Source organism: Equus caballus, chromosome 21, assembly GCF_041296265.1.
Source record: "Equus caballus isolate H_3958 breed thoroughbred chromosome 21, TB-T2T, whole genome shotgun sequence".
NCBI lineage: Eukaryota > Metazoa > Chordata > Mammalia > Perissodactyla > Equidae > Equus > Equus caballus.
The window spans coordinates 30,696,013-30,840,191 of record NC_091704.1 but is presented as its reverse complement, the minus strand read 5'-3'; the positions used below and the strand labels follow the sequence as shown (position 1 = coordinate 30,840,191).

Genomic DNA, 144,179 nt, shown 5'->3' with positions numbered 1-144,179 from the left:
CCTTATTTATTCTCCAAATCCCAGCCTGCGGCAGATCACGTTTGACAAATTTTAAACCTCTTAAAATGAAGTCTAAAGCAGAAATTCAATAGGCCTTCAATTACATTTGCCCCAGAGGTAGCCAATAACATTGCTCTGTTCCTCACACGGCTCCAGTTAAAGCTGGATTCTTACTACACTCAGTCATTCAGGCCTCTGGGCAGAGGCTGGCCTGTATGTCAGGTCTCCTCCTTCACCTCCACTCAGAGGCTCTGAAGGTGGGCTTAGGGCAGAAGGAAAAGGACCCTGAGTTCTAGAGTAGCCATTCCAGTCAGGGAACAGGGTCCTTTTGTTCTTCTGGGCGGTCAAGGTGGGTGATGGGAGTGGGGAGAGGGAAGCTGGGTTAGGTAGAGACAAGGAAGTTGGGAGGATTGGATGGAGATAGTACAGGGCAACTAAATGTTTCCTCTGCTCCTGAGAAGAAAACGCTGAATAGGAAGCAATGGACGTTGGTCCTTGAGGGCAGACAGGCACTGAGTATCCATGCTTGGGGAGTGACATTGCCACTGAGAAGAGAAGCCAGGTTAGATGCAGAGTTTGACCGATGACTCCAAATATGAGGCCAAGTATAGACATCTTAGTGAAAGACTGGAGAGCATATCATTCCTCTTGCTGATGACAAAAGTAGATTTTAAATTTTTGATGAAACTTCTTTTTGAATTCCCTAAAATTATCGGGCAGTTTTGGCACCAAAAATTTGAGAAACATAGCTTTAGTTTTCTCCTACCAATATTTGGGAAAGCACTCACGCAGCTCGAGGGCACCCGGTATGTGTGAAGCGGCTTGAACCCCAGACTGGTTGCCTTATTGATACTACATGCTCACCACCTTGGATGAACTGACTTAATAAGGAATAAGGATTCAGACAGAGCTGGCTCCCCAGGTGGCTGGGAGCAGGATTGGTTTCAGCCGGTAAGAACTTTCGTGGCTTTAGCAATTGTTCACGGCTGGCATCTTTTTTCCTTGGTTAGGGTCATAGCAGCACTTGTGGCTAAATATTTTGAAGATCATCCCTCATGGAGATTCTGTTATAAAAATCAGGATATGTTGTTTTGGCCATTCCATGTATAAGTGGTCGTAGTCACATATTCGAGAGTTAATGTTTAGATACCGTAGGAAAGGCTTTTTACAGAAATACCAAAACAAATTACTGAGTTCCACTGAACTACAGTTACGTGTGTAGGAGAAATTAAATAATATGTACTCACTTCTCCCTTTTTGGAACTGTAATGGATACTCTGATGGCCTGATGGTCTTGTGATGTGTCAACTTGACTAGCCTGTTGTCCCCAGTTATTTAATCAAACACTAATATGGTATCACTGTGAAGGTATTTTGTAGATGTGATTAAGTCTAGAATTAGCTGACTTTAAATAAAGGAGATTATTCTAAATAATCTGGGTGGTCTTGATCCAATCAATTGAAAGGCCTTAAGAGCAGAACTGAAGGTTACCTGAAGAAGAAATGCGGCCTGGCCTGTGGACAGCAGCTTCAGCCCATGCCTAAGAGTTCTAGACTGTCTTTCCTGATGGCCTGTTCTACAGATTTTAGACTTGCTTAGCCAGCCCCCATAATCATGTAGGTCAATTCCTTGCAATAAGTCTCTTAATATATATCTCCTACTGGTTCTGCTTCTCTGGCTGAACCCTGACTGATCCAGACACGTAGCCTGGATTTCCCTTCACAAGTGAAGGATCTGTTGCTTCAGCTACTGGGAGTGCTGCTGGCAGATGTCCTCAACTATCAGCCATCTTCAGGGATTGCTTTGACTGAAGAGTCACCCTGCCCTAGGTCACATTACCTTCCAGAGAATCTTGCATCAAATAATAGCTTGTCGTGGGGGTATAAAGGCCTAGCCCCCTTGCTCCAACTCTGGATAACTCTGAAAAGCTGCCCTAGCTTCAGAACTCCCCATGAGCTTGGCTGAGGCCTTCACTGCAGCTGCATCGCAGCCCAATTTCTCCCTCCACCCTAGCCTCCTTCTCTCCCTTTCTTACAAAGGCATTGATTCCAAGAGCATTGCCTAATCAGCCTCCTGCCTGTGAATTCCCATCTGGTTCCCGGGGACCCTCATCTGCACCAGGGACCCTGCTCCGCTGAGTTCCCGTCTATTTCCTACATCTTTGACCTTCTCTTATTCTTCTCCTTCCCCTCAGCACATATAAATGCTCTAGGCTCACCCATGTTTTAAAGAAACACAACCAAAAACATAATAACTGTTCCTAATCCTGTGTTATCCTCAAATTATGGCTATTTTTTCACACATTCAAACTTCCTGAAGAACTAAGTTGACATTGTCTCCACTTTGCCTTCTAAATACAACACAGTGTACCTTTCAGTCACTGCCCCTCTTCCGAAATTGCTTTCACTAAGGTCACCAGTGACCTCTTATTTATTTAAATCCCATGGGTACTCTTCAGCCTTCCCATACTTGACTTGGCAGTCGGCAGTGTGACCTTCTCCATCCTTTTTGAAACTGTTGCCCAGCTCCAATAGCCTCCATGACACCCTCTGCCCTGGATTTCCATGTATCTCTCTAGCCATTCCTTTTCAATTTTCTTCCTGGACTCCCTTTGTCAGCTGTTGAAGCCTCTTCTCAGTCTACACTCTCTCCTTGCGCAATTTGGCCAGACCCATAGTTACAACTACCACCTATGTGCTGATGACCCCCAAATCCATATTTCCAAACTCCACCTCTGTCTTGGGTTCGAAACTCCGTATTTCCAACTATTGAACATTTCTCCCCGAATTTCCTGCCTTATCTGACACTGACCTCACTCATTTTGTATAAAAACAAAATACACACAGTCCTCCTTTCTGAGCTAATAGCACAATATCATTTTCCCACCAGCAGAGCCTGTGATGCTCCTCCACTCATCTTTCTCTCCACATACAGCTGACTGGACATCAGGGCTTGTGTTTTCTTTCTCTTAAATAGTGGATTGTCAAAGGTAGCCATGCTTCTCCCATGTTACTTTTTTATTTAGATCTTTATTATCTCGCTTATTTCATAGAATGATGAACAGTACCTCCCTAGAAGCTGAACAACTTGGGCTCCACACTTTAAAGGACTCTGCTCTGTCCTTTCTCTGGTCACACCCCTAAACACATTTTAAGGAGTCCATAGGGCCAAAAAGATGTTGCCACCATGGGCCCACAGACCCTAAATCTAGGCCATATTTCTGCACCAAGGACTGCAGACTTCCTGTCCAAATGGCCCAACCTGCCCATGACAGACTCTTCCCAGATCCATCCTCCCAAGAGTATACTGCATCACCAGAGTGAACATCTGCAGGCTTGAAGCTGACCAAGAGGTGACTGTTTACGGTGGGGGAGGGACACAGGTAGGGATAGGACAAAGGGGCAGGATTGTCCATATATACACGTGTGCAAAATTCCTTGTGGTTCTAGACAGAGCTGGGGTGTCAGGCTGAAGGAGAACAGAGGTGAGCTATGCACCTGAACCCTCTAACTGTACTCCTTCCCTCAGCCCCGCAAATGTTTGGAGGAGGGTGCTGATTATATGCCAAGTACCACGCTAAATGATGGGAATCTAAGATGAACCAGACATAATCACTTTCCTCAGCAAGCTCAAAAACAGACAAGAAGGGGAATGTTATAAAACAAGATAAAGGCCATTTTAATAAAGACATGTTTAAAAAGTTGTGTGAGGAGGGAGAGTCAAAGCCTGCCAGGTAATATGGGAGGTTTTCCCCTATGCGATAACATGTGAACTGGAATTTGAAGCTTGAGAATAAGTTTGCCAAGCTGGAGGAGGCCACCGTTCGCAAAGAAAACAGCAAGTATTCAGGAATCATGGATACTGAGTGAGCTGGGAGTATGGGGGGAGGTGGCTGGAAAGGTATCAAGAATTGTCATGAAAGGCCTTGTGGGACTTTCCAAGGAGCTTCTACTTTATCTAGAAGGCAGTGGGGAATCTAAGGATTTGAGTCAGGGGATCAATGTGATCTTATTCACATGTTTGAAGGATGTCTTCACCAGACCGGCCTCTGAAAGGATCTCCTGTTCTCTTCCACTCCCAAACCTCCTTGAGAATCCAGCCACCACCCTGCTGCCAAAACAGTCCTTCTAAAATTCAAATTGGACGCTGTCACTCTTCTGCTTCTTCCCATTGCCTACAGGTTCAAGTCCAAACCCCTTAGCACAGTTCCTAAGGCCCTTTAGGTCCTGCCCCAGCCTGCCTTCCCAGTCTAATGGCACCACTCTCCCACATGCTTCTTCTATCACAGACATACCCGATTACTTGCCCTGTCCAGAAGGCATCATGCTCTCTGATTACCCTGTATCTATGCCCTTCCCTGACTGGTTGGCCTAAACAACTGCTTATCTTTCAAGCAGCATGGTGTTGAAGGAAGAGCACAGACTTTACATCTAGATTGATCAAGGTTATACTCCTGGCTCTGTCACTTCCTGGCTCTATAATCTTGGGCAGATCACTTAAACTCTCTGAGCCTTGGCTGCCTCACCTCTTTCGAAGACATAACACACAGGACATTTCCTAGACTATTGTGAATGTTAAATGCAGTAACATAGGTAAGTGCCTAGCATGAACGCAGCAGGCTCCTCTTGAAGTGAGCCCTCTGGACCCACATGCCCACTGAACCGCAGCCTTTCCCCATAGCTAACCTTAGCTGTGCTCGCCCATTTTGTATACCTGGAGTCTGCCTTAGTTCTTTGCTCTGACCCCAGCCAGTTTCCTGTCAATATCCTTCACTCCAAGGGGGATCCTACTCCCTAAATCTCCAGCCATTGGCTTAAGTCCTGCTCTAAACCTTTGAAATCACAATGCTGCCAATTTGCCCACCGACCAGCCAGACCCTGCTACTGCCCCTCTCTTCCATCATACCAGTCCATGCTTGGAGGCTGATGTTAACACCAATGAAAAAGCCTATTGCATCCTTCGAATATAACTTGGGTTTGGTTGCTATTCACCGAAGCAGCTGTCTTAGCACCTACTCCCAAATTCTGCCTATTTCCACCTTATTTTCATCTCTCCACCAACCAGCAAAGGCATATAAACTCCACACTTTATGACCCACAGATAAGGTATAATTTATCATCCAAGTCACTGTGTTTTTGAGACTGAAAGGGCACAATAAGAGTTAACTGGATGTGTGGTCACCAATGCATAACCCAAATAGCATTGGTCATTTCTTTGGGAGATGCAATAGTGAGACCAAGAAAGAAATTTCCTTCTTCATCCCTCTATCCTCCATGGGCTGTGGCTATGTTGCCTCTAGCAGTAGAGATGTCTATCCTAATTTAGTTTGTTCTAGTAAGCTCAGTCTGTTTCTGTGGTTCACCCAGAGAAGCATCTAGTCACTAAAAGAGGGAAAGAAGAATGTTCTACTATCTGGAATGCCCAAGGCAAAGAGCGGTTCCTGGCTGCTCTGCCAAGGAGCTCTGCTGTGACACGGTATCAAGGCTAGATGTGGGTGGGAGGTGAGGCAGCTGCATTTTGTGGTGCTTGTCATTCTTATTTGACAACTGTTTGGGTTTTAGACACTCTTGGCATTGGCTTATAACACTCCACCCACTCCGTCTTGGTAACCACCACTTGCCCTCCCTATAAGAGGTCATGCCAACTCTGAGATGAAGCAAGGCCACGCTCAGCAGCCCTGGCTGGCTCCTGCTCTGCCACTTGAAGGGCTTTCTCTTCCATCTGGTTAGACCCACAGCTTCCTGTGGCCCTCAGAATCAAGCATTTATGGGGAGGTTCAGGTGTCAGAATGCTGATTCTTCCGATACTGGCAGTAGGGATTAAAAACTTCCTTCTGCTTCTAATAAGCATATTGAATGCTAAAATGATCCTACTCACATGCACTGCTGTGAGAGTCTGTGGGTGTGCACTAGAGAGTGTGAACACATTTCTTCTGGCATTTGATAGTGCATCACCATTTAAAGGAAATTCCCTTCAGCCCTTTTATTTCACCATCATGTATGGCCTCTAGCTGGCCTACCACATGAATCTCCCATGAGTAGAGTGAAAGAGAAAAAAGGAAGCAGGTCTGCCTTGCCTTATACACATGACAAAGATCAGAAAGGAGGGGGGCAAAAGTGCACTGAGGGACTTGAACCTACCCCTTAACGAGTCTCCCTATATTTTGCCTCCACTTCCACTTTGAGAATTATCCATATTATTTAACTTCTCCGAAGAAACAGTAATTACCAAGCAAGTTCTGTGTGCCAACGGTTTCTAAAGCACACAGTCACCCTATGAGTGGGCACTCCTGTCATGCACCACAGAACGATGTTTTAATCAACAACGAACCGCATATATAATGGTGGTCCCGTAAGAGGAGTACCATGTAGCCTAGGTGTGTAGTAGGCTATACCATCTAGGTTTGTGTAAGTACACTCTATGATGTTCACACAACAATGAAATCACCTAACAACGCATTTCTCAGAACATACCCCATCATTAAGCAACACACGACTGTACTGCCCTAACTTCACAGATGTGGACATAAAGGCCCAGAGACAAACAAGAGGTGAGAGACAGTCAGGACGCAGAGCCAGGTCTCTCAGCTTTGAAACCTATGCCTCGTACACTGAACAATATTCCTCTCAGCTTTATGCTGCAGACCTCTCGCACTACAGAGAGATTCAGCCCTCCGTTACAATGACTGTCATTCCAGGCAGAACAGGTAAGGACAAAAGCTCTATCATCCACCTTAAAAAACAAAAATGTACACTTGTTTGTCCTGGGAAGAGGATTGGGGGAGAGAGTGGAAGTGTTCAAATGGAATTATAGGGATGTGACAGACTAAGTAAAAGACACCCAAAATCTTTGGAGGTTTATTATTTAGATTATTATTAATTTGCTGGGACCCCAAAACATGCTTAGAGTGAATTCCAAAAGACTTGCATTCAGGAAAATGGCCTCAGAATGCAATTAAAGGAATGAAAAATTCTAACTCATCATTAAAAATTCCCCATTTGCTTCACAGCCTAAGTGCCCATCAACAGACGAATGGATAAAGAAGATGTGGTACATATATACAATGGAATACTACTCAGCTGCAAAACAGAACAAAATCATTCCATTTGCAATCACATGGATGGACCTTGAGAGAATTATGTTAAGTGAAATAAGCCAGCAAGAGAAAGATAATCTGTGTATGACTCCACTCATATTAGGAATTTAAAACTATGGACCAAGAACAGTTTAGTGGATACCAGGGGAAAGGTGGGGTGGGGGGTGGTCACAAAGGGTGAAGTGGTGCACCTACAACATGACTGACAAACATTAATGTACAATTGAAATTTCACAAGATTGTAACCCATCAATAACTCAATAAAAACAAAACTGAAAAAAAAAATTTCCCCATTTGCTTCAAAGACATATCTTATTTTAGGCCTATCTGATATACCGGTGTTTGAAATTACAGAATTTATAAAACAAGGCATTAGGTCTGGAATGTGGAATTTTCCCGATAGAACACACCACACCTGTGTTGGAGGATTATGCCCACATTAGAGCATGACAGTGCAGCTCTGCTCTGGGAGTCCACTTTGTGAACAGTCGGAGTAGATGGAATCACAGGGAGCAATGCTAAGAGCTGCTATGGTCCAAGAACCTTCCAAGTCTGATGAAAGTCAAGGGAAAGGGGAAGAGAGGGAAGGGGGCTCGCCTTGGAATGGAGACTCCAGGGTCAAGAGAGGACTGTGTACTTTCCGAGCTATGCCCTCCCTGGGCCCCGCCAGGTCAGTTCTTGCCAAATGTTTTCAACCCAGTGAATCGAGGACTGGCCTTTTCTGTTCCAGCCTGTGGGAATGTGCTTCTGATTTTATAACTGGAGTCAAAAGAACAATGGGATTTGCTTCTGGAAATTTGCTTTTCAGACACTAGTGCTGAAAATCACCTATTTCTACTGGCTCACCAATTGGAGCTCCTAAAACTTTTTTTTAAACACTGGGTTCTTGGTAAATAACACACCAAACCTCTCCCCTAGGACCAGAACCAAGGTTGGTACCCTTCATATTTGGAGCTCAAAGCCCTGGCCGGAGATTCCTGTGCTGATTCATCCATGGATAAGGGCCACATTGATGGGAAGCATAGAGGCAAGCAAGCAAACAAAGACCATGGGAGTCAAGTTTGCCTTTGGGCCTTGGCCCAGTGTAGGAGGTATAGTGCCTAAAAGCCTGGGCTCTGGAGGGAGACAGGTCTGCATTTGAATCCCAAATCAACTGCATTAGCAAATTACTTACACTCTCTAACTTGAGTTTCCTCATCTGTAAAATGGGGATGTCAATTGTACTAATATTTGATTTATTGTGAAGGTTAAATGAAAAAAGGTGTGGAAAGTACCTGGCACAAGGAAAGTAATAAAACCACGTTGGATACACACAGAACAATGCTAAACAGAGAACTCTTGTGTCCACCGAATGAATGTGGTGCTGTGTGAGGATGACGTGAAAGGGCTCTGATTGACTTTGTTGCCTGCCTCTTTCTCTACCTTCTACAGAGAATAGCTGCTAATGACTGGTCTGTCTTAAAGAAAGCTGGCAGAGGAGGGCCTCCAGACATCACTGACCAGGAAGTTAGAAACAGCAATCCCTGTGTATTCTGCTAAACTCGAGTTTGAGGAAAGCCCAGTGGTGCACTCTGGCTCTGTCTAGGGCAGAGGAAGCCAACCAAGGTAATGGCTCCAACCACTAATCGTCACCTCCTCAGAAGAACATGCAATCTTTTTCTAAGTAATTAACCAATTACATTTTAAACCCACGAGTCTTTTTCTTAAAACATACAGATTTTTATTACTGTTTCAAAAACATCCAAGATGTGTAAATACAATTAATTACAGCCCTGTAAAAATGTGTGCCAGATGAATGGAAATGACTGCTGGTTTTGTTGGTTTTACTCTCTCCTGGCAGTACCTTGTGTGGTTTAGAGTAGTTGTTTTCTTTCTGCTGTTAGCAACTAGATATTTTCCAAATAACCAGTTCTTAGAATTGAACCTGTTTGGTTTAATACACACACACACAGTTGTGTATACAAACACAATCTGAATATCCCCTCTATGTGGGTAAACATGAGGCACTGTCACAGATGGAGTAGTTGTTTCAATGCTTAAGTTATAGTTATGTGATCTTAGGCAAAAAATTTAGCTTTTCTGGATCTCAGCTTTCTGAAATATAAATAAGTAGACCAACTTAGGCCCATAGATGTGTTTTATTTGGCCAACGCTGTTTTAAAAATGTGAATGATTTTTCTAAGCATTCACTTCCCAGTTCCCACAGTCTTAACCACCCCTAATACAGTCCAGCTAACTGCCTTCTCACATTTGCTTCACTTGTACAGCTCCTAAAAGCATTTGGGTTTGCAAATCCTGGGCGAGATGATTCAGAGGGCTTCCTCCAGCTATGAGACTCTGCTCTGCTGATTCTATCGAGCGGCTGAATTGTTAATCTCTTTGTTGTGAGAGTAAATAAAATCCTCATTCTTTTACAGTTGGGCTTGTGGATTTATCAGGAACAACTGAAGCATGCCTCAGACAGAAAGAAAAATCATTACTTTCCGATAGGAAATTGAAGTTAAATCTTTTTTGCAAGTATTTTTGAAGATGCCTGTTCTGTAACTCGCGATTCTTAGCTGAAGGCATCACATATTTCAGCCAGGTAACAACTACCTCGCCTTTTAAAGATTTTGTATCCAAGATTCTCCCAAAAGTTTCTGTTTGTCTTTCTTCCTTTGTCTTTGGCTCTTTCATGAAAGATATTGGGCAAATACCCCTGACAATTAAAGCTCTGGATGTGACAAATAGAGATTTAAATTGTATGATTAATGATCAGGATTCCATGAAGGGATAACCTGAGCTTCCAATTGCTTTGGGCTTGGAGCCAACAGAAATGGAGTCAGCTTCTCCTCTTGAATAAACACTTTAGGGCCCAGGCTAGAACTGAGAAGGGCAGAGAGGTCTTTGCTTATAGAGTTTTTCTCAAAGAATGCAACACCCCTCCTGCCAAATCAAGCTTAATGGCTCTGCCACCCACAAGTCATAGATTTTATTGACCTAACTGGAATTCTGCCCTGACAGCACAATCTGTCCCGCTTTGATCCCAGAAACAATACTCTTGTGGTAATGATTTCAATTTTACATTCATCGCTGAACTCCTATAAATTGGGGACAATTACTTCAACTTTCTTTGCCTGAATCTCATTCATCATTAAAAGCTGAGCCACCACTCCAAAATGACAATGGCCTGGAACAGTGCACAGGATCATCTGGGGATCATATTGAAATGACTATTCAGTGGGTCTGGAGGCGGGCCTGAGATTCTGAATTCTGACAGCTCTCAGCTGATGCCCAGCCTCCTGGTCTATGACCATATTTGGAGTAGCAAGGACCTAGAGAGCTTTGTTCATTTCAGTTAGATATTTATTTGCTTCTAAGTGCCAAATTCTGTGCTAGGCTCTGGGAATCAAAGACACATGGGACACAATCACTTTCCTCAAAGAACTCACCATTTACTGGAAGAGGCAGACACATAAATATCTAGCTATAATATACACACTATCGTTACGTTATGAATAAAGTCCTCCAGAAGTCAAAGAAGAGAGTGACAAATAAAATTATAACTTAATAATCGATGTACAAATACTTTATTTGTATGGATCGTCCTTTCTTTTTTCCCTTGTGCATGGTCCAACAGGAAAAATAGACCTATAGCATGGAACCCAGATCAAATGCCCCCTTAAACTGATATTTCCAAGGGGTCAAGCTTTGGACAAACAGCATAGAAGCAGACACTTTCAAAACAACTTTCAAAAAGGTAAAATCATGATTCTCATGCAAATACAAGATTAATGCAAATATTTTAGCCAACTAACACTGTTCAAAGAATATTTGAGAAGCTACGAATTTACAGGCAATGTTAGGATAAGATTGCTGGGTCAGATACAAAACTAGTTAATGCCAACAGCACCCTAAACTGTAAGCTTTTAGGTAATTTTTTTCTATTGGACAGAAATTATTTTCATCCCTAGCAGATCAAAATCTACAAGTAAGCATCTGCTTCTCCAGAGTTGTAAAATAGCCAGATGATAGAAAGCCAACTCCAGCTCTGAAAGAATCCCTGGTATTCTGTTTTGCTTATTTTCAAATTTCAGATAAATTTTCTGATTGTACACTCAGTCTCTTGAAAATTATCATGAGGAGAGCAGGTGAAGACCCTCCTTCACCTCCACTGCCTCTAAAGATGCTCCAGGATCAGAACCTTCCTCTACTTTATCTGATTGGATTACATTCCCAGATAAAAGGATCTACATTAATAACAATATCTGTCATTTAGTGAGGTACTAGACCACGTGTTTTAGGTACATCATCTCTCCCAATTTTCACACTAGCCCTTGAAGTAAGTTGAACTATCCCTGCTTGACAGTTGAAGAAATAGTCACAGAGAGGTCAGATGATTTGCCCAAAAACACTAAAGTGGTGGCAGAGCCAGGGTTCAAACACATAAGAATATTACAAAAACAATAAATATTTTGGAAACAAACGTGAGGCTATAATGCTCGACAAGAATAGATTAGCTTTGGAACCAATGTGATGTGAAAGATTTTTTTTCACAATGCTTAAAATTTCTAGCATTAAAGTCGATCCTTTGGGTAAAGGCATTGTCTTCAGAACTCATGTCAAAAATAAATACTTGATAGAAAATGAGTGGGAAGCATGTTGAGAGCAATGCCCTAGGGGACAGATATTCTGGCATTCTGCCACAAAGGGAACTGGCATATCAGACCCTAGGGCTGGAGCAGCAGGAGCCTTAACAAGGCTGGGTAAGGCAGGGTCTGCTCACACAAATCTCCACCTCCAGTTGTCCCCTGGATGCTGGCTGTGTCACTGGTTCAGTTCCTCTCCTACCACCGCACCTATTTCTCAGGACCTAAAATGAATAATCTAATCAAGAATGATGCTAGTAGGAGGAGCACTTCCTGCCTACTACCCAGCCGCCTCCTCAGGATGAGGTCCCCAAGGGCCTATCATATAGCTTTTCTGCTTAGAGTGGGTAAAGGAAGGCCTAAACAATGAGCAAATGCTGGATGGGGCAGATTGAAGAGGGGAAAGCAGACTATCATAGCAGAACGATGTGGTCCAGGCAGACAGGGGGCCGCCATGTTCACCTGAATGGTCACTTGTGTTATGGGGGTTCCCTTAGACATTTGTTAAAAAGGCATCCTCCCAGGCCCCACCCAGATTTACCGAAACAGAAACTCTGAGTTGGAGCCCAGGAATCCTCAATTTTTAACAATCTCTCTTGGCTATTCAGTCTGAAAACATTTTGTCCCAGATCGCTAGTTCTTACCCTGGCTTCACATTAAAAGCACCCTGGGACACTTCTAAAAACAGCATGCCCTGGTCTGGGATCTGTATTTTTTAAGTTGTCCAGGATATTCTATAGTAAAGCTAGGATGGAAAATCATTGGTGTAGAATTTAGCACTTCCCAAACTTAGGTGTGCATTCAAATCACCTAGGAATCTTGTTAAAATGCAGATTTTGCTACAGCAGCTCTAGGGTGGGGCCTGAGACTCTGCATTTATAAGTCCCTGGTGATGCAGATTCCACTGGTCCTTGGCCACACTTTGAGTGGCAAGGTTCTCCATCATTGATTCTTCACTTTGGCTGTTCATTAGAATCATCTATGGAGATTTTGAATTAGTTTCCTAGAGAAACTAGCAATATGCTGTAACAAATTACCACAAACTTGTTGGCTTAAAACAACACAAATTTATTCTCTCATGGTTCTGGAGGTCAGAGTCCAAAGTCAGTTCACTGAGTCAAAATCAAAGTGTCTGCAGGGCTGTGTTCCTCCTGGAGGCTATAGGGGAAAATCTGTTCACTTGCCTTTTCCACTTCTAGAGGCTGCCTGTGTTCCTTGGCTTGTGGCCCCTTCCTCCATCTTCAAAGTGCTTCACTCCAATCTCTGTTTTCATTGTCACCTGGCCCACTCTCTGCCTCTGACACTTCCTCTTATAAAGAACTTTGTGATTAAGTCAGATAATCCAGGATAATTTGCCCATCTCCAGATCCTTAATTTAATCACACCTGCAGAGTTCTTTTCGCCATAAAAAATAACATTCACAGGTTCCAGGCGTTAGTACACGGACATCTTTTGGAGGCAGGAAGCATTCTTCAGCCTACCACAGAGAATTCTTTTTTTTTAATTCTAAAGCCTGGGCAGTGAAGGTTCTGATGTTTGGTCTAGGGACAAGGCCAGTGCATAGGTGTTATTAAAAGCTCCCTGGTAATGACAGTGACATGCGGGAGGCTTGAGAAACGTTACTCCAGACGGACCAGGGCACACTGGTGCTGGACCTCCCACCTCCCTTTTCCACTGATTTCTCCCTGCATTTCCAATCAAAGACCCTGGCACACAAACCTGGGCCTTGCAAGAGATGCAAGGAAGGGAAATTTTGGTCATTCCTCTTTCTCGGGAGGCCTTCACAGCTAGAGACCTGGTTCCTGCCCTTTGTCCTAGGAAGTTCAAAGACCCAGGGCAGCAGGCATAGGGTTGACTCAGCACTTCTCCCCAAGCAGGCCTTGGATGTTGGTGAATTTCTTTTTAATTTGGCATTTGTAGTATTCCCAGCCACTTCTCAACCCTTATAATTATAACCCAGATCTCACTCAGCCTCCTTCAGCTAAAGTTTAAAAGCTAAGAGCTCTGTTGAAGAAGCCAACTATTAAAACTTCATGGCCTTTTACAAAATATTGGTTGACAGAGGTATTATGCAACATCGCCCAGTATAATTAAAACCAGACTGCAATTGTCAACACCCATGAGTCAAGCACTTTGTGTGAAGTGATAGTCAGGATGGCACAGTCTGTTCCCTAGCTGGCTAACCAGGCCTGGGGCTTTCCTAATCCATCTCAAAGCCTGAGGGCCTTGACATCAGCTATGAGCTGCAAAGGCCAGACACTCAACCAGCAACTGGGCGGTCCTGCTAGTGACCTCTGCTCTAGTCTTCACATTTGACAGGAATGCTGGCTTTCTACTACACCTTCCTGGGGGACTTTAGGAACAGCTTTGAACAGAGGCCAGGTGTTCCATTCTTCCTTTATGACTTCAGTTCCAGTGATACAAACAAGCCTTGGTTTGCGATTCTCAACAAGACTAAGTATCTAAGATAAGTATGGTCTTGGCTGGTGTCTTTGAGAATATCCTATCTCCTTGCCCCTCTTTACCACCTAACTTCTCTGAGAAAGGCTCTCTAGATGCTTCAAACCCCCCAACATTGCAAACTAACTTCAGCCACCATCTCTCTCCTCTGCTCCCTTAAAGATCACCAATCCCATCCTTGTGGCTGAATCTGATGATCTTCTCTCAATCCTCACTCTCTTTAAGTTTTGTTTTCAGTTTCATGCTATTGACCTTTGCTTTTACCATAAAGTCCAAATTTCATTCCCAGAGCCTACATCACATGGCCCCTGCCTACCCTTCTGGGTTTTTTTTGTTTTTTGTTTTTTTTTTAAAGATTTTATTTTTTTCCTTTTTCTCCCCAAAGCCCCCCAGTACATAGCTGTGTATTCTTCGTTGTGGGTCCTTCTAGTTGTGGCATGTGGGACGCTGCCTCAGTGTGGTCTGATGAGCAGTGCCATGTCCGCGCCCAGGATTCGAACTAACGAAACACTGGGCCGCCTGCAGCGGAGCGCGCAAACTTAACCACTCGGCCACGGGGCCAGCCCCCCTACCCTTCTGGTTTTATCTCATGTCCCCTTCCTCCTCAGTCTCCAGGCTCCAGTCATCTCAGCTACCTGCCAGCACCTCCGCCCTGCCAAGCTCTTTCCTGTCTCAGCATCTTTGCCATGCTCTTCCCTCTGCTAGGAAGCTTGCCCTTCTCTGACATGGCCAAGTTCTTCTCACCCGCTCATCTCAGCTGAAAGGACACTTGCTGAAAGAGATCTTCCCTAACCACCCCTCTAAAAGGATGCATCATCCACTCAACATCCTCTGTCACAGCATCTAGCTTATCCTTCATCACTTGTATTATTTGTAATTATTGACTAGTTTCTTTGCTTACTTGCTTCATCTCTCTTTTCCTTTGGTTGGTGAGCTCCATGAGCGTAAGGACCACGTCTGTCTTGTTCATCAATGAATCTCCAGCAACAGGAGCTGAATACATAGACTTCTTGACTAACTCACCCTGTATTACTTCTCCTCCCTTGGCTCTGAGGTGTTTTGTTCTGTCTCTTGTGCAATTTCTTAAGAGTTATCTTTGGCCCCATCTCTTCTCAGGTTAGGTCATGAACAACCTCCTCTTCAGTTCTGAGAGCTACATCTCCATCCCACTATTTCCTAGCACCTGACATCAATGCCTCCATTGCCCTCAATGCCTCCCTTTTGTTGTGCTGAACATTTCCATCAGAATGGTTACCTTTTTCCTGCCTTTTCTCCTGCCTTCTCAATTTTTCTTGAAGCTGTCTCCATCTCTTTGGTCATTTAGGCTTGGAATCTCAGCATCATTTTCCACTCTGATCTTCTCCCTTCATTCAATCAGATAAAGAGCTACACAGTAGCTACCCACTCCCCTCTGCCACTGCTCTCGTTCAAACCCCCATAACCTTTTCCCTGGACTGCAGAAATCCCCACTAACTGATTCCCAGTGTCAGCTTCTCCCCACCATGACTCATCCTTTTGTCACTGAACTAACAGACATCAACTTAGCTTCATCATATTACTTTAGGGCTCTAGCACCTTCAAAGGCTCCCTACTGACCACAGGGTAAAGTCCAAATTCCTTAGCCTGACAATCAGGCCCCAGGTTATCACCTTTCTCCTTAGCTTTCTATATTGGCCCATCTGCAGTTTTCATGTTTTAATCAGATAGTATAGCTTCTTAGTCCTCGTTCCCTCTCTGAGCTCTCCCACCTCTGATTCTTCGCTTCTGCTGTCATCTTCACCTGAAATGCTCTCCTCCATCTTCATCTGACAGACTAATCAAGGGTCACCTCCAAAGCTACCTTGCCAATTATTGTTTTTTCCTGATTCTGTTCAGCAAGAGTGACTGCTTCCTCATCCTGAATGGTATGCCTACCTTTTATACCACTTTTCTTTCTTTTTTTTTTTTTGAGGAAGATTGGCCCTGAGGTAACATCCGTGCCCACCTTCCTCTATTCTATATGTGGGACACCTGTCACAGCATGGTTTGATAAGCAGTGCATAGGTCCATGCCTAGGATCTGAACCCGCAAACCTGGGGCCGCTGAAGCAGAGTGCGTGAACTTAATCACTCACCACCGGGCCGGCCCCCTATTTTTCTTTTAATTTTAGTTATTTGTATACCTGTGTCTCTTTCAGACTATATTTAAGTTCTATAAGGATAAAAAAAAAATCTATGTCTTAACCATCATTACTCCCCTAATGCATATGTACACGTGAGCGTGCATGAACACACTCTCCCCCCCACACACACAGAGGCATGTTAAGAGCCCTTAATAAGGACCATAAACAATAACTGTTCTCAAGATAGTCTATGGAGCATTCATTGTCACCCATGAAAGGATGGAGCAAGTTTACATTATGCAAATGCCACAGTAATGAATGGGGAAGCCCATATATTCTAATACTAGTAAGACATCTTCTTCCCCACTAGTGACATCTCACAGGACACCTCCAACCACTATTGCTCACCTGGAAGCTTTGTCCAGGGATCTGGAATCATAAGTCTCCTGCTCCACAGAAAAAGTCCAGCTTGATCTAGAGTTCTGTGGTGGGGTAGTAAAGAAAGAAAAGGATTTAAAACCAAAGAAACCTAGTGTTGCATCTTAGTTCTGTCACCTTAGACCTATGTTTTCCAATATGGCAGCCACCAGTCACATGTGGCTACTTAAGAATTAAAATTAGATAAAATTAAAAATTTAGTTCCTTATTAGCACTAGCCACATTGTAGGTGGTAATAGCCACATGAGGCTAGTGATTTCTATATTGGACAGCACATAGATAGAATGTTCCTGACACTGCTAAAAGCTCTATTGAACAGCACTGCCACAGACAAATCACTTAACCTCTCTGGAGCCTCAACTTGCTCCTTTGTGGACAGCAAGTCAGTTAGGTGGATGTACCTAACGTGCTTTCCTCTTATAAAAATTTTGGAAAGTCTAGAATCTATGCCTGTTCCTTTGAAGCTCTAGAATTTGACTTGTTTACTACTGATTAGAACAGAAAATTGTTTGAGAATAAGGACAACAGAAGTTTAACCACCCAACAAGCTCAGGGCAAGACTTGGGGAAGGGGAGAAGTTGGCCTTGGTACAGTGCCTCGCAGGTTCTGCTTGTGCTAAATCCATGTCTGCCCCTCACCCCGTAGCTACACTCCCCGCTCAAACCCTTCTCCAGCCTCAAAAACATATTCAGCTCTTTGGACCTGCTTTCTGCTAGGGAACAGTTGGTCAATCTGGTCAACTAAATACCACTGCATTTTAGCATCGATGCCTGAAGGGTCCAAAGTCATGGCTCAGCGTGCTGCAGGGCAAGAGCACAATGCAGGATTGAGCAGAACTCACAGCTAGCCTTTGATCTGTCACTGCTGGGCTGTGTAACCTTGGGCAAGTCACCTGATGGGGCACAATTCCCTCATGTGTAACACTACGTAAGTCTAGGGACTCCAAGGACATTCCCAATTCCAAGATTCTAGATTATAGCATTAGGCTTCCAAACCAACAACAGGCCTGTGAGAAAGTTGTATTTTGAAGGTAGAAGAAGGAGAAGTTTGCATTGACCTTTGAAAGGATTAGCTAGATTGTCCCTGGAGAGATGGGGAGTGTCTTACCTAAGAGGGGCATTCCCCTCCCTTCGAGAAGCCTCAGCCTAGGTAGAACAGAACAGTCTGCCCTTGTTTATGATTGAGCTCCCGCCTAGTGATGAGTCACACAGCGGAAAAGGTGTGTCGGCTGCCTGCCTGCCATGTCTGGCTAGAGGAATTCCTTATATGGCACTTGTTTTTCTGACAGGTGATATGTTTCCGGACATGAAACTTATTTTAAGGGAGTTCTTCAGGTAACATTCAGAGAATTTTTGTTTTGTTTTGTTTCACTAAATATTGTCTCAAGGGTAACAGCCTTTTCACCGGGAAGTTTCTTTCTGGACACGTCCACTTGCCACAGCTGCCAGTACTGCAGAAGTCACTCAGATTCAGGGTCCAAAATTAGGGTTGTAGGGTTCCCTTTCCCCTCCCACAAACAGTCCCATGTTCTCTGTGAAAATGGCATCATGAGGGTGGAAATGTAGACAACTAAGGCCCTACTGCAGCCAGTGGCTTTGCATTCCACTCATACTAGGGCTGTGTGGGTACAGAGACTCCACGTGGCCTTCCCACACTCACTTCTCTCTTCTCATGGCACGTGGACTGCTGCCTCGCAGAAAGACTTGGCAGGTCCACGCTGGCTGAGCAAGGACAATGATGGGACTGTCACATCCTGGTAGGGAAACTGGGGTGAGCACCTGTATTGTGAGGGTAGTTCATTCTGCTCCCAAATCACAGACGGGGCCTTCTCCCTGCATGCCCTCCACCAGAGGATACCAACGTATCTCAACTGAAGCCAGACACTCCAGGCCCTGGCAATAAAGACTGTTAACCCTGCCTGCCTGATCCTGGAGTTTCCTACTACCATGTGTGAGGGCCAGTTACGTGTCAGGGCCATTATGAGCCTTACCACATCATCTCCAAGCCTTACAACTGCCCTGCAAGGTAGGTATTACAGTAGTCCCCCTCATCTGCGGTTTCGCTTTTCATGGTTTCAGTTACTGCTGGTCAACCATAGTCCAAAAATATTAAATGGAAAATTCCAGAAATAAACAGTTCATAATTTTTATTTATTTTTTATGTGTTTTAAATTGCACTTTGTTCTGAGTAGCGTGATGAGATCTCAAGCCATCCTGCTCCATCCTATTTGGGACGTGAATCATCCCTTTGTCCAGCGTGTCCACACTGTACACGCTACCTGCTCGTTAGTCATTTACGAGCCGTCTCGGTTATCAGATAGACTGCCACAGCATCACAGTGCTTGTGTTCAAGTAACCCTTATTTTACTTAACAATGGACCCAAAGCATAAGAGTAGTGATGCTGGCAATTCAGATATGCCAAAGAGAAGCCATAAAGTGCTTCCTTAAGCGAAAAGGTGAAAGTTCTTCACTCAATAACGAAAAGGAAAAAATCATACATTAGGGTTGCTAAGCTCTTACATTAAGAATGAATCTTCTATGCATGAAATTGTGAAGAAGGAAAAAGAAATTCATGCTAGTTTTGATGTCACATCTCAAATATGTATATATAGGAAAAAACATAATATAAATAGGGTTCAGTACTATCCATGGTTTCAGGCATCCACTGGGGGTCTTGGAACATAGCTCCCAAGGATAAGGGAGACTACTGAATTATCTTCCCTATTTTATAGATGAAGAGAGTGAGGGTTGGGGCCAGCCTGTGGCCTAGTGGTCAAGTTCAGCATGCTCCACTTTGGTGGCCCTGGTTCATTTCTGAAGCGTGGACCTACACCACTCGTTGACAGCCATGCTGTGGCAGTGACCCACATGCAAAATAGAGGAAGATTGGCACAGATAGCAGCTCAGGGAAATTTTCCTCAAGGAAAAAGAGGAAGATTGGCAACAGGTATTAGATCAGGACAAATCTTCCTCAGGGGGAAAAAAAAAAGTGAGGGTCAATGACTGACCCAAGGCTACCCAAGCAAACAAGTGACTGAGCTAGGACTAAAACCAATTCTGGGAGGCTTCAATACTCATGCTCTGGTTCCCAAAAGACCAGAGTCCTCCTAAGAATGAATGAGTTTAAGGTCCATCCATTGGCAAGTTTGAGGATAACCACAGGAAATGGAACGTATTAGTTTCCTATTGCTGCTCTTAGAAATTACATAAACTTAGTGGCTTAAAACAACACAAATTTATTCCCTTAGAGTTTTGGAAGCCAGAGGTCTGAAGTCAATTTCACTGGGTTAAAGTCAAGGTGTCGACAGCTGGTTCCTTCTGGAGGTTCTAGGGGAGAATCCATTTCTTTGCCTTTTCTAGCTCCTAAAGACCACTTGCATTCCTTCCTCACGTCACTCCAACCTCTTGCTTCAGTCCTCAACATCTCCTACTTCCTCCTTTGACCTTTTTACAAGGACCCTTGTGATTACATTTAAGTGTCCCTCAGATAACCCAAGATAATCTCCCCCTCTCAAGGTCCTTAACTTAATCACATCTCCAAAGTCTCTTTTGCCAGAAAAGGGAACATATTCACAGGTTCCAAGGATCAGGAGGTAGATATCTTTGGGGGGCATTTATTCACTACTACAGAGGATTTTTTATTTACTTTAAGAACTAGGAATAGTTGTAGCAAGTACTTTGGGGTCCCCTCCTTCACCTCTGCTCAGCCCTTTTTTCCTCCCCTTGGGTGGGAAGCAGGTCTGCAGAGATCCCAGGGGTGATGAGGGAGTAAGAGAGGACCCTGGCATAGAGGCTCTGGGCTCATTCCTTGTGGTCTCTCCTTGTCCCTGTGCACCGCACTCCCCCTGTAGGGATGGTGGCAGGAGAGTGAGAGGTCAGTGTCATCAAGAAGCTGAGGGTTGATATATTAGCTTTGTCAACCTGGCAAAATTTCTCACATGGAAGAGACCCTTACTCCCTCCAAACTTCCCCCACCCTCACACTCTTGCCAGGAAAAACAGCACCTACTTGCTTTAACTACTTAGTGTCCCATTGCAGTTGGACAGTATCCAGTTTTCTCCCATGATCTACACAAAGTCCTGCAAGATGAAACTCCTGCCCACATTTCCCGCCTCAATTCATGTCACACCCTTCCTCATTAACTGTGTTCCAGCCACAGTGGCATGGTTGACAAAAGGGAAGGCTCATGATTTTTGCAAAACCAGCCACTGCCCTTTTTTCTGGTACTGCTTGATGATAAGACATGTCTGCAGTGGCTCAATTAGTCAACTTATGTTTGAGTTGTGGTTTCTACAATGTATAGGCTTTCTCTGAAAACGGAAAGCTTATCTTAGCAACCAGGACCCTAACAGAATTAAAAATAAGGATATGAAACTAAACTAATACCTTTAGGTCACTCAAGTTGCAGTTGGAGACTATTAGAATGGCTTCTTCCTTCAAAGACTAATATATATTTTGCAAAATTTGCTTTTGCACCATTATCCAAAAAACTATGTGGTCAGAGGATGGTTAATACAATCTTCACCTTATAGATGGAGACACAATCTCAAAAAAGAAAGTCAAACGCCTTTTAAATGACAGTCCCAAGACAGAACCCAGTCTTTCTGACTCAGAGTAGATGACTCCTCCCTCTATGAGCTGAGTCTTAGGGGTTTGGAGATAAATTGATAAGGTACCTTGTAAAGGAAGAAAGCAAACACAGAGATTTGTTAAATGACAAGCAGCATAAATTGGCTACTTGATACAATAATTGCTAACTTGATACAATAAAAAAAAAAAGATCTCTGTGAGGTTTGGTTTGGCTGAGGGAGGTAAAAATCAGAGGGTAAGAACTTTCAAGGGGACCCCAGCCTACTTGACTACAACCCCAAACTACATATGTGCCCTGCACCCTTCATCCTTTTCCTGGCAATTTACCTGTTTCCCCCTCCAACTCCACTCTCTGGCCCAAGGGTCAGGAGGCAGCAGCTGAGGCCACTGGGAGATGGGAAGAGCAGAAGGGTTCAAGAAACCACCTCCTCTTCATGCCCCACCCAGTCCTCACAGCCCTTCTGCAGGTAATTGATTGACCTTGCCCGGGGAGTCTCTGGAATGCCAGAAGCTGGAGGGCAGGAACAAAGATTCTTCTTTCAGGGTTTTCAATGGGATGAGCCTTCCTAAAACATTTGAGGGGTGCCAGAATGTAAACTTTTAAATTCGGTCCAGTAGCCAAATGCTGTTTTCTGTTTCTGTTTCTGTTGTTTGCTTGTTTCCAATGACCAGATTGTAGAGGGGAGCATGGACTCTGCTCTCTGACCCCCACACCATCTTGGACAGGTCAAAAACTTTCTGAGCCTTAGTTTTCTCATCCGTACAATTGGAATAATAATAATACCCATGTTTCAGGGATCATAAAGAAGATTAAGATAATGTGTAATTCAGAGTAGTTTCTCAATACAAGAGTTATCACTGAGTTCACCATGCCCACCATCTTGAATATAGTAATGCTCACTAGGTATTTGTTCAATAATTGAATGAATGATACATAAAGTCAGGATATATCATTGCATCCACATTGCACACATGAATCAGAGCTCTAGAATGCAAAGACTGGCATTCCACTCTCCCTTCTCAGAGAGAACTTCAATATTCAGGACCTGTGTATAATGCTGCTCCGTAGCGGGACATGGATTATCAGGAACAACTCACTAAGCTTTTCCTAACCAGGTTACAGCCAGCAACTAGGTCTCAGCCATTTAAAAAAATAATTTTGAATAGAAAATACTAGTACTAAGGGCATTATTTCACTACACTTTCGTTTCCTTTTATTTATACATATTCATTTACGTGTTTTTATATATACGCATGAGTATAGCATACTGAATCTAATGCCATATAGTTGCTACTGTGTGTTGCAATCCTAAAACTTTGAGAGACATTGTTTTTGGTATGGGCATTTGCCCAATTTACATACAGCAATAGTTACTGTTGATTGTTTATTTTCATGACTTTTTCAGGTTGTGTATTTTGACAGAAGGAAACAGCTGAGAGTGAATGTGAAAACCCAGACTTTGGGGAAGACTTGCGTTCTTAAGCTACATGCTAGATCTCCCCATCTCCTGTCCAGGGAGCAGAGCTAATGGTACACTTTAACCAGTGGATCCAATGAGTGATTGATGCCTGGGGAGTTCCGATCAGTGGGGGTATGTCAATGGCTGCTTGCTGGCACTGCCTCTGCCCGTGTATGGCACAGGTTGGACTTCAGAGAAAGATCACAGAACACAATGTTCTCTTTTATTTCTTGCCCAGCAAACCACATCTTCAACTCAGCTCCTGACATTTCCTGAGCTGTGTGGGAGTGCTTACTTGGCACAAGGAAAGACTCAGAGCAAGAAAAGAAACCCCGTGGGAGAGCAAAGAAGTATGCAAGCATCCTGCGATTACCCATCCCTTTGCAGGAAATTAATGCATGCTCCTAGTAACATCAATAGTTATTCTGCACAGTACTCCAAGTCAGAGACAAGTACTAATACTGGTTTGCATTAGATACAACCTGAGGGAATAATAGTAATACCCACCTTTCAGAGATTGTAAAGAGGACTAATTAAATCAGTGTGAATTTCAGAGTATTCTGATCATGAAAAATGAAGGCAGTCTTCTCAGGGTAAGGCGGTGTCGCACTGTGGAAAGATCAATGGCCCAGGAGTCAGAAGGCCTGGTGTACAGTCCTAACTCTACCACTAACCAACTGGGCCTCCTTGACATGCCATAGCCTCTCTGGATTTCAGCTTCCTCCTCTGAAATGAAGGAGTCAGTGTAGATCATGGGGCAGACGGGGAAGAAGGTATGGCCAAATCATTATTTAAACCAAATAACTGTTTATTCATTGAAAAAGTTACAAGAAGGCACAAAATAGAAAACCCATCAAATGAGGCAATTCTGACAGGGCAAAATGGGGGAGTCTAGTCCCACCCAGATTCCTCTTATGGTAGGCAGAATTCTAAGACAGCCTCCAAGATTCCCAGCCCCAGTGTAGACACACTTTCTCCTAGTTATTCAATCAAACACTAATCTGAGAACTGTTGTTAAGGAATTTTGGAGACGTATTTAAGATTCCAAGTCCAGTAAATTTAGGATAGGAAGATTATCTGCGTAGGCCTGACCTAACCACATGAGCCCTTTAAGAGTGAGTTTGTTCTGGCTGATGGCCAAAGAGGAAGACAGAGATTTGAATCACGAGAAGGATTCACACATACTTGAAGATGGAGGGGACCAGGAGGCAAGGACTGTGGGTGGTCTCTAGGAGCTGGGAGCAGCCCCTCTGACAGCCAGCAAGGAAAGAGGGACCTCAGGCCTATGACTGCAACAAGAATGAGCTTGGAAGTGGACTTTTCCCAAAGGCTCTAGATGAGAACTCAGCGCAGTCAACACCCTGATTTCATCCTTGAGACACCCTGAGCAGAGAACTCAGCCACGCCGTGCCATGCCAGGCTTCTGACCTACGGAAATGTGAGCTACTAAATGGATATTGTTTTAAGCTGCTAAGTCTATGGTGATTTGTTGCACAGCAATACTATTACTCTCCCCTCATCCTGTGGTAGCTGGCAAAAACCTCCACAGAGCACCACCCTCTGAGGACCCGTTTGGAGACCTCTAAGCTGGATTGTGCCTGCCATCTTTCCTGGTTCCAAGTTTCTACATTCCCGCATTCTACTTCATTCTGAAGGTAGCGCTATGGAAATCATATTTGAAGCTGTGAGCTATAGGATGTCTTCATGTTTTTTGGGCTAGTGACCTGGGAACCATCAGAAAGAAGAGGGAATTGCTAAGCAATAAGTGTATAAACATGGAGCAGGGAAATAAATGTTTTTCAAGATTGGGCCATCTGACAATATTAAAAACTTACTGGTACTGAGCAGAACAAATTACATATGACCCCTGGGCAGGCAGCTGACCAGATGAGGTAGTTTACCTTTTAACTAAAGCTCTAATCTGAGAATGTCTCCTTTGTTCTCCTGGTCACCCCGTGATGAAATTACAGTGAAGGTGTTACATTAAGAAAGAGCATTCAGCCCACCTAGGCCTCTCACAACACATAAAGAATGAGAAGAACTTGGCCTAGGAAGCTGGTGGAGTCCATCTGTATCCGTTGGGTTGTTCCTTTTGAATGTTCTCTGACGCAAAGGAGGAAATTCATGAAGGACTTTAAATCTCACCAGTGTTCCAATGAAAACAGGAATATTGCCTGTGGAAACACTTCCTGAGTTGGAAAAATAGTTATAACCTCTAAGACCCTAGTTATCCCCATCATGTCCCAATACTCCCTTGGTGTAATTCCTTTTTCAGGATGGAGAGACGGCATAAAAATTAGAGGCAGAAACTTCGGTTTTGGTCTTAGCTCTGCTCTTACCAGCTGTGTCTTGGATAAATTGCACAACTTCTTTGAGCCTCAGTTTCTTCATCCACAGGGATGAATAAGAATGCCTCCCTAATATAGAACTTCATAGAGTTCTATTGGAAAATAGCACAACATACATAAAGATCTCATACCGTATTCAATAAATGTCAACTGATAGTGGTAGTTATACTCTTACTATCTTTTGTTCTTTAACAGTTTCCATATGTAAGCTCTACTGGAATCACTTCTTCCCTTCTGGGGAAACTTTGTCATCCTGCCTTCTGGCCTGGTACTCAGTCCTCCAGAATTTATGGACTGCCTACAATATGGCCAGGGATCTCCTAGTAACCAATGTCAATGACCTACAAGAAATAACCCCTACTCTCTAGGAGCTTATATTTTTATATTAAAAGATATACAAATTACATAAGCAAAACAGGATAAGTTAAAGTCCCTAATAAACCATAAACTGCTGTGGGAATCTTTGCCATTATCATCATTACTGCTATTATCATTGTTAATACCATGAGCGGCTGCACAGTAACCATAGGATTTGATGTTTAATAAGTATTCTTAGAGCTTAGAACAGGTAAAGTTTGATGTTTACCTACAGGTTGGGAAAGATCCTGTGTAGGGTGGGCAGGCAGGGATGGTGCCTAAATCACTCCTTGGAGGGTGAGTAGAATTGGATAGATGGAGGGAAGAACATGTTAATAAGACACTTGAAGTTGAGGCTGATCGTAGTGTGATCAAGGTGAGTGAGGTCTGGCATGTCAGGAACTGAAAGTTTGTGGTGGAGCATTGAAGGTGAGAAGCTTCTGCAGGTAGAAGAGAGGCTGTTTTGGGAAACTTTGAGTATCACAGTCAAGAGATGGGGCCTTAGCACTCAAACAGTTAATAGGAAGCCGTTTATTTATGTTGCATACGAAATGGACGTGGCAGGCAGGGATTGGCATTTGATGACTAATCTCAGGACTCATCAGCAGTGTGCAGGCTCTGGCGGGAAGACTGGAGGCAAGGAGGTAGCAGGAGGCTGCTCTCACACCTGAGAGAGGTGAAGAACTTCTCTAGGGCAGCAATTCTCAAACTGCAACGTGTACTGGAACCCCCTGGGATCTTGTTAAAATGCAGATCCTGATTGTCTCATGCAGTATCTCCCAGGTGACGCTGATGCAAGTGGCCCAGGGACTACACTTTGAGTAACCAGGACCTAGACTAAAAGGGTCAGAGAAGAAACAGAAAGAAGCATACGCATTAAAAGAAGATCCGATAGAAGTTAGCGTTTGATGAAGTCCTGATACACGCTACAACATGGATGAATCTCCAAACCATTGTGCTCAGTGAAAGAAGCCAGACACGAAAGAACACATATTGCATGATTGTACGTGAAATGTCCAGTAAAGGCAAAGGTATAGATAGAGACAGAGACTAGATTAGAGGTTACCTAGAACAGTGAGTGGAAGAGAAGTGGCTGTACATGGGCACGAGGTTTTTTAGGGAGTGATAAAAATGTTCTAAAATTAGATAGTAGTGATGGCTGCACAACTTTGTAAATATACTAAAAAGAATTGAATTATGACTTAAAGTAGGTGAATTTTATGGTATGTAAATAAGGCTATTAATTAAAAAAAAAAACAAGCTTGTATTTGAAACATAGGAGATAACAGACAGGAAACAACATGAGAAAAAACTAATATGTTAAGCCTGTGCCACAGATAGGCTGGTCCTTGCTCTCCCCTGCTGCTTCCTCCTCAAAGCAGCAAGCCTGGAGGAGCTTGGATCTGAGCTCAGAGCTAACCTAGGTATTTTAGATACATACCTAGCTAGAGAAAGCCATTTTAGTGACCCCACATCACACCTTGGTTATAATGACCTTCACTGCAGGGTTGGCCAGGTTAGCAATCTGGAAATGCATCAAGGGAAAGACAGAAATCATTGAAAAATATATGATGTAATAATATAACTAGACGGCTCATCTACTAATTTTTTAATGTTCTCTATTCAGACCCCAGTAACATCTCTCAGATTGAAAAACTGTATATCTTCATGTTTCCAAGCACAAAATTACACACAGAAATTGCATTGCTTTTACCACCATCTGTACATAGCACCAAAACCTGAAGATTATAGGTACATGTGGTCCTAGGACCAGCGGCATTGGTATCACCTGACAACTTGTTAGTAATACAAATCCTCAGGCTCCAGCCTAGATTTACAGAATCAGAATCCAAGGGTTGACCCAGCAATCTGTTTTAATAAGCACTCTAGGTGATTATTTGCATGCTTATGTTTGAAAACCACTGCTCTAGGTCATGTCCTTTATAGTCTTACCAGCCTCACTGGGAAAATGATGTCAATTCAAAGACAAGAGCTACTTTATTGTGAAGGCAGAAGTTACAATGGTAAATACGGAGCAGAAGTGCAACCATTCCCATCTTCCCCATCCATGCTAGGCACCACCAATCAATCACTGCATCCTTTCACTATGAGCCAGGGTGGCAGGGGTCGTGGGTCAGTCTTCCTATTTAGAAGTCTGAGAGGAGACACCTTCACTGGGTGCTCTGCATGAATGTGGGATTGAGTGAGGGAGGATGAAGTAGACTAGAAATTGTAACATGGAAGAATTTGGCAGAAAGCAACAACCCAATATAGTGTCAGTGATTTTCCCAAGGTCTTGGGTTGCAGGTAGGAGATTCAGAATTTCCTATTTCCCAAGCTGGGGAACACGTACTGAAAGACTGGTGGGTCAAACAAGGCCTGGTGTTCGAATAAACAAATTCACAAAGTGCCAGGATCTCAACTTCAGAATTAATGGCAAAGTGCCAGACATTAACATGAGATCTCAAAAGTCCAGGTGGGATCAACCAGATCTGGTAGAAACCAACACTGGTCACCCATTGGCCAGGTAAAACAAAGTAAATCTCACTAGAGGTCAGAGAGGACCTAGAGGACTGCTCAGACCAAGGACTCCTCTCCCAACTGCCACCTTCAAGGAAAGTAAGCTTCTCCCTAAAGAAACCATTTTGGGGAATGAAAATCAGAAAGGGGTTTCCTTGAGATGTCAGATATGGTCCTGAAAGAGGGTTTTGAACTCTGATATGACCCAATATTTGCCCAAAGGAGACAGCTGTAAACTGGAAGAGATTGGGTTATCTGTGAGACCGTGAGCCAGACAGCAATTTTAGATTAGTTACAAGAAATAAAGTTAACATTTTTTTGGCAGGGATCTGATTTATAGTTGTTCATAAAGCAACCCATTGAAACTTATTGATTCAGATTTTTTTTTTTATCCTTAGGTGAGTCCTTCCCAGTCCAGCTAAAACCAGTGGGAGTAGAAGGCAGAAGCAACAGTTGGCCCAGGCCTTAGAGAGTTGACCGGCTCCAGGTTTCAACACGAGGTGCCCTTGTCCCATTTCAGAATGCTTCCCCTTCAGCCTAAAACATTTCGACAGTTAGTGCCATTTGGTCCAGTCACATATTCACAGCTGGTAACTGGAGATGGTGAACATGTGCTTCCAACATTCACTTTTCATAGAATCATTAGGTCAAAGATCATCTGGCCAAACCTTCTCGTTTTACAGATGAGGAAACCAAGGTCAAAGAAGCTAACTAAGTGACGCATGAGCTGTAGACAAGCCTGGACCGAGAATCCAAACTGTTCGGACTCCAAATCCACTGCTCCTTCTATTGAACTGTTCATAAACCAGAAATGCTTGATTCCACAGACTGTAGCCACATATCAAAACCCAAAGATCCAAAATATCTTTCTTTAAAGCATCCATTTATGTTTGCCCCCTTTCTTCCTGCATTTGTTTGGAGCGATGTGAAGAGTCTCCTGATGCAAAGCTATTCTGAGAGAAGCCAAGACAAAGCCTCCATGATCTATGGCTGCCAAAGTTAGCTCCTTCACAGCTGTACCAGCACATCCAGCAGCCAAGCTGTCTTTGGTGCTGTATTAAGAGGTGTGAGCGCATGGAATTCTGCAATTCATAAGGGCCTTCTGGGTGGCAGCTGCCTTCTGAGAGTCTTTGAAGGAGCACCCTGGTTTGAGTGAAGGAGGACTTTGCATGTGTCATGGGGCATGACTTTCAAAGAAGGCCAGAAGCCAAAGTCTTGACTGGTCCATGAGAATGTGGCCAAATCTTAGACAGGATTTGGTGACAATGTGGTATGTATCTTATTTCTTCCATCACCTAAAGAATTTTGTCTTTAATTCATATGGGGAAGAAAAATGAAAATCAAAGCAACTACCTGGATAATTTAATCCAAATGCTTGCTTTAGTCTCCTGAAATGACACTCATGAATCAATTCAGGTGCAAATGTTATCTGTTGATTTGAAATAAATCTCTTGGGAGCTGTGCCTGAATGGGGTACCAGTTTGGACACCTACCTGCATCTCTCATCCAAAGTGACCAGAACCTTCCCAGTCGCCCCGAGCAAAGGGCCGCCAAACCCCCTCTTTGTCAGAGACAGAAAGAGAAAGAACTATCTCTCTAAATTGCATTTGGAATATTGATTTTATTATGGGCTGCTGTTGTTTATATGTTTTTTTAAATTTTTCTTCCCATGCACAGGGTCTCCTCCTCCACAATAACAGCTGGCAGAATGAACAAACATGGATAATTTTCTCCTTTAATTCTTGGTATATGTGCCTGACTCCTATTGGCTCTAATATGAGGGAGGCAAATAAATTCAATAAAGTTTACAACAAGTCTTGCTTGTTATCTGCTATCAACTATTGAATTTTATGACTATTTTTGGTATAGAAGCAACGTGTATCTAGCTCTTGGATAAATGGCAATTCTGAAGACATCTTTGCTATCAATTAACATGCTTCAGCTTTTCCAGGACTTGAGGAGAGACGTTGGACAATATTATATTTGTCTAAGGGTAAAGTTTGTACACGTTTCAACATCAAAAGTTCCTCAGTAAATGTGAATATTTCCTAGCATTTCAACTTCAATTCCTCATAATGAGCTGAATAACGCTGTGGAAACTTTCTCTCTTCTTTCCTAAATATTCCTCCTTGTTTCTTAGAAATGAGAAAAAAATAAAACACGCAAACACACACACACCTCTTGCGCCTCTTCCCTTTGTCTCTCCTACTGCCTAGGCCCTTACATCACCCATTAACACTGGGTGGGCAAGTTGTCTTTATTCTCACCTTACTCCAAGTCTTGGAAGGTGGTTTGAGAAGGTTGATCTCAGCTGGAGGTCTCAAGAGGTGAGCAGCGTACGTTTGCTCCAGAGGGCAGATTTCCTAGATACAAGGACCCTCATCTGCTCACTTAGATTGGCTTCCTTACACAGCATGGAAACCAAGGGTTCTGGTGGGGATTGTGGAGCAGCTGTCAGCTCACAGCCACTAGCAGATGGGCTTCCTGGCATGCTCATCTGTGGGGAGCTTAGTCTTTGGAAGAGACAGTACCGAGAGAGAGAAGAAAACCCAGCCTAGGACATCCGGGCCAAACCCCCAGTGATGAAGGGTTACATACCACCATCTGCACTGGTGGCAAAATAAGCAGGTGCATTTTATAGAAAGAGTAACATTTGTTTTTAAAAATTCTACCCGATTTTTCATAGACGACGTTATTTGTATGACTGAAGCTTTTTTTCAAACAAAATCTCTACTCTAAATGATTTTTCACATGAGAACCATACACTTATGGAATTTAGGGCTAGAAAAGATCTTAGCTCTCATCTAGCTGAGCCCTCTCATTTTGATGATAAGGAAAACTAAGTCCAAAAAGGTTAAGTGGTTTTTCCAAGTTCCCAGACTAGAGGAGCAGTGATTAGAATTAACTGAACCCTGAAAGCACAATCCTTTAAAAAAACAGAAACACTTTTTAAATTACTGGTAAAGCAATACACGTTGCGAGAGAGGCAGTATACGATAGCATACAATAGAGGCAGTCTATCATAGTGGTGTTAAAAACAAGACAAGAGCCCCCAAAAGGAGTCACTTATGCTAAGTCACTTACCCTTATGCTTATGCTAAATCACCAAACCAACACTTAATTAAGGTTTCCACTCTCCCAGAAATGGAATCTTAAACCAGTCAATCAGGAATCTCCTGATCAGCACTAGTTAGGTAAGCTGCCTGATAGACTGCTGCCATCATCTAAAGGAAGGTAACCTTGCAATAACCAACAGGCTTTTTTGCCTACTATAACTTCCTTGTTCCTGCTCCTTTCTACCGATAAAAGTCTTTCATTTTGTACAGTTCCTCAGAGCTCCTTTCTATCTGTTAGACTCGATGCTGCCCAATTTATGAATCAAGCAAGAAAGCCAATAAGATCTTTAAAATTTACTCAGTTGAATTTTGTTTTTTAACAGTGGTTGAAGCACAGATAGGCTCTGGGGTAAGCAGACCTAATTTCAGGGCTCAGTTCTACTATGCATTAACCATGCATCCTTGGGGAATTTGTCAAACCTACCACAGCCTCACTTTTCTCGTCTGTAAACATTTGGATAACAATAGTGTAGCCGACAGTAATCTAATCCACCCCTTCCTTATCTGTAATAGAACTCTGATCCTGGTGGCATGGGTGAGGGGACAGTTTCCCACCTATGGCCCTTAAGGGAGCCTGGGGCAATTTTGATGTTTATCAATGTAACTTCCTTATAAACACTTTTAGTTGATAGACCTGTCTAGATGGGGACTTGAACACGTTCTTCCTCTGGTTCAAACCTGCTGTCACGGCTCTAACTGATTTTTTTTCAGTTCTCTACCTTCTTTCTCCATATGCCTCAGGAAGGTAATGAAGCTTGAATAGCCTGGAAGCCAATTGTGGTGCTCCCTTTCTCCTTGCAATGGACGGTTAGTTTACACATGGGCATGTGAAGCAAATGTGTGCGCTATCTTGGGGAGCAGGAGCTTCTGGGAAAGGTTTACAGCAAGATATGCATTGGGGAAGACAGTGGATGTTGCTAGGTATGGATGTGATGCAGCAGCCATCTCGGGTCCACAAGGTGAGCTTGCTTAAGGACCACCTGCCATGTTGACAATGGCAGAGCAAAAAGAGACAAATATCAGATCCTGATGAGTCCGAATTTACCACCCCTGGAGCCACTCTACCATGGAATTTCTTATAACATAAGGTAATAAACTTCTTTGTTGTTTAAGCCAGTCAAGTTACTTATAGCTGAATGCATTCAAACAGAACAGCAGTACTTATCATATAAGGTTATTGTAAATATTAAATGATAAATGCAGTAAGGGAAATTGTATATGATCAAGCACAAAGTAGAAAGTAATAAATATCAGCTGTCAATATGGTTGCAGTTATTATTATTATAGGAGAATATAAAGTGAAAATAAAGGTCTCCCATACTTCCTCATCCCATTCTCTAGTGAAAAAAAATTTGTTAATAATTTCTTGTGCATCCTTATATCAATTTTTAAAAAACAAAAATAAAATACTGTACATATTGTTTTTCAATTCCAAGAGATTTCCTAATAGATATGTTGATGCCCACGGTAACTTGCCAACACAGTTGGAAATTACCTCTAATTCCCAAGAGTGTGTTTCGCTTAATAATCTTCCAAAGATTTGGAAATATTGCCTTCTAGCTGAAAATATTTGGTTTTCAAAATCCTCCTTTTAAATGCAGGAAATGTCAAAGGACATAAATAACCGGCATGGACAGCATAACCTGCACAGTAAGGGCCAGTTGCTAAGAGAGCCAGGGCCTGACTACCTTAATGGGGGATTTTTGTTGGACATAAATTTTACAGTATCTGTGGAACCAGAGTGGCAGTTACTATATGGGACTATGGCAATGACTTGATCTGTTTCCAAGGGCATGTCACCCTAAGTCAAATGACCATTAGGACACAGGCTACAGCTCTTGCCCTCTAAGGGCCATGAACTGTTCCCTGTGGTAACCAAGTGGGCCACAGAAATTCAACCAAAGTTCAGGTGATCCAAGAGGAAATCACCAAGCAAGGAGGGAAGGAGAGGAAGCTGATCATCAGCCAAAATTTCCTCCAGAAATGATGGGCAGTCAGGGAGCATGTCTGACTGATGAATGAGATTCAAAAAGTGAGGATCAGGGAAGATCTTTACAGATCTCTTTCTTCCCTTGAAATTTCTAATAACAACCATTCTGTTCGACTCTTCTGGGCCACAGAAGCATAGACATGCTTGTCTACTGACAGGAGTAAGGGAAGTGATTAAAAATTTCCCAAAAGTTCAAATCTGTCCAGAAACTTCCTGCTTCTAACATGTGGTTTGGGAAGCACTTCCTGGTACTTTAATGGAGGAAACATGTTATTTGGGTGGAAACGTATAGTGTGACTTTGGAGTTACGCCAAAGGTTCTCACCACAGCTGTACTTTAGAATCACAGAAGAAGCTTTGTTTAAAATGCCGACACTAGGACCCTATCCCAGGCTACCAGTTAACCCCGAATCTCTGGAACTGGGATCTAGGCCTACATGAGTAGGTAGGTATTTATGCAAGTGTCTATGAGTTTTCTAAGCTTCCCAACTGAGCCCAGGGGTGAGAATTTACTGAGTTCGACCCAGAGTTAAATTCTGGCTCCCCAGATTCTAAACTGGGTGACCATGGACACATGGTCCTCATTTATCTGAGGTCTATGCTTCAGTTTCCTTGCCTGTAAAGTGGGGATTACAAGAGTGTAACAGATTAAATAATGCATGTAAAGTACTTAGCATAAAACTTCATAGGTCTTGTCAGGTCCCTCCTCTCTCTACGGGACTGTCACTGCATTCCCCTACAGAGTGAGGTTTGTACTGGCAGAAAGAAACAGCAAAGAGCTGGGGAAGTTCCTTGGGAAAAGAAAGTGTCGCTTTCTCTTATCTTGCCCATCAACTGAACTTTGAGAATTCCTAGAAGAAAGCAAGTGTCCTGAAATAGCCACTTAAAATGAGTGGAAAGGATTCCACATTGAGGCAAAAAATCCATCTCCATCCCTTCTCCCTACTGGCAGTCATACAGGAAGATGAATGGGCTTCCATGCCCTGCTGTGGACATTGGCCAATCTGTCACAAACGTCCACAGGCAGTAAAAACCATAGTGTTGACCCCTGACATGAAACACACAGAAAAGCAAGAAAGACCAATGCTCACGTGGCATCAAGCACTGCCAATGAGGCGCCATTGCCAACAAGCCAGGATTTCCATGAGATTATAACTTTGGATGTCTGTCTCCACCACTATACTTAGGGTCCCTGGGAGCTGAGGACTGTATCTTCTTAATAATAGCTACCATTTATTGAATGCTTTCCAAGTACTAGGCATATATATAATTTATCTCCTTTGATATTCATAACATTAGAGGGAGGCACTGCTATCCCCCAATGTAAAGAGGAGAAACCAAAGGCTTAGGAAGATGAATAATTTGCCCGAGTTCACATAAATCATGAGAACGGCCAGATTTGAACCCAGGTCTATGTCTGGCTCTAAAGATCTTATATCTCAGGACTAAAAATGCCTGGTATATAATACGTCCTAATATTTGATGAATGAAGGAAGTTGTTTTTTCCAGAAAAAAAGCAAAAGAACTGAAAGACAGCATCTCTATCATTCTTAACATCTCGACCAGCCCTTACCAATTTCATCTGAACCACAGTCAGGAATCCACCTAAGGAGCAGCAGGGGACTCCCCAAGGTTGCCACGGATTTTTCTTTCATCAACCTGAAAAAAATATTCTTAGTGATGCATAATTTTATTTGAAACATAAAGGTAAAACTAACACAGATGCATCTGTCTTATCTTCCCAACTTGATTGTAAGCCCCTGAAAATAGAATTATGCATAACACATCTTGCATTATCCCACAAACGTAAATAGAAATATGTGTCATCCTTGGGAAAGGTACAAGGACTGGCTAAAATCCTGTCATGAACGTGGCCTTCTCTCAATTTTTATCCAGGTGGAGTCAAATTAGAATGAGCATTCAGGGCAGACTAGAAGGGGAGAAGAAGTCATAAATGGCAGCATGAGGAATGGATATAAAAGGACAGAGTAGCCCTCTCAGCCTCTGAGCTGCGCTGATGGTAGAAATTTTAATCAATTCCATGTCCAAATGTCCAGTCATCTCTAGCACATCCCGTAGGCCCCCTGCCTTCTCTTTTAGTGCCTCCAAAATTTCATCTTTGAGGTTAAGCCAGTTCTACAATAGTGAGAGGGGCAGAAAGAGGAAATACGCTATAGTTCATGAACACAGGCAAACAAGGAAGTATTGGATCAGAGGAAATTTATACTTGAAGCTCCTTAGAAAGTACATAGCCAAGCCGCCCAATTTCACAGACAAGTGAACTAAGACTCCAAGTCAAGAATTGATGGTCACATGACCAACTAGTGAGGAGGCTAGAACTTGAGCCCTGGCTCCTGGCTCACAATCTTCTGCTCTTTTGACTTCCCTAGGCTGCCTCTTTTCAAAGTGAGTAAGGGAAGAGCCTATAGACTGCCTGGGAAAAGTCAAGAGGCTGCCCAGGAGTAGGGTGGTGAGAGCAGAGAAGACAAGGAAGCCAAGCGCAGGCTTGCCTAAGATGCTCCATAAGTTGGTCCAGTCTGGCCCACCTGGGGCCATGATATCCCCTCCACACACAAAGTCAGATCAAAGGCTATTCAGCTGGCCACTGGGATTTCAGGAAGAGGTGGTTCTGACCACGTGACATTGGCTTTATCAGCTACTGCAAAGATGCGGTAAACTGACCAACCATGGTCAAGAAAACCTAAGAATCCAAGTTTTCAGAAATTGGAGCTCTATTTCCATATAATCAAATCTAGATAGAAAATAATGGTTTTCAAATTCTAGCCTTCTCAAATTAATCAGAAAAAGACATTTACAATGCCAACACACAGATATAATTAGTCTTCTTTACAGCCTAACAAGAAAAAAAAAAGGACCAAATAACTCATGTGTAAATGTGAAATTAATAGCTTCATCAACTTGAAAAAGTAATAGCTGCAGAGATTATCCATAAGAAAGAAAGGTTTCTTTCCTTAAGCTTAAAATACTTAAATCTTTCCCATATGAAATTCTGTCCAGTTTAAATCTTTCTCAGGTTGTCCCAGAATAGCATTCCTTAGTAACCCATGCCAATCTTGGATGAGTCTTACTCTAACAAATTTCCTCCGATTAGCTAACATATTTCTGAAGCTAGTTCATTGCCAACACTCCCCTCTCTCACAGAGTGGATAGTAGGTCCTTACCCTCCTCATGGTGTCTGTTTATCATGGGTGTGCTACCGTGCTGATGAGCCATCAGACTTCCCATGAGTTAAGCACCTGAAAACCAAGCCTTCAGCCAGAGCTGGTTGGCCCGATCTGCTGCTATGATTGCGCCTGACTGCTGCTGTTTTGGAGGGCCATGAACATCCAAGATAGATGAAGCCATGGTCAGTACCTGCCCAATCTTGAAAGATCTTGTTCTCCTGTTTTTCCAGCATGACCAGGTTTCATAAATGATTTTATAATTTTGTTTATCTTCTTGTGCCACAGCTGTCAAACTTCGCAGCATGAATCCATTCATGTTTCAAAATCCACAACACACCCAATGAAGTTGCCATTGACCCCTGAACCAATCCATCACATGTGAACTTTATGCCTTAGCATCCACTTACAGCACACTCACTCAAATCATATCCTTTTGGGGTCTATCCAGAGTCACTCAGTGAAAAGTCAACTTGTGCAGTGGTCACAAGACCCTAAAGTGGGCCTTTACCTAGCCCACTCAGACCATTTCTACCAGAATGGGAAGGTGAGATTCTCTCTCAAATCATGTTCACATTGGTGTTCTTTGGTAGATAAGAAAGCCACATCTTGGGGCCAGCCTGGTGGCATAGCAGTTAAGTGCGCACGTTCCGCTTCTCGGAGGCCCAGGTTTGCTGGTTCGGATCCTGGGTGCTGACATGGCATCACTTGGCAAGCCACGCCATGGCAGGCATCCCACATATAAAGTAGACGAAGATGGGCATGGATGTTAGCTCAGGGCCAGTCTTCCTCAGCAAAAAGAGGAGGATTGGCAGTAGTTAGCTCAGGGCTAATCTTCCTCAAAATAAAAAGCCACATCTGGAATGAAAGGAGCTAGCTCTTTTAGCCAATGGAATTTTCATAACCTCAAGAGAAGGCAGATTGCTTTGGATCTGAGACAAAACTCTTTAAAGTTTCTAATAGCATACTTTAAGTTCTAATACTTTTACTTATGTTCATTTTTGACAGGCAGTTTTGTTGTGTTTTGAATTTAAGCCATGATAAATGACTCTCTTTATGTTTTCTTTTCCCAGATTACATCAATATTAGGCACTTACTATGTGTGAGGCCTTTTGCTTAGAGTTTTAAAAGCAAAAGTTTATCTTTTGGGATCAGACTCTTGGTCTTTCTAAGCAAGTGCTCAGTCTCCAGTGGTACCACCAAAGGGACAAAGAGCCTAAGTGGGGAAGAGCAGAGCTGAGGGAAGGGAGGTAGCACAGGGATGACCTTAGAGATATTGTTCTCAGAAAAAGACCTGTAAACTCAGTGTCTTTATTTCCCTTTAGAGTACCCTCTGCTTCTATTGTCCTATTTTGAATCTAGTAATTTTACGCTGTTGCACCTCAGCAATTGGGGGGTTTCACAGATAAAGCATCACTTTCTTTAATTGTCCAAAGCCTATCCCCTTTCAAGCTTCAAAAGAGTGCTTTGGTGAAGTTGTCTGTGTACAAACTATTCAATCCCATTTGATGTTACAGACGGTTCTTTCACCAGATATCCCAGAGTATGCTCTTCTCTCCAAATGACATCTGGGGATTAAAGTCTGAGTTTTATTCAATAACCTTGGTGATGCCATTGACACTGAGCTCCTCCATGGGACCTTACCTGCCTCCTTACTGTGCAAAGAAACACAGATTTTGCAGTCCTATCCGAACCACTATTGATCACGTGACGCCTTGTACTGTCATTGATTTTTTGCGTGGATGTTCTCCATCCAACTAGATCGGGGAGATAAACCAATCTCCCCAACTTCAGAGAAGACAGTCCAGTTCTTCTACCTCTTTGTATGCTTGGTCCCTCACTCAGAGCCCAGATGTCACTGTGCTTCATGGTCAAGACGCTAGTTAAAGCAAGTGTTTTCCAGACTTGGATTGCATTGTCCTCTCTCAAACATCATGTCTAAATCTCAAATCTGAAACTTCCTGAAACATCCCTTTCAGAAAACTGATCAAAGACTTAGAATATTATTACAGTTGGGAGGAACTTAAATATTCATCTGGTCCATCAACCTCATCTTATAGCTGAAGACACTGAAGTCTTCCTGAAAGGAACTTAAATAAAATCTCCAGTGAGAGTGCTTGGAAATGGCTATTCATCTTTGGTTGACTTAACTACCTTGGCAAAAATGTGGGGATGAAAATAATTCGCAGCCTTTTTCCATGCCCTGAGGGATAGTTTCAAGACTTCATTGGATCATAACAACAATAAGTAACAAACATTATTTGTATGGATGGATTGTTCTTCCACGGATCTCAAAATGGTATGTTATTATGGGAGAATTCTTTTTCTAGACTTTTAATTTGGGAGCTAACAGCATCTCTACAATAATCAGAGGGGAAGAAACAAATATGCCTGCAATGTGCCTAGGATCTACAGTAGACCAAATAGCTTCACTAAAAAGTCCTTTTTCTTATAAACTCTAATATTTGATAAACCTATTAACCAACATAGAAATTGCTCCCTCCCTTTTTTATTCAATGCAATAGATGAAAAAAGTAGATGGATTAATTAACTAAATAGCTAACTAATGGGCTCCAGGACCAGACCCTTACTGGAAGGGTGTTTTTTAAACCTCTAACTATAATGGTAGTTTTAGAATACATTCTGGTTAGCAGCAGTATAAACTGGCACAAACATTTCGGACAGCAATTTGGAAATACATATCAAGAACCTAAAAATATTCATGTAACCTGACTCAGCAATTCTACTTCCGGGAATCCATCCTTAGGAAATTAAGTAAAATATAAACAAAATTTTAAGCACAAAGTTTTTCATGACAGCATTATTTATAAGAGCCAAAAATCCAAAACAATCTAAATGTCCACTAGTAGAGGAATAGCAGTAAATTATGTACAAGCACTCAATGGTCCTCATTACAGGTGATGTTTATAAGATTTTGAATGACGTGTTAAAATGTTTATGATGAAAAGTTAAGTAAGAAGAGCATCAAGCAAAAAATATATATGTATACATACCTGTGTTTGTGTGTGTGTGTATTGTCCAAGCATATAAAGAGACTTGAAGAAAATACAACAAAGTATACACAATATTTATCTTTGGTGAGATTCCTTTCATCTTTATTTTCTTCATCCATGTCTATGTTTGCTAAATATTCTACCATCAGAATATGACATTCTTATAAGTAAAAAATAATCTTAATTTTCAAAATTAAAGAGTAAACAAATGATAAAACTATGCCAAGGTGAGTCACAGCTATTGCTTCTTCTTGAATCTGTACTTATTTTATTGAACGGATAAATAAAAATATGAATATCTGTACTTGATTTTCAGAGTCCACTTGAAACTATCCCCAGGGGATTACAGAAGATGTTAATGAATGTGGTATCTTTCATATACAGTGATCACAATTACCAACATGCTTAGAAAAACTAATCTGATTGTCTGGCATTGGAAGCAGACCATGCTGTCCACCTGAGCTAACGAGCCACAGTATCAACAGAGAAGCTATTGCTTCAGTTCAGTAAACTTTGATGAGCATCTACTATGCATAAGTTAGACTAGACTAGCTGCTACTGAGACTGTAGGAGTGAGTAGACATGGTTCTAGCCCTCAATATTACGTAGGTGTGACAGACCTACATGGGTAACTGTAACTCAACACAGGTATGCTAAGTTACTCTGGAGGTAATAACTGGGAAAATGATATGGGAATGCAGAGAAGAAAGAAATGAATTCAGACACTCAGATAGAAGTGCTTCTTGTTCATGCCTAAATACCTAGATCAAAACCAGTCCAATCTATGGAAACTGTAATATTCTGCAGCCATGAGAATATTTTGCTTCTACAGTGTTCTGTGATATTTTTATAACATCTTTCTAGGTTCTAAAAGGACTTACTTTACCTAAATATTCACAAATATCCTCAACAGATCCCTTTTAATAAGAGTGGAAACCTGTCCTATCATTACCAGTTGAGAACAAGAACAAGAAGACTAAGATCAAGGCTTCTATTGAGTCATTTTCCTTCTCATTGCTGTGTGACTGTCTGGAGAGTGGAGACAGCAACAGTCTCTGAGGCAGGATGGGAGCCCAAGTTTATCTGAACACTTTTTATTCAATGAAATTTTCTACTGGGGCAATTAGTCTACAAAATCTATAAAGCAACTTTTGACTTTTGATTAAAAAAAAGAAAGCGGGGGTTGGGGTCAGTGGGGAGGAACCAGAAGGCTATTCTAACCAACTCACATCCCCCATCTCGACACTCCAACTCCGTCTGTTCCCTGACAGGCTCCAGCCTTGGAGAGCAAGTAAGAGAGGGATCTTGGGAAAGGTGATCTTTATCTGTCTGGGGAGCAGAAAAGCAACAAAAGCTGTCAAAGACCGGGAGCATCACACTGAGTTGCCTTCTTCTTTTCCCACTTTCCCCTCCTTCCTCCTTAAGATAACTTTTGGTGTAGACACAAACGAAAGGAAAGACTCCAGTCCCATAAGGAGCTGACATTCTAATAAGATAAATCTCAGTTTGTGTAATGAGGCCTCATAAATCTGCATCCACAAGTACAACAGGACACAGCGTCCTGAGACACCCATGTATTCACTATTTATGGACAGGGCTGGTGAGAGTTAGTCCATAAAGGCTTTTGAAAGGGAGGAAAGATCTGGGTTTGAGCAGAGGCAAAACATCATGTTTATATTAAGTGGAAGTTAAAAATGCTGTATTGAACTTTGATTCAAAATCAAAGATTCTAAAGGTCTAGCCTTGGTTTCAAGCTAAGCCAAGTTCTGTCATTTTAATGATGCATTTTAGGAAACAGGGGAAAAATAGAGTAAAAAGGAGGTCTTTGGTCAGTATAAACACAAATAAGATTGTGATGCTTGAACATGGTTCACTATGTCAAAATCTGCCCTAAATATTTTAATTCTCTGTGTACTTGAGCGTCTGGGTGGTCTGAGCTAGTAAAGTGGCCACAGTGAAGACGCAGTGCCTCTTCCGTTTCTCAGGGCTCTGAGCAGTTGTTCATCAGCCATGTTGTATGAATGACATAATGGCCAGATAAACCTTAGTGATACTGCAGAGTAATTACTTTAAAACAGTCCAATTAGCTTTAGTCTCATGTTTGGTTAAAATCATGCCCTTGGAAAGGTCATGTGAAAGACTCAGAAGAAACCAGTGGAGTGTTTGATGAAGCCCCAGTTCTCAGAAAGCCATTAAGCCAAGGAACTGAAACCCACTCCCTCCTCCCTCAAAACCATGAGTGGAGCTTCACCCACCTAGGCTACCTGGTCAGCCCAGGAGCCCACAGAGCATCGTGGAAGGAGGTTTAATGAACACAAAACCCAGTGAGCAAGCAATAACCATGTACTGTGCATAAAAAAACAGTCACCCTTGCCTTGAGCATCACTCCAGACCAGAGAGGGCCAAGGATTTTCCCATCCTGCCAAGGCAACAGCATCAGCATCAGTCTCTGCAACTGCTTTATTTCTGAAAGTCATTTTCAGCCCAGAATCCCATTTCAGTATCTTCTTTCTTCACTTACATCTCCACAATTCTTCCTCATCGCACCCTCCAGCTGGGCAAGGAAACCATGTCCATTTCTCCTCCAGGCCTTTCCTTCCAGTTTCCCATTCTCATTCCAGTTAAGACTGCTCTTTTCTATAATGAGTAACCCTTGCAGACCCGAAGCCTTTCCATTCTCTTGAGAAAGATAGGTGCTTTCCTTTGTGGTTCCCTCCCCTAGAAGAATCCAAGGACTGGAAGGTAAAACATGAATCCCTAACAGCCCCACGGGTTACCCTTTGGTAGGATATGAGATAAGGTGATCTGCAAGTAGAAGCACACAGATTGCAAAACCATCTGCTGCTAACAGACTAAGAGCAGAGAGCCAGAGTCACCTGTAGACATGGGTCTTCAAAAATTTTTAACTATGTTTTTAACAGATAAGTCTAAAGTGAGTTTTTCAGATTTTCTATGCCCCCAGTAAAACCATTAGAACTCATTAACACCCAAAGGAAAGAACAGTTAATAAAAGAGAAAATAAGTAACTTTGTTCCTACTTCTATTGAAAAAGCTAATATGACTTAAATTATACTGTATTATAGGTGTCAATAGGGAAAAAGCATTGTTTGAGCCTGGGAAATTATCTAGTGTGAAATTATCATCAGTAAAATTTCACCCAACTTTTCTCATATTCAAGGAGCTGTGTTAAAAGCTAAAAGGTACAATTCAGATGTAGGTAGAAATTTACACCCTACCATTTATTTGAGAAACTAGTGATTTTGATAAAACTTGTTTATGTAATGCTTCACTTCAGCTAGAGAAATACAAACGAGACTGATTTGTTGGTTTCCTAGTGGCTAGTGCAGAATTTGATCAGACGTATATTGGTGCCTCTTCTTTCTTCTATATATTCCCTTAATATTTAGTTCTAAGGAACAGTGATTTTTCTAGCATAGTCCCCTACTTCAGAACTATGAGGAACCACAATAGTGTGGAACTGATATGGCCATCCCGACTTTTAGTTAGTACTCCTACCTAAGGATTTTGATTATAAGGAAGCCTTAATTACCTCGCAGTTCCAATCTTTTAATTGCCCTTTACCTCACATGGGGAGAGGAAGGAAATATTCTTGGGCTGGGTTCCTCCTGGCCGCTGCTTGATGCTCTCTCTAAGACACTCCTGGCTCTTTTGTCTCTCTGGAGACTCATCTGTGGGACTTTTAACTCAAGTCTTTTCAAGACCCTTGGGCAGATTTTCTTTCTGAGACAATTTCTCAGTTATGTGTTTGGCTTCCTGATTTATTATAAACTCTAAACCTTAACAAAGATGAAGGACCAAACTCTGCTTCCTTTATCTCTGCCTCATCATTTTCCCTGCCCTCTATTTCCTTCCCTGGAAACAATGACTCCTGTTCTCCAAGTTCTTGAAGATTCTCTCTCCTCTGAACATGTGTAGGACTGAACACCGTACCCCACCACGGTATTCTGGCCTAAATCCAAAAACAGTGAACACAACCCCAAACCTTCAGCCTGCTACCTCAGGCCAACTTACATGCATAATGGAGAATCCTGACTGGCACACCCTAAACGGCAGCCTAACTTGGGTCCTTCAGGCAATGTGCTAGCTCACACTGCTCAGCCTTTCCCATGCGAAGCATTCCCTACAAAGGGCATTCCAACCTAGACACTCTAGTTACAAGCTTAGTTCCAGATCAGTTGCCCTGACTCAATTTGGGCACTCCATTCTGTCTCTGGATTCTTACAACCTCCATCCTTTCTACCCAGGCTTTCATTCCCATCTCTGTCTATCCTTTAGAATTGATGCATAGTACCATCTTCCTGGCTACAACATTGGCTGGTTCTTCCTCAGCCACACTATTTGAATAATACCAAGCTTCTCCTGATAGCTTGGGACCTCCTGAGGTCAGTATCACCTTCTAGGCCCAACAGATTTCTCCCTGACCTAGTAAATGAAACTTGGAATACGAAAGAAAAAGATTATGAATTTATGAAAAAAATAGCTGGGGCTCTCTTATTTAGCAGAATTAGGATCAGGCAATTGGTCAGTTAGTTAAATCTCAGTGAGAGAAGAAGTAATGAGCACACCACAGAGTGGCCTTCTAGGTACTAAAAAGTAGGAAATAGTATCCTATACAGAGGGAGTGGCGAATGTCAGTTAAGCTGGCGAGTTGGTTAAGCGGAGGTCAGTTAATAAAGCCTTCACTCTAATCCTCAGTTTTTAAAATAACACTCATCAAGATTTACCTTCTAGCCTAAAAATAGAAAAGAAAAAAAAAGCATAATTCATGTTAAACAATGAAGTTATTCTTATGACACTCCATGGAGCACAGGTCCAGGGAAACGGCTTATTTAAAAGCTCAGTTCCACTTACCCATTACCCAGAACATCTTATAAAAATGATCAGTAGACTTGGCTGGGGCTTTTTGCCAAATGCAGAAGATGCTGAGCACAAACAATTCAAATTCAAATCTCAAACCAGATGGAAGATGAATAATAAAAATCATACTCTACTAGTAACTCAATAATAGCATCATGTGATTGGACCAATTCACAGTGCTAATTGCAACTTGGTACGTTATTCGTTCATCTACTTGAAATCTTGGAAGAAACCCTGTACAGCACAGTCAGCAGGCTTTGAGAGTCTAAACCCCTTTCTGTTGTTGTTTCAATGATGCCAGCCACAGCATGTTTAAACACCACCATTGCTCTCTGGGCACCAATGTGATTTCACTAGAAAGTGTGGGCAGGGATATTTTTTGGAAATTAAAAATGATTGCTGCCAAACCCTAAAATCAACTGCTAACTCTATCTACTCGTAAAAAAAATTGTCTATTCATACCTAGTGAATCTGTACAAAAATCCTGCTTGTCACAAACATACTTAACTCAAGGGTCTTACTGAGAAACCCCTGGTGGGAGCTTAGAACTATAGTCAAAGCATTAAGTGATCTCTTCGCTCACCTTCCTTCATTCACCTACAGCCCTGGTAAGTCAACAAGATGGATTCTCAGGAGCACATCAGACAAATCCAAGGCTCTGAGAGGTGACCTAAGTACAGGTGAACTGCCTGGGAACAATTGTCAACTGTTTGATGGGCATTTATCATGGAAGAGATTTGCTTTGGGAATTTTGGTTTTTCCACAAAAAGGAAGGAAGAGAAGAAAGGAAGTAGATTTAGAGGTGCAGAAAGCCAAATCCATAAGTATTCTTGTGATCATAATTACTAAAAAGTATATATAAGTCATGGGCGTAGTTACGCTATTCTCTTCCTCTACTCCCACCCCATAACTGGATTATTGATTTCTTGAGAGCTCGGACATTGCTTTCTCATTCTTTGCCATCACACTCAGCTCTCAACTAGACTTTACATAATGCTCTACACAGGGCTGCTGTTCAGCAAGTGCAGTATAGTGTAGTGGGTAAGAACAGGGGCCAGGCTGCCCGGGGTTCAAATCCCAGGCCCACCACTTGCTAGCTGTGACCTTGGGCATACCACATAACCTTTCCGTATCTTACATTCTTCAGCTAAATGTAAAGTACTTAGAGGAAATGACTGGTCCATGATAAATGCTCAAGAAATGTTGGCAATAATCATTAACTAACCACAACTTGTTACCCTTTGTGTCTGAGTGACCCCATGACCCACTGATTTCTAGAAGAAAAGACTCTAGAATGGAAATGCAGTTCCCAATTAGTAAAATGGAGACATAGTCTCCCTTCAAACTCAGGGACATGGATAGTATGAGAGCATGGATAATGTGAAGCCATCAACATTATGTCCCTGGAAATAAGAGAGGGGAAGCCCTATGGATCTGCAGGTGTCTTTGTGGACAAATGGAAAATACCTTGGCATAGAAATCAAGAAATATGAATTGTAGTAAAGTTCTGTCCTTAACTAGCTTTGTGACTTTGGTATGATCATGTTACCTCTCAACTTCAGTGTTTCCATACATATAATGAGAAGATTGATCTAGCAGTGTTATCCAACAGATCTTTCTGCTCTGATGGAAATGTTCTATATCTGCACTGTCAGTTATGGTAGCCACTAGCCACATGTGGCTACCGGGCACTTAAAGTGTAGCGAGCACAACTGAGGAGCTACATTTTTCATTTTCATTTTATTTATTTCAAATCAATTTAGATTTAATTTTACAGAACCACACATGGCTTGTGGCTACCATACTGACCACCACAGAGAGAGCATTTTCTAACAGCTTTTCTGGTTCTAGCATTCTGTGATTCATAGAGCTTCTCTAGGTAAAAATGTGGAAAACAAGTATTATAGTGGATCTTAAAGCTTATTCAGTCTCCAGGGTCTGTTTATTTTGGAAAATGACTAAAACAGCACATAAAAAGAGACCTTTAAGACGAAGAGAGAACTTGAGGAATTAAGAGTGGCCCTGACTAGAGCGAGGGGAATACTCTAATGACCCCCAACAATATTTTCCAAGTGTTTGATTGTACCAGGTTTGAAACTCTCACCTTCTGAAAAACAACAGCCAATAATAATTGACATTTATTGAGTACTTACTATGGATTAAGTCATTTAATTCACAACCCTGTGAGACAGATATATCATCCTTCCTGATTTATAGATGAAGAAAGTGAGGCACAGAAATGTTAAGAAACTTGTCCTCAGATCATCCAGCCAGAAAATGAATAAATGAGCCAGAATATGAATCTAGACAATTAGCTCCAGAATCTGTCTTTGTGAAAAAACAAACAAACTTCTTAATGAAGAATAACACATACAGAATAGTGCTCGAGTCAAAAGTGTACGCTGGATGAATTTTCACAAGGTGAACACACCCAGAACATTTCCAGAACATTATCAGCATCACGGCCCCATTCAGACACTGCTCACCCCATCCTGACTAAGGATATGTACTATGCTGATTTCTAACACCATAGATTAGCAGAGGTTGTACTTCAACCACTGTGTTGTTTATCCTTCAAGACAGTATTAGAAGATCACATCCCTGAAACCAAGAGAAAAAAACAAATACACACACACAGCAAGAGCAACAGATTTTTGGTGATTTAAATCCATCAGTAGTAAAACCAGGCAATCCATGGGTAGGAGAGCTACTCATTCACTCAGCATGTATTTATTGAGCACCGACTACACAGCAAGCACTGTGCTAAGCACTGGGTATTCAACATCGATCAAAACAGACAGGGCTCCTGCCTCATAGAGCATTTAGTCCTTGGTCCAGCTCATCAACCAAGAGTTGGCCTAGAGCGGAGAGGCTCACTCAGTTGCCTTGGTGGTGGCTGACAGGCTCAGTGGCAGTACTGAGGGTGGTCTAGCACCCCAGAGAAGAGTTGCCCTGGCTTTGGTCCCTAGAATTTTTGCACAATGCCCTTCGAGCCTCCTGGAATTTTGGAAAGGTGACAATCAGAGCTCATTGCATGGCTTCTGACTAAAAATAACTTTATAAACAATTTCTAAATAATGCCTTAATAAGCAACAACTTAAGAAAAGTCTGAAGACTTAACGTAACCAGAGAGATTACAACATGAGATGGGAGATGTGGGAATATTGTGTGGACAGGAAAAAAGAAGGCCATCAGGGAACTCCACACAGCTGATGAGGAAGGATTAATCACTACCAACAAGCAACTGAGCAACTCTCACTGATATTTTCCAGAGCAAGAAAGAGGCTGCTGCAAGACAGTGAAGAGTCCAGGGGTATTTCCAACAAACATTCAGGGATATCCACAAGCAAAGGGACAAATTATAGTAAAAAAAAAAAAAAAAAAGCAGCTTCCATGTGCAACTGAGAGTTGAGCTGCTTCTATCACTGTGACCCAGGCATGTCTGTGTGCCTGGGGAGACTTCGGCAACTGTTTTCCTCTGGCTCAGGGAGAATGTAGATGAAAGTCGAGTCTCAATTGCACCTAAATCTTGCTTTTTCCAAAGTCAGCTTGATCTCCCCCTTGAAATGCATATGCTAACATGACCCTCGGGAATTGTGCAAACCTACCAACACACCACAAGGTCAGCTGTTCAGACATTGCTGGGTTTTCTTAATGCTGAGAAAAGAGCATGGGAGCCCTGCAGGAACTGTGCCATCACTGTGTTTTTCTTATCCGGGCTCGGTTCTCACACTAGCTGGAGCTCTTGCATCTACTGTACAATGAAAACATACTGTGGGAACAACTGAAATTGCATCTCAGGGGAGGAGAAGGGATGCATTATCTCCTGTTACCCAACTCCGTGCTATTCAGCCAGTCTCACCCATCCTTGCGTCAAATTGAGCATGACTGGCCCTGAGGGCCCCAGTCTATTTATTGTAAACAGCGAATGGAAGGAAGCAGTAAACAGGACTTCCAACCACAGAAAGCTGATTGGGGCTGTACAGAGGGCTTGTAGGGAAACCCAAGTCCAGAGAGGGCAGCTCGTGTGCAGTGAACTGAAAGAGTGGCCCCAGGTTCTTTCCTGTAAATGAGCCATAGGCAGACTCCCGGGAGCTTTGCAGAGCTAGTGAGGAGCAGCCAGGCTTAAGCAAGGAATTCTACACAGCTCAGGAAGTTCTGACTCAATGACAAGTCAGAGCAAGAGAAAAACTATACTTCCAAACCGAAAAGGTTTGGACATCTATATCCATCGCTTCCAACCTTTCCTTGCATTGATCTCGTCTTCAATACAGTGGGACCTGGTAATCTTCCCACTCGGGTCAAAAACTGACCCTTCATCTTTAGATTATGTGGAGCACACCAAGGCTACTTTCCAGAAAGCACAGGTCTATGCAATGATCTGCTCCCTGGAGCCCTTACAGTATTAGTCAGCAAGTTCCCAGAGCCAGCAAATGATCATTTCTGCCTCTGTAGCTGAGAGATGGTGCTGTAAAGGAGTGTCCTCTTGGTTTTCTCCTCCTATGGCCAAGATCTCTCTGCCCTGTACCATGCTCTTTTCTTCAAGGGGTTGGAGGCTAGACTCTTCCATTCACTCATTCATTCATTCATCTACTTAGCAAATATTTATCGAGCACCTACTATGTCTCGGGCACTGTTCTAGGTGCTGAGGATCTGGCAAAGCACAAGATAGACAAAGTCGCTCCCTTCATGGAGCTTATATTCTAATGAAGGAGAAAGACAAAAGACAAGTAAGTAAATGCATCATTTAGGATCAGGCAGTGGTAAGCGGCAGGCAGTAGAATAAAGCAAGCTAAAGGGACAGAGAGATATTGTAGTTAGCGTGATCAGAAAAAGTCCCTCTCAGGAGACAGCATTTGAGCTGAGACTTAATGACATTAGCAAGCCATGTGGACACCTAAGAGAAAAATGGCCCAGGAATAGAACGGCAGTAGGAATAGAAAGTGCAAAAGCAAGAAGGTTAGAACCTGCTTAGGGTGCAGGAGGAACAGCAAGGAGACCAGTGTGGCTAGAATACAAGCAGCAAGAGAGAAAATTAATAAACGATGATATCAGAGAGAAAGGTAAGTGCCTAATCACGCAAGACTCTGATAAAGACTTTACATTTTATTCTAGGGAGATGGGAAGCCACTTGAGCATGGCTGAGATACAATCTGTATTGCTAAAAACTCTGTGACTCTCAGTGGCCCCACTCAATCACAGAGTAAGACTGAGAGTTCTAGCTGGAGAATATCCAGCCAACAAGGAGTAGGACAAGATAATGGCCACAGCAGCTCCAACGGATCAAAGTTCAGCTGCCACAGCAAGACCAGGAGGATTCTTTGATACAATTTCCTGTCCTCTGCCCCCTCTGTTTAGAAGGGCCCAGCTACTACTGCTGGGCTATGGAAAGATGCTGGGTCCACTATATCTGTACCCTGAGTGGCTACAGGTCCCTCCGTGGCATGCACATGTGGCCTATGCCTATCTCTCCTCTTCCATAGCCTGCTATTCCTACATGCACCCAAGGCTCCTATCACAGTGAATTATGTGTCCTCCTCCACTGTGTTCTTCCTCTATGCCTGGAATGTCCTTATAATTCTGCCACAAGTGACATTCTCTGCCTGTATGCCTGAGGAAACACCCACTCATCCTTTATGAGCCAGCCTAAGTACTATCTCCTCTGTGAAGGAAATACCATGTTCCTGTTAACATGGATCACACTGTATTGGAGTATAAACAGGTGACCATGGATAAGAATAAATAATCCAGACTTGGGGGGGAAATGTATCAATTTCAAAAGATGCTGTTCTTGTTTGTTGGGGTGGGGGAGATACCACACCCCTGTGCTGGAAGAGGTAGGTGACTCTGAAAGGGATATATGCTCCTAGCGCCTTTCATCAGGCAATAGGTAACTTCTGGGGTAGGAAGAGGCAAAGCAGAGGGGGAAAGGACTGGAGAAATTAGGTTAGACACGCCGGCATGGAGAGGTCTGAACTGGTTCCAGTAGATGGGCGTGAGCTGACCACGGCCATTGGGGTTGGGCAGGGAGCTGAGCTGGGAAGCAAATGTGCATCTAGGTTTGTGTGTCAGTTCTGTCCCTGCTAGCGTGACCTGGTGAAAGGAATGAAGTTTCTGCTCCCCTGAAGCGTTGATCGTGAGGAGGGCTGCTCTATCAAAGAGAAGACACAGGGAAAGCAGAAGTAGACGGCTGTCTGTTCCAGCTTTGTGTTTTGTTTTGTTGGGCAACAGCAACAACAATGCACAGAAAGTGGCCTATTTCTTGGTATGTAGCTTCCAATCCAACACCTACAGATTTCTTGTGTGTAGGAAAACTAAGTTCTAGATTTATTATAGAGGCATGAGAACTTTCAGTACTATCTAATCCTTTTGATACAAATAAATACCCTGGAGATTCTTGGGCATTTCAGGGGAAGGAAACCCTGGGGAAAGCTGGACTTCCCACTCTGAAGGACAAATGGAGGTTTAGGGTTGTCCAAGTTTAGGCCATTGATGTGGGTAACATCAACAGCACCCAACACCTGCAAGGCTGGACTCACAGCTTATGTAAGTTATGGTTTCTCTGCCTCATTCTTCAAAAACAGGGGAAGCATGTTATCTATCCCTTTTCTCCTGCAACAGTCAACGTGCCTGGCACATAGCAGATGCTCAATAGATGTGCACTGAACAAATAGATGAGTGAATGAATGAGGAAGAGAAAGGGAGATGAAGGAGGGGAGGGGAAGAGGGAGAAAGCCAGGCAGAATCAGTCATGTGAGAAGGCATGTGTTCAGACCAGAGCCATGTGCTTTCCAACACTTTCTTGAGTCTCCAAAGGCAGGTGTTTCATCTATAAAACCACATACCAACTTTGATCTTTCCAGGGTAGGTCTTTCTACATCATTAATAGAGGAAATCCTTGCCAATCTGTTCTACCAGAGTAGCAACAGCTCCACAGTTTACCAGTGGATAGTCATCCACTAAAGAATGTGTGCTTCCATTGAATGAGATATGTTAAATAAAGGAGCTGCCCTGAGTTGTGGACAGTGTTAGGAAGGAGACAGCAATCATAGCTTAACAAGTGGCAATCCACTGCTTCTCACGACCAAATTGAGGGGAAAACCCAAGAAGCTCCTTGTGTAAGATCAAAGTTGCTAAAAGCAACGAAAATTCTGAACTTCCCATTGGCTACATTCAGCAGCTGAAAAAATCATAATTACTATTTTGATAACTGGGAGGAACACTGGATTTTTATTTAAAAGACATGAGTTTGAGTCCTGACTCTGCCAGCATTTGATCATGTGACAGTGGCCAAGTCATTTAACCACTGGCAAATTCAATATCCTCATCTGTAAAAGGAAAATAATAACAGTTAACTTGCAGTGTTGTCATAAGATTAAATGAATCATGTATGTGAAATAACTTTGTGGAAGTATAGAACATGCTATGAGTGTTAGTCATTTTATAATATAGTTCTGTTGTTAGAATTATAATGGGATAAACCAATATATTTACAACTTTTTCTTTGTTATTACCGAAGAATGTAGCCCAAGGAGAAACACTGAACTTTATGCAGGTATGTGTATTCAAATCAACATATATGAAAATTCCTGAGGTGTTTTCTTTACTGTCATTAATCAGAGTAATGGCAAATGCAGAAGTCCCAGGGGAAACATGAAGCCTATAAGGGTGAAGAGTGCTTTTGTAATTTATTGTCTTCCACATTTTGCTTTCCAAATCTGCCTCAAAATGTTGGTTCCTTATAGCCATCCAGACCAAAAAATTATCTGGCCAGAAAAAAAGGCTTTTCTAGGCATAACAAAGTCAGAAACTATAAATATAAAGATGGATAGAACTGATGACATAAAAATTCTAAATGTCAACAGAGCAAGAAACTAAACAAATAAATTAAAGTACAGTTGAAAGATTACAAACCGGGGTAAAATGTAGCATACGGAAAAGAAAAAGTGTTAAATTCCTGCATTTATAAACTTTTTAATAAAAAGTTTATAAACAATGCAATGGAAAAATGGTAAAATGGCATATAAAGATAATTCATATGAGAAGAAACACAAATGACCAATAAGAAAGAATTCCTAATCTTTCTGGTAATTAAAGGAATACAAACTAAAGCAACAAGATGCTACTTTTCACTTATCAGATGGGCAAAGGTTTAAAAGATGCTAATACCCATTGTTGGTGAGGGTATAGGAAGTCGGCACTCTCATTAACTGCTGGTGGGAATTTAATTTTGGTACAACCTTTCTGGAGGGCAATTTGGCAAGACCTACAAAAATCTAAAATATGCAAACCCTTTGACCTAACTCTTCCACATCTAGAAATTTATTCTAAAGAAATCATGAGACAAACGCACAAAATGTCTGTACAAAGTGACCTTTCATGGAGTTGTTTATTACAGAAAACTGGAAGCAACTTAAATATCCAGGAAATTATTTTGGATAAATGATTTAACATACTTAACAGCAGAACACTGCAAACAATGATGTCGACCTAGTTATTGACATGAAAAGATAGCCGTAATAAGAGGCAAACATATTATGAAACAGTAAAAACTATCCATCTGTTTAATGCTATTGGGTGGGACTGGGGGTGATATCCACTCTCTATAATTTTCTCAGTTGTTCTATTCATGTTTTTATTATATCAAGCATGTAATAATAACTACTGTTACATTAAAAGAGATAAAAGCTATTTCCAAAATAGTTTTTTTTTAAAAGCAATATAACTATTCTCACAATAATTGTTTTACATCACAACACTTTACGTATTATTTCCTTTTTTCTTGGTAGGTCCCAACTGAAACATATCCGAACCATCCCAACAACATTCTCTCTTGATTTGTTTTCATCCTCACAGTCTGATATGCTGACACAAGAGCTGAAATAATGAATCACCCTTCCCCACTCTCATCCTTCCCTCTCCTCCGTTACTACGGCTAGGACAAATGTCAGCTCCAAATCAAAGAACACAAGTGCTCGGAATATGTTTTTCACACAAGGCTGCTGGTCCCGTCTCTGGCTTTTGCCTGCCCATCTCTGAGGTGACCAAGGGCCCAGGCCTGGGATTACTTTATTCAAAAACAGCAATGTAGTTCCATTTAAAAAACCAGCCAGTTCAGCAAAAAGTGTATTCAGGATGAGAGGGATTAGTTGATGTAGCAGAGCAAACAGAACACCCTGTTTAAGCACCCAGGCTCTAGAGCAAGACTACACAGGTTTACACTCTGAGTTTACTCACTAGCTCTGTAACTTTGGCGAATTCCTCTAAGCCTCAGTTTCCCCATCTATAAAATGAGCTTACTACTATCTTCTTCATGGGACTGCTGTGAAGATGAAAAGAGAAATCACACGTAAATCACTTAGCACAGTGCCTGACATACAGCTAACACTCAAGAATGCTAGTTATGAACATTATCATTTGTCTTAATTATCTGTTGTTGTGTAATTATTCCAGTTCCGGTAGGTCAGGAATCTGGCGGTGGCTTAGCTGGGTCCTCCAGCTTTGGGTCTCTCACAAGGCTGCAATCAAGGTGTCAGCGGAGACTGCAGCCATCTCTTGGATAAACGGGGGAAGGATCCACTTCCAAACTCAGTCAAGTTACCGAATTGGCAAGATTCAGTTCCTCAAGGGCTGTTGGACTGAGGGCTTTGGTCTCTCAGTGAGGTGGCCCTCAGTCCTTTGCCACATGGGCCTCTTAGAAGGGCAGCTCAGAAGAGGGCAGCTCAGCTCGCTTCATCAGAGTGAGCAAGTGAGAGGGCGAGAGGGAGTGCCTGCACGAGGGAGAGAGCAAACAAGGCAGAAATCAGTCTTTGATAACCCAGTCTTAGATGTTCAGCCCTTCTCTTTTGCTGTATTCGACTCCTTAGAAATAAGTCTCCAGGCCCAGCCTACACGCAAACAAAGTGGTTACACAAGGGAGCACATACAAGGAGGTAGGACCATTGGGGCCATTTTAGAAACAGCATCCCCATCATGACGCAAGCTTTTCCAAGACAATACTAACCTTTGAGAACTATATCGCATGGGTTTTGTACACTTCTGTAAACTCAGACAAATTGCAAAGTGTCCAATTGAAGTTAATAGGTCATTCTGTCTGAATTACTATCTATGTTCATATGGTGATGGGGTAGTTCACAGAGAGCTCCCACCTAAGGGAAAAAGTGGGTGCTACAGAGGTCCTCTCTGGTATTTATGTTTCAAAAACAATAACATTTGTTTCTGTTTGTTTTCCAAATATAACCCAACTCTCTGCTCTCTAAGATATTCCTTAACTTATAAAACTTTTAAAAGAATTAGACACCATCTCAGCTCTTAGGGTCACCTTCTATTTAGAGTAAAGAAAGGTGGCCCCACATTCAGAGTCCATCTAAGTTATAGTTTACCTCTTACTGTCTTCTGGTTTCTAACGGTTCGAGGGCTATTGTTTTATCTTCACAATTCACCCCAGGTTGTGAGTACCCCCATTTTTCTTCACTCCTCAAAGCACCACAGAGACTTTCTGTCACTTGATTTCAGAGAGCAATTCAGTTCTTCCTGGGTCTTCCAATTCTCTTTCCAGATCATGCCTTATGTTACAAAAAAAAAAAAGCAATCCACTCCTTGAAAGGAACTCCATCCTCACAAATTATCTTTTAACATTAAATATTATTCTTCCTTTTACAATGACCTAAATAAACAGAAATCTCTCGGGAAAAGTTAATTTCTCCCTCCATTGATTTCTTAGAGTCAATGCAATGCCAACAAAAAATTCCAACATGCTCTTTTAAAGGAGAAATTGAAGAGATGATTCTAAATAAAAATAAGAAAATACAAAAACTAGAATAGCCAAGATAATAGTTAAAGAAGAAACAAAAATTTGGAGAACTTAGACCACCGGATTTCAGGACTTACTGTAGGCTAATCCACAGTACGTAAAATGGTGTGGTGGTGTCACTAAGAGATATTAAGAGAGCTGTGGAAGAGAAGAGAGAGATCAGAAATAGAAACACATATATACAGATGCTTGATTTTCAACAAAGGCACCAATGAAGATCAATGTGGAAAGAAGGTTCTTATAAATGGTTGTGGGAACAATTGGATATCAAATGAAAAACTATCAACTTTGACCTCTACTTCACACCATACCAAAAAGTAATTTGAGATGGACCTTAAAACGAAAGCTAAAAATGCTAAATGATAAAGCTTCTAAAAGAAAACATGAGAATATCTTCAGTAACTTGGAATGGGCAGAAAGTTCTTAGACACTAAAAGCATTAATTATAAAAGAAAAAGTAATAAATAGTATTTCATCCAAATTAACAACTTCTACTTATCAAAAGACACCGTTAAGTGAAAAGATAAGCCATACTCTAAGAAAATATGTACAATATGATACCTATCAAAGGACTCATATCTAGAATATATAAAAAAAATCAATAATAAAAAGACAATCCAACTTAAAAATAGGCAACATATCTGAATAAGTGCTTCACAAAAAGTAGCATCTATATGGCCAATAAGAGAGTGAAAACATTCTAAAAATCCTTAGTCATCAGTGAAATACAAATTAAAATCACAATGATATACTACAATATACCCATCAGAATGGTAGGGGGAAAACAGACTGGCAATACTAGGCGTTGTCAAAGATGTAAAGTAACTGGAAATGTCATACATTGCTGATGGGAATGAAATGTTATAAGTGTCTTAGAAAAATGTTTGGTGATTTCTAATCAAGATAAACATCATCTACCCTGCGACTTAGCAATTCGACTGTTAGGTTTATACCAATGAGAAATGAGTGTATATGCACACAAAAGACTTGTATAAGAATGCTCATGGACGTTTTATTCATAATAGTAGAAAACTAGAAATAATACAAACGTCTATCAAGAGAAGAATGGATAAAGAAATTGTTATAAATATACAAGGCGACTACCTTCCATGTGTGGAACACTATATGGCAATAAAAAGAAATGAACTTGGTGGCCTGCAACAACATAGAAAATTTTCCAAAAAACTATGTTGACTCAAAGAAGTCAGCCACTAAAGAGTACAACTTCAGAATTCTATATGACTTTCAAGAATAGGCAAAATCGGTCCATGAAGCTAGAAATAAGAATAAGCGTTACCCTGAGCTGAGGCGGTTGAGTGCTATTGAGTGGAGGGGGCATGAGGTACCTTTCTGGAGTGATGGAAATGTTTTAGATCTTGATCTAGGTGACGGCCACATGGGTATATAAATAGGTAAAAAGTCTTTGAGGTACACACTTAAGATGCCTGCATTTTATAATATGGAAATTACATCTCAATAAACACTGAAAAAATTAAAATAATATTGAAAATGCTTTTTCTAAGTTAGAATCTCCCACTCCACTTCCATGGAACCCCCAGAAAAACTTCAACATTCTACCATGTCCTGTTTGGAGAAGTATATCCTCCCATCTCTCCCTGTAGAGAATTACTGAGTAATTCACTTATTCAACTGCTATTTATGGAGCATTCACTATATCCTCCAAAGAGCAGAGATGGGGGAAGCACCACTTAATCCTAGAGTACACTGGCCCCGTGATTGGCTCAGGGCTGGCAGCCTAGGCTCCTGAGTAGAACCCAGGAAGAGAGCCAACTCTCAGTTATGAATGCAAACTTCTGGTTTAACTAGAAATCCAGGGGCAGGTGCCTCACAAACAGACAGCAGAATGAGTAGGTAGATGGGAGCTCCTTGCCTCCATTTAATCCCTTGTCCTTTCTCTCATGGGCTTGCTTGACAGAACGTGTGGTGGGGGAGTGAAGAAGGGGGCTCATCTTGACAAACAAAAGGTTGCCAAACCACCTTCAAAGGAGTTGAGATAATTCAATAGGAATCATTTCTTCCCTGTGGAGTGCCAAGGAACTGATGGCATCTAGGGTGGTTTTCTAGTTGAGGGCGAGGTCAGAGCCAGCCTTGTAGATAAAGGGAAGGAGGTTAGTAAAACATGTTTTCCAAGCACAGGGTTACATGGGGTGGGGAGGGGACCTAGTGTGTTCCCAGGGTATGTGCTGGCTGAGGGTATCTGGTACCATAGTCTCCAGGGAAATCCTCCTAAATATTTTCCAACTTTCCTATTCTGTGAACCAGAATTAGATCCAGGCTCTGTTGCTAAAGGCATAATCAGCATATCATTGGTGTTCATCAAGGATTGTACTCACTGTCTCTGAATAAGCCAGCAACCAAGGTTCTTTTTTCAAGAATCCTAGGCTTCAATGTAGAGAAGCAATGTTATGTATAAAACTTCGGTAAATCCCATTCTATCCTTCTTTGTTCAGTCTCTATCCTTAACTCCTAAGAATGCTGGTACCTTCTCTTACCTTAAATATTTATAACCTTATACCAAGAAGTATCAACAACATTAAAATATTATGTATTTGTGGCATTTTTATAATTACACACTTTGCTATTTAAGACTTTTAGGAGCAAACCACACACAAATAATTGTTTTAATCAGCTTATAGTACAATCCCTTAAAAGAATGTACATAGAATACTCTAGAATTTAAAAAAAAAAAAAAACCAAGTGAGATTAAATTAAACATACCCATTATAAATATTGATTCCTTTGGAATAATACCTAGGGAGGGCCAGCCTGGTGGCATAGTGGTTGAGTTCACATGCTCCACTTTGGCAGCCAGAGGTCTGTGGGTTTGGATCCTGGGTGCGGACCTACATACCACTCATCAAGCCATGCTGTGGCAGTGTCCCACATACAAAATAGAGGAAGACTGGCATAGATGTTAGCTCAGCAACAATCTTCCTCACCAAAAAATATAATAATAATAATAATACCTAGGAAGATACTTATTCCAACAAAAACCTCCTCTTTGAAATTGTCCCTAGAGCTAGTTCATGAGCAGCAAATAACAGAATGACAGATAAAATGAAACTCATTATTTTATAATTACAGCTTTCTTTAATTAAGACAGATGTTGGTCCAGCTTACAATCATAATCAAAATCATTCTTAAAAAGGATGATATGGGGCCAGCCCCAATGGCCCAGTGGTTAAAGTTCAATGTGCTCCACTTCAGCAGCCCAGTGTTTGGTTCCCAGGTGCAGAAGCACACCACTTGTCTGTCAGTGGCCATGCTGTGACGGCAGCTCACACTAAAAGAAAAAAAAAAGGGGGGGGGGGAAGATTGGAAACAGATGTTAGCCCAGGGCAAATCTTCAACAAAAAAATAAATAAATAAGGGATGATAAGCTATAAATGAGACAATTAAAAAATATCCACAATTCAAAAGTGTGATTTAAAAAAAAGTACAGTAAGCAGTAGCAGTATTACAAAAATAGGTGACAAGCCTCCCAAGCAATGCTTTAAAGGAAACAGTAGTCATTTTTTGTAAGACCTTTCTGTGAAATTGTAAAAAAACGGAAACCCACCTAATTTCATTATATTGTTAACATTCCTCTTTCAGTTGAGTACATGCGCACATCTATACCGTGTATCATGTCACCACCCTTTGAATGATCTCTTTTTATTTTTTAAAAGGTAATTTGTAGGGGCCGCCCCGGTGGTGCAGTGGTTAAGTTCTCACGTTCCGCTTCTCGGCGGCCCAGGGTTCGCCGGTTCGGATCCCGGGTGCGGACATGGCACTGCTTGGCAGCCATGCTGTGGTAGGCGTACCACCTATAAAGTAGAGGAAGATGGGCATGGATATTAGCTCAGAGCCAGGCTTCCTCAGCAAAAAGAGGAGGACTGGCAGTAGTGAGCTGAGGGCTAATCTTCCTCAAAAACAAAAAAATAAAAGGTAATTTGTAAATTTTCCTGTTAATAAATTAATATAAATTAACTGGAGTTCAGAAAACACAGAAGAGTATAAAGAAAGTATAATCACCTATTATCCCACCTCAAGAGATTAATCGTTTTAAAGGTGAGTTTTGTATATGACCTTAAAAAGGATTAGGATGAAGCTGAGATGGCCCAGCCGGTTGAGAACTAACATTCAGAAAACTAGTATTTATCCTGTAGAAACTGACTACTGTGGGGAGGATCAAGTCACAGCATTCCGTCTACAGGTCAGACCTCAAGTAATCAACGCCAAACATATGAGTGCCTTTGGCACTAGGGATTCTTCAATCTGAAAAGCAGTGCCTTTCCCAGCTCAGAAAGCTAAGTCCCACAGATCGGAGCAAGCCAAGCATTGTCTGTCTTTCCAGGCAAGTTGGCCTGAGTAAAACAAAACAGGAGGTGCTATTAACTTCCCCCTCTGGACTACAGAATGGGAGCCACTGCAACCTTTCATCCACTTGCCACTGTCCAATCCAATCAATCCTGCCAGCACCTATGTCCAGAAAAAGAAAGGCTCCACTCTTCCCAAGGGCCCTGAAGTCTACCTCTGAGGGCTGAGGTAAGGAAGAAAGCATTCTTGACAAATACCTTCCAGAGTCCTGAAGTCTAAATCTAAGTTTACTCATTAATCACTGTACTTGTGCGCCAACAAAGGTACACGGCATCTGAATTCCGCCAGCTATGTTAGCAGAAATCCATATAAAACCAGCTGAAAGGGTACTTCCTCTTTACCATCTTCCTGTATTCCTTTGGCCATGCTAATGCCCCTCCCTTCTGTCTCAGTCACTGAGCTGGATGCTGACTCTATGGACCTGGAACCGAGTAGGAACCACTCTGGGTTGGACAGGTAGACTTAGAAGATACTAGCATATAGTGAAGGCTGAAGTAATAGGACTGGGTCGTGTCTCCAAGGAAGAGCAGGTAGAGAATGAAGAGGAAAGGATCAAATTGGAGATCTGAGGAAGCTTCAAGTCTGGTAGGACCCAGTGACCGACAGAATGTAGGGGACAAGGAACAGGGGCATGCACAATGAAACCCATTTTTGAATGCATACTATCTTATCATTATTTGCTATAAAGCTCTCCTTATAATGAGCATCTCAATGGCAGGAACTTAGTCTTATTTATCTTTAGGTCTTCCTTAGCATCCAGCAGGTGCTTAATTGATATCTATAGGAGAGAGAGGAGAAGAGGAAAGACGAGAGGGTAGAAGTAGAGAAGAAGGAAAAATTGGAAAAGATGGAGTGGGAACTAGGAAAACAGGAAGGAAGTAACCAGCCAAAGAGATAATATTTCCACAAGTATTCCTTGTCCAGCCTACTTGTTATTAACTTAGAATTTGGTGACCAAGTCAAGCTCTGAACCAGAAGAGACATGGCCAGAAGGCTGGATATAGAGTGTTTGAATGCACGTGCAGCAGAATCTACTGCTGGGGGAACTCAGGGTCAGCTCCTGGGAACCAGCCTCCAGAGCAGAGATGAGGAGCCCTGCTCCCACTCAGAGAGTACCCAGCGTTTCTAGATCTAAAAGAGAAAACAATGGAAACGTCAGTAAAGTCAAGGCTTCTGAAGTGAGGATATCTTCACTGGTTTTTTGGGCTGCTTTAAGAGAAAGCAGTAAAACGGATCCTGGAAACTCAGTTGGCCAAATACTGAAAGGAAGGCACAAAAGACTTGGTAGCAGCTAAATAAATGTCTATGATTATCAGTTCACACTGGTGCACTGGCTTGTAGGAGATAAGACTGTCAGGTGGCAAAAAGAGGGCAGAATGGCGCTGGTTCACAGGGCATTCATATCACACTGATGGTGGGTTCCCCACAATGACAGCAAATGATAGGTCTCCAAAGGGCTGTGGTCTGCATCTTCTAAAAACTCCTATTCATTTTCTCCCAAAGTTTATCTCCATTTGACTTTGTCAGTCCTTGAAGCTAATAAATTATGGAACTACTTGCCTAGAAAAATATTTTTTATGGAAAGAATCAATTGTAATCTAGAGGAAACACTCACTGTCTGAATTCCAACAAACCTGTTCCCTGATATGGCTGAGTTCTCACACTCTGCCCAAAGGCAAGAGACGTACCATGAATAGAAACAGGGCAAGGCCCTTTATCCAACACTCTTGCACTGTATGCAAGTTCAGTTCCCTAATGGGAGGTTCAGAAACATCTTTTTATCTGGCCCTACTTGGAAATTTTTGTTTAGTCTGGAGAAACCCAAACGATACAGTTCTTAAGATTCTGTACTTTTTCACTTTGGCTTTGTGTATGCTATGTGCACCAAAAAACTGTCAAAGCACAAACTCATTTCTAGAGCAATTTAAAGTCGGCGCATGCTAAACAATGAATTTAAATACTGTGTTGCTTTTCCGTAGTTCCTTTCAAGCACAGCATTAAGTCTCTGGGTTTTTATAGGAATTTCCTTAACAATTCGGTCAGATAATACTTCCTCCATTTTCCAAATGAAAAAATATTTTGATAAACGGTAGAGCATAGCCTATTTCTTTTGATGGAGTCCTCATTACCTGCTCAATTTTCCCCTCAACTTCCCCTCCTGTCCCCTCCCAAGAAGGGCATTAAACACCAATCATTTCTTTACAGCATTCATATACACACACACAATCATGGATACTGTCTTGACTACATTTTCTTATTTCCTATATTCTTGATGCTCTGGCATTTGAGGCGTTGATCCTAGAGAGATTGCCCCTTTCAGAGCTAGCTAATTCCTAGATAGCAAATGAGTCCCCTGGGAGGGAGCCTTTAATAAACAAACCAACCAATGCAGGGTCCACACTCCCAACTCCATCTCCTTTATCAAATTCTCACACACCACACCAATATCCCCACTACCCTAAATCACCCCAGGGCCAGGAACCAGACAACTAGGGACCACCCCTATAGCTCAGAGCCTGCCAAAATTATTCAATTCTAAACTTACTCAGTGTACCTTCCCTGCCCCACCCACTCCTTCCCAGGAAAACCCTAGTAAAGGCTCTGGGCCATCCTCTGCTCGCTCTCTCTCTGACCCCTGATCAATTCTGTTGCTTCCCTATATTGCCTGCATGGCCTGGTGTGTTGTGCCTCATGTTTCTAGGGATCTGTGAGCACAAAATTCTTCCTTCATGACAATCATTTCTGTGTCTGTTTGTCTTACCACACCTGATTAGAACAAATCCTGGGTACATTTTTAAGACATCCACATGCTGAGAAAACCCAATAATCTAAATGATTTGGAAGTCACTCACTTTTAGTAGGCCACCTAAAAATAGAGGGACAAGGATGAGAAATTGTAGTTCAAGGCTCTCATCCCCAGGGAAGAAAGCATCGTCTAAGTACTATCTCAAAGCTCATTCTATCTAATTGGGAATGAGAGTCCTTACTTCAAGTACTAGGCATGTGAACCAACTGTGTTTTTATAAAACTGTTTATGCAATGTGTATATACATGTGTGCTGTGAGTTTCCTAAGATCAGGCATGATAACTCACACTTTTTTGCTTCTGCTATAGCTCCCAGCACAGGGAAGGATCCCATTGCATAAACAATATTTTTTAGTGATTAAGACATGGCCACTGAAGTTAGAGTTTGGACCAATTTATGGATCTGTCACTTACTACCTTGAGCAAGAAGTTACTCAAGGCTCAGTGTCCTCAACTGTAAAATGGATGTAATGATATGACATACCTCATAGAGATGATGAACAATTAAATGACTAATATATGCAAGAAAGTTAGGAAAATTCCTAGACTATAGTAAACCTTTAATAAATATTTTCTAATATTATTATTATGATGGGTGCTTTAGGGTAGTGGTTAAATTAAAGAGCATTTAAGACAAAGTCTCTTCTTGTTATGGTAAAATTGCTTACATCTATCTATCAGTTTAATTAGGAAAAAACAAAACAGAAAGGGAACATTTATTAAGCACTTTGAGTAATCCAGACTCTGAGCAAGACCCTTTGCCTTATTTATTTCATCCAATCCTCACAACAACACTATGAAGTAATGTCCTATCTGTTTTACAAATGAGGTAACTGAGGCTCAGAGAGACCAATCTCCTCAAGATAACCCAACTTTTAAGTAGCAGAGTCAAAATTTGAACAAAATTCTGTCCAACTCTCAAGCCCACTAGTCCTTGTTGCCTCCCAAGTAGAACTGGAATCCAACATCCTTGGAAAGCTCCATTACCATGGGAGTTCCGGGGAAGTGGTAGAGAGGAGAGACAATACAGTGATGTGTTCCTTAGCAAAGAGAAAATACCCAGAGTTGCCACTGTAAACAAAGAACACAGAGTAGACATATAAGCACTGAGGGAAAATACAAAAAGACAGAAGTAGATGAAACAGGAACTGGTAGTATCTAAAAAGAAGCGGAAGAAAAAACTATAGCATCACAAAAATGAAGTTCACATTGAATGTGGCACTAAGGAGACTAGACCCTGCTGCAAATATAGTAAAAGACATGGAGGATGTGGTGAGAAAAGTGAGTAAAACAAAAAGGAAGCAAACAAATGGCTACCAAAAAAAGTTCAGAGAAAAAGATGATAAATATGGAAGAGATTAAGTGAGAAAATATGAGCAAAATTCACATCCCTGAAAAAGAAAACCTAAACAATGGAACAGTAACATATTTCAAGATACAATTCAAAGTGACTTCTGCTTGTATCACAGGTGGCATTCCCCCAGGACAAGGCTGTCCTTGCAGCGTGGTCTGCCTTCTCTAAAATGCTAAATCAAATCTAGCTCTTCTTCAAATCCAGCTCCATCAGCCAATCTCAGGAGCGAGCGCAACATTTTGAATAATAAAATTGATCCTTCAGGTATAAAAGCCATATAATTTTTCCAATAAAAAAGGAAAGATTTAAATCTACAAATTGAAAGATACATCTTGTCCCTAGGAAAAAATATCACAGAACAATTGTTCAACTTCAAAGATAAAAAGAATTCTTTTAGTATCCTGAAAAAAATACGGAGTCACTCATAGAAAGTGAAAAAAATCAGTGCTAGAAACAGTGAAGCTATGCCAACAAAGTCCTCCAGGAAAGAAAGTGTGACTCAAGAATTTTATTATCCATCAATAGAAGTATAAAGACAATAGGTAAACATTTCTGAAAATGCAAGAGCTCAGTGACTGAAGTTTTTCATTTGAGGACGTTACTAGAACCAAATATTACCCAACGAAGAGAACAGATAGGCCTCACTAAAAGAACTGCTGGTTATTATGTGTATTTCATCCAATTAACTGAGGGAGAACAGCTAGACAAATGTGAGTATTTTATTTACACAACAGAAGGTAAATGTTCTAAATCCTGAGCATGTATGTATGAAATAATTAACAACATTTTTAGACGAAGAAGGGACGACGTGCGATGACTGAAGTACACTGAGCTGTGCCCTTGAATAGTCAGAGTTAAAGACCCCAGTCAAGAGTCAAAGGGGTGGACCCTGAAAGCCAGGATGTGAGGGGAGAGTTGTAAGTAGCCCTCTCCAGAGAGGCCTCAGCCACGACAAGAAAACTATGGGTAAGGGCCTTAGTGAGCGAACTCAAGGGACTTTCAACAGCGTCAGACTGTCAGACATCTGCTGTCTTAGGTTGCGTTCCTGAGAAGCAGACCCTGAAATGAGGCTTCATGTGCAAGCCAGTGATTTATAAGGAAGAGTGTTCAGAAAATCTGGTACGAGGGTGGGGAAAGAAGACAGAGGAGGAGAAGAAGCTAAGGGAGGATGAGATTTCCAGCACAGTCCCAGCCTCGGGCTGATCCCACAGAGAGCTCTAGAGAGTAAATTACATCTCCGAGTTGGTCCTGTTTTACAGCAAGGCAGCTAGGCTTGCCTTGTGCTGTTCCATCAGTCATTGGCTGTGAGGGAAATGGGGAGACAAACTCCCAGACTCCCAGGCACGCCCAGATCTCTGCACCTATAGGTGAAGAGACTGCAGTAGCCCAAGGGCATTTTCTTAAACAAAGTTGCAGTTACAAGCCACCCGGCCCACAACCCTGGGAGAGCCAGAGATAACTGAGTGTGGAGGAGTGGCAGAAGAGCAAGGCTGGAGAAGGTGGGAGGTGGCCTGCGCCCCCAAGCACATCTGAGCTGAGCCAGGCCCCAGTGAGAGAAGGGGAGATGTGTTCACTGGGAGGAGAGATTGAGGTTTGGATTCTATATTAGTCCAGACTTTTTAAATGAAGAGGAGGCTACCTGTTAATACCTGAAAGTGACTGGTAAAACTAAGGGATCTACCAGAGAATTGTCTGTGGGCAAACAGGTAAAGAATATAGTGAATTTCAAGAGTTGGTGATGAGCAGAAACAAAGTTCCTTTCTGTGTGCACCAAGTTGGACTCCAACTTGTTCAACAAACTGCTGACAGATACGTGCTGCACACCCCACAAAGATGCTGAGATTCACAGGGATTATCTCTGCAGAGACACGCAACACATCGGTAACAGCAGTTGCCCCTGGGGAAGGGAACCAGGTGGCTTTGGGGCAGGAGTGAGAGAAGACAATTTATGCCTTTTGAATTCTGATTATAAACATATATTTTTAAAATATATAATCATCTAAATTTAAAATCTTTTAACTAGTAAGGAAAGTAAAGCAAATAGAAAACCAAATAGGAAAATAAGCTGGAGCTGGGCATGGCTTAGTTTGCAAAATGTACAACACACAGTCTCACCTCCTCGCTATGGAGCAGAAGGAAGATTTGGCTCCGAGTCTCTGGCTACCAGTATAAAGAAAGGAACACCCACGATTCACAGCATCCATCAGGTGAACACAAACAATTTGTTCAGGAAAAACAAAGCTATTCCTAGAACTAAGGTTAGAATTAAATTTCTCCTTGTGGGTCCTCTCTTTTGGATCCAAAAAAGGAGTGAACATCCTCACTAACCTCATTATTGTAAAGACAGGGGCAAAATTCATAGAGCTGCCAATCTTACGATATTTGTTAGTATTAGTAATAAGAGCTAAAGGTGATATGGATCAGGGATCATCGTGGGCTTCATAAGTGAAGTAATGAAATGATGGCAATTATTTGGCTTTAGTAGGAAAGATGGGAAGAAAATTAAGGGGTCTACAGTGCTGAATCATTAGGCTGCTGCTGCTTGAAATTCACTTAATCTTCTGAGTCAGATGCAATCAACTGTGCACCAAGGATTAAATTTCATGATGGTTTGTCTTTAGATAATATTCAAGCTTTGAGGCCTGTGCACAAGGCAATGAATGAATGATATAGCTGCCCAGAACACTCACCTAAATATCTTCACTACAACCCAAAGTAAATGTGAATCACTTACCACTACACACCTATTAGAATCGATAAAATTAGAAAGACTGACCATACTAAGTGTTGACAAAAATATGGAGCAACTGCAACTCTCGTACACTGCTGTTGGGAATATAAAATGGTGCAATCACTTCAGAAAATAGTGTGACAGGTTCTTAAAAAATTATACATACACCTACCATATGATCTAGCACTCTACTCCTAAGTATTCACCCAACAGAAAAGGGAAACTATGTCCATACAAGACTTGTACGCAAAAAGTAGCAGCTTTATTTGCAAATAGCGAAAAACTGGGAGCTACCAAAGGTCGAATCAATAGATGAATGGGTAAACAAATTATGGTAAAGCCATACAATGGAGTACCACTCAACAATAAAAAGAAATGAACTATTGATACATGCAAAGTCAATGGTTGGGTGGTTCTTACAGGCCAGGAACTTCACACGGTTTCATTTTAGCCTCACAGGCACCCTATAAGGTAAGTATTATTTTCTTTTTAGAGCTGAGGAAACTGAAACTTAGAGAAGGCGAGCAACTTGTCTGGGGTCACTCAGCTGGTGAGCGGCAGAAGCAGGACACAGACCATGCCAGGCTGATGGAGAGTCCTCACACACACTTTGACCAGCAGGGAGTCCTTTGGGTTCCTTGGACCCACCAGCCTCTTCAAGGTGAGGCAGTACCATCCAGGAGATGACCTCCCAAAATGAGATGGAGTTCAGAGCTGGTGGGGAGAGGGCATCTTTGAAGGAGAAGAAACTTTTTCTTTTTTCAAACAATGCCCCAGATGACTCACCCTTTCTTGTCACTCAGCTCCAAATCTTCAGGACTTAATCTTGATGTGTCAGATCTGGGGACCTGTTAGAGTGCTCCCCAGAGAGGCTGCCCTTCTGTCTCAAGGCACAGGTCTGCACAAGCTGCAGCTCCACCTGGGCACCTATTACTGAAGCAAGCTGCAATTTGATATTCTCTTACTGTTTACTTCTGCCTTAATTACAGGGTGGGGGAAAGAGCGCCTAAGGTTTGCCAAAAACCTGGGTGATTTTTTTAAAAAGTTCCTTCCTTTCTTTCCAGTTGTTCAACTCTGTTGGGAAAGACAAGAGGAATGCTTTTGGAATTGAGCTTGCTGCTGAGTTGCCAGGGTTTAGAGATCTCCGCAAAGGTCATTGTTTTCTGTAAAGGTCATTATCTTTTCATGAAAACCCCGGTAAAGCATGCCAACGCAGGAAAGCCACCAGCTTGCCAAATGTCCAGTGTCCCAGTCACCTGCTCTTCCTGCCCTCGGAAGGATGTGGATGATCTCTGGAGTAAAGACATCAGATCGGTTTTGTTCCTTTCTTGCTCTTAAATCAGCTGCAAAATGCACGAACAAAGCACACACAGGACGATTCTCAGAGCCCTGTGCCGCCTCCTCGTTAAGCGCCAGCAGCTGCTGGGTGTTGCATAGAGCGAGATAAGCAAGATGACATTCGTGGCCATTCATATCCTGAGTGTAGATCATTGTGCTCTCAACGGAATTTCTGAGGTTTCCAGCCCCAAAGAATACCCTACCAGTGAAAATACGGAGAGAGGGTGAGCTCTGGGCAGGGGTCCTAGGCAGGGTAGGGGGTGTACAGCAGGAGTGGCAGGCAGAATCAAGCAACCAAATCACGAGTTACTTGCTCTTCGGAAAAGCGGCTCTGCTGACAAGAGAATTAGGGCAGGATGATTTTGGCAAGCCTCATGTTGTGTTAGCTGCACAAACTTTTCCTTTCCTCTTATGCAGCCGCTTAATAATTGGGTGGGAGCTTCTTTTCACATTTCATGGGGAAGCGATTCCTGTCCGATGTTTTTCGAAGGGGTTCCACCTTAGGTTTGCCAGGCACACACAATTCCAGATGCAACTCTGAGTCTATTTTGTTTGAGAAGATTAAAGTTTGCAGCTCTCCTGCCATTGGCAGGGTTTTCATTTTGCTCCTTTCCTCACAGTGTTCTCAAGTTAAGCGATTCTCACCCTTCTCTCTACCTCAAGTCTTAATGAAAAATATGAGGGAGTGTAGGAAGAACCAGAGGGTGGCCAGGGGCCATTGGCATCTAGCTGGAAGCTGCCAAACCACGTGAGTGTGTCCTAATTGGAGACATTTCCCTCGCCCCAGTAGGGGCCTCTAATTTACCTCGCTACGGGCAGATACTAATTTTCATACCCATGGGGGGGCTTGTTGGAGGAAATTATTTCAATTACTTCCCTTCCATCTTCCTGCCTGTTCCAATATCCTCTATGTCCCCATCCCTTCCCCCCACAGCCCCGCCTCGGTCACCCATCATCAGCAAATATAACTACAGCTCTGAATAGGGCTCCCGCATGTAAAATACCAGTGCCCCAGAAACAGTCTGCAGGGACCCCCACACGAACCCTGCACCCAGGCCACCACTCTGAGAGTGTTCTCATCATCATCTGAGGTGGGGCGACAATGGGGACCTCAAATATAGCAGGGCTGTACTGGCATGTGCTCCCACATTGGTGGTGCCAAAAAAAAAAAAAAAAAATCTCTCCAAAGAAAATATCCCTATAGAAAGATTTTAAAGAAAAAGATCACTAAATATATGAAAACTTCCACTTCATGCAGATTATTTAAATATATATGTATATATCCTTTCCTCCATCCCATTCATTCATACATTCATCCATTTAATTTATATCCATTTAGAGCATACTATATGCCAAGCACTGTTCTAGGCACTAGAGATTCAGGAGGGAAGGAACGAAATTCCCCGCCCTGTGGAGCTGACATTCTGGTAGGAGGAGACAAAAAAATAAACACATAAGTGTATATTTCAAGTTATGACAAGAGATACAAAGAAAAAGTAAGCAGGGAGATAGAAAGTGATGGAGATTAGGAATGATGTTTAGGCCATTATGAAAGCCCTCATTGAGGAGGAGACAGGCGAGCAGAGAGCTGAGGGAAGCAAGGCATGAGCCATAAGGATATCTGAGGGAAGAATACACTAGGCAGAGGGGAAAGCAAGTGCAAATGTCCTGGGGTGGGAGCATGCTAGCAGGAGCAGCAAGAAGGCCAATGTGGCTGGAGTAGAAGGAACAAGGAGGGAGGAGCAGGAAGCAAGGTCCTTGAGGAGGGGGCCCTGATGGGGTAGGCTCAGAATGAGATTGGCAGACTCTGGCAAGTTCTGAATTCTGAACAGAGGAGAGGTGCCATCTAACGGTGTAGAAAGATCACTTGGGCTGCCGGGTGGGAAGAGATTGAGTGGTCAGGGACAGAAGAGGGGAGCCCAGTTCAGAGGCAACTACAGCAATCCAGGCAAGAGGTGATGGTGCTGGGACGAGGTAGAAACAGCGGAGGTGGTAGGAGAGAAGAGTTTCTGGGTATGTCGAGAGGAGACAGCTGCAGGATTTGCTGATGGATTGGTTGCCTGGAGGCCTTTGGTCCTGAAACTTGTGGTAAAAGAGTAGACCTAGCAGTGAGTTCAGGGAGGTACAAATGCATCCGAAATGGCGGTTTCTTGAATTCTGGCCATTAGGCAAGGGGAAAGGCCCCGTTTACTGAGCACCAACTATGTGCCAGGTGTGTCCTTGGGTACTCTCACAGAAACTTCCTCCTCACAAGTCCTTGCAGTAGGTTTGACTATTTCCACTTCAAAGATAAGGAAAGGGATAGAGACCTGAACCTGTGTCTGCTTGACCCCAGAGCCTGTCACCCTGAGCCCCTTACGGAGGGACAGCCCCTGGAGGTGTGCATAGCATGGTGGCTCTGTGAGGTTCCACAGGCTCAGCAAGGGTGGGCACCAGAGTGAGAGAGCTCTGACACCCTCCTTGGCTTCTCATCAGAGCTCCAGGGCGGAGCTGCAAGTCCTGGGTCTGACCCAGCACTGAGCTTCCTCAGTGGGATCCAGAACGCAACTGCTGGGGCTGCAGCTGCCAGAGCCAGGAAGGCTAAGCAGGGAGAGGCAAGAGGTCCTGGCAACACTTTCAAGCCCCGGGTCCAGCTGTCCTGTGCTGAGAGGGAGGGCACCACTGTGCACTGCCCACAGCCCCTATAGTCAAAGCCCCCTGAATTCTGCGTTTCCATACTTTGGTCTCCACACCCCAAACTTTCAGCTAGCCATCCTGGGAGAAGCCCAAGTTCGCTGACTCTAGGCTGTCCAGGACTGCTTGGAGGAAACGGCCCACTCGACCCCAGTGCACCTGCACTGGGCGTAGTGTATTTCTCCTCTGGTTGCCAGAGCAACGGAAACAACAGTGACTGTGAAACCCCCTTAACACCACAGCCCAGGCTGACCCTGACCAATGGAAGCCAGACTTTGCATCTTGGTTGCTTCGCTTTTCTCCCACCCACCTAAAAGCATCTGCTCCAAAACCAAGAACTTACCCAATCCTCAGACTGAGCTGAAACTGTTCTCAAAGCTGGATCACTGAGCTCTTCCCAGCATGCCTGGAATTCTCTGATCCCCAGCGCCCCAGGGAGAGGGTGGGAAGCCTGGATCCATGCATGGAGCAGAGCGTCCGTCTAGGGGAGAGCACCCTGGCGGCCCCTCCTTGGACCTGCTGCACAAGCTCCTTTACTCCAAATCCAAGTCAAGTGGGCAGTTTCCCACGGTGAGGCCATGGCCTGAGTTTGTCCCCCAACACTTGTGGGTCTGGGTACTGCCCTTATTAACAAATCCCATCTCCTGAGAGGCGCTGGGCCTCTAGGGCCAGCCCTTTCCAAGGGGGATTAGTGTCCTCCTCCCACACAAGGAAGGTCCCATGTTGAGAGGACAAGTGATTTACAGTAATTTATGACACCAACCAATTGCTGTGAAAATGACTGGAAAACAGACAATTTGTCCTGCCCTTTAATTCACAAATGCACATCATGAACGAGAGACACACTTGCTTTGAAGCAAAGTATAGAGCTCCAGACTGGAAACTGCAGCGTACCAAGCACTTGGCTGGCTCCTGTTTCCTCTCTCAGGCTGCGAGAAGAGGAGAGAGGATGCCAGGGTCCTTCCATCCATTCTGTTAGGCTCCACCACCGGAATTATCCTGAGGGTGAGGGCGGAGAGCACCGCTACGCTATTTCTTTAGTTCTCTCTAAAATCCCACAAGTTAGATATAGCATTTCCCATACACTAGAAATGAGAAAATTAAAGTTCACAGAGGTTAAATGACTTGCCTGAGCTCAAATAGCAAGCAAGTAGCAGGACCAGAACTTGAATCCAGATTTCCTATTCCACATTGTACTCCAGCGGCGTATTGAAAGGCCTAAATAAGGGGCTCCATTCTTTGATTATTGCACACTGAAAAGCAAGGCATATGTACCAAGCCCTATCTTTTCATTTCTTTTTTTAGCTCTCTCTATAATGTACTCTGTACTTTAATAGACACTCAGATGGGTGACAAAATAAAAGAGAGCTCTCACTGAAAACTGACTTTCAGTTTCCTTTCTGCTTGCAAATTTTTTCAGAGAGAGTATCTCCTATGCACAAAACACTTTGGTCATTACAATGCTAGATGATACATAGTTCCTCTACTCATCAAACTTGCAACGGCGCTGGGAAGATAAGACGTGGACCCAACTAACTACCATACAAAGCAGACATGGTCTGTGCCCCAAGAATGGTGCCCTGCAGGGCACTGGGAGGTTCCAAGGGTGAGACATCACTTCTGTTTGGCAGAATCAAGGAAATCTTCCTAGATGGGTGATTTTGAAGCTGGGGCTTAACACAGGATTTTAATAGACGGAGATTGAGGATTTGGGCTTTTAAAAAACATCCATTTGGGAGCCAATCCGGTAGCATAGTGGTTAAGTTTGTGCACTCCACTTCAGCAGCCCAGAGTTTGTGGGTCCGGATCCTGGGCACAGACCTACACACCACTTATCAAGCCACACTGTGGCAGGCGTCCCACATATACAATAGAGGAAGACAGGCACAGAGGTTAGCTCAGGGCCAATCTTCCTCAGCAAAAAGAAAAAAAAAAGTCCATTTGTACCTTATACTTAGAATTTTACTCAAAAAATTTTTGAAATAAATAAAAGTGGGAATAATATTTCTGATATCATTCTGCTCCCTTGACAAGGAGCATCTCCAAGGAAACCAGGAGAGAAAAAGGAGAGTGTCCAGAGAAATAAAAGGCAGCAGCCCGGTTCGTCTGACGCTATCTGTCCTAAGCCCATGTAGAAAGCCATGCCACCCTCTCTTCCCTCACTGTCTGGTGCCTGCCTGCCTGCAGCAGCCAGCAAAAAGCTTGGCACTGTTGTGGGGGGCTGAGTTCTGCTCTGCTTTATATTCTCTGTTCGGAAATCAGGTGGGTGCTCATTTCCAAGCTAGAACAAGACAGGCCTTGTACAGACAGGTGGTTCCAGGACCATTTTCCCCAAGAACAAGGCTGTTCTTCCATCTTCTACTAGGACTTTGAAACTCTGACCCTTTTTCTTTCATTGCTCTCTTGTATCTCTCTTTAATAGATCAGATGACCGTTTGCTCTGCAAAACCAGTTTGCTACAGCAGGCGACATCTCAGGTAGGAACAGAGCATGGGATATGTCTGGTTTGTACTTAGTTCCCCCCGCCAGGAAAGCCCCGCTCCCTTTCCCCATTCAGCCTGGTTCCCTCCTACTCAGCCCTTGAAGCCCCGCTCAAAGGGAACCCTTCAGGGAACCATTCCCCTCCACACATCTACATCTAGGTCAGGTTTCCCCATGACATATTCTCATGTAGCTCACCTCCCTGGTTTGTAGTTATGTGTTATTGTGTATCTCCTCCACCACATCTTAACCTCCACGAAGGAAGGATCACCTGGGAGTATCACCGTGTCTGACACATGGAGGGCACTCTGCAAATAACTATGGACCAGACCACTGAGAGGCAGCCTGATGTAGCAATAATTGGACCCAGACAGACGTTGGCAGGAATGTTGCCTCCAAACACTTACCGTTTGGACAATTAATTATGCTTCCTATGTCTCAGCTTCCCCTTCTGCAAAATGAGGATAACAATATCGATTTCACAAGATTATAAGAAAAATATAGATAAGAGCATCTAGCTGGCACTTTGTGAGTGCTAACTCAGTAATACTAATTTCTTCACTTCCCTTGTCACCTGAGGTGGCTCGCCATGGCTCCCAAGGGTGCCCTTGACCTTGACCTTCAGGCCACACAGACCTTCCTTCTAAACCCTAGAGTCCACCCTACAATTCAAGACTGAAAATGTTCCCTGGGGCTATCTGAAGCTGAGTTGAGAGGTTTTATTCATCCTGTGTCTGTCAGGATTCAAAGCTGCAGGCAACAGAAACCAACTCTTGTTCATTTAAGCAGAAAAAGCAGTTACAAAAAGCAAATAGGAACAAGGTCACAGGCTTTCTACCAAGAACAATGCTCCAAATCAGGCTACAGGGCTGGTCCAGTGAGGCACTGCTCCCATCACTACTGGGCACAGACACTGTGACTGGTACTATGTACATAGCCAGCACTGGACACTGGATGCTGGCTATGGAACCACAGCCCATGTTGCCTCTAGAAACTAAACGTAGTGTCATTGATGTCCCACCCTCACCAGAATGGGGTCCACCAGGTGCCTGTTTTTGCTCTGAGTCAAAGTCTAGGACGCCACTTCTGATTGACGGAGCCAGGTCAACATGCCCAGAACCTAGTTCCAAAGTAGGCTGAGAAAACCTGGGTCTGACATGTTCAGCTTCTCCAGGAAAGAAGGCTCTGCCTGATCAGGTTGGCAATTTCCCCCAAAAAAGAGAGGTGATCAGTCACAGGGCATCCAAAAGGAATGACAATTGCCTGAATTTGCCCACCTCCTGCTTCCTGGGTTTCTCCACACTCAACACTTGCTAGCCTCATGGACTGAGCACTCTAACTAACTGCTCCCCACCTACAAGCATTTGCTAGGTGACTCCTTCCTGCCCTATATCCCTGTAAGTCTAAAATATTTCCATTTTCCTAACACCTTCCTCATCCATTTATATCAGTTCTCCTCCTCCAAAGTCATTTGCCCAGCACTCTACACGCATGGAACACAGTCAATCCATCCCACAGCTCAAGTCATTCTGATTTCTAAAGTTCGATTTAGTTTACAGTTACTCTTGCCCTATGGAGAATGAGAGGAATTTCGAACTTACATAGTATTTCAGGGAAGAGCACCTTCTCTCATATGGCCACCTGTGTCAATGTCTGAAACAGCTGGTCTCAGTGAACATTACGCTCTTAAGACAGTTCTCAAAAAAAGTATTCTTTGGCCAAATGAATTTGAGAAAAATTCCCCTATGAGAGTCATAATACACATTAGTCAATTAAAGGCTCTGAGAAATCATGAAGTAAAGAAACCTGTTGAATTTTTCAACCCAAGCTTCCGAGGCTTATTTGACTACAAACCACTGCCACATTGTTATGTTGTCCTGACAGCTTTTCACATCTAAAATATGCTGCAGCAGAGATTCTTCCAGATCTACACAGAAGATTCCTCATGCTCCCTTCTTCGTGTCTCCCCTGCCTCCCTAAATAAAATTATCACCAAGGAAGTGATCCGGCACTGGGCTTAGAAAAGGGGAACAAGGACAATGAGGGGAGGCATAGCATTAGATCCTTGCTATTCAAAGTGTAGTCCATGGACCAGCAGTCTCAGCTTCACCAGGGAGCTTGGGAAATGGAGGATATTGGCCCCACCCCAGACTCCACCCCCAGAAACGAGTATCTGCATTTTAACAAGATTCCGAGGTGATACCTAAGCACAGTGAAGTCCGACCCAAACTGGCATAGATAACTTCTACACCTACAAACTCCAATTCCATATGAACATTAAAGGAATTCAACTCACGTCCAAACTTCCTTAAGTAGATAAATGTGTCTATACCCGCAAGGGATTTGGTTCCTCCCTCTAGGATTTTACACAGCTCAGCATTCTTTCACAGGGAGGGCCCACACCCTTTGGGATTCTGGGACTTTAAGGAAACCTTAAAATTTTGTGGTTTGGCCACAGAGAAGCTGAGCTGACTTCTATGATCTTCTTTAAAATATCCTATGGGAGCCCCTGGCCCCCAGCACTGAGGGATGTGCGATTCACACCATTGTCCCCTTGCACACCCAGAAGGTACTACTGAAACCAGCTGCAGAAAAGGTAGCATTTAGAAATCCAATTCTGCAGAGTAGAAAAAGAATTCTAAAACGGCACTTAAGTTTTCTGCAAAAACTAATCTCTCAACCACCAACATGTGTGTTAAGATATGGTGGATTTTAAAAAAATGTAAACTGTAAACAAAACCAGTTTTGGCATCTCAGCCTCAGCCTGCCTGCCACCCCATTCATCTGCCTTACTTTACAAAAGGTCTTACTAGTTCCCATAATGCCCTGCTTTGCAGGGTGGGATTTCAAGGGATTTGGAGTGAGACGGACCTCGGTTCAAATACTGCCTCTGCTACTTACCAGTTCAGTGGCACCAACTGTTCTCTTGGCTGTGGATTCCTCCCTATAAAATGGAGCTATGAGGACCAGCTTCTCAGAGCTGTTGTAATGAGGACTCCAACAGGTAAGTGTGAGGTGTGGCAGCAGTGCCTCACTCGTGTCAAGAGCTCCCACCACATTAGACCCTCATATACCTTCTTTCCAAGCCCACTCATGGAGTGTCAGCTCAGGACTTCCCTGCCCACAGACCTCCAGCCTGAGGTGACCACCCTCCTAGAAAGCTGTGGAAATGACAGCCTGGATCCTCCCTCACTCCCCAACCACCTCGCCTTTACCCTCCTACTTACCACAGACCACAAGCTCCAGAGGCTGCCTGGAGTTTTGGCAATTTTTTTCTCCACCTCCCCAGCAGCCCCGCGGGACCTCTCTTGACCTGCGAAGGGCTTGGGAAAGGAGGCAAAGGAAGAGAGCTGGGGAGGAAATGGGTAGAGGAAGGGTTGGGGGAGTCCTTCCTCCAGAGACCTACACTCTGGGGTCTATCCTCCCTGATTCTGAGAAAGAAGGAAGGAAAAGGAAAATTCACCATGTTTTCCTCTTAAGCTATGGGAATAAGGTAAATAATGAACCTGCTTTCTTCTACTTAAAATTGAAGCTGGTAGAAGGTGATCCTCACACATGGGTACAGATTCAATCTATGGACGTGTGATATCGTAAAGAATACATATTTAGTCTTCTTCCATTGTTCCTGGCACAGAGCTCCTAAAACCCTTGGAATTTCCTAAGTGAGGAGAGCTATAAAGACATCTCTTTTCATGTTAATGACATGACTTTTTAGACCTCACCTAAGGATGGGGGCTGGTTGCTAGGAAGACTAACCATGTGATTAGAGGGTTGGAACTTTCAGTCCCACCCCGCTGACCTCCAGAGAAAGGAGAAGGACTGGAGATTGAGTTCAATCATCAATGGCCAATGATTTAATCAATCACGCCTATGTAATGAAGCCTCCATAAAAACCCAAAAGCCTGTTGTGCAGAGAGCTTCCAGGTTGGTGAACAGGTGAAGATTTGGAGAAAGTAGAGAGCTTAGAGAACATGGAAGTTCCGTGCCCTTCCTCATACCTTGCCCCATGCATCTCTTCCATCTGCATGTTCCTCTGAGTTTTCTGAGCTGCTCCAGGAAGTTAATCAAACCTCAGTGGGGGTCACTGGAACCCCCAATCTATAGCTGGTGAAAGCTTGCAACTGGTGTCCGAAGCCGGTGGGGGCAGTCTTGTGGTACTGAGACCTTAACCTCTGGGGTCTGATGCTATCTATCTTCAAGTAGATAGTGTCATAATTGAATTGAATTGTAGGACACCCTGCTGGTGTCTAAGAATTGCTTAGTGGTGTGGAAACCCCACCCTCACACATACACAGACCCAGACCCAGACACACACACACACACACATTGGAAATTGGAATCATTTGGGGGGAGGGAGGAAAATTACTTGTAAGTCACCCATCCCTTAGAGGGAAGAGACAGAGATATGAACATTGGATAATCAGACCCCAAGTGACATGTGGATTGAAGCTGAAAAAGACCACAGGCCACAGACTGATGCTTGCTCCAGACCCACTTGTGGGCTCATTGTCAGTACCAAAGGAACATAATTGTTAATCATCCCAGATATGTTTTCCAGATAAGACAACTTGTTCTGTGGACTGAGAGCACACATATTAGCAACACTAACAAGGTGGAGATGATCAGTGTTATTAACAGCAAATCATATGCTTAAATGTACTGACTAGCAAAAATACACAATAAGACACTTTTCTGAAATATGGTCTACAAATAACTGTATTTTAAATAGTCAACAAAATGATTTTTAAAATTCAACAACAGTTCTCAGTTTCCTGAAGTATTTGAAGGAGGCCCAATTTCTACATCCAGGGCTAAGGGTGGGCCACCAAAGGATTTAATGTAGGTCCCAGACAGGGGACCCACCCAAAGCTGCATCTCATTTCACAGAGCTACTCAAAGTGTGGCCCATGGACCAGAAAGGTTGACATCACTGGGAGCTTGTTAGAAATGCAGAGTCTCAGGTCCCACCCCAGAGCTAGAGAATCAGAACTCTCATTTTAACAAGATCTGCATTTTAACAAGGTCTGCAGGGGATCCAGGCACTCACTAGATTTTGCGAAGGGCTATTTTAGAACACCAGAAACTCAAGGGGTTATTCACAGGTTCCTTCTGAGGGTAATCAGAGGGAGGCAGATTCATTCTGTCACAGTCACGAAACAACAATAAAGGGATAGTGCTTTTTGTGGCATTACTCACCAGGGCAGGGGAATGGCAGCTTTGTTCAGAGATCCCCTGACAATACTCCTACTCAGATAAATTAATGGTCCCAACTCATTTGTGGACTCTTGAGGCAGGAACAATCAATTCACACGTCAATGTACCCATGGATCCACATGGCCCCTATGAGAAGCCTACAATTGTGTTGTAGGGCTCACAAGGCCTGGGAGGTAAGCTTGTCTTGTCCTTACTCTTTATGGCCACACTCATTAACCTTCAACCAGCAGCCATTTCATAACATGGATGTGCTGGAAAGTGCAATGATAAGAGATGGTGCAACAGTGAAATGGAAGCACGGGATGAAGGAAGAGGAGGGAAAGGGAGGGGTATTTTACTACTTCTACAGGAACTGTGACTAGTGTGATGTGTGCAGGTTCAGGCCTGAGGTAGGGATGAGGAAAAGTAGAGAGGGGTTAACAACGGACACCAGTCTCTGGCTTTTACTGAACAAATTCAAATGTGTTCTTAAGGCCCTGTGAGCTTCTGAAAATTTCAGACAATTTATGATTAGAGTATTCGATGAAATAGTTTAAACTGAGCAGAAGAATGGCCACACCAAAAGATTTCTATCAGATTTTTAAAATATACCCAAAGTGTGTGCAACATATAAAAATAGGCATATATATTTATAATGTGAAAGGAGACCAGCTAAATCTATGTCACGAACAGCCCGCCTCCAACTGCGCTTCTTTGCCCCATTTTGCCCCGCCTCTCTGAGAACAGCCAGACAAATTACAATAAAATTAGCATCTTTCTACTTCCAAATCCTCCAGTGAGAAAGACAGCTCAGCTTCACAGAAAACTGGAAAAAGACTGAAAATTCCCTTTCAGAAAGGCCAAAGTTGGCTTCTTACTTTTTGAGGCGCTCATTTACATGAGGAACAAAAGAACTTTAAGGCATAAGATTGAAAGTCATGGTCATTACCCAAATTTTATCCTCCATATGTACTCACCTATCTTCCACTTCAAAATCTTCTCCCAAAATTTCCCAAAGAAAATTCAGTTCTTCTCCAATTCCTCCCTCTCCCCATAGGAAGAAAAAGCAGGCTCCCAGGCAGCAGCCCTGAAAGGCTCCTGACTTGGATAAGAGGCAGTGAACAATATACAGTAACGTACGCCATTTGTATGCCCTTCCCCTTTACAGAGCTCTTTAACATGCATCATCTCCAGCTTCTGAAGAGGTATGAATTGTGCTTAATTAAAGCCTGGGTGATGGAAGTGGATAGAAAGTTATTTCGAGGTTGTTCACACATCTTCAGCCCCTCTTATCAAGCTTTCAGAGTTCTATTCTAAAAGGTTAGGGGGTGGTAGGAGGCAATTATGTCTCTTCTCTAGCAGCTGCCAGAGATTACTGCCATCAGAGTAATTATCACCAAATAATTGTCCCCTTTCTTCCCTGCTGACAGGACAGAATGGGAACAGAAACTCATCTGAAATAGATTTTGTACTTGCTGAATACAAGTTGGACAGCTCAGGTCAGTGGGCACCCACTGAAGGATTTCAGCGTCAAGCCTGTTGACCTTAGAGAAAAATTAAAATTCATCTTATACAAAAGGGAAAACACCATCAACTGTCACCTGCCTGAAGTTATCCAGATTTCCTGAAGTTGAGTAACTGTGGTTTCAGACTGAAATAGGTGCTTATTTTAGCCTAAAATAAATTCTCCTCTGCTGAGGATGATAATTCCAGAAGACAGGAACAAGAGAAGCATTTTCTGGAGCCCTGAACTTTAGGACAAGTACCTGGCTTCTCTTCATAGTGGTAATTGTGAAAAGACAGTCTTAACAGCAACCCCTACCCCATTCCCTGCCTTTATGACATTGACAGGGAGGTTGTTAAAATTGTCTACTTGGCTGGTCTCTGGAATGGGCACAAAGTCCAAATTCTCTATGGGACTCCTCAAAGTTGTCATAGGACTGAAGATAAGCTAAGCTACAATGTGAATGAAGAGCTCTGTGAATGCATTAGTATGTTCTTTCAGGCTACCATCTACCCAGGAATGCCCTAGACTGCTGGGAAATGAAGTGTTTCATACAAATATTCATGGGCAATTCTGTGCAGGGTGGTGAGCAAGAAAGTAGAATGAGTTATCAGAATCTTTAAAGTCTGGTAATGTGAAGGTGAGAAGGTGTGAAGGTGGTCATTTCTTTATTCTCTCTCATTGAAGGGCTTTAATTTCAACCAATAAGCATACAGTATTGCCTGATGTGTACCAGACATTGTGCTGGGGGATGGGGGCCTGGGGTACAGGGAGGAATCTGAGGTAATCAAGACAAGCTCTACCCAGTGGGTCACAGTGCAACTCCTCATTCTTTTCTAAAGGAGGCAGAATGGTAACGAGACTTCTGAATTAGAAGAGTCACAAGATCAGAGTTGCAAATTTGGTTTCACCACTTGCTAGTTATTGACCTTGGGCAAGTCACTGACCTCTCCGTGCCTCAGTTCCTTCCTCTATTAAGTAAGGATAACAATACTCTGGCAATGTACCTCACAGGATTGTTGTGGAGATCAAATGCAATTAAACATGCAAAATCTCTTTACAAGTTTCAAAGCATTATGCAAATGTAAGCCTTACTATAATTATGGGTCACAGTGAAAGAGCTATTAGATTCCTAAAACAATGCCATTTGCTACATAAACAACAGCCCTATCCAGCAACTCCCATTTTTTTAAATCCCCTAAAAATCAGCACGAGAAAAATGTCTGCTTTCCTTCAAAGGCAGGTGTGTATTATAAATATTTGTGTGGCCCTAGTGCCAAGAGCACAACAGGTGCTCAAAAAATGTTGAAAAAATGGAATTGTCTTGTGGCTCCACAGTCAGATTAGAGAAAAGGACCCCAAATAGTTTCAATTAAAAGGATTTTCAGAAAGGTTTTCACACCTTCATCTCCATGGAGGCCAAGTCAACCAAATGTGCTGAATCCAAGCCCCAGCCTGCAGAACCTGAGCACACCAGCAGGCCCCAGCCTGGCCAGCCCCTGAATCCAGCCTCTCTGGACCCCACCATCTCACCTTCGATCACAGAACTGTAGGCGCCATTCAAGATAGCTTGGCGACCCCACTGTTTCATGGGGAGGAAACAGGCAAATGGTGAAGCAACTTCCCCAAGGTCCCAGAGCTGGTGAGTTAGAGCTGAGATTTTCCAATACCTTCCAGCTACTCCTGCAGGCTAAAATTGGTGGATAATTTGTTTTCTTTTATTTTTGTCTTATGAGGGACCTGACTTCATTTTCAAAAGAAATCTCTTTGCCAGTAGTTGTCAAATCCAGGGAAGGATTTTCCATTATTTTTCAAATCTGTGTTTTCAAAACAGTGCTTTCGTTACAGCACCTAACACAGAATACCTTAAAATTGATCCCAGGAATAGATCTCCTAGCCAAATAAAGCCAGTTCAGGAAGGGACACGTATGCACATAGCAGATCCTTGCATCTGCCTGCTGGTCTTCTCCTCTCCCTTTATCACAGGCCGCCTGGCTCTGGGAGACTGCCATGCCCAGTCACTAAGACTAAGGATGTGCTAAGACTTTATTTGTGTTGACAGACATGTAGAAGAGGACTAGTTTCATCTAGCATTTTTCCCTGTGTTTCAGTTGAGACAAGTAACACACACATAAACACACTTTTATTAAGAAATGAATATAAAACGGCTAAGACCAGACATGTTCTAGATCACTGGGGCTTGAGACCCAAGCCTATGTTCCTAATTGACTGCCTTGGCAGTAGAGCCCAGCTCCTCTCCAGCGCTCTGCCCTCCACTCTTGGATCCTACCCAGATATGGCCCAACTGCGCCCCCACCAACCCAGGTTTTAGATATTCCTGTACAAGGGCTCCATGCCTCTTCCTTACCCCTCTCCTGAAGATTGCTGTGACTGTGGGTCTGGAAGACCTTTCTTCCAGGACATCTGGTCATTTGGTCTGTCTGAAACATAGGCTGGTTCTGGTCCTCAGTGAGTTCCTTCACCAATTGATCTAAGTTTGCACTTTGACTTCTCCACTTTGAACCTTTCTATAAGGCGTCAGCTCTATTTCCTGGCCAGAAGTAGAATTTCACTCTCCCCCTATTCAAAAGTCTCACAGTGCCTCAGGCTCATGCACAGAATGCTGTTTCCTTGCTTACACACCTCTCCAGGTCCTTTATTAGAAGAGCAGAGATGACAGACAGGCTCTATTTATTGATCCTTGTTCTCACTGACAGCCTAGTCATCATTCCTAATGCTTTTTTAAAATCTTTGAGGGTCTTTATTTGGGTTCCCCTGTAGCACTTCTCTAAGACAAGGATTTGGGTGAAGTAGCTTCTTTGGCTGTTGATCCCAGTGAAGGAACGTGAATCAGGGAAAGGAGGAAAGACAATAAAGAGTGTGTTAAGAAGCTGTGGGCGACTAGGGCTTCCTGCTGCAGGAACCCTCTAAGAGACTGTGTAGAACGTTCCTCAGAATGAGGGCAAGGAAGCTGGGGTATTTACGCAGCCAGGCCTGTCCTTCCTTGGCCAAGAGTTGTTCCTCCGGCAATAAATCCCTGGCACTTGCAGCCTAACCTGTGTGCTCCCAAGCTCACATCCATGGCGAGAGAACGCCCTCAGGTAGAGAGAGGCAGGAGGTTGTCCATTTGTACAGCAACTGTCTTCAGTTGAACCTTGGGGCATCTGCTATCACTCACAGTCTTCCCTCTCCCCATGATCTTTCAGAATTTAATTCAACTTAACATGTATGGAATGCCTATCATATGTCAGGTACTAGACTAGACTCAGGTAAACACAAAGATGCATAAGACATACTTTTCCCCACACAGATCTGTAGATCTGATTTAGGAGACAAACAGAAACATGTCACTATAGAAAAAGTAGGATATGAGAGTGCTATATTAGAGCCACATGCTGTACGAGCTAGAGGAAGATAAGATTAATTTTGCCTAGAGGGAAAAGGCTATCAGTGCAGTTTTCCAAAGCCAAAATATTTTAAATATATGCTACATCAACAAACATCCAATTCCCACCAAAAGCAAGAGAAGAAACATTTTTTCACAGGGCTCTAACGCCAGAAAACAGCAAGAAAATTAGAACCATTTTATCTCAACCCATGGAAGGAAATAAGTCATGTATTTCAATATCACCCAGCCATCCAGATACGTTTAAAATCAAATCACAAGAAAAGATACTCCTTCTGCTCCATATTTAATTGTGCATTTTTAGTCTGTTCTCGTTAGTAGAAATGAATTATTCACAGTCTTTCTGAGGTTCCTAAACTCAATGGGTGTGCCCTTCTCCTGTGTTCCCTGCAACAGGCAGTTACTTTCCACGCCCTCGCTTTTGATGGACAACTTTGGAATGAGGCCGAACCAGACCTCAGCAGTTTTCCAAATCCAGGTGAAGAAAGTGGATGACTTCAGCATGAAAGGCAAGGGCTGGGGAGAAGGCGGGTGGGGGCAGTGGAAGACAGATGGATGAGTCAGCCCACATTCATGGAAAGCTGGGGTTTTGTTGGGAGAATCTCAAGCTTTCATTTTGTGGTATTTGGGAGCTTAATTCCCAGCTTCTAATTAAATGTATAAACTGTAATCACAAAGGTATTTCACAATTAGTTCCTTAGATCTGGAAGAGTTTCTATGAACCACTTTTAAATGGGGGAAGAAGGGGAGAGATGTGAAGAAGGAGCAGGAGAAGAGGTGAGAACTTTGGGTTTCAGAAAGCTGCCAGCTGACTAGGTGCCTGGAATTCCACACCTCAATTCCAACACCAGAGGACTGCAGATGGAGAAGAGTGGAAATGGAGGTGTAATGTGGGGCCTTCCTGTTCTTTTCACTCAGGTCCTGTTATCCTGACTCTTCTGGCCTCCCTGTTCCAAACTAGAGACTTAGATATGCATCTGGAAGGTTGGGGACAAAGGTAGAAGCAGCAACTGCACCCCCAAGTTATAACGCAAGTTCTATGTGTCCATGCCACGGCCACCATCTCAGAAAGGAGATGCCAACAGACAACAACAGGGAAGACAAGCTTGTGTGGGTCTATGGAAAAACGGCAGACTTAACCGCCCACTCTTGCTCTTACTCCTCCAGCTGTTAGCTGAGTACAGGGAGGGCATACTACTTGGGCTTCTCTCCTTTGATCCCCTGGCAGGGTGACTCAACAGCATTATCATGCCCAAACTGGCCACAACCCAAACCCTCTACTGCCAAAAGGGAGATTTTGCCAAATACCTTCATATACCGTCCAGGGGTGCTGAGGTCCTGGGAAGGACTTTATGTTTTCCGCAGGGTAGAATAATGCTGTATTCGGAAGTCCAGGTCAGAGAGAAATTTGGGGTCTTGAGCACTTCTCTGAGGTTGCTCTGTGACTTGGTTACACAGTGTGGCTTAACAACCACAGCAGAATAATCCCTAGTAAAGACAAGTTACAAATCACTGGAGCTTGATCCCCCAAACAGGAAAGTTCTAGATCACTGGAATTTGAGATCCATGTTCTGGCCTGTCTCCTTTTCTGTGCTCTCAAAACATTTTGTGGTGAAGAGTACGGATGAATACAATAACACGTATGATTTCTGAAGACCTCTAATGTGCCAGCTACTTCAAAGTCATTACCTTGTATCACAACATCCCTGGAAGGTAAGTACTATCATCCTTCATTTTATAGATGGGCTCAGGAGGTCTCACTAGCTTGATGCTGTAAAAGGAGCTGATCTCTAAGCAACACTGGAAGAGGACAAGAATGCAGAGCCCAGGCGGGAGCAGCGTGATGAGCTGGAGCACAAGCTCACCCTAAAGCACCCCCAATCTCCAAGAGCAAACCTCTTAAGGAGTCAGAGTGACTCTCTAAGTGCTCTTTACAGTGCCTTTACTCAAAGACATGAGTCACAAACAAACATTTATTCAAATTTGTTTTGACTCTCTCTGTTTTTAAATCTATTTTGACTGCCACTTTCCTTTAGTACCTGAGGAGACTGAATAAACATTCCACTTAAAAGCATGCATTTTAAATGCTGAATACCTATTGAAAGTTAAGAGACCGTACAGATAAAGGTCAAGATAAGCCTAGAATGGAACTCCTAGTAAAATTCAATACCTGTTTCTTTATATGGAATGGTGCAAAGCTAAATTGATTGAACTGGATGATAGAGCAACAGTCAACAGAAAAATCAATAGAGGTACATTGTGCACCCATTTAAAGGACATTAGTCCATAAAAAGACTTATGCTGTAGACCTCATAGCCCTAAAACAGACGGGAAAGGGCAGCTCCTTAGAAATCCGGAAGTGGAGCACTCTGACTCCTGGGTGGGCCACACCCATTTGAATGCACCTGTTACTTCTCAGTGCCCCACTTGGAGAACATTGACGAGTCACAAAGAACATGCCCCTCTTTGACCCTCTGGGATAAGTCTTCTTCAGACTGTCTTCTGACTGTGCACAAGGGCAGTGTGACCCCCACCACCCCAGGCAACTTTACAGGGAGAAGAGAGTCAATGGGAAAAATGGTGACAGCACCTCATAGTTCCCCATTTAGTACTGGCCCCCTTCTCCCAAGCTGCTCAGACAACCAGAGGCCACATCAGCAAGTACCCAAATTTACTTTTTTTTTTTCACATTTCCCCTGCATCATCTGCGTAAAAAGCAGTAGTGAGGCAAGTGTTGAAGAACAGTTCAGTTCTAAGAGCTGAAACCATGGGAAAACTTTTTTTTACATATATTTTCATCTATTGGGAGAAGCATTAACTGAAGATTAGGAGGCAAAACAGTTAAGAGATTGTGCTGGAGCCAGACTGCCAGTTCAAATCCAACACCAACGCACACCAGCTGTGCATCGAGTACAGCTCTATGTGTCTCTGTTTTCTCACCTGTCAAATTAGGATGATGATACTAGTACATACCTCATAGAGTTGCTGTGAGTATTAAATAAGTTAATACTTGAAAAGTGCTTAGAGTAGCCAACACATAGTAAACACTCGCTAAATATCACCTGAGACTATGGTTGCAATTGCTATTGTCACTTGTATCATCATCATCATTGTCATCAGTCAACCCCTTCCTAAGAAAATTTACAAACTTGAAGCAACGTCTACTTAATTCAAGATAAAGAAACAATATCTGGCCTTACACCAATATCTGAATAAATCCCTCAGATTTTCTCTACATGTATCTTGATCTAAAAGCCTATTCTGTAGAAAATTCTGAAGCCAAAATAACTCTTGCATTCATTCTATGCAACTCCTCTGATGTCTAAGAAACTCAAGGGATTCAGCAGAAGACTCTATTTATATTGGATGTTGAACACACAATAAGAAAAGTATAGGTCAAATAAACCAATTCAGTGCTTGCTTTTCTCCTCTCCTGATACAGAGACTCATGGCTACAGCTTTTTAACTTTAGACGAAGCCAGGAATTGGGTACTTTTACTGTATTTCCCCTCCTGTTGTTCCACCAAGCTAAGGTTACTTTACATCAATTGGCATACAATAAAAATGGGCCCCTCTTCTCCCTTTCATTCCCTGCCTTCTCCAGTTGATACAACATGCAGTCCCAAGTATTGGTGGCCTAATACTCACTAATTTTCTTTTATTATTTTTTTTTTTTTTTGAGGAAGATTAGCCCTGAGCTAACTACTGCCAATCCTCCTCTTTTTGCTGAGGAAGACTGGCCCTGAGCTAACATCCGTGCCCATCTTCCTCTACTTTATATGTGGGACGCCTACCACAGCATAGCATGCCATGCGGTGCCATGTCCGCACCTGGGATCCAAACCAGCAAGCCCCAGGCTGCTGAGAAGAGGAACGTGCAAACTTAACTGTTGCACCACTGGGCCGGCTCCTTAATTTTTTAATTAGTTAATTTATTTATTTTTTTTAAGATTTTATTTTTCTCCCAAAGCCCCCAGGTACATAGTGCGTATTTTTAGTTGTAGGTCCTTCTAGTTGTGGCATGTGGGACGCCGCCTCAGCATGGCTTGATGAGAGGTGCCATGTTCACGCCCAGGATTCAACTGGTGAAACCATGGGCCACTGAAGCGGAGCATGCGAACTTAACCACTTGGCCATGGGGCCGGCCCCTCACTAATTTTCAATACTTGTCTAATACTCCAAATGGTCTAATACTCAAACGATGAAGCAGCATAAACAACAAAGGACCAGCTACATAATTTGCAGGGCTCTGTGCAAAAGAAAATGTGGAGCTCTTTGTTCAAAAATTACTAAGAATTTCAAGATGGTGACAGCAGAGCATTAAACCAAGTGCTGGGCTCTTCCAAGTGCAGGGTTGTGTGTGACAGCATAGGTCGTATGCCCGTGAAGCCAGCCCTGCTTCTAGTCACAAAGCCATCACCACCACCACTACCACTCTGGTCCAATGTTTCTAAAGCTACCCCATCTCTTGCTTGAATCCAGCTCTCTACTCAAGCCAAGAAAATCATTTTGTCATCATCCCACACTAATGTCTCACATACAATTCATTTCATCTGCAGTGCCCTGGTCACTCAAACCCCAGTCTATTCAAAGCTCTGCTCAACACTGTTTAGAAGGGGCATGGTAAGGGCAGAAAGGCTACTCCCCCTACTGATGTCAGGATACTAGAGGTGTGAGGTGAGATAAGAACATAGCGTTGGCATGGGATACGCTCCAGAGTGAAGTCTACAGGTCCTGTGTCTAGGGACTCCCATCACCCTAGTGTTCTATTTGCATTTTTCACTGCCCAGAAGATCTAGCTCTGGTGTATATAGTTCTGAACAGGTCAGTGAAGTGTGACTGTGGCTACCATTTTGTTTTTACAAGCTTAATTGTGTTTGCCCCATTTTCCCACCATTGAGGCCTCATGATGTAAGGAAGAAAGACTGAGCTTAGAGTCAGAGCCTTGAATCCTAATCTTGGCTCTCACTAGCTATGTGACCCAGGGCAAGTCATTTAACCTCTCCAAGCTTCAATTTCCCCACCTGTAAAATGGGATAACGAACACCTGCCTTGCCCTGCTCACCTCACAGGATTATGGTAAATCTCAAATAAGATCTGATATGTGAAAGTGAACCCTCGAAGCAAGATCTGTGCCCCATTCACTCTTCTGAAGAAGAGTAATGAGAGAATTTTCATCTCTCAGAACAGCACAGTGTAAGTATTCAATAAATGGATGAAAGAATAAAAACCAAAAACTACTATAACATAAGTCAAACTTGTGGGGGCAAAGACCATTTATCTTCCAATATCAAAAGGTTACAAAGTACCTTCCAAAGAGTATAAAAGTATTCCATTATTAACATAAATAATGGTTCCTCTTTACTTCCCTTGGGTTTCAGAACTGTAATATGAGTACACACTCACTTTAAAATTCATTCCCATTTTCTACTCTCTCTAATTACATGGTATCATGAGCCAAAAGATATACCATGAGATCCTAATGTTGCTACAACTTGCAAGTGACGCAAATTATCATAAGCAAACTGCATCTGAAGCTGAGTTAGACTACTTCACCCAAAATGATCCCAGGAGAAACAACCCACTCTAATGACTGCAAAGGCTGAGTTCACAGCTTAAGGAACACATCCTGACCAACCCGTAGACGCTTTAAAAGCACTCATTATTGCTACAGCAGGTTGTAGGGAGACTAAACCAATTGCACTTATGTGTAACGATTTTAACAAACTGCTACCAACGCATTTCACACGTGCTGAAAACTCCAGGCTAAATTGGTTGCAAGACATAAGGCCATCAGTGCATTCAAAGAAATAGTCTCTGCAATTATCACTAATTAACCAGCCCTAACAGTTGGGAGCCAGTTGGAAAGGTTTACCCCTGAATGTAAATGAGGAAGGAGGGACCTGCTGGAATGAGATGATGTGGCATATTTGTTTTGTTTTGACTTCTTTCCAGACATATTTCAGTTTACATAAATATTTGAAGGTTGGATCAGACAGGATTTACAGCACAATGGTATTAGCAATGTCTTTATAAAAACTTTGATATGGTCTAAATTAAGTTTCAAAAAGGAGGGGCAGCTGTGGGAGCAGGAGTCTTTTTCAATATTTAACTTAATGCCCTGACCAGCACCTCATTCCACTCAATAAATCACAGGTACCTCTGACTTAGAATGAGCAAGCAGTGTTTCCATGGCTTCAATTTTAGCTGTAGATTCCAGAAGGAAGACACTGCCTGGAGAGAGAGCTCACCAACCTTCTGGTTTAAGAACTGAATGTGTGACTTTTAGGTGACCTTGCGTTCTGGGATTTGAGGGTTAAAGTTGTTTTTTGGCATTTGAGGCTGATTTTTTTTTTCCAAAAGTGTTTAGAGAAATAAGAGAGGGCCCCACCCTCTGCAATGGGGCAAGCTGTTTCCTGTAGAAGCAAGAGTGGGTGACTATCTCAGTCACTGCCTTGTGAAAAACACTCCTTCAGGAGAGTCGCTCATTCTCAAGGGGTCTGCTTCCGTTTCTCTTTCAGCGTCTAATTTTGCAAAGAGCTCATTTAGAATTATCTGCAGAAAGGCAGATAAAGCAAAGGCAATGAATGAAATGCCAAACGCTAAGTGTTTTCAAGGTGAGAGTCAGACCAAACAGGAACCGCACAGGTTGAACCAAACAAAAAGCCTTCGTCCCCCTGAACATGGATTTTCTTAGCACAAATTCTTTCCTCCTAAAGGCAGATGGTTGGGGACAGGTGGATTATGGGAACCTTAAGCTATGTAATCATCTCTTTAATAAACACACACTTTTATTGAGCCTGATGTTTGATTAGGGGTATGCCATGAAACGTATTAGCCTATTTCTGAGTGAAGCAGGAAAGGTTTTATTGTTTACATTCAATGAAAGGAACAGTCTGACTTGAAGTACTCAGATTTAATCTCTCTCTGAATTAAAATGGTTCTATTGTACTATAACTGCTAGTGTTGTTAGGAAAGGTGAATCTAGGATTTTTGCCCAGCCATGGAATCCCTTTATACAAGGGAGCTATACAGGAGGGCACAAACAGCCAAACATGCCTGGTTTATTGGCACCTGTCCTCAGCGCAAGAAGAAGAGTTTATTTTCCTTTAGGAACCTACAGTTGAATAATGTTCTGGTGCCCTGGCTGTTTCATAACTCTCTATGTAATTAAGCAGTTGGCATGAACTTCCGTAGCAAGATAATAATAGGAGTTAAGCAAAGGCAGGGCTTGCACACAAGAACGCTTTGGACCGCTCAAGCTCACAAATAAAAGTTTCAAATAAATGCAAAACTGTCTTTCAAATCCGAAGTTTTCCCAGTGCAGTGACACCCCCCACAAACACACACCCCTGGGCAAGTGAACATTGAGAAATTTCCTGTTAACTCCATAACTGTAAGGTACAATTCAAAAGGGGTGGAGAGTGGGGAGCAGGTGCTACCATTTCTTGAATGCCACCTCCACTGTCCAGATAAGTTTAAGGATGAATATCAAAACCAGTCATTTGCAAAAGGGAAATCACTATAGACTACCAGAAGTAAGCTGGTTTTGAAAGAGAAATTATGATTTTTTTAAAAAAAACATAGTGAGATGCACAAATTACATGGCTACTGAACATCAAGTGGTTTAAAACCAAGATCCAGTAGAACATGTGCACCTTTCCTGGGGACAGGAAATCTGAGTCCTGCAGTCCCCTGAGAAGCTCAATCAGCAGGCAACAGAGAGTTACTCTCCAAAGATGGCTGCCATCAATGCCTTCCCTTCCTATACACGCATGCTGCTTCCCCCATCAAGATGTGCAATGTAATTCCCTCTGAGAATCTGAGCTGGCCTTATCAATTAGCTGGAGAGTAAATATGGCAGAAATGAAGCTGCATGACTTTTGAGGCTGATTCATTAGAGAGATCTGTAGCATCCTCTGGGTCTTTGGAACACACGTCGGTGGGATGCCTCCTCTCAATCTCAGCCTCCATACTGAGAGAAGCCCAAACCTCATGAGATGCCACGTGTGGGCAGTCTGGTGGACAGCTTGAGCTGGACCCCAATCAACAGCCAGTAGTAGCCACCAGCTGTGCAAGTGAGCCATCCTGGATGCAGCCCCAGCCAACCTCTGCCTGCCACTGCATGAAAGACCCCAAGCAACAACTGCCCAGCTGAGCCCAGTTAATCCACAGAACCATGCGAGAGAACGATAAAGGGTATGTGTGCGAATTATGAAATTCCTTTGTTCATCTTTTGTTTTCCAATTTATGAATTTTTGGTAAATTAGGGATATTAACTCTGCCTGACATTTCAATACCACGCATTTTCCCTCCATTTTGCCTTTCATCTGCTGTACAGAGGTTCAGTTTTTTATTTTCAGGTCATCAAATATTTCGATTATTTGCTTTATGACTTCTTTTCCTATATGCTATTTCATAGGCCTGCCCCGCACCAAAACTATACTCATTTATTTGTCCATTTATGTATTAATTTAACAAATATTCATTGAGCACCTACCCTGTGCCATGCACTCTCTGCAGTGCTAGGTAAACATTGTGAATAAGATAGAAGAGGACCAAGCCTTCACCAAGCTCACGATCTTCTAAGGCGGGAGGGAGGGATGTTTGCGTGTGAAGAATTTGAAGGCAGAACTGCCAGAAAGAGAGTTACCTGCAGTGATGGGGAAAGTATAGGTTGCTGTGGAAGCCTACAGCAGGGACACTCACAGGCTTCCAGGGAGCTCAAGGAAAGCTTCCTGTGAGAAGTATGATGTAAGCTAACACCCGAATTACGAGTTATATATCGAGGGCTTCGTTTTACATTTAAATCTTTGATCCATCAGGAATTAATTCAAGTTCAAGTAGTAAGGTACATAGTAAATATGATATAAATGTGAGCTATTACTGTTGTTTTTACATACTGGACTTCTATGTGTACTTGAATCTGTTTTGGGATTCTGTTTTAGAAATCTGCCTCTTTTTGTTTCATAAGTCTTCTCCTTGTAATTGCTATTTTATTTTGTATTTGGGCCGAGATGTAAAATTCATTTTTTTCCTATTGAAGCTTTTTACTCTAAATTATTTTTCTTGATATGCACTTGTATTTTTTTCAATCTATTATAATAAAAGCACTTTGTAACCATATTTATTACAGTTTTTAGTTTAACTTTTTTGTTTATTTAAACTAAAAGTATATATAGTGTATATAGATATACCACCTACTGAGGAATAATAAAATGACACCCATGCACCCTCCACCATGCTCCAACCTCTGAAGCCCCATGTGCCCCTTCCTGGTGGGTCCTCCTCTGCGCCCTCAAGGTGATCCTGCACTGAACTAGCATTAAGCATTCCCTTGCTTTTCTTTATAGTTTTACCACATGTATATTTTCCTAAACAATATTTTTTAGTTTTGTCTAGTTTCTAACTTTTTCTAGATGGAATCATTCTATATGTATTTTTCTGTAACTTCCTTTCGTGGTTCTACATCATGTACGTGTGTGAACATATATTGATGTGCACAGCATGTTCACATATTTTTTACTGCTATGTGGTATTCTATTACATGTACATCCCGAATTTTTTTAATCCATTCCATTGTGGATGGATATTTGGATTACTTCCAGATTTTTGCTAATAGGAATAATACTTCCCTGAACGTATCCTGGCTTGTGCATAAAAGTTTCTGAGAAACATACATAGGCAGCAAATTGCTAAATCATAGGGTATGCACATATTCAACTTTGTTACTAGTTAATGCCAGATTGTTTTACAAAGAGTACCAAATTATATTCTTTCAAGCAGTCTTTGAGGATTTCTCTTGCTCCATATCCTTACCAATACTTGGTATTAACCAACTTTTAAATTTTTATTAATCTGGTAGATATGAAAAGATGCCATGGTGTTTTTTATTTACACTATCTTGACACATAATGAAGTTAACAATATTTTCACATTTATTAGCCATTTGTGTTTCCATTTCTGGAAAATGACTGTTCATGACAATTGCCCATTTTTCTATTGGCTATTCATCTTTTCCTTAATGATTCAAAGGAGTTCTTTTTGGATTTTAGTTACTAACCTTTTGGCTAGTGTCAAATGGTTATATGTGGCAAATACATTCTCTCCCTATGAATTTCATTATCTCTCTTTACAGTGTCTTCTAATGAGCTGAAATTCTTCATTTTAATGTAGTCAAATATATTAATCTTTTCCTTTATCATTATTGGTATCTCATATAGAAAATCTTTCCCTACTCTGAGATCCCAGAGATATTCTCTATTTTTTCCAAAAAGGGGCTAAATTTTGCCTTTCAATCTTTAAATAATGAATCCATCTGGAATTGATTTTTATGCGAGATGTGAAAAGTATTTTCCATTTTTTATCCTTCACAAGGACAACCAGTTGTCCCACTTTTAATTTAATAGTCCCTCCTTGCTTCATTGATCTTGTACGCATTGAAAGTGACATCTTTTAGGAGTCCCAATTCATACAAAACTCTTCAATCCACCCTCCCCTTGATTAGGTTCCAGTTTTTGCTCCTATCCCTTGAGAATACTTGGCCCATTAAAATCCAGGCAAAATTCACCAGGGATCAGCATAAGAAGGTCACATCCCCCTGTGAAATCATTCTTTCTTCTGTTTCCGGCCTCTATTTTCCATACTTTACCACCAGCTCAATCATACCTTTATAAATATTTACTTCAGGCGTGAGTATACGCAATTTCTCTATACTTTCAATTTAAAATATTGCCTTTAACTTTAAATCTAAACCAATTTTATGCTTTTTTCCAGTTTTGATTTCACTTATAAATTGGGTTTCTTTCCTTTTGCATTACTGTTAATTATTTTTATTCTGATTGACTGAGTTACAGTTTCAAGAAATTTCCCAGGAAGGGTTCATGAAAACCCTTTCCTGGGAATATTTTCATATTGGCCTCACATGCGAAAGACAACTTGGCTGAGTAGCACTCTTTCCCCTCAACATTCTACAGGTGTTATTCCATTGTCTTCCATCTGAAAATGTTCTTGAAGAGTCTGAGATCAGTCTGAACTGTTTGCCTGTTTTTGTTTTTGTGAGTAGAGGTTTATGGAGGTGGGGGGAGAAATGGGTGATAGTGACCTGTTTCTGTTTCTACTTGTGGATGATGTAGAATCTTTCTTCCTGTTCTTTTTTGATGTTACTTAACTTCACCAGAATGTATCTTGATATGAATTATTTATTAAATTTTCCTGGGCTACCATAAGCCCTTTCAATCTGGAGATTCAGATGTTTCATTTTAGGAAAATTTTCTTCTATTATGTCTTTGAATGTTTTATTTTTCTTCTCTTCTCTTGTCCAAGAATTGCTATTTTCTGTGTCTTAGATCTCTGTTGGCTATTCTTTGTACCCATAATTTCATTTCTAATCTCTTGCAATTCAATCCTTTTCCTTAGCCATTTTTGTGATTTTTCCCAATCCTATCCTTCATCTCACTGTTTTTGGTGCTTCACAGTATCATTATTCTTTTGCTGCCCTAATGTAATTTAAATTTCTGTAACAAAATGGCAGTGCTAGTCAGGCTGCAGTCATGAATATTCTACAGTATTTCAGATTTAAGACAGCCATAATCTCACAATTCTTGACAACTTCTGAGTGAAAAGGAAAACCATAATTGGCTTTATTGTGAAGGGAAAAAAAAGAGTAAATGTAAAGGGATAAATTAGTATTTGTAATGTCTTTACATACTCTTATTTAGTCTCTTTTCTCCAAATGTACATCCCACTTTGAGGAAGAATTTAGGAAAATAGCCAAACATGACTAAGTTTGGTCACACACAGAGTGACATTTCCTTCCCATTCTACAATTCTATAATATATACTGTTCAGATTGTTTAAAAGTCCCATCAACTCCTCTGACATATTGAGGATATTTGTATATCATTATTTCTTTTTTAACGAAGTAACCACTGTTCGCTATTAAAGTCAAGAGCACCCAGATAGAATCCTGTGCAATATAGCAAAAGAAAGGTATGGCAATCATAGTGTTTTCCATCCTTAAGGTATAAATGAAACACAAAGAAACCCCCAAAAATAAGTACTTGCTGCATATGCTGAAGGACCTGAACCAGATCACTCCTCCCATCCTTTGGAATATAACAGTACTTACTTTGGATATGAAATAATTTCACAGATTCTAATTTCAATCACTGTCTCCTTTTTATGAATAGGGAAGCTAAGGCACAGTGGAGGGAGCTCTCTAAAAACACCTAGTGAACTGAGAGTTGAATAAAGACCAGACCCTTTATTTGTCAATGTCTTTTTAAAAGTGCCTATAAGACGGTCTATGCAAGGATACTCCTTGAGGATACTGTCCCTTAAGAGTAGGTGGAACTCCTATTGCAAAGTTGTCATTTTCAAGGGAAAATTGCGAGGGCAGCTTCCATTACGTCTGGACAAATTAGAGCTGTGCAGGAATTTGCTAATTAGCATGTGGTGATGGCTCTGTTCAGTAGCCTTGGCACAGGGCTCCAATGAGGATCACACAAGAATTTTTTTTAAGTCACTTCTCCAAGTATAAGAAAAATGAACAGAATTAGAATTATTTAACTTAATAAGAAAAAATTATTTAACTTAAGAGGAAAGACCGCCAAGGGCTAAACTTGCTATTTTCAAATACCTCAGAAGGGGTACAAATCTCTGTGGCCCACAGAGAGGAAAATTAGATAACTGTGGGAAAAAGAGTTGGATTGCATCAAAAAAGGAATTCCCAAATTATAAAGACTGGGGAAAAACTCACCAAAGAAATTACCAAATAATAATGACAACAACAATCATAATAGTTACATTTATTGAGTATATGTCATTTTCTATTATAAGCACTTTATAGACATTATCTTATTTAATTATAATAATGTTCTGTGGTCAGTATTGTTACCTCCATTGAACATTTTCTTATTCATTTAACAATTATTTTTAGACCCTCAACATGTGCCAGGCACTGTTCTAGGCAGTAGGATTAGCAATTCATAAGAGTAGATAAAGTCCCTGTGATCATGAAGCTTTATTTGGAGGGGTGAGGGGGAGGATTGACAAGAAACAAAGAAATAAACAAGAAAAGTTACTTAGAGTGAAAACACTAGCACAGAATTAAAAATAGAGGGATAAGATCTTTACTGAGTAAACTAGGGCAATCAGAAGTTCTCTCTGAGGAGGTGAAACCTGATTGACAAGAAGGAGCCAGCTAGGAAAAGGGAAGTGGGAAGAACACTGCTAACAGGGAGCAGGAAGAGGCAAGGACTAAGGCAAGAAGAAACTTAACCACTGCTGGAGGCCAAAAGAAGGCCACTGTGACTAGAGCACAACAAACAAGGAGAAACGGCCCAAGAAGACGACCAAGGGGAGGTCAGAGAACAGGTCATGGCTTTCTGAGAGTTGAGGTACAGACTGGATCTTACTCTAAGTACTGTGGGAAGTCCTAGGAGAGTTTTAAACAGGGGAGTGACATAATCAGATTTATCTTTCTTACACATCACTCTGGCTTCTGGATAAAGAATGGACGTAGGAAGGCAAGAATAAAAGCAGGGAGGTAACTGCAGAAAGAGCAAGCCTTTCCCTGGAAGCAGGGAGAAGCTTCCCCCAAGAAAATGGATGCAGGAGGGGACCTGGCCATTTATCTGTGCTGTAATTCAGTCACAGCTGCAGCACATTAAATTCTCCCACTCCACAGTGGTTAGACAGAGTCAGAGCACCAATCTGCTGTACACTTTGCACATGAGAAATACTATCTTCCTTTTGCTTTTTTTTTAAACTTTTAAATCTTGGCAGCAGTTAACTTACCTGCCAACATACTCCAATTCCTACCCCAAAAAAGAGAGCAAATAAAGTGCAAAAACTGCATTTTTGCACTGTCTTTAGTCATGTAGAAACGCCTTCGAATAGAACTGTTATCTGTAATGTAAGGCTGACTCTACCCAATCTTTTTCCTGTCTGTCTAATAGTGTGTCCCAGGATAATCTATGCATAGGAATTCCTAAGGGACTCCTGATGACAGTGGGGAAACTCAGCCTGCCAAAGTTGTTTTTTTAAAAAAAAGGTTATGAGGAAGTTCTTCCTCAAATTTTGTCTTGTAAGGGGAAATTAATAATGTGGCATACAAGACTCAGTCCCTTGATGAGGGGGAAAAGATTAAAGGAATCATGAACATGCATGTGTCCTTCATGGAATCATCTATATGTATTGCTCAACCTCCCTACAATGTTCTCAGATCAAATGAATGATGTCTAAAGTCTATGTCCAATATATGAAACAGATATTGGAAAAGCAGGCTCCTGTTCAAAATGGTGACTTAAGAGGATCCTGGGCTCATCTCTTCCTACAGACACACCAAATCTACAGCTAAATGTCAACTAACTTCCCCTGAAAAAAACCTAAAAACTGTCCGAGTGACTCTATGCATTGGGCAAACAAGAGAAGGCCTACATCTTTCTCTGACATTTCACCCAGCATAATACCCTCAAGGTCCATCCATGTTGTTGCAAATGGCAAAATTTTGTCTTTTTTACGGCTGCATAGTATTCCATTTCACCCATATGTGGAAGATAAACAAATAGATAAGGCGGACGCATTAGTGATTACCAGAGGGGAAGGGCGTGAGGGGAGGGCGAAAGGGGTAAAGGGGCACCTATCTGTGGTGATGGATAAAAACTAGATTACTGGTGGTGAACATGATGCAGTCTATACAGAAACTGATATATAATAACGTACACCTGAAATTTACACAATGTTGTAAGCCAATATGACCTCAATAAAATAATTTTTAAAAAGAAAACAAAAGAGAGGGAGAAAGCCCGCATCAAAGCCAGGGTAGGAGAGGCGGGGCCACAGTCTCGCCGTAAACCCCACGCCCAGCAGAGCAAGCCACAGGCAGAAGGGAACTCAAAACCCCAGAGTTTCTCGCTGAGGAACCAAAGGTTTGAACCCCACATTGGGCACCCCAACTTAGAAAACAAGCACCTGAGAGCCAGCCCCAAGTCATCTAGCTTTGGAAACCAATGTGGCTCTTGTCCAGGAGACCCACAAGGTGGTAGCAATCTGAGAAAAGAGCGCCGCGCTTGAACTCACCCTCCGCAGGGCTCCGCACAGACTCCGCAGCTGAGAGGGTCCAGGCTTTTGTGAACGGGGTTCACTAGCTAGTCTCAAAGCGCCGTCCCGAGGGGCAGGCATCTCATTTAGCACCCATCTGGCGGTGCGCCGGCGGGAGGGCACCATCTTCAGCTCTCCCTTTGCCTCCCTCTAGCCAGCAAGCACCATCTTTTCTTTCTTTTTCTTTTTTTTTTTTCTCTAAACTTGAAGCTTCTTTCTTCTTTCTCATTTTTTCTCTTTTCTCCTGCAGGCGCCGTCTACCCACTCTCCCTCAGCCTCACTGCGGGCGCTGGCCGCCACCTTGGCGCTCTCCCTCGTGCTCCAGAGGCCAGGGTCTCCAGAGAGGGAGCTTTACGTGCTCTGGCGCCCAGCGCGTGCCCTTTGATTCTGGCGGCCAGGGGAGTTTGTGTGCTTGGGTCCCACAGGATGGTAACAATCAGAGAGGAGAGATGGTTCTTGGCGGGCTACCTCCTCCCAGGAGCCCAAGGCACTGCACCCACAGCAGACGGAAACACACTCCACTCTTTCTGTGAAAAGCCATTTGCTCATGCTGGAGCTTCCGCCTGAGGGGCGGCTTCCAGTTTGCCAGACAACCAGAGGCCTGGGGAGCCGCTTTCAGGGAACAAAGGCTGGTGGGCGCCGTCTTGGTGCTCCCCGTCTGCATCCCGACAGCTCTGGGTGTCTCCTGGGAGGGAGTTCATACGCTCCTCTGGAGCCCCGGTTTTTGCGATTGCCATCCAAGGGACACCTCCAGGTCGCCTGGCTCTGGTGGCCAGAGGGGCTTATGTTTGTAGCGCCACAAGAGTGCATATATTTGCATACTTTAACAGCTGCTGCCTGAGGGATCTGGGTCCAATCAGCCTGAATGTAGGTGCTGACTGAGATCCTCTCTTTGGGACACTGACAGGTTTTGGCACACCGTTAACTACTGGGAGCCTTCAAAATAAAATAGGCTGCTTGGACAGTCAGAAAGGTTTGAGAGACAACCAAGACCGAGGGCCGGTTTCAGTTAAGTTCATCCCCTGCTGGAGGCCACTCCTTCAAGACTGGGAGAAGGGGTGGTTTTATCTAAAGTATAGAAACCAACAAAGAGAGTCAAGCAAAATGAAGAAACAAAGGAGTATGTTCTAAACAAATGAACAGGATAAAACCTCAGAAAAAAACTAAATGAAACAGAGATAAGTAATTGACCAGATATTGGGGAAAGAAAAGTTAATAAAACCTTGAACCTCAATGATTACAAAAAGGAATGAAGAAACTTGATCTGTTTCTTGCAACAAATAGGCTGCCCAAATCACATGGACTACAGGACATCGTTATGGTCTACAGACACAATGATTTACTAGTAATAAAAAATAACAATATCAACAATAATAGCAGTATTTGTTGAGGACCTCCTGCAGGTCAGACACTGTGTCAACTGCTTCTAGATCTTTTCCTAAGGATAAAAATGCTTCTAGATCTACTGGTGATATGTGTCTCCAAAAGTAAAAGAAGCCTCTGCAATATTCGTTGAGACTCACTGGAAACATGTTCCCTTTAGGGAAGGTTGGTAAACAAAAATGGTGCTTGGTTGTTCTGCTTTTCACCCAATAAAGAGTTGAAGGGACTTAGTCTGGATGGAAAGAAGAGCTTCCTAATGCTAAACACATTGAAAACAAAACACATACATCATTTAAATCACACAGATTTGGTCTCTAACCAAAAAAGAGAGGGGGAAAATATATATGAAGACAGAAATCTTTTAATTTCTTCAATGTATATGTAAATGGTATAAATGGTGTACTTTGAACAAAACTACAGGATCCAGAATTGATGACTCATGCAGCTGATATCACTATGTAAGATAGGAGTGAAAACATTTGAAGCAAAAATAATATGCTTTCTCTCAGTACTTGTACAAAAATTAAGAGCTTTCATATGAAGGTAATCACTAAATAAGAAATAATGCCACTTCTTCCCGTCTTTAGTAACTGTTAAATGTCACATTTACATTATTACATTTTCTCTTTTGCTGATTTTAAAAGTAGTATTTGCTCGTTAAAGAAACTCTGGGAAATTAAAAAGATAAAGAAGATAAACAGGGATATCACTCACGATTCCACTGCCCAGAATTCATGACCTTAGTTTTTTTTGATAGATTCCATTCCAGCCTTTTTCTTAGACAAACTTTATATTTTTACACAGTTAAGAAACAACTATATGTACACTTTTTTGAACTTGGTTTTTCACTTTGACTTATACTTTGAGTACATTCCCACGTCATTAAAAATTCTTCACAAATATTAATAGGTACAAAATATTACATTTCTAACTAGCCCTCTATTTTTGAACATTTAGGCTGCTTCCAATGTTTTCCTATTTTTAAAAAGCACTCAAAAATGTAGTATTAATGACGTCACGACACAGGTCTGAAAAAAGTAAAATAGCTCCTATTCCATAAATAGGCTAGCAAAGGGGGTATATTTTCCCCTCCACTTTCCTCCCTCAATCTGGGTCATAAAGCAATTGAAAGAAAGACAGACTAGAGAGCTCTCTCTGGGTACAGCATATTGATTCACAGGTTAGAAGACCTCAGCAGCATCACAAAAGTTGTCCAGTACTTCTTTCCGCCCATCTCACTGTCAACTACCATTGCCTGCCTCTTCAAGAAAATTGGAAGCCTATTGGCCAGAGGTCTGTTAAATATCCAGAAATGTCCCTGTGCACTACAACCTCCAACCAACTTCCCTGGAGTCCCGACGTTGGGCTAGAATATGCCCTCACCCAGGACCACGGGGTGCACAGCCACAGAGGTACCATTTATATTCTTTTCTGTGTAAAGTTCTCCCCTGGAGTTGTGCAGCACTGCGCCAGAGGGTTTCTTCATCTGTATACAAGAGCGGAATGAACGACAGAAGGACAGAAGCCCTCTCGCACTATTTAAGAGTCCTTTTGTTGATCTCACACCATGCTAAGATTGGAGTCTTCTTTGGCTTCATGTGTTTAATCAGTTTGGGTATATTTTCCACACAGAAAGGCTTTTTAAAAGACTCCCCCCGCACCCTGAGCTGGCCTGGTCGTGCAGCGGTTAAGTTTGCACATTCCACTTTGGCAGCCTGGGGTTCGCCGGTTGGAATCCCAGGTGCGGACATGGCACTGCTTGACAAGCCATGCTGTGGTAGGCATCCCACATATAAAGTAGAGGAAGATGGGCACAGATGTTCGCTCAGGGCCAGCCTTCCTCAGCAAAAAGAGGAGGATTGGCAGCAGATGTTAGCTCAGGGCTAATCTTCCTCAAAAAAAAAAAAAAGAAAGATCCCTCTTCCCTCCAAGATACAGGGACATAGGGCCTCTGTAAGATAAAAACTGAATCAGGACAACAGAGAAACCCCTGCTCCCCCCACCAGGCTGGCGAGTACCAAGTAACAAGAAACAGGAGTTTACTGCTGGATGAGAGTTAGGAGCATAGAGAGAACCTCTGAGGCACAAGAGCACAGGAAACGCTCAAAGCTGAAGATGATGCAAGAACATCGAGGAAACCTCCACCCTATGCACAAGGTAGTATCAGAGGAATTTGAAGTCAGTGATATACTGAAAGTAACTATAGCAACAATAAAAAACAAACACAGTTCAACTCCTGATCAGACTGACTCAACACTACCACCCTCTTCCGCTGCTGATGGCCTAGTAGAAAAAGAGATATGTCTATTTCTAGGCATAAAAATGGTTTACCTCAGTCTCTACTGTTCTACACATTAGATCAGGCAATCAATCAGAAATTAGAAGATACACAAAAAGTCAAGGAAAAACAACTCATTTTCAAAAGACAAAGCAGCCAACAGAAAAGGCTCAGAGATGAACCAGATGATAGAACTACCAGAGAGGGAATTTAAAATAACTGAGTAATATCTTAAGGCTCTAGTAGAAAAGGGGAACAGCATGCAAAACCAGATGGAAAATTTCAGCAGAGTGATGAACACTATAGGGAAAAAAATGAAAATGCTAAAAATAATTTTTAAAAAATACCAGAAATAAAGAACGCCTTCAATTGGCTGATCAAGAAACTCAACAAGTCAAGGGAAACAAAATGAGTGAAAAAAAATCAGTGAACTTGAAAATAGGTCAATAGAAATTAGCCAGACTTACACAATGGAATATTATTTGGCCATAAAAAAAGAATGAAGTCTTGCCACTTGTGACAACATGGACGGACCTTGAGGGCATTATGCTAAGTGAAATAAGTCAGAGAGAGAAAGACAAATACCATATGATCTCACTTAAATGTGGAATCTAAAAATAAAATCAACTTCATAGAAACAGAGGACAGATTAGTGGTTGCCAGAGCAGGGGATGGGGACCGGGTGAAATAGATGAAGGGGGTCAAAAGGTACAAACTTCCTGTTATAAAATAAAGTCATGGGGATGTGATGTACAACATGGTGACTATAGTTAATAATACTGTATTGTACATATGAAAGTTGCTAACAGAACAGATCTTAAAAGTTCTCATCACAAGAAAAAATATTCTATAACTATGTATGGTGACAAATGTTAACTAGACTTATTCTGATCATTTTACAATATATACAAATATCAAATCATTATATTGTACACCTGAAACTAATATAATGTTGCATGTCAATTATATTTCAATTAAAAAAACAGAGAAAGAAATTACCCAAGTGAAACTCAAAGAGAATAAAAAATGAAGAAAAGCAAAAATTAAACAGAGCCATCAGAACTATGGGTCTAACATATGTGTAGGGTAGAAGAAATATTTGAAGAGATAAAGGCTGAGAATTTCCCCCAAAATAATGAAATATATTAAGCTGCAGGTCCAAGAGGCTCAGAAGACCTCAAACAGATTAAATAATTAAAGAAAAAGGAGAAAGGAGAAAAATGAAACCCACACCACTCACACACATCTAGACCCATCTTAGTCAAGTGGCTTAAAACTAAAGAGAAAGAGAAAATCTTGAAGACAATCAAAGAAAAAGGAAATAGTACATACAGAGGGACAAGCTAAGAATGACAGTAGGCTTCTCATCTGAAACCACACGAGCCAGAAGACGGTAGAATGATACCTTTAAAATGTGAGGGAAAAAAACAACGTTATTAACCCAGAATTATTCCCAGAGAAAATATACTTCAAAAGTGAAAGGGAAATAAAGACTTTTTCAAACAAGTAAAAACTGAGAGAATTTGTTACCAGCAGACTTACACCACAAAAAATGTTAAGGAAGTTCTTCAGACAGACGAAAAATGATACTAGATCAAAACTTGAATATGAAACAAGACAGATCCCCAGAAGTAGTTAAAATGAAAGTTTTCCTAGCTTTGAGTGAATGAAGTCATTTTTAATGTAAAAAAAGTCAATCTATAGACTCTGCTGGTGCCCCACCCAGACCCCCTTCACTGGGCTGGTGTACTTTCTCCCGCTGGCTTGTTGGGGGTAGGGCTGTGATCAGCTCACAGCTACACTCTCCTCCTGAAAACTGTGCTTGGCCAGCAGCAGCCACTTGGACACAGAATATGTGGGAGGTTATGGCCCCTTGAGGGGGGCCTGCAGCCAATGACTAACAGATATGGGGTACCAGGAAGACCTGCCCCCGTTCCTCAATGTGGGATAACTCTGTGGTACTATTCACATTTCAGAGCTGCCTGTGGGATCAGCTGAATCCACATCTTTGCCTAATCTTTTCCCCTGCCCTGTCCTGCTTCCTTCCTTTCATTATAGGTTTCACCTGACAGCTTTCCCTCATGATTGTCTTTCTTTCTGCTTCTGAGGATGCTGACCAAGACAGTTAACGTTTCCCCACAAAGCATGATGTTTGCCATAGGTTTTTGTATATGCTGTTTATCAAATTAAGGACTTCCCTTCTATTCCTAGTTTCCTAGAGAGAAAAGAATGGATGCTATTTTTTGTAAAAATTTTTCACTACATTTATTCGTATGATCATAAAATTTTTCTCCTTTATTTGGTTAATGTGGTAACTTATGTAAATTGACGTAGAATTCTTGGAATAAATGCAACTCGGTCATGATTTTTTTAAAGAACTTGCTAAGTATTAATTTAATACTTTTCAAACTCACTGAAAAGAAAGATTTTCTTTTTCTTTCTTTTTTTTTTACAAGGGTTCTTCTATAAAGATTAAAGGGAGGAAAACTCATTGGGACTAAGCAGGGAGCAGCAGGAGAAATCCCAAATACATTTAAAACTTCCAAAGCTGCTAACCACAAGAACAACACTGGCACATTTCATATTCAATGAGTTACACCATGAGAGGTCTGCAAAAGGAACAGACCTGCCTGCAGGCAAGGGTGGAATGAGAGGGTCTGCAAGTTTCCATCAATCTTCTGGCTTCTAAAACCAGCTTTTGCTTGAAGAGCCAATAAAACTCTATACTTCAGCCCCTGGGCAGAGGCTTTCTGAGGATCAAAACACATGGCTCATCAATCCCATAGGATTATGAGTAAGGAGTGTAAAAGGAATTCGCAAACTGGCACAGGGCTTTTCACAGAATAGATTTTCAATAAATATTGGCGGACTAACAGATTTCTCTTACCTACGTATCATAGAATACATTTCTCATCTTTTCTTTTTTCTTTTAGAAGTTGGAGGAACTAGAACCCAGTTTCTAAAGTCATTTCATCACTAAATCCTTATATTTCGTAATGAGAAAAGAAATAGCCATCAACATTCTAACTAGAAAATACATGCGTCTTCATGTATGGAATGATGCCACCAAACCGTTCCAAGTACACAAGCTCTGGAGAGACGATGAGTTTACCCTGGTCCAACTATCTTGTTCAGTCTCTCTCGTGATTCCCGTTCCTGAGATGGCTTGTCAGGGCTGGTGGCACAGTCTTTAGCTGCAAGGTTAAAAGCTTTCCAGTTTGTTATCTACCGTGTGTTTCTGCATTTCTGCTAAAGTCTACCTTCCTCCAGGGCTCTGACTGTGTCTTATCTTTTGTTCTCTTTCCTGGCCAAGTACTGAAGACACAAGAGATTTGGTCATTTATTACTGAACTAGAGATGACTGACCCGTGGGGCTCACCCTGGACCTGGGCTTCGCTGACACCATTCTTTAACCAGCTGTGCTACTGACGAAATTGCCCACGATAGCGTAGAAGACAGAAATGCTCTGTCAAAATAGAAATCCTTAAAAACTCTAAAATCATCAGCTTTCACTAAATTTCTCTCTATTGTCCTTCCATTTATTTATTTATGAGGTCCAGTGCTTACTGGATGCCTTTAAACTGAAGATCTGGGCTGTTCAAGAGTATTTTTGAAACAGTCGGTCAGTTGTGAAATTAATACTCCTTGATTGTCCGATAGTTGCTGACTTGTGAGTTGGTTTTTCAGGGAACCCTCCCAAGGCTCAATTTAATCATTTCACCAAAGAGGTTGTGCTGTATGTCAGCTCAAACCACTGTCATCAGGAGAGACTGTTCTCTCCCTTAACTCTCCCAGACTCAGTCTGTTTCTTCCCACCCTTTGTAGACGTATTTCCCTGAACAATCTCATGGTGATGCAGTGAGTACTGATTTGCTACCGGCAGCTTCTGTTTTTTCCCATGATCCTAGAATCACTCCAATTTGGGAGGCAACAATCCCTGGAAAATGACCACTGTCCCTTGCATCCTTGGCTTCTAACCTTTTACCAGTGACTCTAAGCATTTTGGCTGAAATAGCGTTATGTCGAGATGTACCAATTAATTTTACGTCATAGATCTCAGAGATCATCAGATTTTTGGAGCTAGAAGGAACCTCAATGATTGACTAGTCAACTCCATTTTAACAAAATTGAGCTCCAGAATAAATGCCTCAGCCTACATCAAGAGAGAGAACCAAGATCAAAGTTGTTCCCAACTCTCTGGAAACAATGTGGTAACTTAATTTAAGTAAGCAAGACCTCAGTCCAGGTCCCTCCCCCTCAAAATGAGGCAGCAGGGCTGCCCTGTAGACGGAAGCCTCCTGGGGAATTTCCTGCTGTATCCCAAGGAGGAAGAGGGTCCCTGCCCTGTTTGGGCAGATCTTTTTCGCATTCCTGACCCAGGTATCCTCTTATTCCTGACATTTATTAGGGTTCACTGGCGTAAGTCTCAAACAGCTTATGAAGCAACGTTTTAGAAATCACTCTGTGCTCTTTGTCCTGCCCACCCCAGCCTCATACCCTCCCCTCTGAGGATGGCTCCACAAAGAGGGAGAGCACAGACCGGTCACCTCTAGAGTCTGGGAAGGGAACCTGCTAAAAATTGCCCTACTTCCAGTAAGAAATTAGTTTTGTCTGACCTCTATGTGAATAGAACTTGAACACTTGAACTTTGAGCTGTGATTCGATACCTGAAATTCCTTTCATTCCATATTTAAAGATAAGGCTTTAGAGGTAAACATAGCAGGACTAAGCATTCTCTGGACTCACTAATGCACATAAAGGGGTAAATAACTGACATGGGTCATTTCCTGGAGCTGATTTTGGAAAAGGAGGAGGGAAAGGAGAGGTCAAGGGCACTGAAGGGAGAATGAACATAGGAAAAAGAAAGGCTGGAGGCATTAAAGAGAAAGTCTGCCCACTTCACCATCTGCTACATTTAACTGCTTCTGGAACTGTTCCTCACTCTTTTTTTAAGTTAACTTTGACCACAAAGACAACTGCTATTGGTTTTCAAGTGGACAAGGATGTCTTTGGGTGGTATCTACTTAGACAAAGATGAATGGGAAGTAGTTACTTATAAACATGTGTATAGAAAGAAATTTCAAAATATGTAATACTCTTGTGTTATTGATCATTGATCATACCTAATCAGGGTGACATTTTATATTAATATGATCCTTTTGACTGGGGAGTTCAAAGTGGAAAAGGAACCATAGATTTATAGAAAACAGAAAAATCAGCTTCTGATGCACCCACTGGAATGTCGTCTGTGTTAGAATTCACCAAAAAAATGAAAGATAAAATCAATACTCATGTTAAAGGAATGCCCATATTGGTATGATTGTTTCCACAAATGGAAAAGTGGAAGCAGCGATGATGTTAAGAAAGTGGTAGAATGTAGTCCCTTTTTATTTTCTGGGGGAGAAGGCTAAGAAAGAGAAGGAAAAGAATGGAAGTGGATAGTGCTTCTGTTTACGCACTGCCTGGGTTAATATATAGTTGACAAGATTAATGGCTGCATAATAATTGCCTCTATTGTTTATCCACTGGATGACGGCCAGCCATCTTAACCACTCTGCCTGCCAGTGGGTTTGGGTTTGTAAAGAATGCAGTGAGTAGCTGATAGGGTCTATGTGCCAGGTGTAACCTTGCTAAAGAAGATGTTCAGGAAGAACCATACAGGGAGATTTGGTGATGTTCCCTCTGGTGGGGCGTGCCTCTCTGCACTTGATAAATAGTCTCACTTTGAAACTGCTGCGTGAATTGTAACAGAACAGAGCCAGGGTAGGCCCAGCCAAACCACCCCACCTGGGGAGGACAAAGAAAGGAAAACTCTCAGGATCCAGAGAAAGGTCTCATTTCTGCCCCGTCCAAGCTATAAAACAAAAAGAAGAGTGTTCCTCTTGGCTGTTTCTTGCACTGCCTTGGGATGTGCTGGGAAGCACTCACGTTTCATCAGCAGAACTGTAGGGATGTGAAAATACATTCCTCCCTGCTCTTTCCTGATCCACTTTCTAAGCTCCTGCCTCTTGCCTTTCACACTGTGAGACGAGCAAACAGACCAAGACTTTCAGTCATGAACCGCAGAAAGGATTTCCATGGAAAGGTACCATGAGTCCACCAGCTCTACTGCTCATCTTGTCTCATCTTGCCTCTCACATGGACCAGGGTAGTTTGATGTACAAAAACAAGGGCTATGGAATTCCTTCTCATGTGGCCTCGTTCTGATCTGGGTCACAAGTGTTCCCCTTGATTGCTTCAACCTTTGTGGGCTTCCTCATTTTCTGACAAATCAAGTTCAGATTTGAGACTTCTGAGGAGGCCCTCCTGGGGGCGGTACTAATACTTCTCCTACCTTCCCTTTCACCCCAACTTACACTGTTTTATTACGTAGTTCCATGCTTTCTTCCTTCCACCCAGATGTCCCCCTCCACCCGCTCTTTCTCGGTATATTCAAATCCTGTCCTTCTGATGCAAACCCTCTCATATATCCCTATTACACACTCTCATGCAGTTTGTTCTTTTCTTCATAACACTTATCCCTACTGCCATTAAATGCTTATATATGTAGCCATCAGCGGGTGGCTTTCTTCCTGACTGGACAGTGAGTTCCCTGAAGATAGGGACTACATGTATTGTGTTCTTTGACATAAATTAAGCAGCGGGCCGGTAGTAGGGGCTTAGATTAATTGTCAAGTTAATAGCTACATTAATTAATGTAAAGACCAGTTCAAATTTTCCCTTCCTTCATTAGCTCAACCTTCAGCCTCTCCAACTGAATATTTTCCTGCTAGTCATCATCGGAAGAAACAGGTGAACTTTGTGCTTCCTGCTGCCGCTATCATTTCCCATGTCTTGTCATTATTATCTGGATCTTAGTCTTATCTTCTGCTACCCTAAGGCTCCTGGAGAGCAGGGACTCTCATTCATTCTCTACATCATTTACAACTGCAAATAAAATTTTACCTAGCTGGGACTCAAAAACTGTTGGCTGAGTGGCGGATTAAAGTTTTTTATTTATTTATTTGATGTCTACAGTCCCACATTCTATGCATACATTACTTTTGCTATATTAGAATAAACTAAACAAATAAATAAATAAATAAATAAGCAGTCAACAAACCTTTTCACCATTTCAGAGTTTCAGCTGTATAGCATATGCTCCTTCCAGGGGCATTCCACTCCATTCTGCAAAGTCTTGAGTTGAAAGATATGAAGGCAGGGCATGAAGGAGTTCTAAGTTTGTGGCCAGAGACACAGAGGAGGTAAGAGGCTGGAGCAGTGGGAAAATGGAGACAGCAGGAATAACTACTTGCAGCAGACGGTTTAGATGGAAAAAATTGACAGCTACAAGAAACTCAAAGGAGTAATAAGCTTTGAGCTTAAGCTTTTATTTTGTATAAACTTGAGCTAAAGTCTTCATCCTGTATATTCTGTGTGACTTTGGGAAAATCACTTTTCCCCTGGATCTGTTTCTACGTAGATGAAATGGCACTACTGATGCTTATCTTTCAGATTACTGATGGGATTCATATGATAATATCTGAGAAATGGTTCTGTCAGTTCAAAAGGTTATGCGAGTGCAAGCAGTATTACCTAAATGGTGGTTGAGGACCGAGAACTGGCGTAAGACAGAGAGTTTGGGAGACCACAGACGGAAGCTTATGTTTCATCTGAGAGTAAGGAGAGCATCAGCCTAAAGCCCATTTGGAGTAATTGGAGATTGAAAAGTTAAGTGGGAGGAGGTACCCAGAATGTGAGGAAGGGATTTGGAGGATGGGGCAGAAGGAGCAACTAAATTGGGTATGAATGAGGCAAAAAGTATACAGAGTGTTGGAGATCAGATCGGAAGGGTCTTAGGAGAAGGTAAGGGGGGAATACTAAGGGAAAGAGGAGAGCTCAGGAGGCTCAGGTGAGAGGACAGGAGTTTATTTTTTCTCCTGTGAGGTATAAGGTACATACAATGAGAGGAGCATGAAAACAGGGAATCCACGTCCCCGTAGATGCAACATTCCAGGGATGAGAGAAGGCTGGGTGCCAAGGGGCTACCACAGAAAGTGGGCCTGTGCAGCTTAAAATCCACAATGTGATATGTCAATTATTCCTCAATACAGGTGGAGAAACATAAAATGCTTGCTACTTCCTGTTATTCAGATCCAATTAACATAATGTTGTCAATGTGGAGGACCATTGTGATGTTTTGTGGAATGTTAAGATAAAAAAGATCAGCTCATGGAGATGGAAAGTAGAACGGTGGTTGCCAGGGGCTGAGAGGAGAGGGAAACGGGCAGGATTGTTTACTGAGTACTGGGTTTTGGTTTTACAAAATGAAAATTGTTTTGGAAATGGATGGTGGGGACGGGTGTACAACAATGTGAAAGTGCTTAGTCCCGCTGAACTATATACCTAAAAATGATTAAAGTGAGAAGTTTTATGCTATGTATGTTTTACTACAATTTTTTACATTAATTAACCAACTAATTAATTAAAAGGAAAAAGTAAATTAAGGAAAGTTGATTGTACTCTCTACAGAGAGGACATGAGCAGAGGAGCAGGAAAGGTGTCCCTGAAGAACTGATGAAAGGAAAAGGAACCACAGAAACCAAAGTTGGAGAAAGTGCGCAAACCAGGCCAACTGATCATTTATCAATTCCATTGCTTCTTTCTGGACATGCAACCCCTACGTTTTCCCTTGCAGTTAGGTGTGGCCACATGACCAAGAGTTCTAGCCAAACTAATGTGAAAAGAACGATGTGGGCCACCCCGAAACCAGGCAGATAAAAACTTTCTACCTGTGTTCCTCTATGCTATTTTCCCATCTGGAGGCTGGGTGCTCATGCCCAGGGTGACTTTGGAACCCACGTGTTGACGATGGTGAAGCCACAACACAAGGAGCTCAGGTTCCTGCATCACTGCTTAGAGGATAGAACTCTGTCAATCAGGATATCTATTTTAGACTTTCCATCAGCAAGAAAAAACAAGTCTATTGTGTTCAAGCCAATAGGATATCATCGAGGGTGAGTTTGTTACAACAGCCGTCATTACCTTAATTAACACAGCATAGATGAGGCTGGGGAGAGGACTGAGGAGCTCACTGGCTGCATTTTTGAATAATGAAAGTGAGAATTATAAGGAGAGGAAGTGGAAACAGCTGGGAGAAAGAAGAGGATGGCAGTTAGTATCTATGGCTAGCCTTTGAAGCCAAGGTCTCAGAATAAAGAATATCAAAATGTGGCTTTTAACAAAGAAGTACTATTGCACATGATGACCTGGTCAGTCTATTTCCGTCCCTATTTAGCAGCTCCCATCTACTCTATGACCTTGGTCATAGCACTTAACTTGTCCTTGGCTTTCTATTTATAGCCACAAAAGAAAAATACCAACCACATTTCTATAAAAGTTTTTCCAAGACTCTAAGTTCCTTCTCTTGCTTTCTCTCTCTCCCTTTCTCCCCCAAATAATTTTTAATTGTTTAATGTGGGAAAATGTTGTATGCGAATTGCATTCCTTTCTGAGCCACTGCCTGGGTCATTTAAAAATAAACAATAGACAAAGGGAAACATTAACTTGGGGGGACTTTATAATAATAACCTCCAGATCTAGTCCAGGATTGGCTAAGAAGATAAAAGGAATTAGAAGATTGTGGCCATCTAGGCTACATTAAAAAAAAATATTCTACTTCCCCCTCTCATCCTCCCCAACAGGTATGCTCCAAATGGAGACAATGCCTAATTAATTCCGTGGTCCTGTCAGTTCCTATTATTGCTAAAATGTCCTCAGATGCTCAGATAAGTCATAGGCCAGTGAACAAACATGACTCTAAAGGCTAAAATTTGCAGAGACTCTGAAGCCTTTCAAGCAAAGAGAAGGTGTAAACAAGATTTATTATAATTAGTATTATTATTTTTATAAGCAGATAGGTCTACCCAGGACATGCAAACTTAGCCTTTGAGACTTGGTCATAAACATTTGGGCACTTTTCTATCCATTGTAATAGCACCAATGAGAGACTAAACTAGAAAACAAATCTGCAAATGAGTAGCTATCTGCTAATTAGTAAGCACTCTCCTTTGTATAAAATTCCAAGCCAATCTCTAATAGTTACACTTTATACTTACCTAGAGCCTTTCATCTAAAGTGCCCAAAGCATTTCTTGTTATACCAGTGCCAATTCTCTCAAAATTCCTGTAAGTCGGGGAACTAGAATTCCCATCCACAAGACCTTTTGGCCCTTGGTAAGATCTGAGCCCTTCTGTCTCCATCCCATGTACTTGTGGGTGACACTCATCCCCCAGGTCACAGTCCCCACCCCCAGCCCAATGAAGGGGAGAGGGATCCCACAGGGGCAGGAAATACTGGTTTCAGCTACATGGGAGGCAATGGGAGGGGAAGAAAAGCTAAGCCTTTGGAGTTAGACCTAACTACAAACCATGGCTTTAAATAAATTATCTTAACCTCTCTGAGCTTCCATTTGCTCATCTATAATCAAGCAGGTAAGATAATACTATAGTTCTTGGCACACAGCAGGCACTCAATAAACACTTGCTTAGGAGTATAAGGCCATTTCATCCTTTATACCCCTAATTTCCATTGAATCTTTGACACAAAGCAATATTTTATCTGATTAATATTGGTTGAGAGTCTGCATGGGAATACTGCCCATGATAGGCACTCAATAAATGTTAGTGGATTTGTCCTGCTATGGGAGAAGTCTATATCCAGTGCCCACGCTACCCAAGCCAACTTGGGTTTTCCATAAGAACAAGTGCACTATTACCTCACATAAATGCTAATCCCTGGGTTATTTCTTTAATTCCTGGGAATGATTTATTTAAGGGAAATTGTAACCCTCCCTCTTCAATACACCTACATTGGTTTTCCAAATCCTGTCATAGCCTGTATTTATAAACAAAGGAAAATAATATTGTGGATTTTTATCAGTTTGTTAAAGACCAAATACTAAATTATTTGTTACAGAGATTTGTTGAAAAAAAATTCTTATATAAAATTGTCTTGTGAAAATTTGAATGTATTACCATGCTTTATGGATTTGTTTGGATTAATTTTAGAAGGCAACTGCTTTAGTCCTTTCACTATTTAAAGACAAAATATTATACTTTCAATTATAAATATCACATTTGCATTAGATTTCTCATAACATTACCAAAAATCCAGCCAAACCATTTATCAATCAAGAGCTAAAAGTCAAAAGGAGTCTCTATCCCCTGGATGTAAAAATTTTTTTTAAAACACTATTTGCAAATTTACTTGGAAGATGATGATAGTGGCATTGCTTTCTAAGAACCTCAACCAACTCAAAACATGGTAATGACCAGACAACAATGATGGGGCATAGGGGAGATTCTGAGTAGACAAAATAGATACTTAAAACATTTGTGTCTAAAAGTCACGAATTTCATTCATGAGAGATCTTTCAGAATATCACTCAGAGCTAAGTCACCTTCCTTCTCCACAGTTCTACCAAGCTTTTTCATCGTCAGCAGATGAAAAGCAGCAAATCGGAAATGTGTAAACATTAGAAGGAGGAAGAGTTCTTACAGCTGTCAGTCAACAAGCCAACAAACCAACAAGTTCATTTTGAATGTTAACTATTTTTCTGGCACTTTAGCAGATGTTAAGGGACAGAAAAGCATAAGTTAATAGCCTTGCCCTCCATAGCTTATATATTGGTTAGGGTAGAAAAGAGCTCCACACAGAAAACAAATAAATTGCAGAACACTGACCATAAGCTTTAAAAGAATTCAGAGAAAGGAGAAATCAGCATGAGAGAGAGCATAAGAGATTCCATTGAGGCCAAATCTTTTTTAAAATATTAGAAAAATTAGAGCCAGCCCTGTATCTTAAAGACAAAAAACAATGTCTGAAAAGTAATGCCTTGAAATCATTGTGGGAGACATTTAAGAGGTAAAAAAAAAAAAATCTGCTCAGAAGTGATGATGAACAGGGGGTTTTAGGAAGCTTCAGTGTCTAAAACACAGTGATTTTTTAATATGCCTGGAAAACTGAATAAGGAGAAATCAACTCACAGTACAGAAGGAAAGATTTGCATAAGGCATTGGAACGTATTCTTTTTTTTTAAATTTTTTGAGGAAGATTAGCCCTGAACTAACATCTGCCACCAATCCTCCTCCTTTTGCTGAGAAAGACTGGCCCTGAGCTAACATCTGTGCCCATCTTCCTCCATTTTATGTGTGAGATGCCTACCACAGCATGGCTTGCCAAGCAGTGCCATGTCCACACCCGGGATCCGAACCAGTGAAACCCAAGCCACCAAAGCAGAACATGCGCACTTAACCACTGTGCCGCCAGGCTGGCCCCCTGGAATGTATTCTTGAATACATTTATGTTTTTTAAAATTCCTTCTTTTTTTTTTAAAGATTGGCCCTGAGCTAGCGTCTGTTGCCAATCTTTTTTTCCTTCTTCTCCCTAAAGCCCCCCAGTACATAGTTATATATTCTAGTTGTAGGTCCTTCTAATTCTACTATGTGGGACACCTCCACAGGATGGCTTGATGAGCAGTGCCAGGTCTGTGCCCAGTATCCAAAATGGTAAAACCCTGGGCCACGGAAGCAGAGCGCACGAACTTAACCACTTGGTCACAGGGCTGGCCCCAAATTCTTCCTCTTGAATGCTGCTTTTTAAATGGTTTCAGTGAAAGTGTGGAGGCAGAGTAATGGGTTCAATGACCCATTCAGTAGTCCTGGGTTGCATGACCTGTGTACGGAGGCCCTATCTTGCCCTGTCCTGCCAGCTTTGCCAATCCACAGGAGCAATGACACCTTTCCAGCAGAAGTGGCTCACCTTCAAGGAGGTTCACAGAAATCATCATCTATAATCAGGATTCTAAACAAGAACGTCACGAACTGCTCTGCTCATGACCCAGCTTGGGAAACAGGGCAGGTCTGCTTGTTAGCATCAGTGGAAAACAATGATGGTAACGGCCATGGGCCCAAGGTTGTGAAGAAGAACAAATATGCACACATCAAACTTGCTGCCTGACTCCTTGGAGATAGACAGACACTGGCTTGGATTTGAGGGGCACGAATGTAACACCCCAAGTCTCCCTCCCACTGACAAGAAAAGCAATGCAGGTCTAAGAAAAGCATTTAGTTCTAAGGATTAAATGAGGTTATATATATATATGACACAAATGAGAAAAAAATATATGTATTTAAAATAGTGTGATATTACATATACACACAGTTTCAGGGAGGATTGGTTCTAGGACCCACTGCGGACACCAAACCGCGGATGCTCAAGTCCCTTAGTCGACCCTTGGTATCCTTGGGCTCCCACATACACAGAAGGGAGACTGCTAAACATAGCACATGATTAGTGATTGCTTGAATCCATGACTGTGGAACTCACGGATACTGAGGGCCAACTGTATGCACAATGGTGTGATCGTATGTATATACATATAAAATGGCGTGATGTGAGAGGCACCAAGATAATCCCTCAAATTTCTTTCCTTCCAACCAGAAAAGCGATGCCATATGGTGAAGAGAGGATAATGGTTGTCTCTCCCCCAAGTAAAACACAGGCAATAAAAAACAGTGAAGTTCCTACCAGTGAGACACAACTAAGGACATGAGTTTCAGGTAAGTGGCCATTTGCAAATCTGTCCTAGATCAAAGATTGCAGGGATAGTATTCAAAAATGGAAAGAATATTTTCTCATTTTTTGATGCCATTCACAATGTGACAACTACAGATGCAACATACTTTTAAGTTTAATTTTCATTATCAACGTTTTCTCCATCACTTCCTTAAGTCTAGACTCTGGACAACCAACAAAGCAATAGATCAAGCTCTGCTTTGTAACATTTGCGAATTTCTGTGGTGTAAATGCTTCTAACCACACCAATTTCAAGCTTCCAATGCAACATCACTGAGAAACGGAGTTGCAAAGGGCTGAGGAATACACACCATGATACAATAGTTGTAAAGAATCTCAAGAGCATAGGTAATAGCAAAATGCAGTGAAACAATTAGGAAGCGATGAGGTTTTAGAATTTCTTAACTTTGTGTTTAATATAATTTTTACTCGTGAGTTTATATACTTTCATTTATAATAATGGCAATGTTTAACAACTAACAACATTCCTGAAAATTGAACAATCAGCTCTCAGGAACCAGTACGAGCCAGACCCAGCCCTCTACGGGTTCCATTCATTCCTGAGACCTAGCTACGTTACCAACCTGATTTCAGGAGCTGACAAGTGCCCTCACTTGTCCAATAAATATAAATCCAGTTGCTTTCCAGTCACCTGCAACCACAAGGATCTTGGCTTATTAAAGAAGTCCCTGCCAGCCAGAGTGGATGGGGATGGCTTTATCTAAAAGGCAGGGTTGAAGCTGCCACCTCTGCAGACCAACCTTCCAGCCTACCTAGCTGCTGCTGTCGCTTTTTGTTTTCTTTTTTTTTTGACTGGGTCTCCCAGCTTGTTAAGTGAAATTTCCACCTATGGAAAACCTGGGCATGCCATGCAATGGTCCCTTTAAATGTCTTCCTTAGATGAAGAATGTTTAATCAGCTGAGCTGAGTCTTCAGGCCCCACAGGAGCACCGGAGGATGTTAACAGCTCACAACCGCTCCTGCCCCTTCCCAGGGGCCTCAGCATCACTTTGTGAAACTGCACAGGGTGGAGCCCAGGCTTTTCCCTGGAGAGGAAGTGGCTGCCGGAATGCCAGATGTGCCATTCCCACAGCAGCTGGTGGAGGGCCCGTCTCTCCCAGGGTGAGGAGCAGCCTCCTCAGAGACAAGCCCCGGAAGTTTGCAAAGTTTCCATAGACTGGGGAGAACCTGGGCTTTGCAGGGCAGGAGGCAACACAGGATGAGAAATAGAACAGTATTCAGGGCTGATGCTCCCACCCACCTCCTTTGTTTCCTTCCCCTAGTGTTTGGAAAACCTGTTTAAGGAGTTATTCCAAGTGTTTTTTCAAGCTTCTAATCTGTTTTCAAAAATATCCTCGGAGAGGAAACAAAGATTGTTTGCTAGCAGTTGACGAGGGTGGAAATGGCTCAGAAAAGTCTTTCCAGCACACCTAGATGAAAGCCACAAGTTAAAGTTGGGGAGGGCTTGGACAGAAACCAGCCGGGGCGCCAGTCTGCAGTGCCCTGTTTGTCCTGCAGGTTTTAAAACAAGGGGGCAGCTGAAGTCCACTGCCCTGTGTGAAAGCTGGGGGTGGGAAGATGAAGACAGAGGGGAAGTGGGGGGAGCAAGGGTAGAGGTGCTTCAGACAACTGGGAAGGGGAGAGGGCTGGACGTGGGGAAACGGTGGGGAAATCAAGTAGGCAGTCCATCTGAAATCTCGTTTAATGTACATTTTCTCAGGGGCAGTGAGCTGAACTCTTCAGCCGTGCATCCAAAGTTGATTAAAAACCTGACATTTTCCATAATTGGACCTCATTAATAAATTCCTCAGGGTTCCAGGAGGCTCTGAAGAGGTAGAACAAGGCTTTGGGCAGATGAGAGCAACAGGAGGTTGTAAGATCCCAGACTGTGGAGTTAATTCCGTTTAATCAGCTTGGAGAAAGTCCGCATTCACAACAATCCCCGGGACTGACACTGAGCCCTCCCGCCCGCTTCAGCAGGGCTAGATTTTCTCTCATTCGTTTCTTCCTTACTTTTTAACTCCTACTTGCAACATGGGTGACGAGCTGCCCCGCAAGTTCTGCCAGTTAACTGGTAGGAACTAACGCCCCTCTTCTCTCGAAGATCCTCGTTGTTTCTATAGTAGGTGTGATTCCAGCTGCTGAGGAAGGCAGGCTGTCGCCTCCCAGCCTCCTCTGTTCAATTCCCATCCACCACGCCCACCACAGCCCTGCTCCACCCTTCTCTTCCTCTCCTGCTTCTATTCCCACCTCTATTCTCACTTGTGAGTTTGAGCTCAAATCCACACATAATCCCAAACCTTGAATTGAGACCTTAGCGTTGGCTTGTTGCCACACCAAATCTTGAGTGGTTAGTAAGTGGTAAGCTTGCTTGGTTGAAATGTACCTTCTCTTTTTCCTCTAGTAGAAATGAGCCTGAGCTGAAAAACACCCAAGGGTCAGCTACCTAGGGAAAAACGAGAAGCAAAATCCAAACTGGTGGGTCAACTTCTGAATAAGAAAGAACAAGGGTCAAATGCAGCATTTTGCCAGGGCTCCAAATGGCTCATTCTCATAGCATCTATATCTCTCAAATTCCTTCTTCCTTTTCTCAGCATTTCAGTGAGATGGGTCATCCAGTAAGACCAGCAAAGAAGAGACACAACAATATCAACCCACATCCCCAAGGACTCCATGGTCACTGGTCCTCAGAGCGGGACTCACCTCAGACCAAGGGAGAGTGTCTTCTATGGGATGTGACTTTTTTCATTTTCTAGGCTGGGGTTGAGCTGCAGAGAAAAGGGAATGGAGATGGAGATGGAGGGAGAAGAGAGGAAGAGTCAACTTACCAGAGATAGCGAAGCCCCAGGAGGTGGTCATCCAGACCTGCAGTTACCTCCTTACTGCACCCACTCACCCACACCCGTCTCCACAGCCCAAAGTCAAGCTCGGGAGCATGAGAGCGGCTGCCTCCTTCACTTCCAACTTAGGCTCTATTGTCCTATTCCCTTGCCGGGCCGCATTTGGGGATGTTCCTTCCTCTGAACTCTTCATCATCCCTTACTGTAACATCTCCTCATCCCCACTTCATGTAGAAAACAAGTTTCTTTGCACTGCTCTTTCTTATGATTATAGAGAAGTCTCAGGTGACACAATGTTGTCATCATAGTGAACTGGTAGCTGAGCTTTATCTCTCCCTCTCCTAGAAGGCTTCTTTGTGTTCTTCCTCTCAGCATGGGGTGTTATACTCAGGCCACCCTAAAGGAAACGATTGATGAATGTGTCTACAAAAAATTAAAATAAAAAACAAGCTTCCATATGGCAAATATGGTGGCCATTATAAACAAAGTCAAAGACAAATTAAAAACTGGAGAAAAGTCCATGTAACATATCTGACTGACAAAGGTCTGGTTTCTTAATAAACGAAGAGTCCTTACAAATCAATAAGACAAAGGGCAAAAGAAATTAACTATCTACTCATTAAAAAAAAAAGAGGGAGATACAATAAGTGCACTACATTGTTCAACATTTAAAAAATGAAAATCAAAAGAGTCACTGCTTGAGGGCCAGCCCAGTGGTGTAGTGGTTAAGTTCATAAGCTCTGCTTTGGTGGCCAAGGGTTCGCAGGTTTGGATCCCAGGCATGGACCTATGCACTGCACATCAAGCCATGCTGTGTATATAAAGTAGAGGAAGACTGGCATGGATGTTAGCTCAGGGACAAAATTTCTCACACACACGCACACACACACAACCTATTTTTTTTAAAAGTCACGCTTTTCCCTATCAGACTGGAAAGTACTAAAGTTTGGCAATCCCCAGCATTGGTGAGGATGGGGAGAAACAGGCAGTCATATACTGTTGGTGGGAGTCTGAACAGGTATAGTTTTGTAAAAGTAAATTTGGCAGCATCTAGCAAAGTTAAAAATATACATGCAGTTTGACCTAGAAATTCCTCTTTAAAAAATGTACTCTGTAGAAATAAAAGTACACAAAGATGCATGTACAAAGATGATCAATGGATCTTTATTTGCAATTCAAAAAACAAAAAAGAGGGCTGGCCCAGTGGCATAGTGGTTAAGTTCACGTACTCTGTTTTGGTGGCCCAGGGTTTGCAAGTTTGGATCCTGGGCACAGACCTATGCACTGCTCATCAAGCCATGCTGAGATGGCATCCTGCATACAAAATAGAGGAAGATTGGCACAGACGCTAGCTCAGCGACAATCTTTCTCAAGCAAAAAGAGGAAGATTGGTAACAGATGTTAGCTCAGGGCCAATCTTCCTTACCGGAAAAAGAAACCACACACACGAAAAAATGAAAAAGAATATGCATATATAGGCTATTATGTTGATTTTTTTAATTCTAAGAGAGAAATTGGTAAAGGTAGGTGTCAGTCTATTCAGGCTGCTACAACAAAATACCACAGACTAGGTGGCTTATAAACAACAGAAATTTATTTCCCACAGTTCTGGAGGCTGGGAAGTCCCAGATCAAGGCGCCAGGATGGTGGAGTTCTGGTGAGGGCCCCCTTCCTGGTTAACAGCCAGCATGTGTTTCCTCACATGGCGGAGGGGGCTCAGGTCTCTCTGGGGCCTTCTTTATAAGAGCATTAATCTCATTATGAGCACCCTGTCCTCATGGTCTAATCAGCCCCATGGGCCACTTTCTTAATACCATCATCTTTGGAGGTAAAGATGTCAACATGTGCATCTGGGGGAAGACAGACATTCAGATCATAGCAGTAGAATTGGAAGTAGGAAAAGAGAGAGGCTTTGATTTTGTATCTAAAATTTTTGTCTTATGATTTTTCCATGTTTATTTTTTTAAAAAACATTCATGTTTAAATCAATAGATAAACAAATGAAACTCTGGCTATACCTGCTGGTTGCTAACTCCTCTCTCATGCCCAAGAATTCCCCAAGGCAAACAGGGTTCACCTAACCAGCCCCAGTTAACCAACTCTTCAAACTGAGCAAAACTCTCAATAAATGGAAAAGCTCGGTGTCAGAATAGTTGACAAAAGACAAAAATTTCATCTCTCGAAAGTCCCTTTCCCAGTGACTCATTCAAAAACAGTTGAGGAAGGCTGGGTTGCAGGGCAATGAAATGGGGTTCTGGAGTTAGTGGTCACTCCCTTCACCCTGCTGCTTGTGGTGGGGCTGGCCTGGGTGGGGCTGAGAGCACATCAGCAGGGCAGTTGGTAGTCTCAGGGGCACCCACAGCTTTGACACCAATTGGCCCCGCTCTCTCTACTGTACCTGTTGTGGAAAAGAGTCAAGGAAGCTTAGAATCCTGCTCCAGGACATGATTCCAACTATATGATGTTCTGGAAAAGGCAAAACTATGGAGACAGTAAAAAGATCAGTGGTTGCCAGGGTTTGGGGAGGGGGAAGCCGGGGGAATAAATGGGTGGAGCACAGAGGATTTTTAGGGCAGTAGAACTATTCTGTATGACATTATAATGGTGGATATGTGTCATTATACATTTGTACAAACCCAGAGAATCTACAACGCCCAGAATGAACTTACTGTAAACTATGGACTGTGGGTGATTATGATGTGTCAATGTCAGTTCACTGATGGTCACAAATCTGGTGGGGGATGTTGATAACGGAGGTGGCTATGCAGGCATGTGGGCAGGGAGGTATACAAGAAATCTCTGTACCTTCTCAAGAAACAAACAAAAAGGTCTTACGCAATGACGGATAATTTTTAATGTATGCTTGTTAGGTGCTAAGTAAAAGCAAATCCAGTCCCAAGCATTGTTCCCATATCCACTGGGAGGAAGGAGTGCTGTGCTGTCTTCTCTCACCTGCTTCCTACAGCCTGGGACACTTTTCACTCCCAAATGGACTCTTCAGGGCCTGGCCAGGTTCCACGTGGAATTTCACTAAAATATTTGGGAAAGTAGTGGGGGCTTTCATTTCTTACTCCACACACATTCATAACTTGGAATTTTACTAGAATATCTTTATGCCTTGTTTCTATAAAAATAAAATGAAATAAATGGAACTCTGTAATATTATATTACTTAAACCTCTGATTTTAATTATAAACCAAATGTGCTTTTCTACTCTTTTGGATTTGTTAAACTTGGCCTGAACCCCACTTCTGAGGTTTGAGATAGGTCCATCCCCTCCTTGAGATTTTCCTGCCTTCATTCCTCTTCTTCCTCTTTGCGGTTGCCCCACTGCCTCCCCATGCAGTGTCTCCATGAAGCCCCACATCAGGGTGTCCTCAGACCCCACCCCCTTCTCTGTTCCCACGAGAAACCTAGGCTCACTCAGCGTTTCACGAGTTTAGTGACTCTCTGAGGAGTTATCAGAAGGCATCACAGGGTTCCATCCCCCAAAACCTGCTCCCCACCACTTTCAGCCCTTTGGAGAGTGAAGTCCACATTCTCTCACCGCCTGCCCTCCTCAGCGCCCCCTTAGGAACTCCGATGCATCCATTTCTTTCCATTTTAACAGAAACTAAACTAGCTAACTTAAATCAAAAGAAGAGTAGGTTATAAGGATATAGGGGGTCTCAGGAAATTCCAACGGACTGTAAGAACCAGAAAGCCCCGGGCAAGACTATCCTCTGTCTCTCTCTGCTTCTCCGTCTGCTACATTCTTCTCTCTCTGCAGTTCGTTTTCTCTGCTTCTCCATCCACACAGGGGGACGTGGCTGCATCTTAGCAACCAAGTACCCAGCTACATAAAAAGACAAACTGGCTGCCGTCAGAATCCCAATCCCAAATTCCCTGGAAGGAGTGTCAGATGGCCCTTGTCTAACTCTCTCCAGCCAGGAGGAAGAGGGTCTTACAGCAGCAGGTCACCTGAAAGGGGAAAGCCTCATGGGTGGCACCCTTGGGTGTTATTTCAGTCTTACAGAATGGCTAAGAAATATTCCTCTGGGGATTTGAGATTTGGGTATATTTTCAATAGAGATATTTGTTTTATTTCGTTTTGTTTTCACTAAAGTGAACCAAAGCACAGACTTTGGAATCAGACCCATTTGATTTTGAGTCTTTGCTCAGTCACTTAATAACTGGGCAATGTTCAGAAAATCACTTAACCTCTCTGGTCCTTAGTTTCCTTGTCTGTGAGGGTGGTTGTGAGTGTGGGTGCTATCATTTACGTGAAGTATCCAGTTCACAGTGGGTTCTCAGGAAATGCTGATTCTCTTCTTGCTCTATTTAGGCTTTTGATGGAGTGAGAATAACTTTCTACGGCACCATGTCACTCCCTTGCTTAAAGCCTTCCTGTGGCTCCCCGTAACCCTCAGAATACAGCGCTGTCTTCTCAAGATAACATACAAAGCTGTCGAAGATCTCTCTGTTCTCCACACTAGTCATTCCCCGTCACATCTATGCCCCCACCATACCAAAGCACTTACAGTTACCAGCGCCGATCATGCTCTCTCTCTTCCCCCCCATCCACTCCCCCAACCTCATCTGCCTAATGTCTACTCCTTCTTGGGGACTTTTTCCTCAGGAAAATTCTTCCTTGGCCATCACTTCCACCCACAAGGCTGTACTGAGTCCCTTCCATATGTTCCTGGACGGAAAACTTCCTCAGTTCTAGAGACTCTGCATTGCATGGTAGTCCATTCCACTGTTAATTTCTAGAAGGATCTATCACCCTCATCCCAACTGGCAATAGAACCGAAAATGCCTCCCCAGAACTTCCACCCAGTGGTCTTAGTTTTTACCCTGGAGCAACCTTCAAATTATTGGAATTATTGATTCAGTTACCCTGTTGCCCACTTTCCCAAATCTATCCCTCCATCTCCTCCACTAGACCTCAGGAAATGTGATTCAGAGACTATCCCTCATCTCATAACATCCTCTAGTTTGTCCCTATCCTTCTCAAAGCCTGGTGCTCATGCATGAGTCTAACCACCACCTCCCTCATTATGGATCCTACAAACCTATGCAGCCTCAGACTGAGTCACTCAGGTGAGCCACTTACCTAGGTCCTGGGAGCTTCTGGTCAACCACATCCCCTCCAAGTCCTTATCATATGACCTGCTGTCTGCCAAGTCCTATCTCTCCCCACCCCCTGGACTTATGCAAGTGACTGAAGTTACACAATAAGCCAAGGGCAGAGACCGGGAGCCATCTCGAAGTTTATGATCTCTAACCCAGCATGGTTCAGCAATTCATTTGTCCGCAATTCATTGAACTGATGACCTGATATATGTTGATAGTAACAGGAAGTGTGGTGAACACTTACTGAGGATCTACTGTGTCAGCATCTGGGCTAAGCAATATACATGCATTTTCTCATTTAATCCTCACAATAAAGTCCCTAAGGACTTTACAGATGAGGAAACTGAAGTTTAGAGAGACTAGGACATTTAATCAACAGCTCAATAGAATGAGGGGTTAGGTTAAACAACAAAACAATAAGGTCTCAGAGCATACCAAGGATGGCAGCTATAGGTTCCTATATTTCTCTCCTATAATTAGGAGTCTCCTAATTTTAAACCCTTGGCACCCAAAGTTGACTTTATTTTGACTTAGAAAAAAGAGGGCTTACATCATTCAAGCAAAGCCTGAGTGTCCAGAGCAATAGCCCAGCTCTCAGGTCTTCATCTTCTCAGGTATTGAGGTCTCTTCTTACGAGCTGTTTAGAACCCTTACAGCTCTTGCCTCACTCATCCGCCCCTTTTCTTAACCTGAATGCAGCATGAGAAAAGATTCTGCAGCCTTACAAAGCTTCTGTAGACGTTTGCTTTCTCTCTTACATTTACATAGTAAGGCTGCATCTCTGATTAATTTGATCATCTTCAGCCAATCTAACGTCAGGGCTACAAATTGTGGTAAATCCTTATTTGTTTATTTAACACAATCCTGAGAGTTCATTGTACTCTATTTTTAAAAGGCAATAATGACCTGTTTTAATAGATAGACCATGAAATGAGAAACTGGCATTGGTTGGGTTGGTTCCCACTTAAAGAAGAGCTCGTGAGCCTAGTGGCCTTCTGGTGACACTGATCATCTTGACTGGCAGGTACAAAAGTCCTCACTCACATCGCTTTGCTTGTAATCACTGCATGATAAAGAGAGATTTGTCCCCCAAACCTTTCACCCAACCCTGGAGCTCAGGGAAACTGACAGCCAACGAGGAAATTTCTGCTGGTTGAACTCGGATCTTGCCTTGCTTGTTCTGAAGCAAGATCAGACATCTGACTGCTCACTGTGTGGCTTCCCAGAAGATTCGGAAACATGCTTGATGTGGGTATGGGATTGGGACAGGGGAATTCTTGTGGCCTATGGGGCAGAGGAGGGCTCCAAACACAACATTAGGGTTTGGCAGAACCTGAGAACATCATGCCAAGACCTTTTCCCTTCACTTTTAAGTCCATGTGCATTTCAAAGGGAACTTAGTCCTCATTTCAGGAGTGAGTACACATTAGTCATCAGAGTGACGTGAGCACTAAGGACTGATATCTAAACTGTCCCACTCTTTTTTTCCCCCCGCCGAATTCCTGTTTATCCATCAGAACCTAGCTCCTTTCCACCAAGACTTCTCCATCAAGTCTTCTGTGAACACTCCAGCCCACAGTACCACTAGCCTATGACAACATAGCACTCATCGCTAGTAAGGTGGCTCTTGACCATGAATGTGCAGCCTTATGGCATCTTTTGAATTGTTGTAATTATTTGTATATACATATGTATGCCCGTTTACATATTACGACTTTTAATACAGTTACTCAAAAACTGTTTACTGAGAACCTACTACTGCCAAACCCTGTGCTTGGTACTGGGGATGCAGTGAAGAACAAGACAAACAGCTCTTGGCCCTTCTAGACCTCACAGTGGGGAATCGTATCAGTCAGAATTCAGTGCAGACACCAGGACCTGCTCTAGGTATTTCCAGCCAAAAGGGATTCAGTATAAGGAGTGGGGAGCTTACAAAACTATTGGAAGAGCTGAAGAGGAAGACAGGGGGCCACCACTGGACAACTTATTTCGAGGGTGTACAATTCTAACTTTGATCCAGAAGGAGGGCAGATGGTGCTGCTGTTGATGCTGCTGTCTCCCCACCACTGACTCACAGCCCCCAAGCTGGTGATTACACATGGAATACTGAGTCTACCCACCACACTTAACTCTAACATCTATATGGCCTTGCTTACCAGCAAGAAAATTTTATAGTATTTTATGAATTTGGGGAAGGGAGGAAGGAGGCGACAAGTGTGACGACAAGTTTCTATGTTCTAGACAGCATAGCATACCAGTCAGGCATGTGCTAATCATACAAGATTGAACTGCCTTCTCCATACTGCAGGTAATAGATTTTTAAGACAGGTAATAGTCCACAGTTGACATTTCTCTCCTAGGCTGGGCTGGTCTGTCTTTCCTACACTTTTTTTAGCTGAAAACCTCTGTTCATCTTTGAAGATACAGTTCTAGCATCACCTCTTCCATGAGATCTTTCTTCATCCTGCTAAGACAGCAACTGGCCACTTCTTCCTTGGGTCTTCCCAGGCAGGCAAAAGTAGACTCTCCTCACAGTGCCTGCCATATTTCTTTGCACTCACACCAGTCTCTCTGCTTGACTGTGAGCTGTTTAAAGGAATTCTGTAGTAGACATAGAATTAATGATTGCTGAATGAATGGGCAATGCTGGGGCTCTTACCACAGACTCAAGACATGGCTGGGGATTTCAGTGGTGTCTGTTACCCCATCCAGTCAGAGGTGAACTGGGTGAGTGAGCCTTCCTGTTTTCATATAGGCTGAAATTTTGGACAAGGTTAGTACACCTTAGCTCTGGTACAGTTTGGAGCAGTCTCAAGACACTATAGCAAATAACTGGATAAGGGTAACCTTAGCAGGCAGTAGGAAGCAGAAAAAAGCTTAGTATCAGTTAGGACCCTTTTAGTTGCAACTAAAAGAGTCAAGCTAACAGAAACTGATGGAGCTAGGAGCAGAAACTCAGCTCAAATGAGATAAAGGAATAAGAGGGAATGTACTGACCAGCATAACTGAGAAGTCAGGGTCCAGGCTTCAGGCATAGTTGGGTCCAGTATACACCCTATGTCATCAGCGGTCTGTCACTTTGGCTCAGTTTTCCTCTGTGGCCTATATTCTTACTGACTCTTCCCATGTGGTGGCAAAGATGATCACCACAGCTGCCAACTTATACTTTACCCAGTCAGCAACCTAGGTGAAAACAGAGTCTCTTTCCCAATACTTCCCCCCAAATCCTTCAGGATTGGCTCTGACATGGCTCAGTCTGGGTCCCAACTACCCCCACCCAAAGCCAGGAGGACAGAAGATGCAGGCCAGGATGCTGTGCCTACCCTGAAATCAGGGAGCCTCCATGGTCAGGTCAACCCTACCAATGCCTATGAGCTGAGTGTGGAAGAAGGGTGGCCCTCAAAGGACAATCGAAGTGGTGTTACCGGAAAAAGGAGTATGGATGGTGGGTAGGAAAAGCAACGTTTCCCACAGTGGGCGTCTAGTACTTTGCAATCTCCAAAGATCCATTCTTCATTTTGAAAGAGACTTTGAAATCCTCCGGGGCTCAAGAGAAACAGGAAAACTGCAGCCATTCTCAGGGTGTTTCTCTGACGGGCTGCAGGGAGATTGGTACAAAACAGAAAAATTTGACATCATTTCTAAGTTTCAGTTGAGATTGGGGAGAGAAAGGAAAAGCCCATCAGTTTTGGGTCTTGAGTAGTAAAATGAGAGTAAGAAGGAAGAGGAAAAACGCTTGGGATGTAAATGTAATGAACAACAGAAAATAATTGAAAAGGAAGTGGCTTCCTCTCATGTATCAGTCAGGCCTTGTGAGGAACAAGAGAAGTACCTTCTCTGGAGCCTCAGCTGCTCTGCTGCCTTTCCAGCCGCCTCCTTGGGAAGAATGAGGCTTTAACAACTAGCATGGTGTCAGGGCTGGCTTCCACCCAAGCCTGAACAGTACTCCCATTGAGGGACCCCAGGGCCAGCCCTCGATGCCTCTCCCTTCTCCTGCTCCCCTCAATGGGCCATTTGTGGGACTAACAAGGACTGGGAGACACACTGCCCATCTCCTCAAGGCCCCAGCAGCTGCAGGATTCCTCAGGAACTCCACAGGGCTTCTGCACATCTCTGCAAAGAGACCAACAAGCAGGATGCCGGATTCAGAAAGTGGTCCCCAGGAGCCTCCTGGGTGGAAGAGAAAATACTTTTCAGGTCTCTTCTCCCTTCCAGGCGTTTCTCCCATCTCCTGGGATGGTAGCTCTTCATCTCAAAAATATTTGCTATCCTGCCTTCTTGTGGTATGGACTCACTCCTCTTCCACCCTCCTTCCTGGCTGGGAGAGAGACGAAAGAGGAGGAATAAGCTGAGAATTTATGATTGCAGCCATATTCAAATATTCCATCCTTATTGCCCACTTCTGATGCTAAAGTGACCTAAAGTAGGAAGCAGTGGCTAAAAAATTCTCATCCAACACCAAGATCACAGCTGCCATTCTTATTGATCTTTTAATCCCACAACAGTACAAAAGAACAGTAGATAGTAAGATTCTGTTTCTCCTGTGCCCATTTGGTAAAGATTGCTCTTGCCCTCAAACAGACCAGGATACTGTCCGGAACTGACAGGCTAGGAAAAAACATTCTCCGACTTCCTACTTCCATAGGAAATAGAAGCTTGTTTATGTGTTTTCATCTAAGAAATGGAAGCTGACCCCTGCCCAAATCTCTGCCTCCAGGAGCATGAAAATCTCCCATTCTTGTGATGTTTCCTTTGTCTGTAAGTTGAAGCAAGTGTGGTCTGCGTGACTAGAAGCCGACCCATCTGGTAGAAATTCGCTGAAGTATAGTTTCTCTGGGCTCCAACATCAAGTCTTGAAGTGAGTAATATCATGGTGGGATGCAGGTGATCCTGTCTTTCCTAGAGTAACAGTTGGGATAAAGGGGAGAAGGACAGCTCCAGAGACAAACTTTGCCTACTTGGCAATGGATGGAATCTGAAGGGGGATCCAGCACGGCTTCACACTTCAATCCTCCACAACCTCCTTGCCTGAAGGTTGGTGTCTGGTCTCATTCTCCAGGATCAGGGGACTCCCCTCCTGTGCCAGTCCATTCCACTTTCAAACAAATCTTGTTCTTAGGAGAATTCTTCCTTATGTCAACCCCCAAACAATTTCCCTGCAATGTCCAGACGTTGATCCTGGGCTTGCCCCAGAGCTAGACATTCTAATTCTGGGAAACCTTCAACCCCTCAGATAAATATTTCCACACAGCAATCACTCAGTTTTCCTCCTGTGCTTGTCCTCTTTGGACTATATCATGGCTCCTGTAAGTCCTGCAACAATTTGATAAATGATACATTTGCCTGATTTTTACTACCTGGTTAGCTATCTCCAGACAAACTTTGATTTGTCTTGGACCCTATTAAAGATATGGAACTCAGCTGAGGTTTGGCCATGGTTAAAATTCAGAACCATTACCATCCTTGATAGGAGGATTTTTACCTCCATGAATGCACTCTAAGAGTTAATGCTCGTCATGTGACGCCAGACTCCCACTGAACTTCCTGGTGATAAAACTCATAAGACTTTTCACATGAACTTCTGTTAAGCCGGTCTTCTCCAGTCAATTTATTTTTTTTAACCTAAGACCTAATATTCACTTCTTATTAAACTTTATCCCCTTAGTTTCAGTCCATCAATCTAACATGTGGAGATCTTTTAGGCATATTGATTCAGTTAGCAGAAGCTTCCAAATTTATGTAACCTACAAACACCCAAATATGTCTTCTATATTTTCCTTTAGATTATTAATAAAAGTGAAGGAAAAACTGGCAAGCTCAGATAAACATCCTGAAACCCCATGTCAGAGACCTTGCAATGCCATGTTAAAGCCATGTCAATACAACAAAAACAGATGCCAGAACACTGGGAGTTCAGGCCTGCTTTCCAAGCCAAAGACACCTCACATAAAAGAATACCTTATTGTTGGACATAAGGAAGTATTTTTATATTTTCCTTAAGTTGATTTTGGATAGGGATGAGCTGTATTGTTTTTCATACTCCGCAAAAGTAGGATTCTATGAATGCAGCAAAAGCAATGGACTTTTAACCTATCTTATGCATTTGGTAACAGTTCTCTGATCTTTAAAGATTATTTTTTATTAAAACAGGCTTCTTGCCAAAATTCTACGTGCTCCTTTCTAAGCACAGATTCCCGAATCAAAGCCTATCCCGTCAATATGACAATAAAAGCCACATCAAAACCTTACCCTTGTATTTTCGTGGGGTTCTCTAAACCCTGCCCAAGGAGGCACTAGGTTGTCATTTCCCAGGGAAAAAGAGAACCAGTCTAGAAATTATGTGCAGAAACTAGCTCGAATTCCATTTCCAAGTTCTTGCAAAGCAGATTGGAATATTAAATTAAGGCAGCTCTCAGGGTGGAAGCCTCAGAGTTTGAAGGCAGAAACCCCTTTTGGCAAAGTCATGTGAAAAATGCAAGCATGTCTCAATCAGATGTTTTCCCTAAGCCATTCCCCAGCTTCATGCCTAACAGAGGTTGAGTGTGAGCTGAAAAATTGGTTGGATAATAACGTGAGAATAAATAAGTTGCTTATTTGGGGCTTCTAATGGAAAAAAAAATTAAACTGGGAAAAAGTCACAACTAAGTTCAGGTTTTGACATAGTCTAATCACAGGATGAACAACCAGAAGGGAAACCCAAGTAATTTCCGTACTTTTGGAGCTCAAGCCCATTGGAATATTAATCTCTTTTCTAGAAGGTCCTATTACAAATAATAAGTTGGATCATATCTTACCTTGTCACATTTCAGCCTCATGAAAGGAAGTTGATATTGAATCATTACGTTGTACACTTGAAACTAATATAATGTTATATGCTAATTATGTCTCAATAAAAAAGAATAAAAATTAAAATAAATAAATAAATCAATAAAAAGAAGTTTCCTTCTCCCCAGAAGGGGTTTACTTCTCTCCCTTGCCAAAAACCCTGTTCAAATAACCGTGTACTCTTCTCAAGCATTTTGCAGGAACTGTTCTGATAAAATATCACTTCCCTCATTCAGTTCTAACGGCCAGCACCTTCCCGTGCCGTAAGTCACCAAATCCGTCGTCCCTTGTAATATCTCCCATCCAGCCCTCCTTTGATCTGCCTTATTACTTCCTATTGGAATGAAATATAACCTGAGTCCTTCAAGCTTTGGGCTCACCTTTTCCTTTAATATCCCAATATAATTCTTGGAATAGCAGGGAGTCTAGTGCACACCCCAATATTCTAGAGGATTGGCCACAGGATGCTTCTCCTGGGGGGTCACCAGTCACCTCTCCCTCCAAACCTCTGCTCCTGTCTCCTCCTAATCCACTCTGTCCTTCTTGTCTACTCCTTACAGCTCTTTGTCCTTCACACATAGCCTGTCCTTGCCCCTTCCTTCCACAAGGCACCGCCAACATAAGGCCATATTGCATAAGACTTACAATGAAGGTTTGGAAATTTTGGAAAGGAATTATAGCACAGCATGAAATTCAACTCAGGCATCACTGTTGCTAATGTCCATCTATAAGGAATCCCTTCCTGGCCCAGTCACTGGGTTTACCTTCAGAATGGAGTCCCAAGCACCATTTCCTCCCTTCCTCACCCACTAAGGAAAATTCAATCTTCCTTCACATTAAAAAAAAAAAGAAAACTAACTTGGGGCCGGTCCAGTGGTGCAGTGGCTAAGTGCGCATGTTCTGCTTTGGCAGCCCGGTGGCACAGAGGTTAAGTGAGCACGTTCCGCTTTGGCGTCCCCGAGTTCGCCAGTTCAGATCCCCGCTCAGACATGGCATCGATTGGTAGGCCATGCTGTGGTAGGCGTCCCACATATAAAGTAGAGGAAGATGGGCACGGATGTTAGCTCAGGGCCAGTCTTTCTCCCTCCCCAAAAAAACAAACTAACCAAAAATCTATGATAATTCAGCAATCCTGAAACACAGATATGTCTGCAGTCACGTTTTTATAGTAGCAATTTTTTAAATTTAGCAAGAAAAATAACTTATTTTCTGCCTTTTCTCCCCAAATCCCCCCAATATAATTGTATATTTTAGTTGTCGGTCCTTCTAGTTGTGGCATGTGGGATGCCGCCTCAGCATGGCCTAATGAGCAGTGGCCAGGATTCGAACTGGTGAAACTCTGGGCCCCCGAAGTGAAGTGCGCGAACTTAACCACTTGGCCATGGGACCGGCCCCCAAAATAATTCTTTTAATAACATAAGGATGCAAAGTCACTGGAGCATTTTTTACAAAAATCACAGTACAACTATACGATATAATAGCATTCAGCTCTTTAAGGTTATTCTGCTTCCTCTAAAAGGAGCAGCCTCCAAGTGAATATTTGCAGCTTCTTTCAGTTGTAGAAACATTGTTCATGACATAATGCTAAAGAAAACCGGGACCCCAAATTGTATATAGAGTATAAATTCAACTCTGTAAAAAGTCTGGAGGAAAGCATTCCAGATTATCAACAGGGATTACAGGAGTATGGGTGATTGCTATTTTATTGTTTAAGCTTTCCTGTGCTTTTTAAAGCCCACTGGATAATCAGTCTTTTACAACCATGTAGACCATTGAGATTTATTTACATGGACACCTGCCTGGCAGATGCAAGACTATTTTCAGGCTGGGTCTTACCCTAATCCCAAGGAAATATCTCATTCCACAAGATTCTGCTCAAACATCACCCATGAGGCCCTCTATGCCCACCCATCTTCCCTCCCCACTGGGCAGTTGGTTGCTTCCTCCACCTTCAACCTATAATTCTCTGTACAACCTTTCTTGGTACTTCTCACATCCTGTATCTGTCAGGATCTCAGCAAGAGATAAATTACAACCTTATATTGAAGAGAGTTCATTACAGAGACCCTATACAAAGAAGCATGGTCTAAGGAAACCATGAAAGATAGTACATATCCCAGGAAAATAAGAGGGAGCTCTATTACCATGCCCAGCCTGAAAAGGTAACACAAGGGAGTGGCTCCCAGAGCCTGGAAAAGGAACAAGAGGGATGATTGACAGGAGCTGCAACCATCAGTAGAGGGACGAAAGCAGCCTACAGCAAACCCTCCGGAAACCCTCTCCAACCCTCCGGAAACCCTCTCCTCCCTCCTTCCAGCTATCAACTGGTGTTCGTCATTGGCAGGGGGCAAGAGGGCCCTTTGAAGTGCTCCATAGAGGGCAGCCTCCCAGAAGTAAAGCAAGGAGAAAGGTGGTGAGTGGACCTGGAGGGGCAAACCGAAGATCCAGTACAGTAACATAATTATTGATTTACAGGCATGGCCCCAGTGTCTGAGGGTCTCTCTTTGCCTGAGGGTCTCTCTTTCCTTCTATCTTGCAAAGCTTGTGGAGCTCAAGGTTGCATCATATGCATTGCAGAGTCCAGACTCACCACCCCTTCCATCTTCTCTCCAAAGGATTTCAGGGGGTGAGGCTTCTGAGCTGGGTCTTGCTACATCCTGGTCCTGCCTGGTTCCTCCATCTGCCCTCCTCGCACTAGACCACTTCCTCCCAAGCTGGACACCACCCTTCTTCCTTCCTTATCTTCAAATCAGCACAAATTCAAGGACTGTTGTATGTATAAGACTTCTAACTGAAGGGTAGGGGGCAGAGGTGGGTAACCACAGTACAGCATAAGGAATAACTTCAAAACCTTTATTAGGCATCTCTTTCATAAATAGTCATTAACCATTCTCTACCATGAGGAATTTCTCTATTGTACTCATGGTCATCTTCCAGGGACCCCATCCCCCTCCATGGCCTCTCTTCTCCCTTTAATGACAACACTCCAAAACCCTAAACTCTGTTACACTCTTCTTTGTCTAAACCTTTAGATATTTTAATGCATTACTTTTTAAAAACCAAATTGGTGAATTTTATAAATAAAGTTTTATTGGAACCAGGGCCAGAATTAGGGTGAGGAAAACAAGGCAAGATCTTACACATGCAGGATCAGATCCTCTCTTTATTTAAAATTTTCATACTTTGTTCATCATGGATTTTTTTCATTAATTTTGATATTTAGATATTACATTATAATAGTATTTATCTTGATCGCTACGTTTTTCGGCATCCTCTTATTTCTGCAACCAAGGCAGAAATACCGCCCTGGTCCTGGAGCTGCCAGTGGGGGGTGGGAGGCAGGGGCTCATCTTTCTACGTTAAATATGCCCACTAACATGCTTTACCAAACCAAAAGATAACTTCTTTTTCCAAGCAGAATTTTGCCTTCAAACTGCTGTCAATTTTGAGAATAATTTTTCTTGCTACCCTTCCCTCATTGGACCACGAGATCCTTCAAGACAGAAAATGATGCTTCATTTGTTTCTAAATCCCCAGTGCCTAGCCTTAGTAGATGAATTATAAATATTTACTGAATACAAGGATCTAGTGCAATACTTTGTGAGTAAGTAAGTTCAGTTTATTAATTGTTTAATCTATCTAGAGTTTTCCTTTTTCTTGTTAAAATTGAAAGTCATAGAAAAACAGCTGGCAAGGGCCTGAAGAGATCATTTAATCTTTTCATTTTACATATTAGGAGACTGAGGCCTATGTGCATGATTATACATGCAAGCAAGTTGCTCAGGGTCTATCCAGAATAATTAATATTTCTCACTGTCAGAGTGCTAGCCCATCTAGATAATTTTGATAGAATCCCAGTGGGCAGGACAGAATAAAATTCTCCAGGGGGTTCAGGAAGCCCCTGCATTATTACAATGCTATTATTTCTCCCAACACAAATTTCAAGGTACAGAAAGAGGAGCACATCACGTGAACATACAAGAGAGAAGCAACATGGGAAAATTATTGACACTCAACCCAATGACCTGAGTCAGAACAGCTTTTATCAGAATGGGATGGAGAAATACTAATATCAAGGAGAAACTGGACTTGTAAATCAAAGCCAGAAAATATATTCTCCCAAAGTAAAAGCGCAAGTGAAAGATTTACAGAGAGAAGGACGAGAGTGATAAGGAAAAGCTGGTTCTTTACAATGAACTCATTGTGTCAACCTTGTGAGGCACCCAGCAAGCTGACAAGGGTCCCTTCACCCCTGTGCCCAGGACAATTTGGCCAAAGGACATCTAGGGTGACATGTCACAAACAGTCAGCACTAATCTCTTATCCCGGAATAGTCCAAAGAACCCGTTGAACCTGCCTGGCTGCCTTTCAGAAAAGCCTTTGGAATTCTTTGTTCAGTCCTGCTTGGTTTACACTGGATCGTCTCTCCTGGGACTTCTCTGGTGACCTGATCTTCCTTCACAATGACATCCCCCAAGAGATCCACCAACCTCCAGATTTGCCCAGTGGGTGACACTAATAAGATCCACTTAGATGTAATGCATCTAAAAAAGACGAGGCATGCATTCACACACAAGTCAGAGCTGCCACAAAGTCACTCCTTCCTCACAATATCTCCCTGGCAGAAAAGAGGTCAAACTGACCTTGAAGAAGAAACATCCTTTTTGATCAGTTACCATGGCAACTCCAACTCTCTCTCCCCAGGGCACCTGCCCATGGGGTTTGCACCTGCCAGCTGGTAGCAAGAGTGGCCCAGCAGCCTCGGTTCCCTGTCACTGGGCTCATTTCACCAACAAAGGTGCCAGCAGTGCCAGTTGGCTTCATGATATGGATACCTGCCCACTAAGCATTGGCCCAGAGATTGGGGACTTTCACAAAGGCCAGCCAACAGCTGGCAGGCAGGCACCGCCAGGTCATTGTCATCCTGGGCTGAATTGGAGACAAAGGCTCTGTCTGTACATGGCGTCCCTCCCTCCCTCAGTGTTTGATTTTCGGCTCCAGGTCCCTTCCTGTGGGAGGGCTGTGCAGCTGAAGGTGCCTTTCTTGGCTTTTTTGTTCCTTGAGCGTTACCCTGCCTGTGCACACTGGTGTAGAAAAGCTTCCCGTGTCTTGCTTTATTGCAAATCAGAAAGCTCGCCATAAGTCACCTCAGGCCAGTGGGTTTGGATTTGGAGCTGGTAACCAGAAGCTGCGTCAAACTTCCTCCCCTGGCTCCACACCAAGGCCTCTGAGGATTTCTTGTCACATGAGGTTAGTGTAGTTTCACATCCTCCAAAGCAAAGCTCTGTCGAAACTCTCTAGTCTCACATGGCTTTGGCTCAAAACAACCACCCCACTCAGCTGTCTTCCTAACAGCTTCGTGCAGCGAATCAGGAGACCTGGAGTCGAGTTGCAGCTTAGTCTACATGACCCTGAGCATTCACTGGTCCTCAGTCGCTTCTGATGGAAAATTAAGGGCAAAAGTGGCTGTCACCAGGGTCCCTTTTAACTCTCCTTTTTAAAACAATAACAAAACCCCTTTATTTTCCCTGCTGCTTTCTAAAGAAACTGCTAACCTGAGAATCTCTAAAGACTAATAGAGATTATTTTGGTTTAAAAAATAAATAGAGACACAAAACAAAATGGATGAATCTCAAAAATACTATTTGCGTGAAAGAAGCCTCATATAAAGTCCTAGAATAGGCAAAACTAACCCAATATAAAAAATAAAATTGGATAGTGGTTGCCTCCAGAGGTGGAGGGGGAGCAGGGACTCCCCAGAAAGGGGCATGGGGGAGCTTTCTGAGATGAAGTTTATGTTTTATATTTGGGTGAGGGTTTGGGTTACACAAGGGTGAAAGCCTTTGTGAAAACTCATAGAATGCTACTCTTAAGGTGGATTGATAGAGGAATGGAGAAATAAGTAAAATAATTGTAACAAAATGTTTCATTGTAGAATCTAAGTGTGTATGTGGGTGTTCACGGGTGTGTAATTCCTTCCACTTTGCTGTATGTTTGGAAATTGTCATAATAAAATATTGGGGAAAAATACACTGCAGTAAATTACAAGATTCCTGTCCCATCCTCTCCCTCTCTCTTTCTTGACATATGATCTTTATTCCCATCAAATGAGTCAGTGGAAATGAGAATTGTCATCAATTTGAGCAGACAAGTTGATGGTACTTTATGATGACTAATTACTTTATCACTGCCCGTGGCCTTCAAGGGAAGAGGACATAATTTCTATGCATCTAGAACCCATCCTTTGGACTCACCTTCCTTAGCACAGTTATCAGAAACAGGTTTCCCATGAGGACTGCCCACCCACCCAATCAGGGGTGGGTCTCTCTTCACAGCATGTGAGCCTCTGCTCCTTGATTACCAATGTCCTTATCAGCCTTACAATGAACTCATTCCAATTAAGGCATTTACTCCAATCCCAAATGCAATGGGGACATACATTTTTAGAACCACTCTAGGGAGTAAGTCAATTACCAAGGGACAGATTACAAGTGCATCTTTTACTAGACTCACTACCCTGTTACCCCATCATAAATGTAAACATCATAAATATATCCCTGAAATATTGACTTTCGTGACCTCTTCCCTTGAAGACTCCCCAAAACACATTCTTCTTTGTTCCTTTCCAACTTGATTTCTTGTCCCTGAAACTCTTCAAGCCATACACACACAAAAGAGCATATGTTACTATGGTCTACGCTGGAACCAGCAGAGACCTAATTCACAGCTAATTTCTTTTGAGGGGAAAAACTTAAAGGAAAGAAGCAATTACTGAGAAGCCAGAGTAAATCTATTTCCTAGGGGTAGAATTCATGACTCTTCCATTTTTCTCCTTGGCCAGTTAATCGCATCTAACAGAAACACACCCATTTACTGAGTGCTAGATATGTTCAAGGCCTTGAATCATCCAAAGAATTAGATTAGTTTCTTTACCCCAAACCGGTGTATAATCTAATCTAGTGAAGGAGATAAAACATAAGCTTATGCAAAACTGAACAATAAAATATCTAGATAATTGTTCCATACATCAGTGGGAGAGGTGTCCAAGATCCAGGAACTGATGACTGAATGATGGGCATACTGGGAGTTTAAAGACATATTGTCACTCTTGGGGGAGGGGGACAGAGGCCTCACAAGGGTGGGATTTCAGCTCTGTCTGAAAGAATAGGTAGAATTTGAAAGAATGCAGGAAGGGGAGAGATTACCTTGGGCAGGTAAAACCGGGTCATTAAAGGAGTAGTTTTGTTCACAATGCTTAAAATCAAAGCATCATTCCATGTGTAAAAGTCCTCTGTGACTCTGAGTTCCTTGAAGGAACTGGTATCCAAATTCTCCACCCACTGTTTTGGGAGAAATGCTGAAACAAGTTTGAATTCTTTGAAAATCAACCTCAGTCTGCCCTAATGTCTCAAAGCAAATGAGGATACCTCACTTCATCAAACTGGACCACCGAGATAACATTAGCAGGATCTCATCGCTCAGGAGGGACATCTCAATGACCAGAGTACCCCCAAGGGACACAGTGGGGAATGTCAGTTCTTCTAAATGAGGCCTTATCCTGCATTAAAAAGAGGCCCATGGGTCGTTGCTCGTTCAGCCAGGTCATAGCAAGGAAGGGTAAGGCTGACCGCTCTTCAGAGTCATGGTCAACTCATCTACATTAATGTTTATTTCCAGATTAATCCAAGATTTCCATAAGCCACTCCATGAAAAGGAAAAATATAAAACCATTCTAGGCAATCAAAAATTTCTGCTACTTTGATTTCTCACAATTTTAGTTATGGTACCAGATGATTTATACTCTGGATAAAAACGATTGGGGGGTCAGCCCCGTGGCGCAGTGGTTAAGTGTGCATGTTCCACTTTGGTGGCCTGGGGCTCGCTGTTCTGGATCCTGGGTGCGGACATGGCATCGCTTGGCAAGCCATGCTGTGGTAGGCGTCCCACATATAAAATGGAGGAAGATGGGCACAGATGTTAGTTCAGGGCCAGTCTTCCTCAGCAAAAAGGGGAGGATTGGTGGCAGATGTTAGCTCAGGGCTAATCTTCCTCAAAAAAGAAAAAAAAATGGATTGGATTTGTATATGTAGAGTCAATATATATTCAAATATATATAATAACTTTTTCTAGCTCTATTGAGATATAATTGACATATAACATTGTGTACCTTTAAGGTACAGCATGTAATGATAAAAAATATGATTACTCGTTTTTTTAAGTTCACATCTGTTCCCCCGTGTACCCATGGGACTGTTCAACTGTCACACTGGGGAATGAGCAAGCAGCTGGAGGCAGAATACGTTTCAACCTCAACTTTGCTCTGTGTAGCTTTGGGTCAGTCTCATGTTTCTGAGCCTCCATTTCTTTAAGACATAGGTGACAAACACAAATAGGTACCTCAGAGGGTTGGTGTGAGAATGAAATAGAACAGTGAGTGTGCAAGCCCGGAGGAGAGGATGTTGGCCCACAGTAGATGCTCGATATATATATCTGTCAAATTGAATTTAGAAGAATCTGCTTTGTGAGTGAGAATCATGTTAAATTTGTCAAAAATCACACTTGAACCCATAATTAATCAGCTGTACTGCTGTTTTTTCCATTCCAATAATTCTTCTCAAAGAGAGTTTTCACCTATAAAAGTATGTTAGGAAGGACTGCAGATTTGATAGGCGTCCTTCAAGAACTCCGTGCCCCCCAACACACAAGCATTTATTAAAAATTAGCATTCAATCCCTTTTGTGAAGGCTTCTTTGAGGGAATCTCAAACATAGTGCTGAAAGGAGGTAGCAGTTGCTATCTCCTTCCGTTCTCTTTACCTGTAGAAACTGAGGCAGGAAGGAAAGACACAAGTGTGCCCAGGCCCTTTGAGTGGCTCAGCTGACTGAACTGCTTCCAGGCCAGAATCATGCATCTAGATACATAAAGCAAGCCAGAGGAATGGGAAGTAAGAGAAGTGGAAATGCACAGTTTAAAAATACTGCAGTTTCCGATGTGAATTGACCAGAATTGAGGTTAAAGACAGATTTCAGCATTTTTTCATCACCAGTTTCTCAATGGACCATTTCCTGTCCTCTCATTGTCAAGTTTAGAGCATTCAACAAACCACAAGGACACGTCTCTGCTCCACACACTGCCTCAAGGCAGAGTTAGTGTTCACAAACAGCAAAATGCGCGCATTACGTCTGCAAATGTACGTGACACAGCCTCGCATTTCGTATGTGTGTGACCACAACCTCAAAGAAACAAACAAAAAATGGTAAGACGTTTCATTTCACCAGAGTACAAAAAAATCCAAAAGTGCAACAGAAGTAAAGAATGTGAGGCTTAGGAAAAAACTTAAGAGTCTGTGTTAGCCGAAACTCTTCATTTTATAGAAAAAGAAACTGGACCTCAGAGAGATTTCCAATTTAAATGGGAGTTACATCTCAGAGTCTGAATCTGCGAACTTTTATGGTACCACTTGAAGATAGGGTTGGAATTGACCTTATGAATAATGTATTCTAAGTTCCTTACTTCACGGATGAGGAAACCGAGGCCCAAAGACATTAAATGACTACCTTGAGGTCATAGAGTTACTTAGTAGGACTAAATCCCCTGTGTTTATGTTTCTCAGAGAGAGCTTTGGTACCTTCCTTCCTCCCTGTCCCAAACCCCATCCAGCAGCCTTCGCCACTCTTTCATTCTACGAGATAAGCTATTGATGTTCTTCAGATGTTCTTGTACAGATAACCACATCAATAAGGGTTAAAGACCCACATCTCTTTTCCAACCAGATGAGCATTCCCTTGCAGAAATTCAGGAATCACCAGTCAAGCCCAGCCCACTGCAAAAATGGCCAGATAGCATCCAGGCAATTTTAAATATCTGCCTGTGTTTTACAACCACCCAAAGTCGGTCAGCCTCAAGGAGATCAACCAGGAGCATTCAGCATTTTCTCATGTGTAGTTTATCTCTGTTTACCAAAATGAACAAATTAGAGTGCTGAAAGACTACCATAAACACAGGTATTTTTACCTGTGCTTACAGTGGCTATGCTGCTCTTCTACTCTTAGTGGTAAATATACTGAGATAATAAGATTGCTGAAAATTAATCAAATTTAAGAAGGTGTTAGGGCCAGCCCCATGGCTGAGTGGTTAAGTTCACGGGCTCCGCTTCGGCGGCCCAGGGTTTCGCGGGTTCAAATCCTGGGTGTGGACATGGCACTGCTCATCAAGCCACGCTGAGGCAGCATCCCACATGCCACAACTAGAAGGACCTACAACTAAAAATACACAACTATGTACCAGGGGTCTTTGGGAGAAAAAAAGGAAAAATAAAATCTTTAAAAAAAAAAAGAAGAAGGTATGTAAATTCTATGTGGTCCTGTAGAGAACTATTCCGTTAATAATTCAGAAAAACTCAAGCTTTAGAGCCATTTGTTTCATTCATTTAATAGTTTGACAAACATTTCTTACTATGTGCCTGGAACTTTCTAGATGCTGGTGATACAGCAGGGAACAAAGTCGCTGCCCTCTTGGATCTTACATTCTAATAACAGAACAAGGTAAAGCCATAATATGTTAGATGTTGATATGTGCCATGGAGGAAATAGAAAGCGGGGAAGTAGGAGTGTGGGTACCAGACTGAAGAGGTAGGGAAGGGGATTTGCTAATATTATACTTAAGATGGGCTTGCTGGTAAAAGAAATGAGACAGCAAGCTTGTGTATATCTGGAGGAAGTGTTTTCCAAGCAGAGAGCCAAGAAGTGCCAAGTCCTCAAGCAGGAGTGGCATATTCTTGGAACAGCAAGAAGGCCAGTGTGGCTATAGCAGAGTGAGGGAGGGGACAGTGGAAGGAGATGTTGTCTGCAAGGTGATTGAGGCCAATTGTGTGGGGCCTCATAGGGCATTGGAGGGGCTTTGACTTGTACTCAAAGTGAGATGGAAACACATTGGAAGATATGGAACAGAGGAGTGACATGATCTGATTTCTATTTAAAAGAATCACGCTGCCTCTGTGTTGAAAAACACAGAGCTTATTGGCTATTACAATAATCCAGGGAGAGATGATGGTGGCTTGGACTCTGATGGTACTGGGAGAGGTGGTAAGAAGAAGTAAGGTTTTTGGAGGTAGAACGCACAGGATTTCTTGGTGAATTGGATGTGGGATATGAGGAAAAGAGAAGAATCAGTGACTTCAAGATTTTCCATTTCAGCAACTCCTGAGTGGGACTGCCATTTGCTAGAATAAGGAAGACCACTGGAGGAGTAGGTTTGGGTTGCAGGAGAGACAGTTATGAATCAAGAGTTCAACCCTAACCTTGTTGGGCTGGAGATGCCTATTAGATATCCAGTTAATAGACACATCCTATTACAGACAATTCTATTAGAGATGTGTCTCAAGAATGCAGTTGAATATACAATCGAGTTCAGAGCAGAAATCCAGCCTGGGGATATAAATGTTGGTGTTGTTAGCATATGGACAATTCTGAAAGGCATGAGACTAAATGAGATCATCTAGTGAAAGTAGATAAAAAAATAAAAGAAGGGCCCTGAGACACTCCAATGTTTGGAAGTCAGTGAGATGAGGAGGAACCAGCAAAGAAGGTGGAGGAAGGGACCAGAGAGGAAGAGAAAGATCAGATACCAGTATTCCCAAATCAGGGGCATGATCAGCTCTACCCAACGCTGCTGATTCTGGAAGCAAGGTGAATTATAGTGGGAAAAGCAACAAATAGCTGCCTATGTCTCCTGCTATCATATCTACAGCCTCCTGTTAATAATAATAGCAAGAATTAATTAATAATTAAGAACTTCCACCTATAGAATGTATATCAAGTCCCAAGGATTGTGCTTTGGCAAATGTCCCATGCCAACTTTGACAGTTCAGTAGTGGCTACCCAGAGCATTGTGTTGAGAATGGGTACGAGGCTGCCTCTTAGCTTAAGGAAAAGGATTGAGTTGTGATTTCTGCCATGGGCATAGAATGAGGAATGGCATCACATTTGCCAGGTATTCATGATCCCCATAGTAGGACTTTACATACAGCCCTTTATCCGTAGGGCTCACCACACCTCAGTGATGATGTAATGATCCCCATTTTACAAATGCAGAAACCTAGTTCAAGGACATTTACCTAACCTCCCCAGGTGGCACTGCTAGATGTGGCAAAGGGGAGACTTGGCTCAGGTCAGGTGGCCTTTGCCCCACACTGCATAGTTTCTCTCTCCATCTCATCAGAAAAGTGCACAGAATTTCAGATCCCTGGAGTGCACCTCTTCTAATTTAAACCTACGGCACCAAAAGTATATATAGTCATGCACAGCATAATGATGTTTTGGTCAACAATGGACCACATATACGACAGTGGCCCCATAAGATTAGTACCATATAGCCTAGGTACGTAGTAGGACATATCATCTAGGTTTCTTTAAGTACATTCTATGGTGTTCACACGATAATGAAATCACCTAACGACGTATTTCTCAGAATGTATCCCCCTTGTTAAGCAACGCATGACTATAATCAAAAGTATAAATTTCAAAAGTAATGGCTCCTCGGGGCTGGCCCTGTGGCCGAGTGGTTAAGTTCGCGCGCTCCGCTGCAGGCGGCCCAGTGTTTTGTTGGTTCGAATCCTGGGCACGGACATGGCACTGCTCATCAAACCATGCTGAGGCAGCGTCCCACATGCCACAACTAGAAGGACCCACAACGAAGAATATACAACTATGTACCGGGGAGCTTTGGGGAGAAAAAGGAAAAAAATAAAATCTTTAAAAAAAATAAACATAAAAAAAAAAGTAATGGTTCCTTTATGCTCAAAGACAATACGGCACTACTGGGTTCATGAGCTAATTTAGAGAGAGATATTTGCAAACTTAAATACAAGAGAAAAAACATAAGATAAGAGTAGTCAAAGTGATCCAAATAGAAGTTTTTTCAACCAAGGGCAGTTGAAGATGACACAGTATGAGTAACCATTAAAAATATGACACTATTATTTTATCTTCATTATTCCTGTAGCAACTTAGTATTATTCCCTGCCAAAAAATAACTCAGTAGGCACCAAGAATTCTCAGCCTCTCTTTTAGCACCAAGCCCCTCCCACAGCCATTTGTATTAACATTTGCAAAAGATTTATTTCCCTTTGATTCAAATAATTCCACATTCCCAAGAATATCTGGACTGGACCATGGCCACTTGCCTGCAGGGCCTGCAGCCGTCTCCCTGGTCCTGGGTAGCTCCCTGGTGCCCATGAATGGCTCATTGTTGAAGACAAACCCACTGCAGAGAACAGAGAGAAAACACAGAAGAGGAATCAGTGTCATGTTCTGAGGACTGGTCTGGATTTCGAGCAATGAAACTGAGTGGGAGTGGCAAGCACATAAGGCTGTTACGAGTCGGTGATTGATGCCTCCCCGTGCAGGGCTCCTCTGAGCTGCTGCCCAGGTCACCATCAACGAAAAACTCACTTCGGGAGATTTGGAACTTCCATGTGGCCAAGCAGAGAGCGAGAGCAGCCCTCAAACCGAAAATCATCTTCATCATCCCCAAGCATCTGTCAAGCACCAGCTGTATGCAGGAATAAACACTGGTATTCAGAGAAAAGTCCAAGGTCGCCTTCAAATGGTGTATATGACTTGAGAAATTGGCCAAAAATCCAAGAAAAGTGTGATCTCTAGACCCTGACATGATGGATACTGGGAACACATACCTTGCTCTGATTTTTGCTACTGACTTTCTGCATGTGTTCTATTTTATCTCTCTCTCTTCTAAGAGGGTACTTTGGAGAAAGGTCCAGCTGCCCACTTCAAAGTCCATTGAAATCAAAGATAAAAAACACTATAATTTTAGCATTTCTTGGAATTAAGTAACCTTTTACTAAATTCAATTGCAGAGTGGATTAAATGTTTTCCTGATGTAGACTTTCTACATTTAGACCATATTTATTACTTCAGAGATGTATTAATAAACCCCACAATTAATGCTTGATGGATATAATTTAGTAGCCACAAGCTATGGTTCAGAATATGGCTCTTCCTAAAGTTGCACATTCTAATACTTATTCAGACCTTTTATTGTCCTTATTGGAGTATTTTCTTTTTAATAGTCAGAAAACTACCAAATTTTGGGGCCGGCCCCATGGCCCCATGGTTAAGTTCGTGTGCTCTCCTTCGGCAGCC

General features: G+C 42.5%; 1 long non-coding RNA gene across 2 annotated transcripts; it reads right to left on the bottom strand.

The window, feature by feature from the left end:
• Positions 1–52,534: 52,534 nt before the first annotated feature.
• On the bottom strand, positions 52,535–123,590 carry LOC138919943 (uncharacterized). 2 transcript variants are annotated; one of them, XR_011430536.1, is made up of 4 exons: positions 67,047–67,629; positions 58,571–58,817; positions 54,560–58,294; positions 52,535–53,947 (listed from the first exon to the last, which is right to left on the bottom strand). It is a non-coding gene; the product is annotated as an uncharacterized lncRNA (long non-coding RNA). The 2 variants fall into 2 exon arrangements; XR_011430537.1 differs by lacking the exons at positions 52,535–53,947; positions 67,047–67,629 and adding exons at positions 117,941–118,005; positions 123,173–123,590 and having other exon boundaries at positions 55,981–58,294.
• Positions 123,591–144,179: the final 20,589 nt, after the last annotated feature.